Source organism: Heloderma suspectum, chromosome 4 (assembly GCF_057233095.1).
Source record: "Heloderma suspectum isolate Gila_16-S chromosome 4, 16-S_ref, whole genome shotgun sequence".
Lineage (NCBI taxonomy): Eukaryota > Metazoa > Chordata > Lepidosauria > Squamata > Helodermatidae > Heloderma > Heloderma suspectum.
In genome coordinates, this window is record NC_139461.1 from 55,115,117 (window position 1) to 55,259,295 (window position 144,179).

Sequence of the window (144,179 nt, forward strand, 5' to 3'; positions counted from 1 at the left end):
TGGCTCCTGATCTGATCCATGGTTCTTCTTACGTTCTTCTTTCTTTTAAAGTCCTATTCAAGTGTTACTTTCATGCATGGAGATGGGGGGCTGGGACCATGTCAGGGGCCCCAACCCCAACATTCCATGCCCCATCCCTCAACACCCACACAGTCAGCATGGCTATCTGCCTATGCATAAGGAGCTGGATGTGTTTAGGTGCTCATGCAGGGTTCTCATCATGAGGGAAGTCCACACATATTCATCTACTTATGCATAGGTGCCCCTCTGCAGAGGTCCGTGCTAACTGCATTAACACAGAGGGGGTGGAGTCAGCAAGGCACATGACATTGGGAGTGGTGAGAGCAGCATGTTCCCATTCCCTCTTCTCCACTTGAGAGTCCTACACATAGAAAGCATAGGCATAGGGCTAATGTCATCAGCCATTTTGTGCATTTCTTTCAAAAATTTTCTAAAAGAATTTGAAAAATGTAATTAGACTGAACTCTTTCTGCTGTAGGCCTCGAGTGCAAGAGTGGTCAGGCCTAAAAAAAAAAAAAAAGTGGCAAGTATGAGCAAGGATATTTCCCTACATACACACACATGCACACACAACAATCCCTGCCATTTTGTAGGCATTGTTTTATTTCCATTATTTTGTTTCCTCTTTGTTCTTCATTGTTCAAAGGCCTACTTTTGCCTTCACAGTTACTGGTCTTGGAAAGAACATTGCTCTACAACATGGATGGACAAACTGTGGGAGAGGTGCAACAGGTGGCACAGGAAGTAGGAAGTTATGGCACATAGAACCCATGGGATTGCCTGCAGCATATGGTCACTCCCATGGTGTGCTGCTGACTGGTCTTTAGCTCAGTAACTAGAACCAAGTGGATGTCAGGTGTACTGTGGAGTAGCAGTCTACTTAGGGATGGTACAGGTGTCTGGTTGGGGCTCGTAGCTGTGCTATTTCTCACTGGCTTGGCCCCCTAGGTATCAGTCCACGGATCACTGCGCTTGCCTAACGCAGCATGTGCTGAGTCTGGCAAGCACACGGCCCTCCACTCCCTTGCTGTGCTGCCATTTTGAGTAAAAATGGCAGCTTGGATTTTTCCATAAATAACCATTTACCCAAATGGTGGCCGTAAAGGGGCCATTTATGCAACATTACAGGCATAAATAGACCATTTACACCTGTAATATTGCATAAATGGCCTCTTTACATCTGTAAATGGTTATTTATGAAAAAAGCTGAGCCACCATTTTTACGCAAAATGGCGGCTCAGTGAAGGAGCAGGCAGCTGGGCGCCTGTGGACTGCCCAATGACTTGCCACATGTGGTGAACAGGGGCTGAATCTACACATAGCAGTTTTACCATTATCATACTGCAATGATAACTATTGGTGCACATGACACCAATGGGCACCAATAGTTATCACTGCAGTATGATAATGGTTTAACCACTATGTGTAGATTCAGCTAGGGTCAGGCAGCTGGCAGGGGTCTGGCAAGCAGCGTGCGGTGTGAGATGGGGTGAGTTCACCCATCCCTAAGTATACTGGAGTGGCACAATCTCATAATACATCGGACTTGTATATGTACCCATCAGAGAATGAAATGTAGTCCAGTGTGTGCTTTGCTTGATAGGGAAAAGCCCTTTCTTTTAATTTTGAAAAATGTCCTCTCTCTGGGGTGTTATGTCAGAGAAAAGACATGTTTGCTAATAATTGGTTAAATGCATATTTGAGTTGTAAACTAGGATGTCATTGGTTTAAATCTCAAATCTGCCATAAACTCAGTAGGGTATGGGTGTCCTTAAGGCAAACTTCTATTCACTTAGTTTCTGGACATGGACACCCACACCCCCAATATTTATTATTAAGATTATTTTTATCCCACACTTGACTATAAAGGTTTCCAGAGCAGCTTACAATAACATATTATAAAACACTAAAACAATCAACATAAAACCCAACAACACTCCCATCCACAATAAACAATAAGCTCTCTGGAGCGCCATTTTTTCTTGGTAGAAAGGCAGGGTACAAATCAAATAAACAAACAAACAAGCAGCAAAACCGCAGCAAAAATCAACAAAGAGCAGTGTAGCATCAAACCATATTATAAAACGCACACTCCAATAGGATGGTCTAAACCAGGGGTGGGCAATGGTGGGGGGTCTGGCCACCATCCAGCCTCCCCCCCCATGGGCTGCTCTTGCCGCCATTGGTGGCAGCAAAAAAAAAATGGCAGTTTGCTGCCACTAGCTGTCAGTAATAAATCACTGGCTGATAACAGGGTCGTAAACTTGTCCAAGGCTGCGAGAGGGAAAAGGCAGCTGAAGCAGGGAACTTTTACCAGGGCAGTCGAATCCAAGGCGACGTAGCAAAAAGAACTCCATTTTCCAGTGTGAAGTCCAAAACACACAAGGGAACATAAGCAAGGCAGTGGGTCAGGTCCAGGGTCGAGGCTGAGATGCAGCTTGAGATCCGACGTTGTTCTCCAGCAGCCTTGCTCCAGCCTGCTTCCTGCTTTTAAGGGCCGCATCCTGAAGCAGCTGCATCCAATCAGTCCTCCTGCCTCTGAGACCCTCTCTGTCTTAAATGGACAGAGGCTCACCTGTGTTGTTCCCTTACATGCAGCTAGGGATGTTAGAGAATTCAGCCACAGATCCCAGGGGGGCCAAATTCCAGTGAATTCGGCCCCCCAGAATCCATGGCAGAATGGAGCCCCCCACCCCTCCACCCCGCGAAAGCCCCGTGAAATGGAGCCTACCTGGCTGCGGCTCCGGCTGTGGCCTCGGCGGTGGCAGTGGCAGCTCCAGCTGCTGCCGGGCTGGTGCGGACGCAAATGGCGTCCTGAGTAGGGGACGCCATTTGCGTCCCTATGGTAGCCGATGATAGGCTACGTAAATATTTACGTAGCCTATCATGGCTAAAGCAGGGACGCAAATGGCGTCCCCTATGCCATTTGCATTCCCATTTTATCCATGATAGGCTACGTAAATATTTATGTAGCCTATAACAGCTAAAGTGAGAATGCAAACGGCATAGGGGACACCACTTGTGTCCCTGCTTTAGCCGTGATAGGCTACGTAAATATTTACGTTGCCTATCACGGATAAAACAGGTAGGGATGTACGAAACTCACCTTTTCGCGGATTGATCCGTGGTGGGGGGGGAGGAACTCTGTCCCTCCCCCCAGAATCCTCAACAGGGGGGAGGCGATCCGGTCCTCCCCCCCAGAATCCTGCCCGGCTGGCTCCGCTCCATAGCATCTCTGCGGAGCAGCCGGCCAGGGCCATCCGCAGCCGGATTTCTGGCCGCGGACGGGCTGGTGCGGATGCAAATGGCGGCTGCCGTAGCGGCTGCCATTTGCATCCAGCCAGGCTGCCATGATGGGCTACATAAGTATTTATGTAGCCTATCACGGCAAGCCAAGCAAAACAAAAAAACAGCGTACGCAAATGGCGGCAGCTACAGCGGCCGCCATTTGCGTTCCCTATTTTTTGCCGTTCTAGCCTACGTAAATATTTATGTAGGCTAGAACGGCGAAAAATAGGGAACGCAAATGGCGGCCGCCATAGCCGGGGCCATTTGCATAAGTCTTTTTTTTTTTTTTTGCTTGGCTTGCCGTGATAGGCTACGTAAATACTTAGTGGCCGCAGCACTATGGTGGCCGCAGCAGCCAGTCGAAAGACCAGCCACCGCTGCCGCCACCGCTGCCAGAGCCACCGCCGTCCAGGACATCCGCCCCAGGTAAGCCTCGTCCCAGGGCAAATCGGCGGGGGGGGGGTGGGGGGGGCAGGCCATTCCACCACGGATTTCAGGGGCCGAATGCCAGTGTATTCGGCCTCACTGAAATCCATAGTGGAATTCTCTGCCATCCCTAAAAACGGGAATGCAAATGGTGTAGGGGACACCATTTGCGTCCCTGCTTCAGCTGTGATAGGCTACATAAATATTTACGTAGCCTATCACAGGCCACAATAGGAACGCAAATGGCATCCCCTACTCACGACGCCATTTGCGTCCGCACCAGCCTGGCAATGGCTAGAGGCCCCACTGCAGGTTGGCCCGGCTGGCGGCTCCGCGGCCTGGCCGCAGAGCGGAGCCAGCCGGGCAGTATTCCAGGCGGGAGGAACGGATCTCCTCCCCCCCCATCGTGGATTCCGGGGGGAGGAACGGATCGCCTCCCCCCACCTGCGGAACCTGGCGGAGTCAGGTAAGCAGGGTTTCGTACACTCCTACATGCAGCCGCCTTCGCTCTGCAGGGGTCAGTGGCATTTTCCCCTCTGAACCCTCTGAGGGGGGGCTTCAGCTGGGCATGGAACATCCACAGAAGGTAAGGGGGCTTGGGCTCTTTCTGTGCTGGTCCCTTCCCTCAGTCTGGAGCCTGCCATTCCCCTTCATCCTCAGAGGAGTCCAAGGGAGACATGACACTAGCAAGCTAAATTTGTCGTTTTGAAGCCCCTGTAGCAGTTTGCTGGTGAAATTCTGCAGCAAACTGGTAATTTCCCCACCACCACCCACACTGCACCACCGCATTTCAGTGACCCAGACAGGGATGTCAGAGGATTCCGCGACGGATCTCAGTGAGGCCAAATGCCAGTGCATTCGGCCCCCTGAAATCCATCACAGAACGGCCTGCCACCCCACCCCCGCGGATCTCCCTCAGGACGAGACTTACCTGGGGTGGATGTTCCGGACAGCGGCGGCTCCAGCGGCAGCTGTGGCGGCGGCGGCGGCAGCCGACCGGCTGTCGCCGCCGCCATTTGCAGTCTGTGTTTTTTTGTTTTTTTCCCCCCATAGACGTGATAGGCTACATAAAGACTTACGTAGCCTATCATGTCTGGGTTTTTAAAAAAACCAAAAACCGCGTACGCAAGTGGCGGCGGCTATGGCCACTGCTATTTGCGTTCCTTATTTTTCACCGTCTTAGTCTACATCAATATTTACGTAGACTAAGACGAAAAAAAGAAAGGGGAATGCAAATAGTGCCCACTATACTATTTGCATTCCCCATTTTCTTCATCTTAGTCTACGTAAATATTGACGTAGACTAAGACAAAGAAAAATAAGGAACGCAAATGGTGGCGGCCGTAGCCACTGCCATTTGCGTATGCTTTTTGTTGTTGTTTTACCCAAAACTCTCCGTGGCTGGAAATCCAGATGCGGACGGCCCTGGCTTGGGCCTGGCCGGCTGCTGCGCAGAGCCACCACGGAGCACAGCCGGCCGTCGAGGATTCTGGGGGGGAGGACCGGATCGCCTCCCCCCTGTCGAGGATTCCGGGGGGAGGGATGGAATGCCTCCCCCCCTACCATGAACAGAATCCGCGGAAAGGTAAATGACTTTTGTATATCCCTAGCCCAGATGGGAGACGGCACACCAGAGGAGGGCGGGGTATGCAGCCAGCAGGCCACATGTCTAAGATATAGAGAGTTGTACCCCTGATGGTAAAGAATTCTACTGTCTGGATGCGTCTGCTCAAGAACTTCTTTGTCTCCCTCACTTCACACTGCAAAGAGAAGCACAAGAGGGCTTTTTCTGAAAGATCTCAGTGCTCAGGTAAGTTTGCAAATGTGGAGGAAATCCTTCAGATATTCCAGCCCCATATCATTTAGGGTTGATATGTTAAAACCGGTACCATGAATTGGGTCTAGAAAAAGATGAGGGGGGTGCAGCGCATACAGCACCAGTGGATCAATGTAGGTGGAACTAGGTTGGATCCCTGAACCTGAACTCTTATTTTAGAAGGTAGGTTACACGGCAACAGGTCTAGGGGTGGACGAAAGTCACTTACCTGTCCTCGAAGGACGTTCGCGGTGGGGGGGAGGCGCTTCGCTGGTCCCCCCGCAAAGTTCAGGCTGGGGGGGGAGGCTTCCCGCCTCGGCCCGGCCGAAATTCAGGCCGGGGAGGAGGCTTCCCGCCTTGCCCGGCCGAAATTCAGGCCGGGGAGGAGGCTTCCTGCCTCGCCCGGCCGCGAACGCGAAAGTTTAAAAAAAAAAAAACGCCCCCTGATAGGCTACGTGACGATTCACATAACCTATCACGGCTAGATCTCCAAAGTGAGCCGTGATAGGCTATGTGAATCGTCACGTAGCCTATCACGGGTGACTTTTAAAAAAAAAAAAAAGCGCGTACGCTAATGGCGGCCCCCATAGGGAGCCGCCATTCCTGTTCCTTATTTGGTCGCTGTAGTCTACGTAAACATTTACGTAGACTACAGCGACTAAATAAGGAACGCGAATGGCGGCTCCCTATGGGGGCCGCCATTAGTGTACACACTTTTTTTTTTTTTTTTAAAGTCACCCGTGATAGGCTACGTGACGATTCACGTAGCCTATCACGGCTGACTTTGCAAATCTAGCCGTGATAGGCTACGTGAATCGTCACGTAGCCTATCGGGGGCGTTTTTTTTTTTCTTTCATTGCAATGGCGGCGGCGGCAGCCGGTCGAAAGACCGGCTGCCGCTCCCGCCCCGCTCGAACACCCGCCGAACCGCCGGCCGGACCCGCCGCCGGGAGGGACATTCGGCGAAGGTAAGTCCCGTCCCGGGGGGGGTGCGGGGGCGGGGGGGTGCAGAGGATTTCTCCCCGAAACTTGTTCGGGGGGCCGAACACGTTGGCGCTCGGCCCCCCAAAGTTTCGGGGAGAAATTCTCCGCCATCCCTAAACAGGTCCCATTAATTATTATTAACTATTTATTATTAAGTAATACTTATATACCATGTAATATAATAAAACCTCTAAGCAGTTTACATAAAACGTTAAAAGTCACTATTTAAAATATACGATTAAAAAACAGTTGCAACTGCAATTACAACAAAAACAGCAATGAAAAAGTAAAATGGTGCAGCAGCGTGAGTAATTATGATTAATTAAAAGCCAGAGAAAGCCTGCATCATTAAGCATGTTTTCAGGAGGTGTTTAAAACATACCACATTTTCTGCTTTCCAAATTGCACAGGGGAGGGTGTACGCCACTCTTGAGAAGGCCGGCTTTCACGATCTTATGTAGTGATATTGTGTTGGTCATGGAATTAGTAGCAAGGCCTCTTCTGAAGATCTTAAAGGTCGTCTGGGTATATACAGGGGAAGGCGGTCTGCTAGGTATCGTGGTCCCAATGCAGTCTGTAGAAAGCACCTTTCATGGTTCTAGCAGGAAAGATATTTTTCAATAATGAATGAAATATCCGTTATTGTAAAACAGAATTGCACAGTGAAGCATCAGAGATGTGATGCTTTCACAGAGTATGCTTTCAAAAAAGTGCAAAAAAGGAAAAATATAATAAAATACAATTCAACATAGAATCATAGAATCATAGAATAGTAGGGTTGGAAGGGGCCTATAAGACCATCAAGTCCAACCCCCTCCTCAATGCAGGAATCCAAGTTAAAGCATCTCTGACAGATGGCTGTCCAGCTTGTAATACTTACTGTTCTAGAAAACCACACATTTCTCCCCCACTTTTTTTTAGTAAAGAAAAAAAAAACCTGAGGGATAGTGGAAGGAGAATAGAGTTGAAAGAAGCATGTCAAAGTGGAGGGATTTATTTTGTCAACCGCAAATTTTAGGAACTTTGTATCCAGGCAAACAACAAAATGAAATAAACCCAGTTTTTTCAAATGCAATACTGGCATAAGGAATTGAATCAATAAGGTGCATTCTTGTTAAACAAGGTACATTCTGGAGAGAATGTTCAGAGCTGAAAGAGAGGTGTGTGTGAGGGTGTGGATGTGGGGTCTGCAGTCCTCTGCACACTTACCTGAGAGTAAATGCCTTCAACTCTGTGGCAATCATTTCTGAATAAAATGAAGAGCACTGGGCTTCACAGCTGTTTTAGCACCAGAGATGGCGGAGAATTTCGTCACGGACCCCAATGAGGCCAGATTCCAAAGAATCCGGCCTCCGGAGTCCGTGGCAGAACGGAGCACTTACGTGTGCCTCCCTCCAGAATCCGTCTGAGCTGACTCTGCTCTGCAGCGATCCCACAGAGCTGGCCGCCGGCTCCGCATCGCTGGCAATACAGCCAGCTGCCATTGCCGTGCCATATCGCTGGCTGAGTGAGGGCTAACTCCGGATGCAAATGGTGTAGTGGATGCCATTTGAGGCCATAAAGCTGTTAGATTAACCTAATTGCAGCCATTCAATGCATTTTAAATTTAATGGGACTTTCTCCCAAAAAAAATATGCTGAAGCAGGACTCCCCACGACATTTTACTGCCTGAGACAAAGGACAAGATAGCTGTCCCATTCCAGGTACAGAAGCAGACTGGAGTAGCTGTTGAATCTAGGGATGTACGAAAGTCACTTACCTTCCCACGGATTATGTTCATGGTGGGGGGGAGGCATACCATTCCTCCCCCCGGAATCCTCGACGGCTGGCTGTGCTCCGCGGCGGCTCCGCAGAGCAGCCGGCCAGGCCCAGGCCAGAGCCGTCCGCAGCTGGATTTCTGGCCGCGGAGGGCTCTGGGTAAAAAAACAAAAACAAACCGTGTACGCAAATGGCGGCAGCTACAGCCGCCGCCATTTGCGTTCCTTATTTTTCGCCATCTTAGTCTACATAAATATTTACGTAGGCTAAAATGGCAAATCAAAAAGGGACGCAAATAGCACCCACTACGCTATTTGCATTCCCCTTTATTTTCGCTGTCATAGTCTACGTAAATATTTACGTAGACTAAGATGGCGAAAAATAAGGAAGGCAAATGGCGGCAGCCGTAGCCACTGCTATTTGCATACATGTTTTTTTTTTAACCCAGCCGTGATAGGCTACGTAAGTCTTTATGTAGCTTATCACGTCTCTGTAAAAAAAAAAACCAAAACAAAACCAACAAGACTGCAAATGGTGGCGGCGGCAGCCGGTCAGAAGACCAGTCGCCGCAGCCGCCACCACCGAAGCTGCCGCCACCGCCGCCCAGAACATCCCTCCCAGGTAAGTCTCATCCTGGGGGGGATGGGCAGGGGGGTGGCAGGCCGTTCCACCACAGATTTCGGGGGCCGAATGCCAGTGCATTCGGCCTCACCGAGATCCGTGGTGGAATTCTCTGACATTCCTAGTTGAATCTTACTTCTACACTGGACACAAGAAAGCACCCTCCACTGCACCTGAAGACAGCAGGCTAGCTTAGGGGCTGCAAGGTAGACTGTGTGGGTGGCACACACAGCTCTGTCCTCCAGCACTTCACTGTCATTCTGTGCCGCCGCCATCAGGATCTGCCACCTGAGGCAGCTGCCTAATGGTGGGACCGGCCCTGTACCGAAGAATTAACAAAATGATTTGGAGAAACAACGTTGGAGGAAGGGCTATTTCACAAAATTGGTTCTCCTGAAATTGCTTGCTGAGTTTCATGAATTTTTCGTTGAATCACTCTTCTCTGCAACTATATATATACCAGAGTATAAAGACTGAGAACAGTGGAAACCCAGGGATATGAATCAGTTTTTGTTTTTGTTTGCAGTGGAAAGGAAGCTGAAAATAAAATATGGTTCCTGGATAGTCAGCCTACTGTACATGGAGGATTGGGGAAGCTAAAAGAAATCTATTCACAGTAGGTTAAAGTTGGCCACAGGAGCAGCTGACATTGGAAGCTGACTAGAGGGATGATGTTGTTGGCAATTTGTTGACGGCTTCCCAAACAGCAGGGATAAACAGAGCACTGGGCTTTAATTTTAGGGTATATTTGCGCCCCATTAAACTAGAGACACCAAATGATGTCCATTTAAACTAATTCCTGGCAAGCCTTAAAAAAAAAAACCTTTGTTGATAAAAGATCATTTAGAATGAAGAAGACATACAGTATTATATGCAGTATTATATGCACCTCATGAGACGCCAGCACTAAGCACCAAAAATCAGATGCCACTGATGTTCTATATTCACTTCCCCTACATTAGGGTGGTTTTTAAACAAAGTGGTGTGTGCATCCATGCTCATATACTGTATTAGGAGATGTTGTAGTCCACTAAAGATATGCAAACTACCCCTTGACTGAGTGGAAAATCCCAACAATCCCCCCACCCCCACCATGGATAACAGGAAATCCTAGTCGTAGTTGCGATGGCAGTCATCATAGTTGCATCCTCAAAATGTATCCAGTTTAATAAACCAGCAATATGGTACACAGCTCCACATTTTCCGGTCTCATTTATTTATTTAAAAATAGTTTTTATCCCACCTTTTTATCAAAAGTAACATTTTTAAGTGGATTTGATCAATGTATTCAAACCAACAATACAATTAATGGGAGAAAAGGCAGCAATAAAACACTAAAATTAAGAAATCATGGAAATAAAATTAACATTTCAGCAGACTAAATGCCAGCCAGAAAAGAAAGGCCCAGCAGCAGAAGGCTATTGGAGAAGGGCAAAGATGGGTCAGGAAGTTTCACACTCTAGTGGGGCAACAGAGAAGACCCATTCCTGCATCCCAACCAAATGTAATTCAGATGTTGATGAGATGCAATAGAAAGCATCCATAGAAGATCTCAAGGGGTGAGCAGACTCCTTTGGGGAAGGCATTCTTTAAGGTGTCCTGGTCCAAAACCATTTAGGCCTGTAAACATTATACCCAGTATGTTGAATTGGGAAGTGTATCGGAAGCCAAAGAGGCTGTTGTAACAAAGGAATTACATGCGCCTGATAGCCAATTCCACTTAGCCTTGGCTGCTACATTCTAGATCAGCTGAAGTTTCTGGATAGTTTTCAAAGACAGCACCAGAAAGAGTGCATAGAGGACATCCAAGTGAACCGTCCACAGAGCTTCAGCTATTGGGCAGTATATAAACAAACAAACTAACTAACTAAAGCCAAATCAGCTTTGTCAAGCAGTGAGTGTAGCTGGTTCAGCAACTAAGTTGAGCAAAGGCAATCCATGAGCTGCTTCAAGGCCAGATCATGTCCCAACTTTCTTCTAACCATTGGATAGCACTGGCTCCTGCTAGTCTCACAGCTCCAGAAGCGCTGCCAGACCTTGGTCACAAGATGATGTCATTTGTTAGTTCAACAACAGTCAAGAAAGGAGTAGGTTTGGGTATTTTCCATCTTCATGATAGATACTGCGGCTTTTGTTAGTCTGTGGGTTGTGTTAAAAAATATATATAATGCCCTTCATGCGTTACTCACATGAAGAAGGCATCATCTGAGTAACGGGGAGTGAAGATGTACTCTTGACCCTGCCAGTTGCACCAAAGCCTACACACAAGCAGCTGCTTGCCTAAGGGTTTTGCCATGCAAACAACCATGTCGATGCATGGATGTCTGTAGAATGGGCCAGGCAACATGCCCAATGCAGGGTGGGAACAGGGTGGGAAAACTAGTGAGTGGATCCAGCATTGCATGGGTTGGACTTGGAATAGCCCTCAGTCTGATACAGCGAAGCCTTAAAGCAAACTTACACTGTTGTCAGAATTGGACACAGTGGCCCCATGCCATCTGAGTGAAGCCACACCCACTAACACCCTCGCCATGGTGCACCCCTATAGGCCCCTGTGGGAGAAGTCTTCCCACTCTATTCCCCTGCGGGGGGCTGCCCCACAGCAGTGAGGAAGAGCAGGCATATAACTATGTCTTGCAATATAGAGGAGTTAAGCAATCATTTTACTTCCCAAGAACATAAAGAAAATGCACATGGATAAATTCAAGGCCTACAAATCTATCTTGGCTTCAAACTGTATGGACCACAAAGCCATGTGCTGGTTAGGGAAGTCTGCCCCTAGGGGCTGAAGATGTTATTGCAGGTTTCAACCACTTGGACACATTAACATTAATTTTTAAAAATTGGTGGATTTTAAAAACAAAATAACCCTGAAGTGCACAGCCCTAGGGTCCTCTGAGTATGCATGCCAAGTTCCAGGTGTCTAGAGTTGGTGCTATGGTGCAGACAGATGGATAGACAGACAGACATACTCTTTTATTGTAGATATATAGTAAAGCTGCCTGAATAACTTTATTTACTAGGCTAGGTATAAATATAGAATTTATATTTATAGTTGAAAGTAGGGTAGCTGCTTATGCATTGCCAAAAACCAGGAAATTCATCACCCAAAAAAGGACAAAAACAGGATACAGATAAGAATTACATGTGCTAATTTATATGTATAGATGCAAAGTTAGAATAAGTACAGTAATTAAAATAGAAATACAATACATTTCACCATAGTGAGGGAGAGTGTGACCCATTTGTAGGGATGTACGAAAGTCACTTACCTTTCGCGGATTGTGTTGATGGTGGGGGGGGAGGCGCTCCATTCCTCCCCCCGGAATCCTGAACGGGGGGGGAGGCGCTCCATTCCTTCCCCCCCCGCCAGAATCCTGGCCAGCCGGCTGTGCTCCGCAGGGATTCTGCGGAGCCACCGGCTGGCTAGCAGGGATGCAAATAGTGGCGGCCGTAGCTGCCGCTGTTTGCGTCCCTGCAGTCAGCCGTGATAGGCCACGTAAATGTTTACGTAGCCTATCATGGCTGACTTAAAAAACACACAACAACAACGTGCGTACGCGCATTGTTGTTGTTGTTGTTTTTAAGTCAGCCGTGATAGGCTATGTAAACATTTATGTAGCCTATCACATTTTTTTTAAGCCTAGCCATGATAGGCTACATAAATCTTTACGTAGCCTATCACGTCTTTTTTTTTTTTTTAACTGGAAATGGCAGCGGCGGCAGCCAGTCGGAAGACCGGCCGCTGCCGCCGCCACCACTGGAGCCACCGGAGCCGCCGGAGCCGCCGCCGCCGCCGCCGCCGCCAGGAAGATCCGCCCCAGGTAAGTCTCATCCCGGGGGGGCAGACCGTTCCACCACTGATTTCGGGGGGCCGAATGCGCTGGCATTCAGCCTCCCCGAGATCCGTGGCGGAATTCTCTGATATCCCTACCCATTTGCCTGTTCAGTCTGCTATCAAGTGCTAACAGTTGATGGGGAACTTCAAGCCCCTGCTGTTCTCCCTTCTTATGGCCCTTTATCTTTAGCCCAGTCAGCCCTTCAAACAGACACCTTCACACAGAAGATTGTACTCTGTAAAGTAGAATACACAGCCATCCTTAACTGCACGGGCGATGGAGATCGTTTTATCCCTGCTCAGTGCTGGTTCTACAATGCCAGATGCACCTACAGCATCCCTGACAGATGGCCATCCAGCCTCAGCTTAAATGCGCCAGCAAAGAAGAGTCCATCACCTCCCAAGTGCCAAAGAAAGACATCAGTGACACACACAAACAAACTGCTAAGCATCCTTTCCACCGAGATGAAGCAGGGCTTCAAACTGTCCCTTTTTCTACTGCCCATATATTAGTCACCAGAACAAATAGCACATCAAGAAGACATGTTGAAAGCCACTGTGCAAATAGTCTAGGACAGAAGATTATGATGTGTTCCCAGCTTATCCATTGAGGAGTTTGTGTGTTGTGTAGTGCACTGTCTCAGAAAACTCTTTGACCCTGACCTGCCCCCGACCCCATTTTGTGTGCCTTTCTCTTGTTCCAAAAGAAACCAGTGTTGGATTCGGAAATATGTCTTGCAGTATGGAGCACGGTTATGCAATCACTTTACTTCCCAGTAACATAAAGAAAATGCATATGGATAAATTAAAGGCTACACATTTTTTCAATAAATATAAGTTTCTATATTTATAAAACACACAGCGGTCGCCCTCTTGACAGAAAATTAGATTTCGGCACAAAATTTACTCTCTCGGCATCTGGCTCAAGGTGAATTTTTGGAATGTCAAAGTGAATGAAAAGAAGCTAAAAAGCTTTGTGGCATTATGAAAGCACGGTGGAAAGGTGCTTTTGTGGTGTGCTTTAAACTTTGACTGAGCCATTTAATATCCCATTAAAAAATGCAAGACATATTTTCAGAAAAAAAATCTATGGAAAATCGGTTTTAAAACAAGAATTTATGAAAGACATACTGCTCTAAGCACAATGTAGTTATTTTTAAACGGGAAGTTAAAAGGCAATAATTGCACTAATTTTACTATTTAAATCTAATACATGTCCAGATGTTTTTGACTAGGATTTGCGTAGGTTTTCTTTCCATTCTTTCTTCAAAAAAAAAAATGAACAAAATCCTTGATAACATGTAGGGACTCAGCATTGTCTGTGAAAGCACAGGAGATGGCAGAGGCTAGGAGTGCTTTTTATCAGCTGAGGCTGGTGGACTAGCAGTCCTGAATCTGCCATAGACCCCACCATGAAAAAATAGATGTGCAGAGAATCTTGAAGTCTGTATGTATTTCAGGACCATGTAGGAAGAGATTTAACTAGGGCAGACATGCCCATTCTAGTGCATGAACTCTGTAGCTGCCATTTTCCGAGATGGCTGACACACAAATGGGGATAGGCAATAACTCATGAACAAATGCAAGTAGAAAGCTCATTTGGTGGGGCAAAATGTGTGGGGGGGGTAGTCAAGATGGGTTGAAGAACTATCACTAGTCAATGGTACCACCTCATAGAATGCCAGACTAGGAGCAAACTACTTTCTCTTTCACTTTTCTCTGTCCTTCCCTGTTTTTTTTTTAAATTACTTTCTGTTGTTCTTTTTCCTCTTAGTCTTCCACTCACCCTTCTTGCAGCCTAGTGTTCTCTCCCCACCCACCCCCAACCCCACTGCCCCCTTCCAACCCAATTCTCCCCTGTTGGGCCCAGAAATTATCCCACTCTGACACCATGTAGAACAGCCTTCCCCAGCATGGTGCCCTCCAGATGTTTTGGACTTCAGCAGCCCTAACAAGCTTGCCTAATCTGCAGGAATGCTGGGAATTGTTATCTAAAAATCTGGAGGGCACCAGGTTTGGGAAGGCTAATGTAAAGAGTATGAAAGAAGGACCAGCAGCCATGTTGAAGTAGAAACTGAAGGGCCTTTCCCAGAAGAGACAGCCTCTCCTTCATTGAATGCCACTTCTCCTTCCTATTCTCCCTCTAACCCATGAAGAACCATAACAGTATCATGCCACAGCATACATCCGCCTTATTTCCCTGTATGTCCAAGCCTTTACCTGACATATCTGATCCAGGCAACGTGGAGGTTTCTAGGGTCAATGCACTAGGAGTATGGTTAAAATAAAAGACAGCCTGAGTTCCTTGGTAAAAGGCTTCACAAAAAAGGCTGGTCTTGGATAGGGATTGGAAGGAAGTAAGAAAGCTGACATCACACAGATATCCTGGGAGGCAAGTCCTCTATGGAGCAGCAGTGGAATAATTTCAAGGAACAAAAGAACTTTTGGTGATGGAAGGTGCTGGAGCTAGAAGACTAAAAGTAACAGCCAGGGACTTTTCAGGATGTAAGATCAGAGAGATAAAGGAGGGAAGGCCATAGAAGGCTCTGGAGTTAAATTTGTGTCCCACTTTATTTGTGGAAACTACCATTTCTTTCCCATTTTTGTGATATCTAGACACAGTCCCTTCCAGCATAATTACTCTGCTTTGTGTCTATATTGTGTTTTCTCTTCATCCCATCCTATCCAATGTAACAACCAATTCTTCATACAAACAAATGTCTTTAGATATTCAAAGTTTCTTGACAAGCTTGAAAATTGCTGAGCATTTTGAGATGCTGCAGAGATATATATCAAGTTGCCCCTTATCCAAAGAGTTGTTTTCCTGTCTACAGTATACAAAAATACTGAACCACAGGGCTAGCCCTACCACTTTGCTGAGTGATGTGATCACCCCAACTGGCAGATTCTGGGATGCAGCAGCAATATGTTGGAGGAAAAAGTTGTGTTCCACACAGCCTTCCCTGTGTTCCCACAGCTAGCCTTCTGATTTCAGGTGCGGTGGAGGACACTGCCCTATCATCAGTCTTGAAGAAAGAGTCAACTGCCAGTCCAGGCAGCTTTTGTGGGCATCTCTACACCATCCTAAAATCCTGCATTTAAAATGGGGCTTTCTGCTTCTGTTTTAAATGCAAGATCACAGCAACTCCCTTTTTCACGTGCTTCCTCCCCCACCCTTTCCCCCTCCTTCTCCCCATATCGGAGTCTTCCATTCTCTTCCATTGATCTCGCTATTCTTCTTGCTGCTGTTCCTCTTTTGACGGAGGGAACTCAAGTGGAACACAACAAGGTAATGTGATAGCTCATTATCAGCAGTCTATTTTAAAAAGAAACAAAGGGCATTTAGTGCAGGAGATGCCCTGGAGGGTCACGGCATCATGTAAAGAGCCCGCAAACTTCTGTGAAGGAACACTCTCAATGGCAGGATAAAAGCTCTGTGTGAAGAAAACCTGTATATGGAATGGGCACCAACTCTTTGCCTCAGGCAGCAAAATGTCTTGGGCCAGCCCTGCTAAGCCAGAATTAAACTGTGCCACTGAAATATTTCCCATTGATTTACGAGGGATATTTTCATCCCCTACGAAAGAACTTTGGGGTCAACTTTGACAAAATATTTTAAATATTTCAGTCATTCTCTCTCTTTCTCTCATATCTCATGGAAAGTTTTACACAGATTAAATAGCATACAATGCCATAGTGGCAGTATTATTAAAAGCGTGAAGCCTTACAACTGAATAGCAAGGTCTTAACTAGCCTGACATTTTTATGTGGGTAGAAAATCTTTTACATTCGAAAAACAAATATTGCTTTAATCACACATTACAGATATTTGAACCGCAGCTCTCTGAACAGCACATCTGTTCTATGTGCCACAGTGACGCATGTGGTGACATGTCCCTTCTATTTATGTCAATCAGATAGGTTGCTTTACATTAGTAAGACACAGTATTCATCAAAATAGATTTTTACAGGGTTAGAGATGCTTCTCTGTAGAGGCTCATAAGCACGGCATGGCCCATAGTTCATTGGGAGAACACATGCTTTGCAGGCAAATGATCCTGGGATCAGTCTCTGGTCATTTCCAGGGCTGCAAAAGAGTCAATTCTGAGAACATGGAGAGCCATAGCCTATCAGAATAGATGATACTGAGTTTGGTGGACTCAGTACATGGCAGGTATACATGTGCACTTGTGAAAGATTCTGTTCCAATTAACATTTTTCATTGTGTAGAAAGCTAGATGCTTGCACTAGAGCAACCAAATGTTTCCATCATCCAGAACAAAAATTCATTGCTAGACTGCCACTTTTTCCGTTTCTTGTTGTGCCCTGCTTTTCTAAGGAATATGGAGATATTTTCCAGTGCTCAAAACAAGTAAGAAGCGGGGGAAGGACATTGTATTTCCTAGACAGTAACAGCAGGAATGAGGGAGAATTTTATTCAGTTCACATTTCGATATGAACTTACCAAATTTGCACTTCCCAAATCAATTTGTGAACCGGAACACAGTTGTCCTCCAGTGTTATTCATAGTGCTATAGATTTTGCAGTACAATTCTCTGAACCAGTATATGCATAGAAAAATGCTTATATTCGGGAAAAGGGCATGCAAATTTGAAGAATCAGTCACTTTTGGTTTCTCTCCGTTTCTCATTTTTCCAATCCTAAATTTGGTTCATCACAGGCTTTGAGAATTTTCAGAGTCTTAAGTTTGATTTGTCCTGAACTAGAGATGGCCATTGTGGGGAAATCTGGCCCTTTGAGGGCTTGCTGGATTTGCCCAGAATCCCTGGCTCAGCTTTCATGTGAGCCAAGCAGCGGGCTTTTTCCCGAAATCTGGAAATTTTTGCGGGGTGTGTGTGTATCTTCTTAAAATCAGTATTTATGCAAGTTGCAGCTGTGTTGCATACATTATACGAATTTGGGGCATAATCTGCTCATATTTATGGCCATAATTTGCATGTATTTATGGCTGTAAATATGCACAAATTAGACAAAGTACAGCTGAAATTTGCATACATTATGCAAATTGCAGCTGCAACTTGCATAAATCCTGATTTTGAGGGGAGAACCACCTGAAAACCCACAAGCTGGCCTGACTCAATACAGGTCGAGTTGATCCAGCTTGTGAGTAAGCAAGCTGGAGTCTGGGGGGCGAGCTGCTTAAAGCTTGGAGAACTTGACCTTCCAGATGGATTCCTTCGACATCCCTATCCTGAACGTTGATAAATTTTTATCTTAAGTTTGCATGACAATTCATAAGTGTTTTGTGTTCATTTCTCTTAATACATGCATTTTGTATGCATTTTTGCCTATTGTCCACATTGTTGAAAGCACTTTTCCTAATATAATGCATTTTTAACATTATTTCCTCTAATATATACATCTGTGTACATATTTTTTATTGGAGAACTTCATTGCAAAATTTGGGGCAGTGCAAATATTGAAGGGTAACTGAGTTTCGGTTTGAAAGTGCAAAATTGGGTAAATTTGCATTAAAATGTGAATTGAACAAATTTATCCCCCATTCCTTCTATAAGCCTGGCTCAAGGAAAAGCGGCTTCAGGAGAGAGACATTTGCAGAGAATTAGCAGGTGCAGGAAAAATTAACTTCCTCCCGCTCACCTTCCAGTTCTCAAGTCCATTGACCTGCTGCCTCTTTAACATTGCCTTTGAAAAAATAACACTCATTGGCTGCCATGATGCCCTTACAGTATGGGAGTAGTTTCAACAGTCATTAGAACTAAGATTAACAGTGCAATCCCATATAGATCTACCCTAAAGTAAGTCCCAGTATAAGAACAGAGTGTTAGACTTTGTATATTTTACATAATGTACAAAATACATGTAGTATGTAGATGACTCCAGCAATGCAAAATGGGTACTACCTGTTTAGGTCTCAATTAGGGATGTACAGATGTTGTTAAATCTGTTCTGTCTGTGTTTCACAGATTGTCAGGAATCTTTCGTTCCGTCATCCACTGCTTGATGGAATTGGATTTTTCTCAGTGTCCCAAACTTACGTTCGTATTGGAAAGTGCACACTTGCACAAATGTTCACTTCAAAAAATGTGCATTTGCACAAATGTGTAAATCCCCCCAAATCTGCATTTTCACAATTTTGGTCAGTTTTTTTTTTTTTTTAATTCTGATTGTTCATATTTTGTATGACTAAATTTGCATACAACTCTGGAAAGCAAAAATGGTCCCCAAGTCTGCAGAATCCTGTGACTTGGAAAAATACGGTCTGCTGATGAATCCATGGGTCAGTTTCACAGAAGTCCAAACTCATCTGACTCTGTTGCAGATTTCTCTAGCATCTCTAGTCTCAATAGCACAATATTGCAGTGAATTAAGCACAGATGCAGCATTGCTTACATTTGCCCTTGCTCTGGAACTGCTGGCACTAGGTCCTGGTGGCTTTGATGATATTTCTATATTTTTCCAACTTTGCAAGCCACTTTCCATATAACTATTTATTTTCCAAACTTTAAGTAGAATGTTGGATTTTGAAGTTTGAGAACCCAGTCTAAAAAAAAAGTAGCTTCCTCTCCAGCCATAATTGTATGAATCCACACTATACTACGGAAACTTTAAATCTAAATATTCACTTAATGTTTGTAGGACTTGGCTTTTACTGAACACCTAGGACCCAAATTATTGTTATTTTTCTACCAAATCAGGCTTTGTGTAAATATATTCCTTCATGGGCTTCTTCACTCCACCAGCAAAACCAGATGAATAAGCAACAATGTAAGCGAACATGGAGCCAATGAACTCTGAACCCAATCGGTCTCATATAAAAATATGCCTCACGGCAATAATAAAAGGAAATTCTTAAATAGAAAGAGCTGTAGGGAGCTTGCATCCCATTTCCCTGCTAGGAAGAACACTCAGCCCTAATCCGTGGAGGCTGGCGGCTCCGATTTCAGTGGGGCCATGAATCCATTCTGGGTTTCAGCCATTCAGTCAGAACCAGCCAGAACTCTAAAGGAGCTCTCCAAGGTGATGAACCTGTTTTGTGGATAGGGTTCAGCGCTTTGAATAGCACCTTTAGGGTTTGGGCTGATTCTGACTGAAACCCAGAACACATTCACTGCCCCACCGAAATAGGAGCCACCGGCCTCCAGTGGCCCCAACTGCTAGTTGCATTAGGTGTGCAGCGCAGAAGGGAAGCGACGCGTATGCTGGCCCCATCCATCGGCTAGAGAACTAAGGACTGCTGGATTATGTGTGTAAACCTGTGTGTGTATGCATGTGCATGTGTGTGTTTTATTACTTCTTGTTTGTAAGCTGCCTGGAGAGACATTTGATTGAATGACAGGGTATAAATTTTCTAAATGAATAAATAAATAATCTCTCTCTCTCTTTCTCTCTCTCTCTCTTACACACACACAGCCAGAGACAGAGAATGAGAGAGGGCATCTAATACATGGTCTATACCAGGGGTGGGCAACTTATGGCCTCTGGGTGTTTTGGACTACAACTCCCATCATTTCTCACTATTGGCTGTGTGGGCCCATGAGAGTTTTAGGCCAAAAAATCTGGAGGGCCATAAGTTGCCCAGCCCTGGTTTATAGTATACGTATAAGAACTAAGGAGGGTACCAGATTGAGGGAGGCTGTTGTAATATGTTCTGAACATTTGGCCCCTACGAACATTCTTGCTGCCATATTGTGTACCAACTGAAGTGTGTTATTACTGATTGCGTATCAAAAGTATTTATACATCACTTTCCTGGCTGTACAAGTTAGAACAATAAATACCTCGCTGGCTGTGGATGATGGGAGTTGTAACCCAGCACATCTGGAGGGTACCAGATTGAGGATGGCTGCCTTAAATTATGAGGGAGAAGGCCACAGGTTAAATCAGATTTATTTATTTATTCTATTACATTTCTATAGTGCTCAATAGCGGGAGCTCTCTGGGTGGTAGGGATATGCCCACCCCAGCTCGGGTTCTCTGGGCACCCGCTAAAGCACCACCCCTGCTCATCCCCCCTCCCAGAACCATGCTCGAGCCCCCACAAGTTCAGCTAGTCACTCGCACTCACCCCGGGCCCGTCCAGCAAACGCCCACTATTTTGCCACCATTTTTTACAAGAAAAGGGAGCTTAAAAATGCACATATTTAAATATGCGCAGTTTGGGGCCAGGAAAGCTTAATATGCACAATATTAGAGGTATTATGCATTATGCCTCTAATATTGCACATATGAAGTTTCCTGGCCCCAAACTGTGCATATTTAATATGAACATTCTTGAAGCTCCTTTTTTTCCAAAAAAAAAAAAAAGGAAGCAAAATGGCAGGTGCTCACCAGATGGGTTGGGGTGAGTCTGGGAGGGTGCAAGCAGAAGCGAGCAAGGGCAGGGGCTCAGGGGGCATAGTCCGGGGGTTGCAGGCAGGGGGGCGACAGAATCCCAGACCAAGTTGGGCATCCGCAACATCCCTACTGGGCGGTTCACAACAATTAAAACCACAAAATACAGCCTAAAATGTAATATAAAATTTGAATGTTTAAAACTGCAGTATAAAAGTAAAACCAAAATAAAACCTCGCAAAAGTGCATAGATTTATAATACAATGAGAGATTTAAAACAACAGAATGAAAAGACTAAAATGCCTGGGGAAATAAGGTCTTCACTTGGTTCCAAAAAGAGTACAACGTAGACACAAGATGAGCCTCCTTGGGAAGTTCATTCAGCAACCAGGGTGCCACAGCAGAAAAGGCCTTCTTCTTGGTAGCCACCCACCTCACTTTTTTTGGCAGGGCTCCCAGAGAAGGACCACTGAATATGATCTTAGGGTCTGGGCAGGTACATATGGGAGCAGACGATCCTTCAGGTAAGGAGCTTTGAATGCCATCAGACCTGGACATGGACTGGCAGCCTGTGCAGATGAAAAAGTACTAGCAAAATATGATCACATTGGCCAGTCCCTGTTAACTGTCTTGCTGCCCTATTATGGACCAGCTTAAGCTTCCAGACCGTTTTCAAAGGCAGCCCCACGTATAACACATTGCAGTCATCTAGATGAGAGGTTATCAGAACATGAATAACTGTAGCTAGGCTATCTCTGTCCAGATAAGGACGTAGCTGGAATATCAGCCTGAACTGTTCTCCTTCCTTCCTTTTCTTTTTCCTGAATGAAAGCACTGAATTACACCTATGCTTCCCACTGGCAAGGTCAATGACCAGAATTAATATGAAATAAGCCCTTATTAAAACATACTTAGAGAGAGTTAGTGCTGCCTCAGTTTGGGTCCTTCCATTCTCACTGGAATGTAAACAAATCAGCATGCCTGCACCTTGATCCTATTTCTGTACAGATCAGAGACCAGGCACCGGGTCACTAGCTGGAAAATAAAGCTGGATCATCTCCGAAGTGCATTCATAAATACAGAAAGGCTCAAAATACTAATCCTGCTTAAAGTTATATACTGTAACAGCATGAAAGATTACTTATTGTGACTTCATCTTTGTGAGAATGGGCTGAATGGGGCTTTCCCAAGTTCTAACATTGTTTTATATATTGGCAAGAGAAAGGTTTAACTGCTGTGAAAGACTGATGAAGTTTTAAAGCACCATTCCTATGATGGGACCTGAGCTCGTACGTATCACCTCCTATTGGCCTTTGTGGGTGCTAGATAAATGCCTTAAAAACTTGAGGAAATATCCCATGATGTAGCCCTCCTATTTATTTGGAAAAAATCTAATCCACTTTTCAGTTAAAAGATTCTCAAAGCAGAGAATAATGAAATGGTTCAATAAAATAAGGAAACAACAACATAATCACAATGAAAAAATGAAACGTACTCAAGGTTAAAAGCCTGCACAAAAAGAGAAAATATTAATATCATGCCAAAATGGGTGGAGCTCTTGGATTTGGTGAATTTCAACTGAGACGGAATTCCACTAGTCAGGGCCACCACTGAGAAGGTTCTATTATGTCGGTGATAATCTTGCAGATACCACCTCAATCTCATACTGGATCTCAGTTGGCAGGGAGGTTTGCAAGACACTTTCTCAGATAATCTGGATCTAGGACAAGAATGACCTCCAAAGGTAAGAGCTAACACTTCCAATTTGGCCTAAAACACACCAGGACACCTCTTGTAAAATGGGACTATATGCTCCTGGGATTGGTGATATGCCATTAAAACACATGCACACACACTGACTCCCTGTAGATTTTTTTAAAGGCTAAAAGTGAGAAGAGTAGGCTAGAGCTCTTTCACTAGGCAGTATCTAGTGCTGCCTGTGCACCTCTGCTCCTTCCATTGAACCCATGGAACTGACTGCTGGTGCAACAGGAAGCTAGCGCTTTCTAAAGGAACCATGGAAATGAGCCAAAATGCTCTTTTCTGAAATGTGGCCATTCATTTCATTTCATTTATTACGTTTCTATCCTGCCCAATAGCCAAAGCTCTCTGGGTGGTTTACAAAGATTAAAAACAATTAAAAATACATTATACAAAGTGTAAAATCATTTACAGACAAACATAGAAACAGACCCCACACACACACAGACAACATATAACAAAAAAAAAAAATTCAAATGATCAGCAATAACATAAATCCAGGACCTGATCAAAACCTCATCACATGCTGCCAAATGCCTGAGAGAAGAGAAAGGTCTTAACCTGGTGCTGAAAAGATAACAGTGTTGGCACCAGGCAGGTATCATCGGGAAGATCATTCCATAATTGGGGGGCCACCATCAAGAAGGCTTCTCTGAGAAAGCCCCTCACCACCAAGAAAGCTCTCTCCAGTCAATAGAGCCCCCTTCTCCAAGCTCTGCTGACCTGCCTGGATCTGGAAACAAACGTTTCAGCTAATTTCCAGCTGCTTTAGGAATTGTTAGCTTCCCCTTGCACTAGTAGCTAGTCCTGCTGGCAAACAGGCAGGGTTGGCTATTGCCCCTTGTTAACCTAAGTTTGTACACATCACGGAGGGGTGCTTTCTTTCTTTTTTTACACTCCTCACTAGCATTCAAAGTAGTGAAGTTCCAGGACAGATGTGCCATGTGTAGGTCTAAAATACCTATGTATGTTTAAGGTCCCTGAGCATTGTTCGTGTTACCAATCTCTTATCACAGTAGGTTCATAGAATCATAGAATAGCAGGTTTAAAAGGGGACTATAGGACCATTGAGTCCAACCCCCTGCTCAATGCAGGAATCCAAGTCAGAGCATCCCTGACAGATGGCTGTCCAGCCTTGTCTTGAATTCTTCTAGTGTGGGAGAGCCCACCACCTCCCTGGGTAATTGGTTCCATTGCCGTATTGCTCTAACAGTCAGGAAGTTTTTCCTGATGTTCAGCCAGAATCTGGCTTCCTGTCACTTGGGCCCATTATTCCATGTCCTGCACTCTGGGATGATCGAGAAGAGATCCTGGCCTTCCTCTCTGTGACAACCTTTCAAGTACTTGAAGAGCACTATTCTATCTCCCCTCAGTATTCCCTTTTCAAGGCTAAACATGCCCAGTTCTTTCAGTCTCTCTTCATAGGGCTTTGTTTCCAGTCCCCTGATCATCTTTGGTGCCCTCCTCTGAACCCTCTCCAGTTTGTCTGTGTCCTTCTTAAAGTGTGGTGCCCAGAACTGGACACAGTACTCCAGATGAGGCCTAACCAGTGCTGAGTAGAGGGGAACTAGTACTTCCTGGGATTTGGAAGCTATGCTTCTATTAATGCAGCCCAAAATAGCATTTGCCTTTTTTGCAGCCAGATCACATTGTTGGCTCATATTCAGCTTGTGATCTACTACAACAAGTCCAAGATCCTTCTCGCTTGTAGTGTTGTTGAGCCACGTATCCTCCATCTTGTAACTGTGCATTTTGTTTCTTTTTCCTCCGTGCAGAACTTGGCATTTATCCCTATTAAATTTCATTCAGTTATTTTATTTTCTGCCCAGCGCACCAGTCTATCCAGGTCACTTTGAATTTTGTTTCTGTCTTCCAAAGTAGTAGCTATCCCGCCCAATTTTGTGTCATTTGCAAATATGATCAGCATTCCCTGCACCTCCTCCTCCAAGTCATTAATAAAAATGTTGAAGAGCACTGGGCCCAGGACTGAGCCTTGCGGTACCCCACTCATTACCTCTCCCCAGTTTGAGAAGGTCCCATTGATAAGCACTCTTTGAGTCCGATTCTGTAGCCAACTGTGGCTCCACCGGATCGTTGTTTCGTCTAGTCCACTTTGAGTTAGTTTGTTAATTAGGATATCACGGGGCACTTTGTCAAAAGCTTTTCTGAAGTCGAGGTATATTATGTCCACAGCATTCCCACAGTCCACAAGGGAGGTTACCTAATCAAAAAATGAGATCAGATTCATCTGGCAGGATTTGTTCTTGACAAATCCATGTTGGCTTTGAGTAATCACGGCATTATTTTCAAGGAGATGGATTGCTTTATCAACTGCTCCAGAGTTTTCCCAGGGATTGATGTCAGACTGACTGGTCTGTAGTTCCCAGGTTCCTCCTTTTTGCCCTTTTTGAAGACTGGGACAACATTAGCCCTCCTCCAGTCATCTGGCACTTCACCTGTCCTCCATGATTTCTCAAAGAGAATAGACAGTGGTTCTGAGAGTTCTTCTGCCAGTTCCTTTATTACTCTAGGATGCAGTTCATCTGGCCCTGGAGATTTGAACTCATTCAAAGTAATTAGGTGTTCCTTGACCATATGCCTATCGATCTCAAGCTGCAATCCTTCCCCTTCAGCCTGTACTTTGCCTTTGCCAGGGGGGTCATAGACCCTCTTTTGGGAGAAGACTGAGCCAAAGTAGGAATTGAGCACCTCTGTCTTTTCTTTGTCATCTGTTATCGTTTTGCCATCCTTATTTAATAGCTGAACCACTGTTTCTTTCCTGTCTTTTACTATGCATGTATCTGAAGAAAGCTTTTTTGTTGCTTTTAGCATCCCTCGCTAACCTCAGCTCGTTCTCATCTTTAGCCTTCCTGACGCCATCCCTGCAATTCTGTGCTACCTGCCTGTACTCTTCCTTTGTTGCTTGGCCTTCTTTCCACTTCCTATATGTGTCCTTTTTTGTTTTTAGGTCATCTCTTAGCTTTTTGTGAAGCCACATTGGCTTCTTCTATTGTCTTCCACCTTTTTCTTGTTGGAATTGTTTGTAATTGTGCCTTGAGAATTTCCTTTTTTAAAAGCTCCCACCCATCTTGGACTCCTTTTCTCATTAGAGTCACTTGCCATGGGACTTTACTTATCATCGTTCTGAGTTTAAAATCGGCTTTCCTAAAATCCAGGGTATGCGTTTGGCTACACTCAGCTTTTGCTTCCTTTAGAACCAAGAACTCAAGTATAACATGGTCACTTTCCCCCAGAGTTCCTGTAACTGCTACTTTATCCACTAAGTCATCTCTGTTGGTTAGGATCAAGTCAAGGGTAGCCGATCCTCTAGTGCCTTCCTCCACGTTCTGTACGAGGAAGTTATCCACAACACAAATCAGGAATTTCTTGGAAGGGCCATGTTTTGCAGAATTTGTCTCCCAATGAATATCGGAGAAATTGAAGTCCCCTATTACTACTACATCATGCTTCCTTGAAACCTTGGCTGTTTGCTTTTCAAAAGTTTCATCCTCATCTTCTTCTTGATTGGGTGGCCGGTAGTAGACTCCGACCACCAGGTTCCTTTTATTCTTTGCTCCATTTATTTCAACCCAGATGCTCTCGATGGGGCTACCAAGCTCATCCTCCTGTATTTCTGTGCAGAGATATGTATTTTTAACATATAGTGCAACCCCACCTCCCTTTCTGTTCCTCCTGTTCTTTTTGAACAAGTTATATCCTTCAATTGCTGTATTCCAGTCATGAGTTATATCCTTCAATTGCTGTATTCCAGTCATGAGAGTCATCCCACCAAGTCTCAGTTACACCTATCAAGTCATAATTTCACTCCCATATTGTTCAAGTTTGTTCTGTTTGTTTCCCATACTCTGGACATTAGTACAGACATTGAAGACCATGTGCTTTATAGTCTGGCTTTCTTCCTACATGTTTTTGAAGACTATTATTGAGCGCTATTAGAGCTGTTCTCCCCGTTGCGGTGCATGAGCCTTTGTCCATTGTTACCCCCAACTTTACGTCTCCCTCCCCCGTAGGATTCAGTTTAAAGCCCTCCTGATGAAGTTCTTCATGCTGTGGCCAAACACATTCTTCCCAGCCTTTGTGAGGTGCAACCTGTCCCTTGCCAGCAGTCCATCTTCCAGGAAGTATAGTCCGTGGTCTTAGAATTCAAATCTCTCACGCCGGCACCACCTTCATAGCCAGTCATTCACCTGGAGTATTTTTCTTTCCCTTTCTATCCCTCTTCTAACTACTGGAAGGATGGATGGGAAAACTATCTGGGCCCCAAAGCGCTTGAGTTTCCTTCCCAAAGCTTCAAAAGTAACTGTAAAGGTCTGTTGGAAGACTACATACAATAATTCAGTTTGGTAAGCCAAAATACCATGAATCCTTATATCTTCAGGGGGAAAAATACCTTGGCATTCAGCAGAAAATCCGTAATTTTTAAGCCTTTGTGTTTAACTAGAAAGTATAGCTTTCACATTTGGCAGTGACCAATAATAGGCAGAATGGCCATAATGCCATTAAGGATTTAGTGCTGGATTTTGAATAGGACAAAGACAACTCCAGAAAAAGTACTCTTGGCTCTTTTCCACCACTGCTTTTTCAGACTGGGGGCATTAATGCACCTTGTTGGTGGATTTTTTTTCCATCGAGACATGCCAGTGTGTTTCAATGCACATTTTCCTTTGTTTTTTTTATTTTAAAATCGATTTCATGGAATCATGGGATTGGAAGGGGCCTACAAGTCCATCGAGTCCAACCCCCTTTTCAGTGCAGGAAGCCTGATTCCCAGGCAGTCTCCCATCCAACCACGGCTGACCCTGCTTCCGAGATCAGACAAGATCAGGCACGTCCGTTTTCTTTCATTTTAAAAAATCTGACAGTGCAGTCAAAACATTATTTACAGCTATGAAATGTAACTTACTCAATAAATCATCATCATAAAGGGACTAGGAGGAAATAGCCATGTGATCCGTTCAGGTTCAGTCAGATAGTGATGAGAAAAAGCCAGGGAAAGGGAAGAAAAAAGGCAAAAAAAATGGCACTGTCTGCTACTATGGTAGCACAGATCATGATGAGTGTGTGGCTAATGACCAACACTGGCTACTACAGCTGTGTGAATGACTTCAGGCATGGGCATGGGACAGAAATGGCCTTGGTCGCCTTGGTGAATGATATGAGGCGGGCCTTGGATAGGGGTGAATGCTCCTCCCTTGCTCTCCTCAACCTCTCAGCGGCTTTTGATACTGTTAACCACAGTATCCTCCTGGACCGCCTGGAGAGGTTGGGCATTGGAGACATTGTATTACAGTGGTTCCGGTCCTTCCTTTCCGGCAGGTACCAGAGGGTAGCACCGGGAGAGGAGGTGTAGGACCTATGGCCGCTCACTTGTGGGGTGCCACAGGGTTCTCCCCGATGCTATTTAACATCTCTGTCAAGCCGCTGGGGGCGATCATCAGGAGGTTTGGGGTGTGGTGTTATCAATATGCAGATGACACGCAGCTCTACCTCTTGTTCAAATCTTCACCCGGGTTAGCCATAGAATCTCTGTCCAAATGTCTGGAGAGAGTGATGTGATGTGAACATGGCAGCTTGACTGATTAAAGGAAGCCACTGGCATGATCACATCACTCTCCAGACATTTGGTGAATGGCTGGATGGGAAGGAATAAGCTGAAGCTGAACCCTGACGAGACTGAGATACTTTTGGTGGGAGACAAGAGGAGGTTGGGGGATGTTGACCTGGTGTTGAATGGGGTACGACTACCCTTGAAAGACCAGGTCCGCAGCCTGGGAGTCATTTTGGACTCCTAGCTGTCCATGGAGGCTCAGGTGTCAGCTGTGAGCCGGACAGCGTTGTACCAACTCCATCTGATACGGCGGCTGTGCCCCTACCTTCCCAACCATCTGCTCCCATCAGTAGTACATGCCCTGGTCTCCTCTTATCTAGACTACTGTAATGCGCTCTACATGGGGTTACCCTTGAAGACGGTTCAGAAGCTGCAGCTGGTGCAGAACATGGCGGCTTGACTGATTGAAGGCAGCCGCTGGCATGATCACATCACACCGGTGCTGAAGGAGTTGCACTGGCTACCAGTTCTTTTCCGGGCCATATTCAAGGTGTTGGTTTTGACCTTTAAAACCCTATATGGTTCCGGCCCAGCCTATCTAAAGGAGCACCTCCAGCAATACCAGACAGGCCGCTCAACAAGATCAGCCTCGGATGGCCTTCTCTCTGTCCCATCAGCTAGGACAGCTAGGCTGGTGAGGACGAGGGAGAGGGCCTTCTCTTCGGTGGCCCCCACTCTGTGGAACTCCCTCCCTAGGGAACTCCGACATGCCCCTTCTTTAATGAGCTTCTGCCACGCATTGAAAACTTGGTTGTTCAGGAAGGCAGTGGGGGTGGGTTAGGGTATTTTTAAATGATGTTTTAGTCATTGTTTCAATTGACTAAATTGAGTAAATTGTAATTTTACTGTTTTAAATTGTACTGTTGTATATCGCCCAGAGTGGCCGGGTGACCAGCCAGATGGGCGATTAAGAAATTTAATAAAATAAATAAAAATAAAATGACTTACTGAATCTTAGTGACATCTTCAGAAGTTCTTTCTGGTGACGTAGAACTCTAGGTTTTAAGTAGATGTAAACAAGGAAGGTTTAACTGAGTGCCGTTATATGTTGTCACATATTTGTGACTTTCCTCTCCCAGCCAGGAATTTAATGCAAGTTAAAAGCAGTGGTGGCTTCCTATCATATAGCTCCACTGCGACACCCTAGTTTTGCCATTCCTGTAAGCACTTCAAATTGCTGATTTGATGATGTTCTAGCCAGTGATTGTACTCCATTTCTAAGCACACTAATGGCATTCAAAAGTGTGCTTAGAATTTTTCCCCATGGTTCCAAATAGAAATAGTTGATTTCTCCTCCATTAAACTTGATTTCATGCTAACCATCTTCAGGTTTCTCTAAAATATCTTTCTTAGGCAAGGAATTCTGTAGCCTTTAAATCTTAAAAGATACTATTCCTGACTTTAAAAGAAAACTAACTAGAATTTTCCCAAACTCAATACTGGAATTGTGACTACTTTACATAAGACTTTGTGTAATTGTCAATGTGATTATTGTGCCTCCCATTGACTAAAGAGATTATAAGAGGTCCTGAACAATAGCAAAAAACAAAACAAAACAAAATCATTATATCAACATAATTTATAATGGAAGTTTCCATGTGACTGAAAGATACTGAAGCTTTTCTGTCAAGCTTTGCTAATAATCTGAGGGGGTTTGTTGCTATGCAGCAGACTGTATGGTAGTGGTACTGAACTCCATAAGTTAATTGTGTGCTATGAAGTACTTATTTTGCTTGTCCTCAACCTACTGTAATATAAATCAATTTTACCGGATGACCCCAAGATCTAGGAACAAGACAGGGAAAAAATACTGATCTGTAATGATGCCTGAGACTGGAATGTTCCATTTTCAAAATCTGTATACTTATGAATCCCAGAAGCCAAGGAAGGTTCAGCTAGATCAGGGATAGTCAACTTGGTGCCCCCGCCCTGATGTTTTGAACTACAGCTTGTATCAGGTCTAGCCAGCATGGATAATGGTCAGGGGTTGTGGGAGTCCAAAACATCTGGAGGACACACAGTTGTGCTTCTCTGGGCTAGATGAACTTTTGGTCCAAAGCTTCATGCCAGTTCTTATGTTCTTATCTCCACCTTTTTTTGCTTTCTAGGATCATTAACAGTATCCTTTTGAAACCAATCCCATTTAACACTACTTGTCTCAAATAAACTAAGCAGTTCATTTGTGAAAACACAATGCACTATTTAAAAAAAAAAAATATTTGCCACTAATGTGCTAACAGTTTGCACTCTAATAAGGAGTAAAGTCAGGACACTCTGGGTTCTTTTGCTTGCATAAGGCATTTTAATTCTAACAAACCATACTGTTTTTACTGTAACATCAGACTTATTTTTACATTCTGCAAAAGACTTCAGCCTTTATACAGTTTATTATAAAGGCAAACCTTTTTTTGCCCTCAAGCAACCTTATTAGGGAGTTATCTGGCTTTGCTGGCAAACTGGTTTGCTTATGTTGGAAGATACTTATTTACTTTTAGTATGCACATTAAGAAGGCTATTTTTGCTGTTTACACAGAGTGTGTAGTTAGATATTTTCCCCAAGATTGCCAAAGAACCAGTATCGAAGGTAAATTAGATTGCTTACATGTCTAATTTTTTTAAAAGGAAGCAGTGCCTTTGGGGATAGAAAGAAAAAGGGAGACAATTCCAACTCACCCTTAGACTCAAAGGATTCAGGATGCCAACATTCAAGAGTTATGTAACTGGTTCCAAGAGAATGAAAGCTTTTTTGGTCAAAAGCTTGTAGAGTTGTTTCCATAAAAAAACAATGACCCCTTCTCCAAAAGTGTCTACTCTTTCTTTTCTCAGCAGGGCACTTTTATTTGCTTTTTATAGAAGCAATGTTTTGTTTCTGAATGCTTATGCAAATATTCGCTGTATCCTAAGGGATTTACTTATTTGTACTACTGAGGCCACTGAGGCCTGGTTTGTTTGTTTGTTTGTTTGTTTTGAACTTTGGCAGCAAGCAATGGCAGAGATTAATTATAGAGCACTTCACGAATGAAATAGATAAGAGAATGCATGAGGGGGAATCTCCATTTTAGAGCAATACAGAATTCCTCCACCGTCATCCCAAGAGGTTCCCTTTCTACATAATAGGATGCTACTTTGGGCTCATCTTAAGCCTAATTCAGGATGTCCAATTTTTCTCTTTACTTCCCTTTATGAATGCTCTGGTTTATTGTCACACAGCTCAGTTCCCTACCCTTCCATTCTTTTTTCATCACTCCTTCATTCCACATTTCCATCTCTGAATATCCCAGCTGATCACTAAATGACATGAAAGAGCTAGTTCTACAGAACAATTGCCTTGTGGAAAAAGGGTAGTAATCACAGCAATCTTTGTATAAGAGACCTTCAGGCCGACTTCCCTAAGACTCACTCCCAGATAAAAATGTACTGTTTATGGGATATATAATTCTCTCTCCCTTTCCTGCAATGAATTGACCTCTCTTTAAGAACACTATTTCTATTTCTGTAACTTCCTGCAAAGGAGTGTGCACCCCACTGGAGATGATGCAGCCATTTTGGTCTCATTTGTGGCAGTGATGCCTTTGACACCAATTGGCTGAGCTGGTATGACATCAAATAAACCTTTAAAAAAACGTTTTCAGTTTCTGTTAGAGATTGGAAAGTCATCTGTTTGCCTGGAATTAAAACCTCATACAGGCCATAAGGACAGGACAGGAGTAACTTGGTGGGATGAGGTCCTAGACAGAGACGCTGATACAGGAAACCCCAGAAGGGAGGGAAGGAAAGGTAACATGAGGGAAGGGTAGGAGGAGAAGGAAGAGAAGACTTGAGGAAAAGCATAGAAGAGACAAGGACTGGATCAAGAAGGGGATAATGAAAGAACTCTAAAGAAAACTCATAGCACCTGTCAGCAGGGCTGGTGTCAAGGACAGGCATGGTCACATATGTGCTGAGGCCCATACTGCAGCAGGAGCCCACTGACAAGAGCCCACTAGAGATGTTTCTCCTCTTCACCATCTCAACCTGCTTATTCATCTGTTTCTCACTCTGGCCCAGACAACAGAGGTGGTGAGGAGCAGTAGATGCCACTGCCTACTTACTCACTGGCTGTCTGCCTGTCAAGCAAGTGGTAGCAGTGATGGCAAACAGAAGGAAAAATAGCAGCTGGTAACAATGGCAGTGAGAAGGAAGGGAGGGAGGGAGAGGAGGACCCATTTAGTGTGCCTTGTCCAAGGGCTCTCAAAAACCTGGAGCTGGCATTGCTTGTCTGTATACTACGTTTATTCAACTATCAGTGCAGCACTGTGCCCTGGCAACTCTAAGGAGGCAATGAAGGTCAAGAAGCCATGAGCTGGGGAGGTAGTAAGAATACTGATTTGAACTAGCCAGCCATGTGGCAAAAAAACTTATAGGAAAATATACACACTTCTAATGGCAATAAGTGCAATCTTTTGAGTTATATATAACTCTTTCAGGCAGAGAAACTCATTGGCTAGCAAATTTATTAGTGTACTGCCTTAGTATTCCTCCTTCTCCAGGGAGTTCAGATCAGTGTAGGGTCAGTGTTGTAATAACCATGTGAGTTAAACTGGCCTGAGAGTTAGTGACTTGCCTAAGGATCTGTAGGTGAGTTTGCCTGTTTTATGATTCTGAAATGCTACATCATCCACTAGAGATTCTTCCTGTGTTGTAATGCAAATCCTGTCATGCTCTAAAAATACTTAATTATTATTCTAATTGCTTGATATTGGCAGATGCATTGAATAAGAAACTTTGTCTTTAAATATAATTTGATTTAATAGTGATGGTACACATTATGTTTCTTTAGCCATTTGGGGGTGGGATTGTAGCTCAGTGCTATAGCCATACTTAGCATGCCAAAAGTCCCAGGTTCAATCAATTCATTTAACTCCTGTTAAATGAATCAGGTAGAATGGAATGGAAATACTTTTGTATGAAAACCTGGGAAGATGGTGCCAGATAATACTCAGGTAGATGGACAATAGTCTGACCTGGTATAAGGCAGCTTCCTCTATTATCATACTTTAACCTTGATCCAGTGGTGAAAGACCCTGTGTTACTTTCACTACTGCTAAATCACTTGTTCATTAACGCACACACACACCCCACAACAGCCATCTAATTTAGCCCACAATTCATTCTAGATGAATGAGAGAGGATCACGGTATTTCACTAAACCATGTCCTTAGCTCTTGGATCAGTTATAGCTGTGCCAGGGTAGGCATATCACCCCCAGTGCACCAAGTATTAAATCAATTCTCACAATACAATCCTTTGTGCACTCAAATGGTTTTAATCCAGAACTGGAAACTAAGCTTGTTGAATGCAAAAAAATAATAATAATTTCTCTGTTTCTGTGCTTAATGCTGCCTGCTGCCCAAAAGGTTTTGGAGCTGCTTTGAAACAATAATAGAATTGCTTATTCAGGAGGCAAATGCTTCCAAAATAAATAAAAATAAAACAAAAAACAGATGGATTTTAACAAATGATGAACAAAGGCCACACAGTCTAAAAAGCAAGTTTTATGTAGTGAAACTGACCATTCTTATTCTCAGATTTCTTTATTTTTGAGGCATTATATAATGGTTGCATTTGAGAATAGAGGCAATCGATCTGGGTGATGTGTTGGAATGGTAAACCAGAGTTCAAAGCACTGCTCATCCATGATCTCCTTGAACTGCTTTCTGAACGTCATTCTCAATATCTTTCTATATAAAAGCCACTTCCCAACAGTCGGTCACATTTAGTGTGGCCACTTACACATTTCCAAAAGAGAGGACATCAATCTGCATAAAACTGGCATATATACAGATTCTAATTTAGAAAGAATTATTCTAACTTTAGATAAATACAATATAGTTCACGATAGTGGGGAAGACTGTGGCCAGGTGACCTGTGTGTCTGGCTGCTCAGTCTGCTGCTCGGGTGCTAGCTGTTGATGGGCAACCTCAAGGCCCCTCTTCTCCCAGCTTCTTATGATTCTTTATCTTTAAACAGGACTTGGACCGGACAACCCTTCAAATAGAGGATGTCCCCAAATAGAGGACTGTCCTCTGACTGCCCTTGAAATAGAGGACTGTCCTCTCCTCTCTAAAGTAGGTCACATGACCTCCCTATGACTAAGAAACAGGGTGGGGCTGTGCAAACAGGAAAAGCTTGATTCTCAATTGGTGGGATAAGCAGCTGTAGGAAGCAAGTTAAGCCTCCACCCCCATGTGTCCCTGAGTGCTTCCTTTTGTTTTGCCCCAGATAAACAAATGCCAACCATTCCTCTTATTGAGGGGGGGGATATTAATGCCTTTGGAGGCAAATGCCTCCCACCAGCAACCCTGGAATAGTGTAGAGGAGGAGGAGGAGGAGGAGCAATACATTTGATGTTCCTCCAGACCTGGTTTCAGCTTTGAGGGGACCTTCAGAAAAGTGCCCTTGGTGGGCCTCTGGCAGGCGTACACGACAGCAGTGGTGGGCAGAAGCAATACGGGGCTGATTAGTACTGGGCAACTCTCAGACACAGCTAGAGCTGTTGGGGGAAAATGGTTTCAAGCAGTAACTCAGGACAAGAGATCAGCAGCAGGGCATGTCTGGGCGCTGTTGTCCCAACAGCTGCGCAAGAACCAAAACAGACACATTCCTTTAAATGTGTCTGTGAGTTGTGTCCCTTTTCATTTTTATTCTACAGTAAGCACAGGGTCCCCAATCTGATTTTAAAAGCCCCCCTACTCCCCATGCCAGGGTCTCAATCCAGATGGGGGCCCCTATACCTACTTTATAGTAAAAATGGGGGGAAAGACTTAGCTGACAGACACAGATTTAAAGTGATGGCTGCTTTGGTCCTCAGGATGCCAAGTGCCCTTTGCCCCTCCAGAATGAAAAGCTAAGGGGAAAGCACGAGGCAGCGTTGCAGGACACTTTCCCCATTTCCTGCCAATGCTGAACACGGCTCTGGGTATGGGGAAGCATTTATCACAGCCTGGTGTTGATGGTGTGTGTGTGTGTGTGTGTGAGTGTGTGTGAGAGAGAGAGAGAGAGACAGAGACAGACAGACAAGTACATATTTCTGTAGGATTAAAAAGAGACCCTAAAATATATTGTCATTTACTTGACTTTTATTCAAAAAGGATTAAAAAAGAAAAGAAAAGCTAACAATACTTGCCTAACTACATGAGGTAGTACATGTAGCAAAACAAAGTAATACCGTGATTCATGTATGAAGAATATCACTACCAACGGTATTTTGAAAGGAATTATAACATCCAAATTATAACATTACACACACAAATATTTATCAGTTTTGCAGTGTTACACAATACACTTTTCATAGAAAACTCGATATTGTCATCGTTATACATTTCTTTCTAATATTCCACAGGGTATTTACTATAAATGAGATCAAATGAAATGGTGCAGTAATGATGGGATAGCAATCTTTGGCACGATGTCCTGCCCTGCAAGAATATATGCCAGATGAAAGCCCTATGCAGGCATTCACCTGCTCATATGTAAGAATAAAGCAGGGTGGGGGTGCACCTGAAAGCCCTCTATGATCCCGCACACCTGGCTGCCGTTAGACCTTCGCATGTTGAGCATGCTTATAGAGTTCCTGTGATAGCAAACAATGCCTTATCAGGGTTTCCGAAAATGGAAGCTTTGTAAGTGTGTTCAGCTGAATGTGAAAAGGTCTTACAGAGACCTTTTCAGACCTTTGCGCTCAATACGCAAAGGTCTAACTAGGAGCCAGGTGCACAGGGAAGTTGGGGGAAGGGCTTACATGTGTGCTCATGTCCTCCCCACTTTATCCCTGCACATAACAGATGAACGCATGCATAGGACTGAAGAAAATAAGAGTGTTTAGGGCTTATGCTATACATTCTTTTACAGTGCAGTTTCACCATTCACCAATCCTGTATAGGACAAAATATGAAGTGTTAGTCCTATAAGCAAGCTTGTGCTTACTTGTATTTCTCAAAACTGACTTACTGGAGCCAAAAGGAACAATATAGCCTGGCTTAAACTCAGTTCTAAAGTTTTGCTCAAATGTTAGTCCAGTGATGCCTGATAAGGTTGCAAGATAAAAAAAACCCTTTATTTTTAATCATACTTTGCAGTTCATTATTTAAATGACTGCTTAGGACCCAATTTGTAGCATCTGTTTATATTTTCCTTTAAAAAAAAGTTTGTGTACAAACACAATACAAAAACTGAGGCTGCCTATAACAATGTGTGTGTGTGTGTGTGTATAGTCTGTGTCCTAGGATTTGTTCTAATTGGCCTTTTTTTTAGTCAGAGGAAAAATTGTATAAAACTGGCACAATTTCCCATTCTTTTAAGTTTTCATGCTGATTATTGTATGTTTCTGTAGCAATACATGTTCGCTACTTGCTTTGGGGCATCAGTTATTTCCCCCCTAGTTATAAGCAATGAACAATTCTATGTACAGGGATATAGGATCTATCATAGATATACCTTTAAAGTTAATGTTAGTGGCATACATAAAACATCATCATCATGTATTCAGATTTTTAAAATGGAACACTTATGACCTTTGAATTAAATGCTAAGAAAATATAGCAATATTTAACACAGGATTCAAAACAAGTTATTTATCATCATAATTTCTCATATGTATTTTTCCCATGTTTAACTTTACAGATTTTCCCCCAGTAAGATTTACATGCAGTTAAACACTCTTCCAGTCAGAAAACAGTACATATCTTCTGTACAGCAATATTACACCTTTATACAAACTTGAGGAAGTAGATAAATGGCATTTCCTTTCTCTTCTTCCAAGCACTGTGTTTCAATAATATTTGTACAGTTTACTGGCTATCTTCAAACCACAGCAAACACCCTGAATGCCTTCCCTCCTGGTGGATTCTGTAAACTGCAGAAGGAAAATAAAGAAGTAGTAATGTGTTTCACACAGATCAGTTTGTGAGATCTTAACTTTACCAAGCACTCTTACTTAGGCCATCTACAGCACCCCTGCTCTATGTTTCCCCATCATCTGAGATGAGATGCATGGTTACGTGGAGCGGGCCTTTTTCAGTAGTGGCACCAAGGCTATGGAATTCCCTCCCTAGGGAGCACTGTTTTAGTTTGATCCTGTTAGGGTGCAATATGAACTCGGAGGTGACCGCCTATCCAAAGCAAGGCAGGAGAAGCACGGGGGGGGGGGGATCATTCCCTCCATGCCTCTCCTGCCCTGCTATTTCTGCCAGACAGCCGATTTCGGCTGTCTAGCCATGGGGGGTCAAGGAGGAGAGGAGGCTGCTATACGACACATAGGATGTGTTGTACATGCAGATCCACTCTCCCTGCCCTGAAATGCCCCCGGCCCTGCCCCTTTTCAGCTGCTCCGTGCTCCTCTTCCAAGTGCAGAGCATGGGGCTTCCGTGCAAGGCAGCACGGACATGGGGGGAAGTCGGTTCCCAGAAAACAGCATGTCCTATGACCGTCTAGCCGCTGTCTAGTGGCCATAGGATTGCTTCCTCCACCTTTTGATGGCAAGTGAAAACAGTTTTGTTTCAGAGCGCTTTGGGGTAAATTGACTTATAGTACACTGACTGATGGGCTTTTGTTTGTTTATTTTGTTAGTTTCTCCACTGTTAGTTTCACTACTGACTTATTGAATTGTTTTTATTGTTATTTGCTTTTATGCTAATTTGTTTGCAAGGCAAGATAAAAAAAAACTTAATATTTTTCAGTTCCAGAAGCAACAATGCTTTTTTATTTAACCCCCCTCTCAATTATAGGCTTGATAGGCTTCCAAAGTTCCTATATAGAATGCCATATAAGAAGTGGAACCAGGAATAATTTAGATATAGCAATATAAGATGTTATTAAATTGGCCCAAATTGGAAGGATTCACATTTGTGTCTGCATGAGGTGTAGCAGATGATACACTGATTGTTTTACTATAATATGAATAGCACACTTGTTTTATTGATATTAATAAGAAAAGCCCTATAGAGTTGGACTTCATTTCACTGGGAGAGTAAGTGTAAACCAACTGGCCAGACTAGTGTAGGATTTTTTTTCCTGTAATAAGAACGCTTTAAAAAAATGTTTTCATTAGAACATTGCAATTTGCAGGTTGGACACGGTTGGATCATAAGACAAGATTCTCATACATGTTCATGGCGCTATCAAACACACTGTACATGACTTACACAAGGATACTCATGAAGGTTTGAGGGCCAACCATCTGGACCAAAATAACTGTTCAAAACTGCATAGGGAGTAAGAAGGTGATGAAAGGAAAAAGCAGTAGAAGTGGCAATTCAATCCTCTAATTTTTGGGTCATAAAACACATATACATACAAGTAGTTGTGGTTAGAACCTCAATACAGCAATGGGCTGTGATAAATTTTTGGCTTTACTCCCAAATGCCTAGGGAGAAATCCAAGTAATGTTGCTCAGCCAACAGAAGGCTCCTGTCAGTGGAATGATGGGAGGGCTATTCCCACTCCCCACTGCAGCACCCAGCACCCTGGATTGGGGGAATCTGTGGAGGAGATCCTGGAGGTGCTGGGAGGAAGGAAATTCAACACACACACAGAGCTTCGGCTATTGGGCGGTATAGAAATGAAATAAATAAATAAATACACACACACACACACACACACACACACACCTACACCTGTTCTGCTGATGGCAGCCTTCTGCCAGAAGAGGGTGGAGGAGAGGAAAGGAGAGTTCTAATGCATGAGCAGAAGTTCACTTGCACAACATTGAATATAACATGTAATACTGAACTTTGAGGGGGAAAGCAAAAAATTAACACTGCAGCTCCTCCAAGCCCAATTTTGTGTTCATGGCTATTACAGACAAATAACTGCCAGATAACACAGACAATTATGATATAAAAGCCTAGTGCTATCAAAGCAAGTATTAGGGGAGAAAACGTGACAGGCATCATATGACCTTAATGCTCCTTTGAAATTTTACAGGATAAAATTCTTAGGTTTGTTGTTTTTAGTTCTACACACCATAGATTCTATGGAATAGAATGTATAGTCTGAGTGCATATTTGGGTTTTTAAAGCCAAGCAACATGGGTTAAATCTAATGCAGGTGATTATTTTTAGTATATAGCTTGCTGCTGCCTATGTAAGTGAAGGATGATTTCATAGACTTTTTTTTCATGTATAAAAGCTTACTTGCCCACTCTAAGGCCTTAGAGCAGAATCCAGTTAAAGTGAAGAACTTCTAAGTTTAAATATTAGGAAGTCTGGCACATACTTAGCTCTATTATTGAAACCAATGAGATATCAATTGCTTATCACTGGCTGGTTTGTGTCCATACTTATGGATATAAGCCACAAGAATGTTTAACCATTCATTTACTTAGGCAGAATGAGAAACTAAGGGCGCAATCGTAACTAGATAGGCAGCCACCTCCAAACTCAGAGGCGACTGCCTATCCAAAGCAAAGCAGGAGAGGCACAGGGGGGGACCGTTCGCTCCATGCCTCTCCTGCCCTGCTATTTTCTGCTAGACAGCCATTTTCGGCGGTCTAGCCACAGAGGGCTGACTGGGAGAGGAGGCTGCCTGTACGACACATAGGATGTGTCGTACACGCAGCTCCACTCTCCCCGCCATGGAACGCCCCCAGCCATGCCCCTTTTCAGTCGTTCCGCACTCCTCTTCAAAGTATGGAGGACGGATCGGTTCCTGGAAAAGAGCATATCCTATGGCCCTCTAGACAGTGTCTAGTGGCCATAGGATTGCTCCCTAAGCCTGATAATTCTAAGGGAAATTAATGTAATTTTCTTAACTACTACTACACTGTTAATAAACAAGCACATTGTTTTTATTCATAAAGCAGCTATTAGGGTTATGACTTTAGCTTATAGGAAACTGGACATTCTGGTACCACTGCTTCTTTCTGGCAATTGCCAGTGTTAAACAACTCAGTCTGCTTAATTAGCATTTAGTACAACTACTCCAATATGTAATATAGGACTGCAAAGAATGGCAGGTCCATATGTATGCATGTGGACACTAAACAATGTACTTTAAAGTTGTGGTTTGTACCTCTCTGAAGAAATGCCATTTTGAAATGAAGCAATGTACATTCTTCTTTTATCCACTGGCATAACATCAACAAAGCCTCCTTCATTGCGAATTACTCCAGCATGTACAGCTGTCCGGCAGATACTAGACACCTGAGAAACATTAAAAATAGAAGGATTTAAAAAATAGTGTAGACCTGCAGATTGGCCAAACTTCTATAGTCATTGCTTTGGGGGTGGGGGGTTTCTTTTCTTAATGTGTATTTCCTGGGTATGATCTTGGTAACTGATTCAAATTAAACAATGGATTTTTTTTCTCTTCCAGTGAAATCACTGGGAGAAAGTAATTAACTTTTTGCAAATACGAAAAAAGTTTGAATTCCATTGAAATTAATGAGACAATTTAGTTTCAAATAATGTATGATGAAACTTAAAACTTTTTTTTAAGTTTCCATTACCAAATCATTTTTAAATATAAAAGAAGCACTGTAAAGGGATTTTTATTCTTTCATCTCAGTTTGGGAAAACATGTGATTAACCTGGAGTACATCTTTGCTTTTTTAAAGCAATATTATTCTGAGCAGTTGTGATCATTATAATATACTGGACGCCAGACACACAAAACCACTGATATTTTTGAAGAACATAAGAAGAGCCCTGCTGGATAAGACCAAGAGTCCATCTAGTCCAGCATTCTGTTCACACAGCAACCACCTGCCCATGGGAAACCCACAAGCAGGACATGCGTGCAACAGCGCTCAGAACATATAACATGCAATGATGCAAAATATGGTATATTCTATAGCTCTCAGAAGCTGGGTATTCGTATGATCCACATTTTATTTTGGAATATGGTATCTCTAATAAGCCCCAAATGGGAATTCCCTGCTAGCCCTGAAAGGTACTGGAAGATTCATAATCTGCATTTAAACATTGTTTATACAGCAAAAATATTTGCCATCACTCTTAAAGGAACAACTTATTTTCCAAGATTGAACAACAGCTTTGGGCTGATGAGTTTACCGAGATGTCATACAACCCCAAGCGTACATAAGGTAGCCTAATGTATTTTCAAAGTTAGCATAAACATTTCATACAGTATTACAAGCCTTTGCTTTATTGCTGTGCTGTGAACCCTCTGGCATTCATTGGTATTTAACAGGTCACAGAATCTGAATACCAAGCTGCTTAATCATTTTCCTTCTTTTGGTACTCAGCGAAATACCAGATATCTACAACAGCATAGTTTTAGCCTGCAAAGGAACATTAACCACTTTTAAAGGCCCGTTTAAGCCTTTATTTCCACAGATAATATTTGTTTCCAATATTATTAATGACAGATGGTATTCCTGACACCTTTTCTTGTTCTGCAGTAGATGTGCTCTCTCTCTCTCTCTCTCTCTCGATGCATATATAATTCAAATTGCAACATTATCCTCAACTGGCATATAACAGCATAGCTGATAACAGCCTATGCTGCTGTATACAACTGCAGTCATCAGTATATATACTGATATACTGATCAGTATATATATTGTAAACAGGCATGTAGACTGAGAATTTGCACACATTTCTGAAAAAGCCAATATTGCCACAGTATTCTTTAACAAGCAAGTGATAAAAGTGATGAAAGCCATGAAAACGAGCCATGGAAACATTCATTTGGCAAGCACCATGTCTAGCTTATTTGACTGCTAGCCGTGCCACTGCAACCTCCAAGTGTATGGCTTTGAACCATACCTCTCTCAAGCACCAAAACACAAGTATGAAATAAACAATACGCTTGGACTACATTCTTTCCCAAATAATAATCTGTTGTCTGCTCTGAAACATGACAGTTGTTGCTGTTGCATTTCACAGCAATAAAACTGGTCTCCATTTTCTGCTCATTTTGTGCAGTTTGTACTGACTAAATGCTAAAATACATTGTCAGAAGGCATCATTTTGAAATGCCTGAACCCTACTAAGATACCAAAATAATTAACTAAACAGGGTTTATTTTTCACATAGCAGGAAGCTGGAGCATAGTGGAATAAATTGTCTCATCTTTCAAGGAAGGAAAGAGTACTATGCTATTTGTGAAATCACTCCATACGACAGTTACGGTGCACCCCAATACACGTCGTCAGATATAAGTCATATTGAGTTCAATATGCAGCTTATATTACCCTGAAGGCTATTCAGGACAGGAGTCATATTTTATTAGGTGTTGCAGAAACAGAAGACAGAATCTTGCATTCTTTGCTGGGTAATTAACAGAGAGAAAAAAGAAAGGGAAAGGGAAAAAATAACTCCGAAAGAAGCGTATTAGCTTACAAGCTAATCACAAGAACAATTAGCCTTGTCTGAATTTTTTTTTTAAAGCCAACAGTTTGTACTGTCATCTTGAAAACCTTTTACAGATTTAAGAATTATCCAGGCAGAGAAAATACTATGTTATTTGTCTGTCTAGTCACACAGTGTGAAGAGTGAATCATACAGGCAAGTCACCTGAGTAGGTGACAAGCAATGCTTTGAGTTCTTTCAGCTCATTTGCATCTCTTCCCTTTTATGTTACTGTTGAGCACTGATAAAACACTGTATAAAGGTTCTTTTTGTATAGTGTTACTGATGCACACATATGCTCTTACACTTTGTAAAACACCACCAAAAACTATCTTGATATAGCCATATGTGCAATTACAGCAAGCTTCCATTTTTGTGATGTACAAGTAGATATCAGTAAATCTCCAACTGCAAAAAATATAGATACAAACATAGGACACCAAGATTGCCTTTGTGTAGTGTTTCATCAATGCACACATGTTTGAGATGTCATGAGAATTTGAAGAGGAGTGTTTGCATAGGTCAGCACTCTGTTATTTTGTTTGTTTGTTATACACTGCTTTCCACAGAGGTATCAAAGCAGAGAACATAATGTGCAATAGAATTAAAACAGAAATAAATATAACAGTAAAACAACACAATACAAAATTAATCAACAGTGAAACTGCACACTCTACCCTGTGCAACAAAACATAGCTTGCTGGATCTGACCTCAGGAAAAGTCTGTGTGAAGAGATAAGTTTTAAGAAGATGTCTAAACATCAGAACTGTGGGGGCCTATATAATATTAGTTGGTAAAGCATTTAAGAGGGTGGGTACTGCAACACTAAATGCTCAACTCCAAGTGCAACTGCAAGTGAAGCACCCTCATAAGTTCTCCCTCTGATGATCACAGAGTTTTGGCAGGGACATAAGGGGTAAGACACTCCCCTAAGGTAACCTGATGAACCTTGATTCTTCTTGAACTATTTATCTGCCACGTCCCTCTGCCCCAATGGTCCAAAAATGTATCTTGGGTCAGGTGGAGGTGGTGTAGAAAGGTGCTCCCTAGTCCCTGGTGGAGTATCTTTTCTCACTGGATCTATAAGTCTCAGAGCCTCCAACAGGATACTGAAGTTCTGTGCATCAGTTCTTCCAGGGATAAGTCAAAGAGGGGGAAACGGTGGAGGAGGTGGTAGCAGTGATCGTGGCAGGAACATAGCAGCTTTTCGAAGTGTTCACTTGGACAACCCCTCAGCTCTAGCATATGTGTGTTGGTGATGTGTAGTGGAGGAGAAAAAAAGATTATGGGAAGCTGATATTCAGAACAGGCACAGACATTATGCACAACATGGGAATGCTAACAAAAATAATATCTACATGGCAGCCTCTTCTCCCCACACCGATACACCAACACTTTTAATGCTATGGTACATTTACTATATTGAGTGTTTTTCTGCCCCACCAGCACAATCCAAAGACATGAGTAGGGCTGGGAAAACACACAGCATGATGACACCACATTTTGTTGTGAGCATATAAAAATGTTATGGCGGAGTGAGAGAAAGAATCTAACACGGGATGCCATTTTCAGTAGCATCCTCATTGCGGGTATAATGTTTGGCCCAGCTAAATCCCAAATATGGATACTCAAAACAGAAAGATTTATCTGGGAATACAGTATTACCCAAAGTGTTTCAGTGTTTCACCTTCTTCAGCAGCAAAAGGAATTTTTTCCTATTTAGGCTGGTTCAAAATCGGTTCAAAGTGGCTGAACCAGATTGCAATGAACGTTTTAAACAGAGCTGTTGAACAACTTTCAGCTCAAGGGCCAAATTCTATTTCAGAAAAGTTCTTGGAAGCCACATTCCACTGGTGGGTGGGGCCAAAGGCAAAAGGGGTGGAGCCAAAAGTATTAAAACATATTAGCATATTGTAGCTTAAAGCTCTGACTGACAGTAACCACGCCTTAGGAGAGGCATTTCAACTTTTTAGAATGGGGAAAAAACTGCACAAAATCCAGGAAACCACCAAATGGTGGATGGGGAAAAGGGGGTGAGGTCATGGGAAGAAGCATGAACATCTGGGGAACCCTGGAGGGCTGCACAGGGACCCCAGGAGGGCCAGATTTGGCCCCTAAGCCTGAAGTCATGCACCCCTGTGTTAAAGTTAGTGCCTGCACCAGATAGAAATCAGAGAGTCAAAAATGCTCATGAATCTGAATTAAAACCAACCCAAAATTTTAATGGTTTGATTCTTCACCTTTATAATCACTTAATAAAACTCTTAATATTTGTATAAATGAAATTATTTCACACTTCAGATTTAAAAATGTTATCTTACTTACATCAGAATAAATTCGTGTTCCAATTACTCGGGCATAGTGTGGATTTGCCTGCATGCAATTGTGAGGACAATAGACCCTTAAAAATGGAAAAGAAAAACAAAGAGAAAGGTAACTATTTCAGCTGCAAATATTATATTGAATAATAAAAATATGTTTATTCTATCATTTTTTTCAATGAAAGGAAAAATAATTGATAAGGGAAAGGTACTATTTTTATGCATTTCTTTGTTATATTCTTTTTCTTGTTTGCTGTATCACGTGGACTTCAATACAATAAACTATGGATTGCTTGAAGATTTTCCAACAATTCTGGATTTGCTACCAGTTCATAGCACTGTGCATGCTCTGATACACACACGGACGGAGCTTCTTGAATGAATGGGAAAAGCCATTTGCAGGAATGGGGGTGAAACAGCTTAATGTATTCTCTTGCATTCATAAAGTTCAGGAAAATGTCAGCAGCCTAAAGTTCAAAAAACAACAAAGTCTAGTGATGAAAAATAAAAAGTCACATTGCTTGCTCAGTCATAGCCTCCTTTTGACTGAGCTGGGGATAGCAATGAAACAACAGAAATAATCAGCTGGCTTACCTGGGGCAATGTGTGGCTGGCTTGTAAAATGGGCATAATTGTTCCACAGTTGTTTCGCAAGTGATAGCTTGCACTGAAATTTAAAAGAAAATCACACACAATTAGATGCTATGAAATGGCATATAAGCTAACAAACCATAAGTATTATAAGTATAATAAAAGTATTATAAGTACATAAGTATTATATTATGTCAATAAATGCTAACCTGGTACTTTAGAGACTGTGAAGGAATTCGCAGACTGGTATTTGCTACAATAAAAAATATTATTAGCATTATTATTAATAATTTTTGTTATTGCTTTTTGCAAGTTACACCAAGCAATGCACAATAAAATCATACAACAGTACAAATTACGAAATAATGTAGAATACAGTGGCTTAGATCTAGATTTCTGAAATAAAGCATACAGCAACCAGGATGGGTCAGTCTCCCAGACATAAAATGAACTGCTGCTCAAGCAGACTACATTAACTGTGTGGAAGGGTGCATTCATTTATAAATGAATGAAAATCAAACAAATTTTTAATTTGTGCCTGTGCACTAACGGGACTCACCGCTCATCCAATCGGGCTTTCACATGTCTAAAAATAATCCAAAATGAGCTAAAATGATTGTTTCTGGAATGCAGCAACAGCGGGGCTCACAGAAAGGAGCTCTGCTGACCTGTTCCCATCCAGAAACAAGTGGTTTTGCTAATTTCTGGCATTATTTTTAGAACCTCCAAAGCCCCATTGGATGACCAGTGGGTCCTGCAACGGAACTAGTGGAGGTACAAGCAGCTACATTGATACTGCCCAAATGAACCCCCATTCATTCATTTGTTTTTATCATAAAAACAAATGGGAATTTGCACAAATGAAAATAAAATGAAGGTTTGTTCATTCATTTCTTCATTTATTGTTAATTGCTTTGCATTGGAGGCATGGTTTTGAATTCAACTGGCTAAAATTCTATGTACACGGAAAACTTTCTTGGTACACAGACATAGCTTCTATCTAAATTAGTGTCTGTGTACTATTTAAAATTGCCTATAAAATGGGGAACCTTTGTTCTATATATCTGCCCTGTGAGGAGGGGGTAAGTAGATTTCCTGTAAATGTCATGGGATAAAACAAACTTAAATTGCAAGCATAAGAAATGCAGGTGGATGTCCCACTGAAAGTAATGAGAATGCTATAAGATGTGCACCCGTTTAGAAACTGCCTATGTATTGGATTTAGTTTCAGAAGAATGGTGAGAAGTCAGGTATAAATTTACACAGAGTCATATGCAGTGTCTAGTGGCACATGTATACTAATTTGTTAGAGCAGTTGGCAATTCTGATAATGTTAGAGCTAGTTCTTATCACTGTATTCACATACACTGCAGGTCAGCGCTTCTCACTACTAGCAAGAAAGAGAGCCAATGTGGTGTAGTGGCAAGAGTGTTGGACTGGGAGCTGGGAGATCCGGGTTCTAGTCCCCACTCGGCCATGGAAGCTCACTGGGTGACTTTGGGCCAGTCACACACTCTCAGCCCAACCCACCTCACAGGGTTGTTGTTGTGAGGATAAAATGGAGAGGAGGAGGATAATGTAAGCCACCTTGGGTTCCTTGCAAGAGGAAAAAAGGCAGGATATAAATGCAATAATAAAATAAGAAATCGATAATGCACAGTGGCTGCTTTGTACAGTGTGTACCTTCTAGCTGGTAAGGATGCTCTTTCTCTGTTGTAAGAAACTTTATTTCCTGCCAAGAATGAGAGACTCCCCTTTTCTCCTTTTGGGTGAAAGGAGGGGTGTCTTCTGACAGTATGATGAGACAGGCCCTATAAAATACTGAGCAGATTGGCCTGCTATCTGTTCTCACCTGAGAGGCAGAGGCATATCACCTGCTCAGAAAAACAGCCCCAGGACAGCCCTTTAACTTTCAAGGGAACCGATGTAACACCAGTTGTGTGGACCAGGTCTACCAATTGAAGAAGCATGCATAAGCTTCTTTGCTTTTATTATTTGCATCCATTTTCTATCAATAAACCATAATTCTTTCACACAAGTGGACTTGAGTCATATTGGTACCTTTGAATCTGTTTGGTGTATGGGTCCTGGTTGGATCAGGCCCCAGATTTAAGACAGCCTATAAAACGGGGATCTTTTGTCTTATTTAATGTCCCAAAGGGTGGGAAAAGATCACAGAACGTCTGTAAATTCATTCAATTTGTATGGAACACAGCAAGTTACAGATAGCAGAAGAATGGGTCTTCCAATGAAATCAGTGGGAAAACAATGAACTACTTCAATTCCAACAAAAAGAAAACAAAAAGAAAACATTAAAAATTCATAGAAAATTAAAACAAACTGTGTTCCTTGAACACCCCTATAACCGTGTTCTTTAATTCTTATCAAAGTGTCCACTCTGGAATATGTCCATCTTCCTTAGCCTTTGGACAGAGAGATCCTATGGTCCCTGGGACCATAGGGTATTTCAGATTCTCCCTCTTGATCTCATAGACACTCTTACGACCTTCGGAGGGGAAATCTGATATCAGATCCTTCCTCCGTCCCCTGTGCAGCTGCCGTGGAAAGCACCACAGTGGCTGCTTTCCGAGCTTGCAACAGAGACCTCGGACAACCTCGCAGAGTTCAAAAGGGGGGCATTCCATTGCGCAGGGAAATGGGAGAGGAGCAACCAGGTTCTGCAGGGTTCTGTCCTCTCTTTTGCCCGTCCTGACCCACCTCTGGTAAGTGAAATAGCTGGTTTCAGAGGCCCACCCAGCTGACCTTTTTTGCTGAGAAGGAACAGGAGACAAAATTGTCCCATCCTCCTCCCACCCTACCTAGCTCTTACAGATCTCAGAGCCCTCCATCTATTGGGACTCAATGTAGAGATTCAGATTACCTCTGTGCCATTCAACAAGACAAGGTCCCACACAATGTACAAGGGCTAGCAGAAACTATAAAATACACACTGGGGGGAGCCAAATGAATCCTGAAAACCCTGATTGCTGATGTAGTTTTTTGAATGATACTCAAGCTATGTAGCTATTAGGTCATCACTCAACTCAACAGTAAATTGTGACTAGTATTACATGATAGATGAAACAATATAATTCTTGAGATATACAGTTTTTACATGGGTTTTGAATATTTTTTTTTATTTGTATTACCCAAACAATATATTATATTAAAAACCTTATAACTAAGATCTGTATTTGTCAGAGATAATTCTGTTTTTACTCACCCAATTGACTGAACTCCATTTCTATAGGACTTAATGAAATAATTTCTTCTTCCTTGCCTGGTAACATCAACCCAACCACCATCATTGTCTAGAATGCCATAATGTATTGCAGCTCTGCAAATGCTCGATTGCTAAGAAAGAAAAACCACAGAAATAGAAATTAACATTTATAAAACAATTATACCCCCCCCCCATATTTCTAAAGGCAGGAATACTTCAGTTCCAAAGAAAATACCTGTATTTTGTTAAATCTGGATTTCTGGAAGGCAGCCATAAGTATGCCACCTTCAGTTTCATGCTGTCTTAGGTTAGCAGATTAGCAGGTAGATTACCTGCTAGATTAGCAGGTAGGTTAGCAGATGATGTCAAAGATGATATGCCACCCTGACTAAATTTGTGGATTACCTTATATATGAGGTGTCAATTAAATAGATCTCCATCTCAGAATGAGTTAGGGCGCAATCCTACTGGGATGGCCATAAGCCTCTGAACTCAGAGAATTATGGCCACCCAATCCAGTGCAGGAGGAGCAGCAGAGGCAATTTGGCTAGGCAGGCTTTTTCACCCATCTAGCTGGGGTGCATCAGAGCAGAAAAAGGCTGAGGAGGCCTGAGGATACATTGTAACCCGGCCGCCCCAGACCCCTCCCTGCCCACCAGCATGCCCCCTTTCCCTTCTCTCCAAGGTCACTTTTGCAAGTTTGGAGAGGCAGCTGGTGCAGTTCTGTCTATGCTGGTTGCAAGGGGGAAGGGGTGGGGAGCTCGGATTCCTGGGTCTGAGGATGGAGGGCTGTCTTCAACCTCAGATCCAGGAATTCGAAATATCCTATGGTCCCCCCATAGGATATTTAATGAGTAAAGTCTGATGCAGGTGTGTATAAACCAAATAATTATCTCTTCAGAAATGTAGCTTACTTTTAAGCAAGTTTTGTTTACTGAATGTTTTGTCAGTGATAATACACATTAGCTAGCCGTCCAAGCTAAAAAAAATATAATCAACAGTGCTACATTGAATATGAATTGCAGTTATCCTTACCATGTCAAAATGTACACTTCCAACAACTTTGGCACTGCTATCCAAGCAGCCAGCAGGACATTCATATCTAGAAGATTAAACCAGAAATTGATCTAAGAATGATCGACAAGAAAATAGGTTTTCTTAGATAACATGCATAGGGTCTCAGGGATTCTGAATAAACTGTGAAGTGTATCCTACCTATTACAAGTTGTTCCTTTGCACTGGTCCCTTAACCGTACTTCACAGGAAACCATTTGAGCTGAGGAAAAAGCAGCCAGTATGATTGCAGTGTTTCAAGATGTTTGGGGATCCAATTAACAAATAAAACATGTTAAAAAGGAACTTTACTTACACATTTGTTGTTTGCTTATGACTTCATTTCTTTCACCATCATCATGGGCAGTTGCATGTGGCCTTAATTGATTTTGTGATGTACCCTGGACATGCGACTGCTGCCGTTCAATCTCATTGGTTTCCATCTCTGGAGAGTAAATCCTTTCAGAACCTTCTGTTGTAGCAAATACATTAATTATTATTTTTCCACAACAGACTTAATGCAATGACCTAGTTCACACATCATGTCAATTTCTGGATTATTTAACCCACAAATTTGTGGGGGTGAGTGGAAGCGAGCGAGTGCACTGCCTCTGGTGCATTCCTCACTTCTGCTTTCAATTACCAACCTATGATCGCCCTGTTCATAGTTTGTTAGCATAACGTCCGAACCTGGACATTCTGAGTTATCTGGGGGTTAAACAACCCAGAGTTAACCTGTGGGGTGATCGTAGGTTGGTAACTGAAAGCAGGAGCACATCACCACACTCACGCACTCCTGCTTGTGCCTGACAACTCACAGTTTAAGCAACCAATAGATTGTCATTATGTGCAAACAAGGCCAATGACTATAAATTGAAAATGGCATAAATGTTAGATGTGTCTTTACTAGCCATGATGAAGCCAAAGTTACAGAGCAATCCTGTGCATGTTTTCTTGGAAATAAGTTCCACTGAGTTCAAAGGACTTTACCTTCAGGAGCTATTTCATAGAATTGCAGCCTTAAACACTTCTAGGTACCCTTATGAATAATTATCTCGTTTGAAATCAATGGGACTTTAAAATGTTTAATAGCGGGTCGGTTATGATGATTGTTTTTGCTACCAAACACTGTCTTATAGTAGGGTTCATCTAATCATGGCAGTAAGTGAATGTCACAAACAAAAGCCAATCTATCAAGAAACAAATGAAAAGCTACTGAAACTATGAGAGATTATCAAGTCCTTTTCAGGTTGTCAATAGGGGGATACTGAACATATATGGGGCAGCATCACAGTGGCTGGCTCCTTGCCCAACATATGTGGTTCATTATGATGTCTATATCATAATGAACCACATATGTTGGGCGAGAGCCCTCCATATGTACAGCTATATGTACAGGGACTCTCTACCAACATTCTAATCAATACATATAGATCAGGGGGCAGAGATGCCACATTATCCTCAGGCTGAATGCCTAGAAAGGGCTTCTATTGAGTTCAGAAGTTTTTGAATTAGAGTAAACCAAAGACATTTCTTAATGTCTTAAGAAATGAGACATTGTGAAAAACACTATCATTCAATTAATTAATTGCATGAATGTTACTGTTTTTCACAAGATGGAATAATATAGTTATTTTCAGGTTTTATTTACAAAAGCCTTTTAAGTACAAACTGCTAAAGCCCAAGAATTGTAAGCCAAAATACAAAGGTGCTTAAGTAAATTCTGAATATGAGAAGACAGAAATCAACAATTGCTTATTAAGTTTTCTGATTTTTTAAAATCAGGATGCAATTAATTTTACCTAGCCACCTTGCTTTTCACAGTTATTTCCATTTCCATTACTAGATGAATTCAGAAGCTGAGAACATAGCTCATTTGAGTTAATGGTACAGGGAAAACGATGACCTATCAGATTCTAAAAACTATGATCAGTTATGTTTTTATGTCCAACACAGTCCCTTTGCATAGAGCAAAAAACACGAAAAATAAGCCTTGCCCAATGCACAGGACTCCCCGTGAAATTAGAAGCTTCCTTTTCACAGCCTACAACATCTAGAAAAGTGCAAGGTCAGCCGTAGAGACATATTCTAATTTGCTGAATACATACCTTTATAACAAAGATTTTCTCTGCAGCCTCCTCCAAAACTAGGTGGACATGCAGAACATGGGCGACCATGCTTGTATGGAGCATGCCCCCACCAGTTGCCCCTAGGAGGGGGAAAAAGCTATTTAGTGAAATATGAAAAATATTCTGCTTTACACAGTTAAAAAGGACCACCACTGACTTAATAAAGACACATCTAGCACCTGTGCTTTTGAGTGTAATTCTCTCTCACCCACTGGGGCTATTTGTTTCACCTAGAAGCATGACAGCAGTCATCCTTCCTGTCCGGTGTCTTAGCAGCAGCTATAGTTTGCAATGTATGTCGTGAACTGAAGATGAACCACCAAAGGGCTGCACTAAAAAACCCTTTGGTAGGGAGCAGAGATAGATATAGTTAAGCCATTGGGGGCTTTTGAAGCATGATTTTATTGATCGATAGGCACAATAAATGGCTTTGGTAAACAGGAGAACATTATCTGTAGTTATAGCGGATCCTCGGAAGCAGGGTTGGAAGATTACTGATCCTGCTTCACCACCGGTAAAGGCAGCAGGAACTGGTGGATTTCGCAAATGAGAGCTGAGGTGGATAATGGGCAAAACTGAGGGCATCAGTATTTTCCTAATGAAAATAGAGGGGAGATTAGGTTGTATACTCCTTAGGGCAGAAGTACAGAATCTCAGCCTGGGGACCAAAACTGGCCTGCCTGGGACCCCAACCCAATGTTCTCTAAGTAGCCAAGGTCCCTTCCCCTGGCTCCACCTGTTACACCCAACCACTGATCGTTTGGTGGTTTCCCAGCTTTTATGGAGGGTTTGGTTTTTTTTTACATATTCTAAAAGACTGAAAAGCTTCTCCTAAGCTAGGTACTGGTAGTAAGAGCTTTGAGCTAAAATACACTGTTATTTTTTGTATTTTGGGACCTTTTGCCTTTGGCCCCACCCACCACTGGAACGTGGCCCCCAAGAGCTCTCCAAATGTAAGAAGGGGTTGAACTTCTGTCAGGCTGAAAACGGTTCATCACCTGTACCTTAGGGAATTAGTCTGTATTCTAGAGAAGGGAAAGGGCTTAAATAATTCTTTAGTTTTCATTTGTGATATGTAGGTAGCTAGCTTGGGCAACTATCTAAGGGAGGGAAGCTTTGGGGGACATCGTCAGCATAATAAAATAGACTAATCTATATGGATTCATTAGAATGTCTGTAGAGAACACCCATGCATAAAGCTGCATATGGGTCTGCAATGCCTTTCCAAGATTCCCAAACTTTGATACTTATGTTATTAACTTAGAAATGTAACAGCAATAAATGCACTTCTAGCTTGCCCTTCTAGTGCAAATTTACCACTCAGGGTGGCTCACAACAAAACAGTCCATAAAACAGCAGTTAATACCAAACTATCAAAAACTGTTGTCTGTTTCACAAAACAAAAGCCTTGCTGGAATAAAAAGCTCTTCGATGAGTGGCTGAAAATAGGGAGGGAGGGAGACCAACCATAGTTCACCAGACAAGGTGTCCCAAAGTCTGGGCTCGGCCACTGAGGAGGGCCTCCCTCTTGTCCTGCTCAATTGTGCTTCCACAATAGACAGAACACAACAAGGGACCATCAGAAATTAGGGAGCCAGCAGGATGATATGGGAGGAGGAAGGCCTCAAGGCTTCCTGGACCTACGCCATTTAGGTCTTTTAAAGGTAATCACCAAAACATTCAGTTGTTCCCAGACACAAACTAGTAACCAATGCAGTTGTTGCAAGAATGGTATAACTTAATCTCATGAGCAAGTCCCCACCAGCATCCTTGCAGCTGCATTCTGGACCAAAGTAAGTTTCAAAAGACTCTTCAAAGGTAGCTCCACAGTGCAATAATCCAGTAGGAATTGGCTGGAGCTCTGGTGGGGAAGTTAGTGCTTCCCTCTTTGAAAGGAAAGCACCTTCTCCTATGGTGGTTGTTATTTTGTCTTCAATGGAATCCAATTATTCCCAATCAACAGACAAAAAATATGATGAAAGTAATAGAGCATGTATTTGCCACACAGTTCAAGGTACTGCTGGATGCCACAGAGTTTTTAAGTGTATTCCAGTGGTTGAAAAATAGCTTGGTTTTGTTTTGGAAACAATTTAGCAGAATTGATTTTTTCCAAAATCACATATTTTCCACGTGAAATCTAGAATGTTCTTCAGAGCCTGAATATCTCTGTGAACTAAGTTCATCACTGAACTTAGTTGAATCCAGCAAGTTCCAGCAAGCGTTACCCCGGACTTTCCCCACTTGCAGGCAAGCTCTCTGTTGGCAAAGGTCAGGCACTCTGCTCTAATCATTGTCCAGTGTCATGAATACTTTTGCCTAAGAGGATTACAACCGGATGCATACAGTACAAGAAGCTGTCACACAGAATTCCACTACAACCCCCAAGGGGGAAAGGAAAGAGTTTGTATAACCTCAGTCACTGCAGTCTCCCGCTCCTCACATGTGAGGGAGGCTATATATGATGACTGGCTGAGCACTCCGGTAGCTCCACTTCTTCTCCCCTCACTCCCACTTCTCTCTCACCTCCTCACAAATGCCTACTGTGCACCCTATTTCAGGCTGTTGCTGTCAGTGTGTGGCTGTGGCTTCCTTTGTTGAGTGTTCTGGCCGCTCCTCTTGACTGCTTGGCAAAAGAATCCCCCCCCATGGGGTCTTGAACCCTTGTTTCTGTGGGCACCCTGCCAAGGGAGCAATGGTGATGCTGTGTTGTGTGTACTTGCCTTCCTTCTCGTTGTCTGTGCTGAGCTCCAAAGCAGTGGTTGTGAGCAGCATAAGGAAACTCTGACCGCAGCCTGAAGGAATGCCCGGGGACTGGAAGTAATGGGGTCGTTGCTGCCTCTGCTACTGGGGCTCATGGAGTGGGGGTTTGGGGGTGTCATTTTGGGTGTTGTCCTGTGATGTAGGAGAATGTACTAGGGGTGTGTCCCTATCAGCCCAAGCTAAATGGCATAGCTAACTGATGGGCTCTGGCAGTGTTTCCACAGGTGCTGGTGGAAGGAGCATGTCTACCATTTTCCCACAGTTTGGGGATTTTCTGGTTCTGTGTTTTATCCCTGCCCTGTAGGTATATGACATAGTGGCCATTCCACTGGCATAATTTGTTCTCTAGATACATCTTCATTTTAATGTGGTTTATTTATAATTTTTATTTTCTTCAGCCCTGGATTTGGTGTCAACCTGATGGTCCCACTTTCAGAAACAAAGCACTAGTGTAAAACAGAAGTATCACCTGTGTACACGATGGAAGATAACTCTGACTGGTTCTGGTACAGCTATTAAGATAAAGGGGAGAGGCTCCCATTCTAAGTTTTTATTAACTAGGCAGCAGAAAGAAGTCCCACAGGCATAGACCTACCATCTTGGTAGCATTGTGATGAGAGAGGCTACTTACTACTTTTTACCACTCAGCAGTGAAAACAGAGATTCTTCCATCAAAAAGTAGGCAACTCTTTTGTCTGAAATGGGGCATGATATATACCCAGGAAAATAGTTAAGTTGTCACATTTTATTCTGAGAGGGCTTTTATGCGTGCCACAGGTTTATGGTGGGCAGAAATTCAAGAGTTGAAGCATTCTTCACCATTGCACGTCCATGCCTGACCAAACTACATCTGTTGGATTTCTGCCTGCACGCAGTTGTTAAAAGGTAAAAGCCTTTTCAGAAAAAAGGTGGCAACCTTAGCAAATATGTAGCTTTGTGAGAGGAAACCAGGTAAAAAAAAAAACACAACTGCACATGTGTATAAGACGTGGATATGTGAATTTAAACTGACTAGTGTAGAATATATATATATATATATATATATATATATATATATAAAAGCGGTTAAAGCTCCCTAATGAAGTTGGGCTCTCTTTAATGAAAACTCTTGATTTAGGTACAAATGGGAGGATGAGGTTCTTCCTTGGAAGTAGTCAGATAAATCTGTCCATTACGTTTATATATTGTTTAACTGCTGGGAACCACCCTGAGAGCTTCGGCTATTGGGTGATATAGAAATGTAATAAATAAATAAATAAAGCTGGCACATCCTGCCCATGCTGTTCCAAAGCCAAGAAAGAATGTATCTGAGTGCAGCCTTATTTACCACCATGGAAGATCATCATAATTCAGCTGAATTGCTGACAATAAGATCCCTTCTAATCATCAGTTACCAAATGAGCAGATTGTGTTCATAAACAGAGCTGGCCATTTCTAGAGAATGTCTGGAATGTTGTGATTTTGGACTATAACAGATTTTGCTGCAGCTCTCAAAATTTAAAATGTATTCACATTACACTGTATTGAAGCTCCATTACATACAATGCAACACACTGCTGTAGAAACCTGAAACAGAAAATTCAGTCTGTGTTTTCTCCAACATTAACTAGTGGATTATACGTTGCTTTGTACTTTCTAAATAACTGTGGGTGTCAGGGTTAGGGTACATGTTACAGGCATGTGGGAACAGCTGTTCTGTGACCAGCTCCCATGTGACGGATCACACAGGTCTGAGCACCCAGGGCTTTTAGAAAATAAATGAAAGAGGGTGGAATTTGGGGTAAACAAGCAATGGTGAGGAGAGGGGATGTGAAACCTTCACACACTCATATCCAGACCCTTATGGGGTGAAGCAGCTTGGGACAGGGGAGAATTTGGAATAGAGAAGTAATAGGTAGGGAGAGAATTAAGCACTCCCTCATAACATTACTCTAGTCCAAACTGACACACACACCCCGAATAGCAGTTATTTAAAAAAAAAAAAAAGGTATTGGGGTTCTTTTATACATCTTTCTATATATCATGTAGTTAGCCCATTTGTCTATCAAATACATACTTACTTTGGAGAATAATTGCAGACCAAGTAAATTGCTTTTGGCCATATTTGTCCCCAGACATTCATGTTATGGCACAAGTTAACAGCACAACCTATTCTGCTACTTGTTGCCCATACCACCTAGAGGACAAAAAGACAAAAAGTGGTTAAACACCTGATTCAAACTAAAAACAAGTGTGTATAATAATACAATCTCTAAAAGTTAAAAAGCAACAACATCTGATTTCCCCTTACACAAAAATGTTTACAGGCATACTCCACTCAAATATAGAGAGCAGGTTTAATATAAGGATCTCAATGAACATTCACTGATATACTGAACACTGAATATCCTAGGGCAAATCTGTGGCTAACACAAGTAGATTATGATGGCATTCTACTGATTTATATATTCTGTCAATACCATTAAAAGAAGGTAGTTATGATCCTTGATATTGCATAAAAATATGGGTTTGGATCCAGCTTTATTCATACTTAGAGAACACTAAGTCTCATTTATTTTATACTCTAAGTATGACTAAATCTGGAATCAACCCATTGTATTTTACTCTTAAAAACAGAATGGAGTAGATTTTGGAGTTGCAGGGGTGGACAGGGAATTGCAGCCTCCCTGTTCCACTGATAGAAGCAGTTCCATCAGTAGAAAAGCTTCACTGGATCCCACCCTTTTTAAAAAACATTGTAATTTAAATAATGTTTTTTATTTTTTTTAATTCAATTTTATTAACAGCCACTTTTACTAAATAACCCTACTTAAAATGAAATCTGAATTTAATACAACATGTTAAATTCTATACTTTCTCTTAAAACTGAATTCATAACACACTGAAGAAAAACAGGTTTTTCTGTGCAACAAACAAAAATTGACAAGCATTATAATTCTGATATAATTGGTCACGTGTTTTATTCATTATTTTAGCAGCTTTTGAGTATTTATGAGTCAATCAACATAGACATTTACTTTCCATCTGATTGAGAATTACTGCATTTGCCCAGTAATTTCCAGTATTGTGTATGGAAAGTTTTTGCCTCTTTTTTCTCAATCTAGTAGAGTCTCCAAGTAAGTGGCCCTGACAATGCATGCAGACAGAGCATTTATCAGTTCACAGTATGGATTGGATCCAAAGGTTTCATTAGCAGAAGGCTATTCATGCAACAGATCTTTCCTGTCCCTTCTATTCCCCTGTGATCTCTCAAAAGTTTCTCAAGAGGGTCAAGGGGACCTGTACAGCGTGGTTATATAATGGGGGACTGCAGTGGCAGGGGGTTGCCCCAAATACACCCAATTTCCCCCACTACACCAAATTTTGGGCAATTTCTCCTTCCTATTTCAGACCCTCCAACACAACCCACACTGTTGAAGTGGGGGCGTTCTTGGCCCTCCTGGGAGACTTTTATTTATTTTATTTATTTACTTATTTTTTGAGGAGTGCAAGGGGTTTCCAGGCAGAGGAACAGATTGGGAAGATCCATTGTGAGGGCAGCCTTCAGCCCCAGCCCATTAAGTTTCCTAGCTCTACCGTACTCACAAATCAGCACTTCAGTCTATAACCGTCTGAGTACTCCAGTGCACACATGTGTCTGCTATCTGAGCAGGCTACATAATTCATTTCAGGAAATAATTAACCTGCCCTATGGATCAACCGTTACATGCATTAAATAAATCACTGATGTACACAAGAAGCTGTGTAGTTTTTCTGATACTATCCAAGACATCCATACTATTACCATGTACTTCACATGACAGTTTCAGTGTGCACATTCTGCCCATATGGAAAAAAAGACAAGAGATACATAGACTGATATAAGTTTTTTAAAAAGATGTGCGGCGGGGGGGGGGGGGGGAGAATAAAAGGTTGCATGAATTAGGCCTTAGTACAAGTTTTGAAATATTCCCACACAAAGTGAATGTTTTATGACCTTCATATTTTCTAGCAACTTTCAATCCTCCTGAAATATCTTACATCAAAATGATGAACATAAGCTTACTATTGGAAAGTTAAAAAATTCATACCCACCTGTGTATAATGAGTGCACACAGGCCCAGAGCATCTATAGGGGCAATAAGGATTGCATTCCTGAGCATAAGGATAGCTAAAGTCTCTCACTTCATCATACCATGCTTGGACATGAAATGTTAGAGGTCTATATCTACAAACAAGAACCAAAGAAATGCCAAAATCATTTGAACAGCTGCTGCTGCTGCTGCTACTATCAACAGAGATAATTTCTACCACATTTAGCCAAGGAATCACATTTCACACTACTGGAAAACATTTGTAACAGATATTCTCTTTGTACCTTCCCCAATGTGCTCCCAAGTTCTGTCCAATGGATGGAAGAAGACTCGCAGGCCCATGTTCCCAAAGACATGTTTCAGCCCAGGACTGTGCCGATCTCTCCAGCTCTACATCCCATGTCTATATTTGAAGAAGGGTAGAGAGAAGCAAAAATGGGAAAAAAAATTAAAATATATTTTAAGCTTATAAAAGGAAAATGGTTCTCCTCCTTCCCTAAAATGGTTTCCTATTGGCAAAGATCGTTTAGAAAAATCTCTAAGGAACTTGCTACATTCTGCTCATAAAATCAGAGAACGAAGGGCTTAAATCAGGAGTGCAGAACTGCTTTCAGCCCGAGGGCTGAATTCTATTTTGGAGAAGCTCGGGGGGGGGGGGGCACATTGCAATGGTGGGTGTGGGCAAGTCCAAAAGCAAAAGATGTGGGGCCAAAATACCAAAGATACCCACAAGGCCATCATATTTTATCTTAAAGCTCTTACTGCCAGTAACCACATCTTAGAAGAGAAGAAACTGCACGAAAGTCAGGAAACCACCAAAAGTTGGTGGTTGGAGAGAAGAGATGTGGCCTTCTTGGGATGCCCAGAGGACCAGACTGGATCTTGAAGGGCCAGATTTGACACTGGCCTGAAGTTTTCCACCCCCGGATTAAATGGTCATCAAATACCTCGAGGCAGCATTTCTGTTAATCCATTTATGCAATCCAGAGCATTATATGTCACAAACAAACAGCAGGAATGCTACAATATGCTACTCACAGAACATTTTAGAGGAAATAGGAAAACACTCCTGGCATTCCTTTCCAATCTTAGGATGCGGGGAGCGGGGCAGTGATCAGTGTGACTTCTAAAGTTTTTGGGGGGAGGAGGTGAACTCCATGCAACCAGCATCCTGTCCCTACTTATAACAGTACTTGATGCTGTTTCTTCATAGGATGAAGTAGGAAGAAAACAAACTATGGAACAGGAGGATTCTTTCTTGTCATCAAGGCCACAGCCAAGGCACATTCTGCATTTTTTTTCCCCCAGCTCTGTGGGGTACCCCCTGAAAATTCTTTGCTCCCACCATCATTCCACAGAGAGTATTCAAGCAATTGGACAACTTCTAATTTGTTAAAGTCGCATTGGTAACAATTAGCTTTTGTGCTCCCGGTTCTCTCTAACGTAAAAAGCAGTTTTTGAGCTGAAACGCATGATGCTGCCAGTACTCAAGATTGGTCCATATATGGAATCTAGAATCATGATTTCTATATGTACAATTAGCCCTGACTTAATCTAATGAGACTATAACCTTTTCATAATTAAAACTGAGATTTCTCACAGGTTCATTCCTCTTTTCTGTTTCTGTGAGGTCCTCTGTGGTCAGCGTGACCAAGGAGCCAAACCCATCACCTTGGCACATGCTCGGATCTTACTCACTGTAACCCCTTATTTATTGAAGGAAATGAAAAACGTCTGTTCAAACATCCTCAGAATCACCAGAGAAGGATGTGTCATGATGATGCATAGCCCTGTGACGCAGCAATGGAAAAAGAATATCATACTACACATGCCACATTCCCATGATGCATTTTGGTGATACGTTATGTATATGTACACAAATTGACAGATGTTTTGAAAGCTCATAATACAGGAGAGCTTTTGCCTGAGCTTATAATGCTAGAATCGTACATCAGCTGCCAGATTCCAAAACATACAGGTGTTAGTTCACCCATCAGAAGCTGGAATTGTCCCTGCATAATCATTACACCTGCATCTGTATGTAGGTGCTGTTCCACTCATGTCCTGCTTGTGGGTTTTCCGTGGGCAGTTCAGTTGGCTGGCCACCGTGTGAACAGAATGCTGGACTAGATGGACCCTTGTTCTGATCCGTCATAGCTCTTATGTTCTTGTTAACCAGATAGCAATAACTCCCCCTGAAAATTCTAGAGAGGTAGGCATTGTAGTCTATTGCAGCCAAAAAACAAAAAAGCAGTATTGTTACACCTTGAAGAGTAACTCATTTGTTGTGGTATAATTCTATGAGCCAGAGCCTACATTGTTAGATGCATGAAGTGGTCTTCTAAGTGAGTAAAAAAAGATACCTAGAATACAAAGAGAAGAAGTAAACATCAAGCAATGCAAGAGGTAGCTACAGACATGACAATGTACTATGTGGAACATAAATCAATATAAAAGCCAATCAAATGAATAACTCCCAATCCGTACATGTGACCTACTGCCAACTAGAAGTCACTGGGGATGAGTAAGCATAGCAAGATTAATTGTGTAAATAAACATCTAAAGAGGGGTAATAATTTCTTTCTATAGTGACCTAGTTTATTCATATTATTGGATTATTAATTCTTTGTTTACAGGATCCTTAGCATGTGAGTGAATGAACAGTCCCTAATACTCAGTGTATCTCTCCCCCTCCCTCCCTCCCTCCCTCCCTCCCTCCCTCCCTCCCTCTCCTCCTCCCTACCTTTTTGCTGCCTCCATTGCATCCTCGCGTAGCCATTCAGCAAAACTCTTCCAGATGGTTTGGGAGTTGTTAACACCCTCCCCAGCAAATGGGGCCCTGGCCCTGTCGAGGACCTGCTGCATCGCACCTTAAGGACAGAATCGCTTGTCTCCACAGCGAACCTGATGCTGTTGCTATCACAGTTGAGGTTGAGGTGTCTGATGCCACCATCTGCCCAATTTTGTGGGATCAGTTCCAGTTCCTGCTGCCTGACAATGTGGACAAAGTGCTTGCAGTAATGTGACCAACTACGTATGTGCCCTCTTGATCCCTGCCCCTCTTGGCTGATAAAAGCTAGCCGAGGAGGTATAACTGGGTGGGTCCAAGGTGTGATAAATGCTTCCCTGCAGGAAGGGGTGGTCCCTGCTGTCTTTAAGGAGGCAGTAGTGTGGCTACTCCTGAAGAAGCCCACTCTGGACCCAACCGTATTAGACAACTACTGCTAGGGATGGTGGAGAATTCTGCCACGGATTTCAGTGAGGCCAAATGCACTGGCATTCGGCCCCCTGAAATCCGTGGCGGAACGGCCTGCCACCCCCCCCCCGCCATCCCGCGGATTCCCCCCAGGATGAAGCTTACCTGGGGCAGATATTCTGGACGGCGGTGGCTCCAGCGGCAGCTTCAGCGGCAGCAGCTGGTCCTTCAACCGGCTGCCGCAGCCACCATTTCCATTCTGGTCTTTGCCGTGATAGGCTACGTAAGTATTTATGTAGCCTATCACAGCAAGCCAAGAGGGGAAAAAAAACGGCTTATGCAAATGGCGGCAGCTACGGCAGCCGCCATTTGCGTTCCCTATTTTTTGCCGTTTTATCCTACGTAAATATTTACGTAGGCAAATATGGTGAAAAAAAAAGGGAACCACAAATAGCGTAGTGGGCGCTATTTGCATTTTCTTTTTTTCGCCGTTTTATCCTACGTAAATATTTACGTAGGCTTTTACGACAGAAAAAAGAAAGAAATGCAAATAGCGCCCACTACGCTATTTGCGGTTCCCTTTTTTTCCCCACCGTAATTGCCTACGTAAATATTTACGTAGGATTAAACGGCGAAAAATAGAGAACGCAAATGGTGGCCGCCGTAGCCGCTGCCATTTGCGTACGCCTTTTTTTGTTTTTGTTTTTGGGCATGCCATGATAGGCTACGTAAATACTTACGTAGCCTATCACAAAAGCCTGGAAGGACGCAAATGGCGGCTGCTACGGCGGCCACCATTTGCGTCCACGGCAGCCCATCCGCGGCCATAAGTCCGGCTGTGGACGGCCCTGGCCGGCTGCTCTGAGGAGCCGCCGCGGAGCAGAGCCAGCCAGGCAGGATTCCAGGGGGAGGACTGGATCGCCTTCCCCCCCTGTCGAGGATTCCCCCCCCCAGCGGATGCCCCGATCGGAACCAGGTAAGGGATTCGTACATCCCTAACTACCGCCCAGTCGCAAATACGCCTTTCCTAGGGAAGGTACTTGAGAGGGTTGTGGCGAAGCAACTGCAGGCATTTTTGGAGGATACTGATTATCTAGACCCATTCCAGCCTGGGTTTCAATCTGGTTATGGGACTGAATCAACCTTCGTCACTCCGATGGATGACCTTTATCGAGAGAGGGATGGGTGAGTGCAACCCTGTTAATTCTGCTTGACCTCCCATCAGCTTTTGATACCATCAACCATGTTATCCTCCTAGATCAACTCCGTGGGATGGGTATTGGAGGCACTATGTTACAGTGATTCCGGTCCTACCTACAGGGCCAATTTCAGAAAGTAACATTGGGTGACTGTTCCTCGGCCCCTTGGCAATTGAGCTATGGGATATCGCAGGGCACCATCTTGTCCCCAATGTTGTTTAACATCTATATGAAGCCACTGGGAGTGGGCATTAGGGAATTTGGAGCTAAATGCCATCAGTATGCTGATGACATGCAGCTCTATCTCCCTGTGACGTCTGAATCAGGAGAGGCTGTGGATCAGTGTCTAAACTCAGTAATGGGCTAAATGAGGGCCAATAAACTGAATCTGAATCCTGGCAACACAGAAGCCCTGTGGGTAAATCATTCCTGAGTCTGGGAACACACTGTCTGTTCTGGGTGGGGTTGCACTCCCTCTGAAAGATCAGGTTCGTAATCTGCGGGTACTCCTAGATCCATCATTGTCACTGGAAGCCCAAGTGGCTGCTGTGGCTCCAAGTGCCTTTTACCAGCTTTGGCTAGTTTTCCAGCTACGGCCTCTCCTGGACAAGGATAGCTTAGCCATGGTGGTACAGGCGTTAGTAACCTCAAGACTAGATTACTGCAACGCACTCTATGTGGGGCTGCCCTTGAGGCTGGTCCGGAAGCTGGTGCTAGTGCAGAATGCAGCAGCTCGGCTGTTGCCAGGAGCTGCCCCTTTTCAGCATGTAACTCCTCTGCTGAGGGAACTGCATGGGCTGCCTATTCGCTATCGGGCCAGATTTAAGGTATTAGTACTAGTGTACAAAGACCCTGATGCTGGGAAAGACTGAAGGCAAAAGGAGAAGGGGACAGCAGAGGATGAGATGGCTAGATAGCATCACCGTTGCAATGAATATGGACCTGAGCATGCTCTGGGAGAGAGCGCAGGACAGGAAGGCCTGGCGTGCTATGGTCCATGGGGTCACGAAGAGTCGGACACGACTGAACGACTGAACAACAACAACAAAGCCCTAAACAACTTGGGACCAGGATACCCGAGAGAGCGCCTTCTTCTTTACCAACCTGCCCAGTCACTGAGGTCATTGGAGGGCTTGTTCCTGGTGGTTCCACATGGACCTATGGCCCGGCTGGAGTCCACCAGGAAGAGAGCCTTCAGCGTAGGGGCCCCTTTCCTGTGGAATTCCCTGCCTTTGGAGGTCAGGCAGGCACCAACATTGTGTTGCTTTTGGCGCCTCCTGAAAATGTCATTATTCCGAGAGGCTTTCCCTGAGTGACCAGCCGTGGTTTATTATGTTCATCCATTCTTTTAAAATGTTTTAATTGTTGTAATTATGGGATTTTATTCTTTTATCTCGCTGTGCACTGTTCCAAAATCTTTGATGTGGAGCAGTATATAAATATTGTAAATGAATAAATAAATAAAATATATCTATATATACTTTCCATACCACTACGTGGTATAAAGAACACCAAGTAATGAAATGTTCCCGTATGTATTTCCCTGGATTATTTCTCCTCCAAATTTCATCCTAATTTTGTTCCTTCAAGCAATTCCTCAAATCAGCCTTTTTCTAAAGGTTTTACTAAATATTTTTCTCCTTTGAGATAATTAATTGTATTTTCAGGGTCTCCCTTTCCACATTTCCACTTCAAAATATCAATTTGGTTGAAGAGCTATTGATTAACTGCTAGATCTACAGCACAATCCTAAGCATGTCTACTCAGAGGTAAACCCTATTAAGTTCCATAGGGCTTACTCCTAGATAAGTATGTCTAGGTTTTCAGCCTTGCAGTACAATCCTATGCATATCTTCTTGCAAGTAAGTCCTACTGATTTCAATGGGAATTATTCCCAGGTAAATGGATATAGGATCACAGCCTTAATCTAGTTAATCTGTCAATAGTATCTACAAGCAAGCAAGGCAGTTTTGATCAAGTGCATTTTTAACAGAAAACCATTTCTGCAGAGAATGATGAAATGCAGCTGTCTAAAACACTGTAAAAACTGTATTTGATGAAACATTTATTGTGGCCACTCATGACAGATGAACACATGCACCCTTAGGAGCTGTACAATTGGATAGCATATTCAAAAAGTTTCAGAAAGGTTTACATTTTTCAAAATGAAAAGTCATTTTTATTACTTTCTAACCAAAAGCCATAGAAAAATATTCTTTTCTACAGCATCCACAGTACAAAATATCCCCCTTTCTTCTCTTTGTATGTTTAAATGCAGACACAAGAATGTATATGTTCTTTAACTTTCTGGCAAATGGCATTGATATAGAGAGCTTCGGCTATTGGGTGGTATAGAAATGAAATAAATAAATAAAATATAGTTGAAAGCTATGGGCAGAATCCAACAGGACTCTTATGTCCCTGCTGATTCCTTTACATCCTGCCGATTCCCTTCTGCAAGCGGTGGGTCCCACCAATTCCATTACACAAGTAGGTCCCACCTTATGCAAGCTCTGCTGACTTGCTTCCTTCCAGAAACAAAGGTTTCTTTCAGGTTGCCCCAGAAGCGCTAAATCACCATTGTGTAAGTGGTGGGGGCCACTTGTGCAACAAAATTTGGCAGGTCATAAGAGAATTGGCGGGGGCGTAAATGTCCCCATTGGATTCTGCCCTATGCAACACAAATGTTGCCATTTTTTCTCCAAGTACTGATCCATGTCCAATAACTGCCCATATTTCTACTAGTTAACTTTGCAATGACATGTATCTTCAGGTGGGCACAAGTAAAAAAAAATGGGAAGCATTAGATATACTTCCCAGATTCAGACTGAATGGCATGGGGACCATCATGGAACCTCTACTATTAGGCCTCAGGCAGTGGATTAGGAGGGGCAGCAGATCAGGGCCAGGCCACCCGCCTACTGCTGCCCTCTGACCCACAGCAGCCACTTTGCTTACATCGTTGCTACTGCACCAGTCAGCCCCTGGCCACATCACAGGCTAGCCGCCAGTCCTCCTACCCTTCCCCTACTCTGCCTGAGAAAGCTGGGTAATGGTCCCTCTCCTCTCATGAGGTGCCAGTGGAATGGCACTTTATTTCCTTCTGGTGTGCTGCAACAAAGAGTAGAGCCGAAGTGAAGACTGCACCTGACTGTGAGCTGCCCTACCCAACCAACTGTGACTGGGCAGCTGCCCTTGCACTCTGTTTCACTGAATGCAGAGGGGTTGCTGGCAAGAAGATGGCAATTGCTAGGAAGACCAGATCAGGGTCATTTTGAGAAGGGTGGTGGTTGTTCTTAAACCCTGACCCAGTGTCTGTTGTTTCCTATGGGGATCCTTCAGTGTCCCCAGTGGTTGGGGCCGGGGGGCATAGGTGAACAGGGGGCAGGGATACACTAGTGCGTATGGCATATAATGATTCCCTTCATCCTCAAAGGACACTAGGAAAATTGTGCTGGATCTTGATTTCCTGTTGTCAAAAGCTAAACAACCCGCCCACTCCCCCTCAACAAGTCGGTGCATTGGAAGAAGCAGAAACCTAGCCAGAAACCTAAACAATCCCTCCCAGTTGACACCGGAGTTGAGAGAGTTTTTAAATCCCCTCTGGATCATTAGGTTTGCTTGGGTCAGTCCTTAGCACAAAGCTGTATTTAAAAACTGCCACTGCCACTTAAAATGTGGGGTGTCCAAACACATCCAACTCTGTCTCACTGCAAAACTCCCAACTAAATTGAACTCATGTGTCATAGTTGATAGCCATTTCATCTTACATGGAACTGAAGGCAGGCAGCCCTAAAGTTGTCTCCAGGAGCAGCTGGATTTAGACAATGCAGCTGTTTGAGCAAAGTGTTCTAAATTCCCACCGAACCTTTTCTTCTTTAAGAGGAAGCTGTATGCTGCAGGCCAACGCAGACATTATTTCAAATTAGTGTCTAGCTAGTAGCTATATTGTTGCTGTTCTTTCATCTTTAGTCTACAGTAGGTGCAAGGGGGATCTTAAAAGCCCCCCTACCCCCCAATAGTGTCCCAACCCAGATGGGGGGCTGTGCCTGTCCTAGGGTAAAAATGAAAAAAAAAGTGTAGCTGCTAGACAGACTTTTAAAGTAATGCCTTTCTTGGCCCATATTGGCTAAGAATCAGAGCTTAAACTTGGGTTTAAATCCAGCTTCAAATCTTAATGAACTCATTCAGTTGCCTTAGGCCAGGGATGGGCAACATGTGGCCCCCACAACCTCCCAGTGCAGGATGGATGTGTGCACACCCATCTGAGGTATTTAAAAAGTAACTGGAACAATTATATAGGATCGGTAACTCAGTAAGTATGACTGTGGTAATGAAATTTATTGTCTTGGTCCCACTGTGATTTGTTCCAGTCAATGGACAAGAGAGTGGACAGGACTGGACACTCTGTCCAGTTATAGTTTGTGATGAGGGAAGGGCACCAGGATGCCATTAGCTACTCTGCTTCAGGCAGCAAAATGTCTCGGGCCAGCCTTATATATATATACCCTTTCTATAAGGAAGCAAATTCAAACCTCTTAATCCTTAAAGGCAAAGACCGCTTATTGGTGATCATGCACGTAGTAACATCTTTATGTATATGACTAAATAATCCCAGCTACAGAAATTAAGGCAGCAATCCTATGGTCCTTGGGAGGGCATCCCAGGGACCAAGGGATATAGCAGAACTCCTTTCCTGCCAATAGAAAGGGAGATCCATGGGCAGAAAAGGAAGGCATCCTCCTCCATGCCGTGGCAGGGAGGTCGACTACCACTGCTCCTCTACCATTAGACTTCTGTTGGCACAGAGGGCAAAAAGAAGACATTCCAGCAGTGGATCAGGGGAGGCTTTGGATCCTTGGGATGCAAAGCCCACCTATTCTTCCGGCATGCCCTAGAACAGGAGAAAACTACTCCAACCCTAGGAGATGGCACAGTTTGTTTCCCTCCTACTGGAAGCGATGAGAGGGAAAGGTTCAAGGGAAAATATGGCCATAAAGGACTAAAGAAAAAGGGAAAACACTGCCCATCCCCCTTCTGCTCTGCAAGCATGAGCACAGCAGCTCATTGAGGGCTCCTTCACACAGAGCTTTTATCCTGTGACTGAGATGGCTCCTTCATGGAAGTTTGCGGGCTCTTTACATGACGCCATGACCCTGCCGTGACCCTCCAGGGCATCTCCTGCACTAAATGCCCTTTGTTCCATTCTTAAATAGATCGCAGATAATGAGCTATCAAATTACCCCATTGTGTTCTGCTTCCATTTCCTCCATGAAGAGTTAAAGCAGAAAGAAGAGGAGCAAAATCAATGGAAGATAATGGAAGACTCAGATACGGGGAGAAGCGGGGCGGGGGAAGGAAGCGCATGTAAAGGAAGTCATTTGTGTTCCTGCATTTATAACGGAAGCAGAAAGTGTAGAGATGCCCTGATAGTAACAATTCAGCCCCCATGGTTTCTCCTTCCCTCCCCCTTGAATTGCTCTGTCCATTAAACTGTAATCTGTCACTGAGATTAAATCCTCTCACTGTAAGAAGGAAATGTGATGGTACCTATGAGTGGAAGACAACATCTGGGTCCCCCGTAAAATTCTGTGAATAAGGCAGGGTGATGGCACAATGGAAGCCTCATACAGAAGTCCTGTCAGTCAAATATCCAAACAATTATATTGGTAAAACTGTATGTCAATAAATTTCAGAAAAACATTGTCTTCATTGTTTATCTGACATAAGGCAGTATGCCGTTGTGCCTGTGCACCAGCGGAAGCGACTGCTTGCATAACAACGATTTTGCAGTTCTACAGCAACCTGAAATGGATAGAAATGCTCATTTCCAGAATGGGCCAGGTCAGCGGAACTTGTAGAAGGGAGCTCCACTGCTCTGTCCCAATCTAGCAATGAGCATTTCCAGGGTTACTATTAGAACCACAAAATCCTCGTTGCACAAGCAGTCACTCCTGCTGGCACAAAAGAAACAGTGTGACTGCAGCAGTAGTATAAGATACTGCACATGGCAGTAAACTTCAGCAAAAAAGGGTAAGGTGTGGAAAGCCTGCTTGGCTAATCCTAGAATTCACCCTAGTTGAAGAAGATTCCTAAACATAGGCTTGATGGTAGTCAGACGATTATCACTTCACTCTATGATGAATTTCGTATGAAGCCCAGTCATGTCTGGTTTTGGCATGGCAACCAGAAATCTAAAGCATATTTAGTCCAAATTCAATATGGCACCCATCACCATAGGCTATCTGCACGTTTCCAATGGTGGAATAACTGAGCAATCCAAATTACCCTGATCCCAACACTGTTGTGTATTACTAACATATATCTAGTCAGCTAGTAAAACTCATTTTACACAGCATAAAGCTCTGAAATAATATATATTTTTGTATTTTATTTTTGAAACAAAATTTTCTTGGGAAGAAACACTCAGTGTTCATCTGTCGCAGTCAAAACAACACGTGATCTAAAGGGAGCAACCTTTATTCAGAAAATGTAAAATATGTTCTCTATCATCTAAAAAAAAGCCCTGAATCACCCACTATATTTTAATTACTATAAACCACTACTTGCACAACACTAGAAGCTATGTTCAATTAGTCAGCATTCACAAGTGACTATACAACCCAACTCCATATTTTTGTGGGAGGCACTAATTTTCATTCTGAATTTGGGCTTCTGTTTTACAAAAGCCAAATCAATAAGACACATACACAATGTCAGACACAGATTTAAGAAATACATTAGATTAAAATATTAATTAAAATAGGAAATACTAGCATCTCCCTACCTACCTTGTACCAAACCTGGGACTAATGCCCCACCATGGGAAGTACGCCATTTCCTTATAAAATGATCTGCATTGTCTGCCTGATGTGTTGGCTTTTGCTCAAGCTGTGTGGGAGAGGCTGGCATAGCTAGCAAGAGGAGAAAGCCTCCCCCTGGCTGACTGAGAACATGAGCAGGCTGTGCTTGATCCTGAAGAAAGGCCTTTATCTGCTGGGCTAGAAGCGGGGTGGCAACGACCGCAAATGAGACAACACCAAAGGGGGTTTCCCCTTTGGGGGAAGCCACTTTGGGGGGATGCAAGGGCATCCTGTGATCCTGAGGTCCCCCAGGCTAAGGGTTTTGGGGGACATCAACATTCACACCAAGGGAACCTTTTCTGGGGCAGCTCTGGATTTCATGGCCTCCATGACAACCATGGGGCTGTCCAAAAATGTCATCAGCCCAACACATGTAGCAGGGCACACTCTATACTTTTTTTTTCAGCCGATAATGGAGATGGTGATCTGAAAGTAGGGGACTTTGAATCAGTCCCTTGTCATGGTCAGATCACCTCCTGTTGAGGTTTAGACTGATGGCAGCTTTTTCCCTCTACAAGGGTAGGTGACCTACTAAGATGGTCTGCCACCAGAGGCTAATGAATCCAGATGGTTTCCAGAAGGCCCTACGGGGATTTCCAGCTGATATGGATGAAGCTCCTGTCAAAACCCTGGTCAATCTGTGGAATGCAGAAACAACTGGGGCAGTTGACACAATCACTCCTGAGCTCCCTTTCCATAATAGAGCTCATATGGCTCTATGTTATGCCCCAGAGCTGAGAGAGACGAAACCAAACAGGAGACAACTTGCGTTCAGATGGAAAAAAAACTCGCAGCATTTGTAACTGAACACTGGTAACTGCCTACTCCCAAGAATACTCAGGGGCAGTTAAGGCAGCAAAAAAAAAAACCCAATATTTCTTTGCCTCTATTAAGTCCTCTAGCAGAGCTTTTCAGGGTTGTCTGGGGATTTTTTCATGCTGGCCGTAAGGGCACCATGGATTGATCCATCACAGACCCAGTGTGATATGTTTGTAAGGCACTTCCAAGATAAAAATCTCTTGCATCCACTGGGACTTAGATTCCAGTATTATAGCAGGTGAATCAGGCGAGGTATCCAGAGCGCAGTCTTCTCCAATTTTGTTGGATGAGGTTCAGTTGGTACAGCTCGAGGTTGTTGACAAGGTGTTTGGATGGGCTCAAACAACCACTTCCATTTTGGATCCTTGCCCCCATTGGCTTATAAAAACCAGCAGGGAGGGAACAGCCAGCTGGGCCAGGGAGATGATTAATGACTCCTTGCAAGGGGGGGCACGCCCCAGCTATCTGAACAAGCAGCAGTGAGACCACTCCTGAAGAAATCCTCCCTGGAACCATTAGATCTTAACAACTTTAGGCCAGTGGCAAATGTTCCTTTCCTGAGTGGGTGGTGGCCAACAAGCTCCAGGCAGTCTTGGATGAGATCAATTATCTGGATCCGTTTCAGTCAGGGTTCAGACCTGGTTCTGGCACAGAAACAGCCTTGGTTGCCCTGTATGTTGTTCAATGTTGGGACAGAGACAGGACGAGTGTGACCCCGTCGATTCTCCTTGATATCTCAACAAGCTTTTGATACCATCAACCATGGTATCCTTCTGGGATGACTGTCTGAGCTGGGAGAGGGGGGTACTGTATTGCAGTGGTTCCATTCCCACTTGGATGGCCAACTCCAGAAGGTGGTGCTTGGGGAATATTGCTTGGCCCCATGGATTCTCCAACATGGGGTTCCTCAGGGTCGGTTTTGTCCCACATGCTATTTAACATCTACATTAAACTGTTGAGTGGAGTCATCCGGAGTTTTGGAGTGCACTGTCATCAGTATGCTGATAACACGCAACTCTACTTCTCTTTTTCATCTTGATCAGGTGAGGATGTGCTAGATCGGTGCCTCGCTGCAACAGTGGACAGAATGAGGGCTAATAAACTGAAGCTGAATTCAGACAAGACTGATATTCTGTTTTGGGGTGGTTCTTCTGACCAGATGAAGAGTGTTCATCCTGTCCTGGATAGGGCTGCACTACCCCTGAAGGAGCAGGTTCATAGCTTGGGGGTTTTCCTGGAGCCATCTTTGTGGAGTGGCTCCAGAACCACTGGAGCATTCTAAGGCCTCCTGTGAGGCCTTGGCAAGGCACTTTGCAGATAAAATTGATTGGATAAGGAGTGTTACTCCGCACGCTGTGGATACAGTTACTGAGCAAGAGGCGGCCTGTGGCAAACCAGTTTTGTGGGATCGGTTCCAGCTTCTTCCTTCTGATGAAGTGGACAAGGTGCTTTCATCTGTAAGGCCGACCACCAGCTTACTTGATCCTTGCCCATCTTGGCTCATTATGGGCTGCAGAGAGAGATTGGGTGAGGGGATCAGGGCGGTGGTGAACGCCTCCCTTGAGGAGGGAGTGATGCCATCAGACCTCAAGGAGGCAGTGATAAGACTGCTCTTAAAGAAGCCCTCCTTGGATCCCCAAGTTCTGAACAACTTTCGCCCAGTCTCAAATCTGCCATTTTTGGGCAAGGTGATTGAGCGGGTGGTGGCGATGCAGTTGAAGGCACACTTGGAAGAAACTGATTATCTAGACCCATTTCAGTCGGGCTTCAGGCCTGGGCATGGGACAGAAACGGCCTTGGTCGCCTTGGTGGATGATATGAGGAGGGCTCTGGATAGGGGTGAATGCTCCTTCCTTGTTCTCCTCGACCTCTCAGCAGTTTTGATACCGTTGACCACGGTATCCTCCTGGACAGCCTGGAGGGGTTGGGCATTGGAGACTCCGTATTGCGGTGGATCCGGTCCTTCCTCTCTGGCAGGTACCAGAGTGTAGCACTGGGAGAGGAGGTTTCGGACCCGTGGCCACTCACTTGTGGGGTGCCACAGGGTTCCATCCTCTCCCTGATGCTATTTAACATCTATGTGAAGCCACTGGGGGCTATCATCAGGAGGTGTGGGGTGCGGTGTCATCAGTATGAGGATGACACGCAGCTCTACCTCTCGTTCAAATCTTCACCAAGGTTGGCCGTAGAATCCCTGTCCACATGTCTGGAGACAGTGAGTGGCTGGATGGGGAGGAATAAGCTGAAGCTGAACCCTAACAAGACCAAGGTACTTTTGGTGGGAGACAAGAGGAGGCTGGGGGATGTTGACCTGGTGCTGAATGGGGTACGGCTACCCTTGAAAGACTAGGTCTGCAGCCTGGGGGTCATTTTGGACTCCCAGCTGTCCATGGAGGCTCAGGTGTCAGCTGTGAGCCGGACAGCGCTGTATCAACTCCATCCGATACAGCGACTGTGTCCCTTCCTTCCCGACCATCTGCTCCCATCAGTAGTACATGCCCTGGTCTCCTCTCATTTAGACTACTGTAATGCGCTCTATGTGGGGTTACCCTGGAAGACAGTTTGGAAGCTGCAGCTGGTACAGAACGCGGCGGCTCGCCTGATTAAAGGCAGCCTCCGCGAGATCACATCACTCCAGTGCTGAAGGAGTTGCACTGGTTACCAGTTGTTTTCCAGGCCAAATTCAAGGTGTTGTTTTTGACCTTTAAAACCCTATATGGTTCCGGCCCAGCCTATCTTAAGGAGCCCTTCCAGCAACACCAGACAGGCCCCTTAACAAGATCAGCCTCGGATGGCCTTCTCTCTGTCCTATCAGCCAGGACAGGCAGACTGGTGAGGATGAGGGAGAGGGAGAGGGCCTTTCTGTGGTGGCCCCCACTCTATGAAACTCCCTTTCTAAGGAACTCCATCATGCCCCCTCTTTAATGAGCTTCTGCCATGCATTAAAAACGTGGTTGTTCAGGCAGGCATTTGGGGCGGGTTAGAGTATTTTAGAAAATGTTTTTATTGTAGAATTTTATTGTTTTAAACTGTTTTATTATATGTTGTACATCACCCGGAGTGGCTGGGTGACCAGCCAGATGGACGATTAATAAATTTAATAATTAAAAAAAAATCTTTGTCACTTGAGGCTCAGGTGGCCTCAGTGGCATGGAGTGCCTTTGGCTGGTAGCCCAGGTACACCCCTATCTGGACTAGGGTAGCCTGGCTTCAGTAGTTTATGCTCTGGTAACCTCCAAGTTAGAATTACTGCAGTGTGCTCTCTGTGGGGTTATCCTTGTTCAGAACCTTGTTCAGTAGCTTATGGAAAATGGAACAACCAGATCAGTAACAGAGACCAGAAGGTCCAAGCACAAAACACCAATTCTGGCCCACTTGCATTGGTTGCCTGTATGTTTTGGAGCCCAATTCAAGTTGCTGGTTTTAACCTATAAAGCTTAACATGGCTTGGGACCACAATACCGGATGGAGCACCTATCTTGACCTGAACCCGGACACTACGATCAGCATCAGAGGCCTTCCTCCAAGTGGCTCCTCCGAGGGAGACTAGGAAGGTAGCAGCAAGGGAGAGGGCCTTCTCAGTGGTGGCCACCTGATTTGTTATGCTCTCCCCAGGTCAGCCTGGCACCGACACTGTCATCTTTTCAGTGCCAGGTTAAGACTGCCCTCTGCTATCTGGCATTTGATGGGGCATTTATGTCAGTTGTTCATCCTGGTCAATATCAGGTCCAGTACCTTACTTTAAATCTTTTAGCTGTTTCAATTGTTTTAAATTTTTTGTGTTAAGAGATTTTTAATTATGATTTTATTATCTTCCATTGTGATGTGTATTTTTTGTGAACTACCCAGAGAGCTTCAGCTGGTAGAGAAATAATAATAATAATAATAATAATAGCAGCAACTTTTAATCTACATTCAGGACATTTCAGGAAAAGAGTCCCAGAACACTTTGGAGTGGCATACAGAACAGAAAGAGAACCCTTTCAAAGCTAGATGCAAAAACTTTGTAAAGTAAAATAAAAAGAGCTAAGATTCAGGCTTAGTAAAGAAAGTAATGCATACAGTTGGCACCAACAAAAGTAAACATTTACTGTGGCTTGATATAAAGCCTCAATGCTGTATTCATTCTAAATATAAGGAATAGACTGGTAAAGTAAACATTATGGTACAGTATGATACTTATTTACTTTTTAATAACACCCACTATATTATTTAAGACAAATTACAGTGAATAAGGAAAAGGAGAATAAAAACTGAGTAAGAAATACCATTCCAAAGTAGCTAATTTTAATTATACCCTCAGATCCATCTCAAGAGGTTTCCATGAATATCACTTGCTGGACTGAAACCATGGGTTTAAATCTGATGTGCATCACTTAGTACGACATAGGCAGCTAGTTGCTAGTGGAGGAACACACAGACATGGTCACTGACATACATGGGCAAACTCGCTTAATTAAAGGGTTTCCTTACTCAGAAAGGTAGAAACTGAATTTTTGCTATAGCACTGGAAACTGTGGCACTAGTGGAGATGTTTTAAAACATCCTGAACAGGGAGAGTAGATTTTTTTACAAAGACCATTAGACTGGTCAAATATCACTAAACATACCTAGAAATTTCAGCTTCTGTTTGGAAAACAGTAGAAAGCAAATATTTGCTTTTCTTTGAAAGACAGTACAAATACTGTTCCTTACCACTGAGTAAACTACACATAGTCTGAAACATCTCTGCATTATAATCATGGCTGTGGGTATACTCTGAACTAACAAAAACCCTCAATTCTGTGCCAAGGGAAGCCAAATTCTGAAAACTGTATAAATTATACATATTATGGAACTATGACTATTCTTGCCTATTTTGCATAATTAATTCTATTAATCATGGGAAAGGGCAGGGACTATGAAGGGGGCTGAAGCTATACCCCTGACTACTAGCAATCTTATTTAGCTACCTCTAGCATCTTGAGTTTCACCAGGCATGGTCCATATACTATCACATTTATCTTTGCAGTTATAATGGTTAAGAAAAAAAATCTCACCACCATCAATCAAAATTTGCTACCTCAATTAGAATCATAGAATAGTAGGGTTGGAAGGGACCTATAAGACCATCAAGTCCAACCCCCCGCTCAATGCAGGAATCCAAGTCAAAGCATCCCTGACAGATGGCTGACCAGCTTCATTTTGAATGCCTCCAGTGTGGAAGAGCCCACTATCTCCCTAAGTAATTGGTTCCATTGTCGTATTGCTGTAACAGTCAGTAAGTTTTTCCTGATGTTCAGCTGGAATCCAGTTTCCTGTAAGTTGAACCCATTATTCTGTGCCCTGCACTCTGGGATGATCGGGAAGAGATCCTGGCCTTCCTTTCTGTGACCACCTTTCAAGTACTTGAACAGCGCTATCATATCTCCCCTTAATTAATCTCTGACTAAAGTTGGTTAACGTACTGATTAAAGCTTCCAGCCCTCATTTTTACTGCTAAAATAAATTTAACAGAAATAAATGCAGAAAATGAAAGATGAAGAAAAGTATGCCTCTGTATTTTATTGTCACCACTTTGGTAAACTTCTTGTATTCATGACCCTATTGTTTCTTTGTCACTTCTATCACTTGTGCTTGTAGTCTCTAACTGTTTCCGACTTTACTTGCCTACTCTCTTAGATACTTTCACAAGACAAAATCCACTGATGAAAAGTTCCAGATAAGAGGATTCAATGAATATCGCTCATCCCTTTGATGCCATGTCAATAGCCTCTGGGCCCAGGCATAGAATCCGGAGCACTTCCACAGAGCTTTGAAGTAGAGCAGGAAAGCCAGGCAGAAAGCATTTTCACTTTGAAAACTCTAGCTAAGTTCTTGGTTAAGTGCTCCACTTATGAAAAACAACCACTTAAAACATCCCACAGGCCATAATATTCTGTACTTAAAAATGGGAATTGTGTTCATTAGGTATCTTGAAAACCACTGGCAAATCGTGGATATGCAGAAAAGACAGCAGAGCAGGAATAATATGAACAGTCAAGGATTTTAAATAAGTGGGAAGGCATATGGAAACCTGCTTTTAACTTCCTCTCTTCTCTTCAGTTCCACTTAGCTATAAATCTTCATTATACCCTTCAAATAATATGAATATGTATAGAAAAATGGCTGAGTAGTTAAGGGCCAACCACAACTTCCCTTGCTTACTCCCAGTTCCACTGTTATTTCCCATGGCCCCTGCTTTCCCATGTCTTCCTCTCTGATACCCCACCTCCCTTATCTCTGTCCAGAGGCATATATGTTAGGACCTGATGGCCTCCAAAACATCCTTCACTTGCCTCCTCTTTTTTCTGCTGGCCTTACAGCTGGTCACACCCCACCTTCCATGCCTTCATTGATCTGTTCCCTGTCCCATCCTTCTCTGGGGTTATTTCACCTATTGTCTGCTGCCTCCTAAAATTATTGTCTTCGATCCCTGCCTTTTCCCCTTTTCCCCTTCAGTCCCTCTCAGCTACAGTCACAGTGCCTTTCAATAATAAGAACATAAGAACGTAAGAAGAGCCATGCTGGATAAGACCAAGGGTTCATCTAGTCCAGCATTCTGGTCACACAGTGGTGAACCAGCTGTCGACTGGGAACCCACAAGCAGGACATGAGCACAACCGCATCCACCTACCCATGTTCTCCAGCAACTGGTGTATATAGGCTCACTGCCTCTGGTACTGGAGGTAGCACATAGCCATCAAGACTAGTAGCCATTGAATGAAAATGTGAATGGAAATATGGTCATAAAAACAGACTGTAAGATGAAGACAAGTGAAATCCCAAATACCCTGTTATCAATCGATTTTAAGCCACATTTTCGTCCCTGAACCCTATTTTTGACCCCTGATCCCATTTGCCTCTGTCTCATCTTTGCCTCATACTCCTGCCATCTCTCTTCCCTTTTCAAGGACAAACAAATGTGTATGCATTCAGTGAGGGCATATATAACGTTATTATAACTGGGATTCGCCATCGAAAAAGTCTGTGTCAACCTTGTATGCCTAGGTTGCAATCCACAAACCATTTATTCCAGAGTAATTCAAGGAGGGATTTCTTTGCAACTTTACTCTACAATATTCCTTTGCAATCCAGAGGTACAAAACTTCCATCACATATGGGTTCCGCAACTTATATGATTTATGAGAAAGAGCTTTCAATGGGCTTTGTAAATACAGACCACATTGCAATGAGGACCAGACAGTAAATTAAGACTCTACCCATCAGTCCAAATGTTAGCCATAAAGTGTGAACAGAAGATATTTCAGCATCACAAAAATTAATCCTTACCTCTTATTAATGGAACAGCATTGTGTACTGACTGATCACATAATATATATGGTAGCCAAAGCTACATAAATTTGATATTCCAAGAAGCTTGGGGCACATTATTAAACTCATTTAAAAAAAGTAAACATGATTTAATGTGCACTAAAACATGCACTGCTTCAAGAGCTTCTCCCATACATAAAAAAAGAGTGAGCCACCACCCAAGTCACAGACAGCTACATGATGGAAACAAGCAATATTCTATGCATGTTTCACTTACCAATATGGAGAAGACATCAAATTGAATTTCTTCAGAAGGAATAAAAGATAGACATGTATAATACTTTTCAACTGAGTGGAAGAGAATATAGGGCCAAGCCAAAATCTGCCCCTATTTTTCCACTCCATTCAAAGCTGAAATGAAGGGATTAGGGGGAAAGTTGGGAGAGGGAGTGAATTGGTGGTTTCTACTTTATTTTATCTGAATGCTCCAGATATGGTGTCATTCCAAGGTACTCTAGGGGGAAAATGGTGGCCCCACTGGTGGCTGCCAATATTTTGCACTGGCCACCCTTTCCCCCCAGAATGCTCTGATATGACACAACGTCTAAGAAAATATGGTAACTGTCAGTATGAACTCCCTATTTTTTCCCGGGATGCCCTGGAATGATGCTATGTTCATAGCATTCCAAGAAAGTTAAGTCATGGGCTCCAAGGAACTTCACTGCCTCTGTCAAAGAAGCAGTCGTGATTTCCCCCCACCCCGAAAGGAAATAGTGTCCCTGCTTGCCACCCACTGGTAAGTCCCCTGCAGTTACCAGGTAATTTTTCACCTGGCCTAATAGTCTATGGTTTTGACCACCTTTTTGCACCCCAGGGAATTCCAAGTGGAATATTCAAACTTCTGGCTCAGCCTTAATAGAATATCCCTCTAGGTGTTTTAATTATCATTTGCTTTCTGTAATCATAGTAGGAATGGAGTACCAAGTACAGTTTATAGTAACACAAACATAATTGCAATCCAAAATCAATTGAAGTCAAGGGTGTACAATTTTTTTCTGATTAAAAAAACAACCCTTGTCTACTTTTAGTTACTTTAACAATGCTTTATAAAAGAAGCCATTTTATTTTACAGTTGCTTCCTTTCCTTCTTCCAAAAGACAACCTGACCGCTGCAGAACTTTTAAAAATCCAGCGTTACTGTAACCCTCCAGTTACAGTAGTTGGTTGCAAAATAGTATACCCAGTAGCACATGGCCAGGGGCCAGGGAATTCCAAGCTGCACCAAGAAAGCATTTATACTAAACAGAACTGGGAACAAATACAACTGTGGCACTTAAATGAAATGAGGGTCTTGTGGGAGCTGTAATTAATCTACTTGTTCTATTTATTCTTTGGAAAGTATGTCTATTTGATGCAAATTGGGAAATACATGAAAGGAGTAAGCTTAGAGAAAAAGTTCATAAATTCAGTGCTGTAATGCTGCTCCATTATAACAAGTCTCAGCTCCACCCACATCCCTGGAAAGATCCAACTTAGAAAGGCTCAGCTTCAGTTTATCAAATTAAGTTTGTCACTTGGTTTACAAGCAACAACAAAAAAAGCAAGCCCAGAACTTTATTACTTTTTCTGTATAGAATGATGACACTGTGCCTGGTAGTGACTATATTTAAAGTTCAGTTAGGAAACAGAGCATTACAATGCAGTATCCTGTAAAAATCAAGTGGTAAGTGTGAGTCCGTTTACATAAAGGGCTGCTGTTCTTGAAGCTAACAAGTTATCATTTTATAAGTGCTTAAGTTCAACAGCCAGTAATTATTTTCTTATTCATCCAAAAACAGTTTTGTGCAGACTTTCATACAGTCCCTGTAATCCTGGAATGATGATGACAATAACAGCCCTCTGGCTATGAGTGTCCCTACATTCACCTCAGAGAGGCCTGATTCTTTGCATATGCTCCCTTGGAGCATATGCAAACCATTCAGAGGTGCTCCAGCGCCTGCTGCCACCTCTGCCACTGTCACCTAGCACTTCTGCTGACCTGCAAAGTGCTCTTATCCCAGCTTTCCTCGGGGCAGAAGAAGGGCTAGCAGAGCTCTCCAGCACAGCTCTCCAGCAGAGCTTCCTTTCCCGCAGAAATGTGCGCTAGGACTACGCATTCCTGGTTGGAAAATGATGCTGTTTAAATCAATGCCTGCCAACATAGCCCTCTGTCAACAGAAATTGATGTGAATAGTTACTTTCCCATTCAGGTAATGAGGTGTGTGCTCTCTGTAGGAAAGGAAGCTTTCCTGGGGAGCTGGAGGTTCTTCTCCTTCTTCTGCCCCAAGTAAGTTGAGAAGACTGGGTGGTGGTGGAAAGCAGGGGGGTGAATACTGAGGTGCATACTCAAGGTACAGAGCCTGCTTGTAACAGGCTACAGTAGTACAAATAGGACCACACTCAACCTACACCTCTTACGAGCAATCAAACAGGGGAACGCACTTTTACCATCTGTATCTTTGGCTTCATAACAGATATCCCAACCAAACATTAGCAAGTAGGGAAGATGTAACTATACTTGGTTGAATAAAAGGGTATTTCCAGGTGTCAGCCTCCCCAGTGATGGTAGTCACAGACAAAGAAGCAAAACAGGAAATACCTCGCAGAGGTGACACAACTTCGCACGGCAATTGCTGTTTTCCACCCTGCCTGCTATTATGTTTGGAATCGCAGTGATCAGCATGACTTGAGGAGCTTTTGACATCTGGATTGAGAGTACACAGTAAGCCAGCAGATCAGTATTTCTAGTCACCTGCCTAAGCACTACGATCACTGGAGAAAAAAGATATTGTCTGGAAGCACTCTGTCTTCTTCAATTTAACATGCTTCCCCTGTTTACTGGACACAGTAATGGTAAGTCTGCCATTATATTAATTAATTCAAGGAATAGCTCTCAAGGCCACAGTCTCTATCTTGACAATAAAAAGGCAGTAATGATTTTTGATATTGGTGAAACTGAAAGGTAATGTCAAGTTTTGGACTCCCAGCGCTCCATGCTGGCTGGAGCTGACAGGAGTTAAAGTCTAAAACATCTGAAGGATACCAGGTTGGGGGAATCAGCTCTAGACAGTAGCAGTCAAATCTGTGGGGAGTTCCTTTAGCAGTGGGAGGAGAAGAGGATTAGCCTGGACCACTCACTTTTCACACTGTTATCAGCCCCTTTTTACAACAGCTAACAATACACCTTTTGCATGGCTTGAATTTTGAACTGCAGCAATATTCTTTTGAAACTACATATTTTTCCTGGAATTGCACATTTTCTGTACTGTTCCACATTTTTAAGAAGTCCTGATAGCATCTGTGAACAGGTCCCCATTTCTGGTAGATTTTGTGACTGAGTAGTGACAAGGCCTGGGCACCATGTCTACCAAGATGGGTAGATGTGGCCTCTGAGATATTTGTATACCAGGTCTACCCCTGTTATTTTGCAATGGGTAGACCTGGTGTTCAAACAATGTATTTCCACCCACCCCTGAAACCCTTCTTTCCCTGACTCTTTTCACCCCTGTAATGGCCACTGGGCCAAATGTCATTACAGGTGTGAAGGGCGTGGTTAATATTGGGGGGTTGACCTGCTCAGTTTGCAGTCCACTCCTAAGTTCTGCTCTGTAGGCAACACACAATAGATTCAGGTATCTTTGCAACAGGGTTACTTATTACTACAATACACGAGAAAACACTAACTTCTGAGAAGCACACATAGCACACACTCTCAGCTCCAAGGCCTGCACTAAGAGGGAGATGAGGAGAGGGCCCACTTGCAGATTCTATTATTATTATTATTATTATTATTATTATTATTAACATTTCTATACTGCCTGATAGCCGAAGCTCTCTGGGTGGTTTACAAAGATTAAAAATATTAGAAATACAATATGCAACATTTAAAAACATAAAATTGTACAACAAACAGTATACACAGAGACAACATATATCTAAAAGCAACTTTAAACCATCAGCCAAACCATAAAATGAATCCAGGGTCAAATAAAACTCATCACATGCTGCCAAATGCCTGGGAAAAGAAAAAGGTCTTAACCTGGCACTGAAAAGATAGTAGTGTTGGCACCAGGCAGGCCACATTGGGGAGACTGTTCCACAATTGGAGGGCTACCACTCAGAAGGCCCTCTCCCTAGTTCCTGTTTTCTGAGCCGCCTTTGGAGTAGGCATCCAGTGGAGGACTTTAGATGCTGAGTGTAGTGTACGGGTAGGTTCATGTCAGGAGAGGCGCTCCATCAGGCATTGTAGTCCCGAGCCATGTAAGGCTTTATAGGTTAAAACCAGCACCTTGAATCCGCAGCCACACATAGAGCACATTGTAGTAATCTAACTTGGAGGTTACCAGAAGATAGACAACTGAAGCCAGGTTATCCCTGGCCACATAGGGGCATAGCTGGGCCACCAACCAAAGATGGTAGAAGGCACTCCATACCACTGAAGCCAGCTGTGCCTCAAGTGACAGAGATGGTTCTAGGAGAGCCCCCAAGTTATGAACCTGCTCCTCCAGGGGGTGTGCAACCCCATCCAGAACAGGTTGAACACCATCTATCTGGTCAGCAAAACCACCCACTAACAGCATCTCAGTCTTGTCTGGATTGAGCTTCCATTTATTAGCCCTCATCCTGTCCATTGTCGCAGCCAGGCACCGATCTAGCACATCCACAGCCTCACATGACGAAGATGAGAAGGAGAAGCAGAGCTGCATGTCATCTGCATACCGATGACAACACACTCCAAAATTCCAGATGACTGCACTCAATGGCTTCATGTAGATGTTAAACAGCATGGGCGACAAAACTGACCCCTGCAGAACCCCGTACTGGAGAATCAACAGGGCTGAACAATGTTCCCCAAGCACCACCTTCTCGCGCTGACCTCCAAGTAGGAGCAAAACCACTGCAGCACTGTACCTCCTACTCCCAACTCACACAGTCGTTCCAGAAGGATACCATGGTCGATGGTATCAAAAGCCACTGAGAGATCAAGGAGAATCAACAAGGGCACACTCTTAAAACTATGTACACATGAACAAGCCCCTCTAGCCCTTAATAAATTGCACCGTTGCTACAATCAACTTCACAGCTCATCTACATTTCCCTAAAAGACCAACACCCCAGGAGACTGGATAACAACACTGGACTTCACTACAGAGTTGTCTTATACTACTCACTCACACACACTGCAAAATGGACATAATAGCACTGGGCAGGACTGGTGTAGCCCACACTTTCTCAGCCACAGCTCTGCCTCCTGCAATACAGGTATAATAACGATGAACTTTATCTGCACACATTGTCAGGGTAAATGTTTAAACTCAGAAAACTTTATTAACAAGACCTAAGTTAGAAAGATCATGAGCTCCTCTCTTTGCTGCTACCTTTTGTTTTTTGGTAGAAACACTACTGCCCAAACTCAGATACACTAAACTCCTGGATTTCTAAACTGTTTGTTTTTATGAGACTGAAATTACTTGCTAACAGGGAAGACCCCCCAAAAGCTTAACACACCCAGATAGTAGGTGCGTTAACCACTGCTATTACTTCATTCATTGGTTAAAAGCACTGAAAGGTGGGAGCAGGCCAGTTTCTCTCAAAACGGCCAGAATACTGGTGAACCCCTTTGGACTGTCACATTTCCCAATCTAAAATGTTAATTTAGATTAAATCTCACCCCATGATCCTAAAGAACAATAGATAACCTGGTTAAACAAATTACACACAAACATGATGCTTCTTCAACATTTATTTATCCACAACTAATTCAACATTCAATATCCATGTGTGAAAAAGTACGTGAAATTTTAGATTCAGTACCTAGTAGCACCCCATTGAACAGCAATGACTTCAAGTAAGTGTTTCCTGTAACTGTTGGTCACTCTCTCACATCAGTTTTGAGGAACTTTGGTCCATTCTCCTTACAAAACTCCTTCAATTCAGTGACATTTGAGGGCTTCTTTGCATGAACAGCTCACTTCAGATCCTGCCACAACATTTCAGTGAGGTTTAGGTACAGACTTTCCATTCTAAAACATGGAATTTCTTCTTCCATAGCCATTCTTTTGTAGATCTGCTTGTATGTTTAGGCTTATTGTCATGTTGCATGAACCACTTTCACTTCAGCTCACGGACAGATGGCCTGACATTCTCCTCTAGAATCTTCTGATATACTGCAGAATTCGTGGTTGTGTCAATGATAGCAAGCTGTCCAGCTCCTGAGGCAGCAAAGCAGGCCAAAACCATCATATTCCCACCACCATACTTGACAGTTGGGATGAGAGTCTTCTGTTCGAACTCAGTGTTTGTTTTTCACCAAACATAATGTTTTTCACTGAAGCCAAAAAGTTCTACCTTTGACTCGTCTGCCCAGAGAACACTGTTCCAGAAGTCTTGGCAATCATCTATGTGATCTGTAGCAAACTTCAGACAGGCAGCACTGTTCTTTTTAGAGAGCAGTGTTTTCTTCTTGGCTATCCTCCCAGGAACACCATTGTCGTTCAGTCTTTTTCTGCTAATTGAGTCATGAACGCTCATATTAGTCAAGGCAAGAGTGGCCTGCCGATCCTTGGATGTTACTCTGGGGTTCTTTTTGCCTTCCTAGATGATGCGCTGGTTTGTTCTTGGAGATATTTTGGTAGGACAACTGCTCCTGGGTAGCCCTGAACCTTTTCCATTTGTAGGCTGTCTATCTTACTGTGGATTGGTGGAGCTCCAATTCCTTAGAAATGGTTTTTTGACCCTTCCTATACTGATGAGCAGTAATAGGTCCTCTGAGATTCCATACAACTGCAAAGTGAAGACCAAACTCATATAGTTCCTGATTTTTTTATAGGGTGGGGCCTCCCAAACTCAGTCCTGAAGATCTACCTAATTACTTAAACACCGAATTCTAATTATTCCCTTTAATTGAGTTGATGCAATCAGGGGTTCACTTACTTTTGCACATACCCTGACTCTTAAGTACTCATTGTTTGCCTAATTTATACATCATTTTATTTCACAAGACACAGAATTGATTAATATAAACCCTATTAGATATTTAGAAAAGGACAGGTTTTGATTCACAAAGGCTATCATGGTACAACTATGAAATTTCTGTACTTATCATTAGAGTTCACAAACTTTTTCTCGCCACTGTATCCCTGGTTCTACAAGGGCTAGAGTCTTGGTTTTGTGTTTTTTTAATGAAAGCTGGGAATCTGAAGATTATGGCTCATCGGGGGGGGGGTGACACTGCATCCCCTTCCCCGTCTTTGCAGATGCTCATGGTATCAAAGTTCCTAAGGCCCAAATTCAGGTACCAGCTAGCAGCTATGTCTTTCTTTCTAATTTACTCTAAAGTAAGCACTGGGGGATGATCTGAATCAATACCTTAGCATGGAGGGGAGGCTTTAAACCTTTGCCCTTAGCTGGGTCCTGATCCAGATCGGGGGCCCATGCCTGTAATTTTTATTGCTAAAAATTATCCATTAAAACAAATGGATCACTTTTTGGCAATTAAAATTACAGGTATGGGGATCAATCCAAATAAGGATCACAGTGGGGCAAAGGTTTAAAGACCGTAGGTTGGCCCAAGCTATGGAATGTTAAGTGAAATCCCTACTCTAATTAAAGAGTCTCAGGAAGAGCTCTGATTGTACAGCAACAGCTAGCTCCTTTTCCTCCTCAACTCGAGTCAAGCCACTCCTATTTCAGCACATTTACCATTCCTAAAACATGGTTCCTATGGTGCTGGCGTAGTATGACAGCTAATAGAAGATGCTGCAGTGAAAGGCTTGTTGTTATGGGAAAAACCATCATTGCTCTCATGGGGACAGCTGTAAACTCATGGTTAGCGTACATAAATTTCAAGGTTTAATCCTTGGCTTGTCAAGTTTAAAAGGATTAGGTAGTAGATTATATGGAAGACCTCTGTCAAGACGCCAGAGGGCCCTGCCCTGTCAAACAGACTAGACAATACTGGGCTAAATAAAGGCACTTTGCTATGTTCCATTCAGCCAAACCACATGCTTTTCTAGAGCAGCATAGGCAGTGGTGTGAGGAAGAATCCACCGCTTTATTTTTCCATGGAAAATTTTCTGTTAACCTAATTTTCATTGAAAAAAAATCCAGTACAAACTGAAACTTTTCCTATGCAAATAACTTTCTGCAAATTAGCCTAATTTGCATTGGAAAATTTTCCAATTCAAAAATTTCCAGAAAGCATAGGACTAGAGGGAACAGAGGGAAGCCTCTCCCATGCCCCTCTGGTAACATATGACCCATGTAAAAGCCAATGATGTCCAAGATGCCATGTTAGCTTGGCAGTGAAGGATCTCAGGCCTGTATCATCCAGCGAGGTTGTGCACTGCTGAGTAGCCTATCGCATAGTGTATTGCAACACAAAGCAGCTTAGGTATAGCTATGACTTAATCAGAATCTTGCTGTTCCAATTTTTAATTTTAAAAATTAAAACCATTTTTAACCATTTAAAATGGTTTAACCATTTTTTCAGTCAGTCCCATGGAGCATTACAGCAGGGAAAACATCTTCAACTTGCTCTTATTTGGGGGGCTGTAGCCAGTCTAGAAGGCCAGGGCTCACCAGACTGAAGCACTGGCACTTACTGATTAATAGAGAATACTGCATAATCTGCCACCCTTCTCAGAGTTTCCTATTCCCTCTGAGCTTAGCTCCCTGGTGCTGTGAAAAGAAACACCTGGAAAATTCTGAGCTGGTGTGGGGGTGTGTGTGGGGGGTGTATATACACATGCTCACTCGCTCTCGCTCCCTCCTCCACACACACATACATATATGTGTGGATCAACACAGCTAACTGCAGTCTTGGACTCTCCTTGGAGGTGAGTGCCTGCACTTCAAAATTAACCGCTACATCACTGGTTATAGCTGCTGTTCAATAGGATACACATTTCATTATTTATTTAGAATATTGAGATCCCACCTTTCTTTATACACACAGCTAACACAAACTGTGTAATGTAAAATCAGGTATATTCTATATCAGCACAAAATAACCAAATGTAGAATAAGTTAGACAGCTTATCATGACAGAATGTATCTTGGGTTATGATGGGCTCAAACCATGAAAGGCTAAAACCAAAACTTCAAACTGGACCCAAAAGCACACAGGTAGACAGTGCAGTTGCCAGAAAACAGGATGTGGTCTAGTATGTACACTATCTTCATTGGCATAGCTGTTTCCACAGTGCTGCTGGAATATTTAAATGACAAATCACATTGGCAGGGTTACATAGGTTCAGTACCAGTACTGTCCAATATGGGTAATACATGACTGCCATCATTCAAATGTTGGAGCATGGGAGCCAGCCAGGCAGCAACATTCTGCACTACCTGGGGCTTCTGAAAAGACCTCCAAGGATAGCCAACAACGGATTACCATCAGTGAAGTTACCTCTTCTCAACTAACTGCAGTCATTATTAGCACAGCAATGGTGATGCTTCTAATCTCTGTGCATATGTGGATGGAGGGATGGATAGACAGCATGTGTGTGTGTTTGCATTTGAGTGTGCACACGCATAGACACACACACACACTTAAATCATAACTGTGATTTGCAAAGGGCTCAAGTTTACAAGTGTTATTTCATCATGAATATGGGACCATACTACTTTAAGAAGACTGGTAGCTTGCTTAATATTAATATCCTACCTTCTGAGGTGGAGCTATCATTTTTCCCTATGCTCTTCTCTCCCTAATGCTGGCTTGGTGGTGAGCATCTCTTAGAATGTAATATTAGGAAAAATAGAGCACTGGTGCCAAAAAGGAAACTCACCACATGATGAGAGCCATCAATCTGTTATGGGGATTTCAAATGTTTCAGCACCTACATGACAAGCTGCCATATGGAAACATTTTTCAGCACACTCCGCTTCTAGGGAGTAGTTTGTGAATTTACCCTCCATGGAACACTACACATGATTAGGGTTTGTATTATTCTAAATAATTCATATTCTGCATCAAAGGGTAAAAATTCTTAAGCTAGAATTCAGAGCTGGTATACTGGGGTGGCTAAGGGTTCATTTTCTGAGCCAGGAAATCCATCGTTTCAATCTTGCCTGAGCCAGGAACTTATTAGATGGCCAAATACAAGACAATGGCTTTTGGCCTCAGAATCCTAACCCACACATCACAATAAGCAATACAGGGCTGTTGCAAGCATTTGTGTGAAATGTTGGAGCAATCTGAAGTGCTATATAAATATTAAGCGTTATAAATTATGTAAAATATAAAACAAAAGAGAGTAAGAAATACATAAAATATAGGAACACTGTAGCAAAAGGGAAGTTTGAAGTGCACAGAACCCTCCCTTCTCTCTCCTTCAGGTAGTCCCAGAGAATTGGAAGCATTAATTCAAAGCAAAATTTGAAATGGGGGCTTTAAAATACACGCTGCTGAAGTTAGAAAATACATGCCCCAAGCTGAGCCCAAACTCTTTCAAAGTTCAGGTCCAGCTCATAATGAGTTCGCTGCCACCCCCAGACCCAGCACATTAACAAAGTGGGAGAGTTGATGGCTAGGAAGATGACTTGTAGGCATCATCCTTAAGGTTTGGACATTCCTGAGTATTCTCAGAGGTATCATTTCCTGATGAGTGCCTGGGTTTTGTAGTTTTCCAGGGCTCCAGTTGGCTTGGAGGCACAGGAAACTACAACTCCCATGTCTCCTATCAGTAAATGATACTCCTCAGTATGCTCATGGGTGTCAGAACTTAAAGGTAAGGTCTGTCTCCAGCAAGCTCTCCCAGCCACTAGTTCCCCACCCTTTGCAAGAATGAGTTTGCTTGGTGAAGGACTGGCAGGAATGTCCAAGTTCTCTCACACTTGGTTAAGCTTTCTCAGTAAAAGTTCAGTTTTGAGAAGTCATTATGAGGCAAGCAGGGAGAAGCTTGTCCATCACTACGAAGCAATCCTAGTCCTGCAATCCAACATAGGTAAGTCCCACTGAACACAGCGGTACTTACTTCTGAGTGGATGACCATTCTAGAAAGTAAAAGATTGAGAATCCCTGTATTTGGAGATGCTGCAAACTGATCTTAGGGATTGCAAACTTAGTTCCTACACTAATTTGTAGAAACTGTCCAACATACTATTATACAAAATAATACAATGACACAGCCAAAATTAAGTAGTTTTAAGTCCCCAAGTTTTCAGTGGGAAACTTAAATACATGCTAAAGTCATTCCTACTCAATATGACTTCAAAGTGTTTAACTTTTGGCCAGATCATGCCTTGAAAATCTTATATCAGTATTTTGTTTAATATCATGTTGGACAGTTCCTTATCATTACTATATTATTATTTTTAAAATATGGAATTGAGAAAACCTTTCAATACTTCTCGAACAAAGTGCTGAATCCACAAGAAAAAGACAAGCTACTTGGTTGACATCATGACTCCATGAAAAGGTAAATGGGAAATAAGTGTTATAAAAAATACAAATGTCAAGTAGGTAATATTTCTATGTTGTTCAGTGACAGAAATCATTATTTCATTTCTTTTTTTCGAAACTAGTAGCAATACATCCTTACCATATATTCCATATTTGAAGCTTGCGGATACACCTGACCCCGTAATTTATTATGAAGATCCAAGATACTTTGCATATCACTGTCAGTGATCGCTCTTTTTCCTCTTTGTTTTGCGATCCACCATTCACCATCTTCATCCATGTACTTTTCCAGCATCTCCTCAAATAGTGTTGCATTGGGAAGTACCATAGCAGAAACTGCTTGAACCATGAATAGCCAAGCAGTTACTCTGAACCATTCTTCTGCTACACTCTTCATGATGAATGATCACAAAACTCTTCTGTGTTAACTCCAAGGCAAAGCCTTCTTCTAGGTTTATTGGCTGCAACAGCAAAAGAGAGTGAAGTGATTTTGAGGTTAAGGTAGTGTTATGAATTCATGTATTGAATAACAAAAGTAAAACTGTACTTGAAGGAGGAGTATTCCAGAGTGGTTTTTAGGGAGACTGACTAAGTAGCCAATCAATGAAGACACTCAACATTTACATTATGGGATAACTTATCTTCACCCTCATGAACTGAAAACTGTGGAAGTATGCTGTCCAAAACTACTTGAATGCACACATGAGAGCCTGTATGAAAGAAACTCATTTTCCCCATGAAGGTACTTAAAAAGAGGCAGTCATAGAATTCACTGATTAATTCTGCCCTCTTATAATCGAGCTCTTCTAAAAATATTTTTTTAACCTAAAGATGCACAATGAACCTAAAATAAAGAATAAGAAAATATCCAAGAGAGTATGTGGAGAGCTAAGAGATTTCTGAGAGACAGAATTAAAAATAATAAAAATAAAAGCACAATCTAGCCAAATGTAAACACCTTGAAGTTCCAATCCTAAACACAATTTCTAGGGAGTAAGCCCCATTAAACACAGCAGGACTTTCGAATAACATGCATCAGACTGTGCTGCTTGTCTCATTGATTTCAGTGGGAGAGATTTAAGCACATGCTTAACTTTCCCATTTTTATAAACTCTTAAGCCACAACTAAGTTTACAATACTTTATGAACAATAAGTTACTTTGGGGTATTTTAAACGCATAACTCAAATGGTACAGGGACTCTAAAAAATGACTGTAATAAATGTCCTGAATAATTCTTCTGAGCATTAGTTAAGTAACATAACAGTGCTCACAGAAATTAATGGAACTTGCCTGCATTTAATTTCTATTAGCAGGCATCTGCTTAGTTTGGAAACTGGCCACGACCATACTGATGTTTCATCACCTCTTGTTCAAAACTGCATGGTAAAGCTGTGGACCAAGTTATCGGCAGAGGCAGACAACGGAATAATGTATGTGTTATTGAAGAAAACATCAATGTCATCTGTAAATGACTACGAACCAGCCTACAGCCAATATTTAAATTTAGGGGGGGGATGTTCTGCCCCTTATGAACACTTAAGGCTGCTTCCCTGGTTTCTGCCGTCTATTTTGATCAAATGAACCCGGAGGGTTATCAAAATTAAAATGTAAAAAGCGTTTCCCTTTATGCTAAGGAATCACAGCTCCATAGTTTGCAAGACACCATGATTGCTTTGCTCTTTAATTGTGAGTTCTTCAACTCTTCGTGAACTGTTATGAAGATCCGTGTTAGCCCCCAAAAGCTCCCTCGATGGATGAGGGATGGGACGGGAGTGCGGGGGGGGGGGTCTGAAACGTGAGCGCCGCAGGCTGGCTGGTCCCCGGACGCGTCCCTCGGCCGCGCTTCGCGAGCCCTGCAGTCCAAAGGGCTCCTTTCCCTGCCAACCGGGGATGCCAGACTGGGAGGAAAGGACTGCGGGGTTTTGCGGAGATCCCGGGCGCAACCGTTTGCCCCGAGTGCGGAGAAACTCTTACCTCGGGCCTCTTTTGGGAGCAGGTCGCGGTGGGGGCTCGTGTGCGTGTATATACACACAGCTGTAAAGAGAACCAAGCGCGCCTCTTCCCAAAGCTCTTCCAGCCCAGGACGTTGGCAGCCGCCTTGCGGGGAAGGGAAATGCCGGCTCCGGCCCGTCGGGAAGCCAGCAGGCGCCCGCTGCAAACTTTTGCGCCTCCGAGCTTGAGCCCAAGTTGCAGCCCGGCGCGCAGTCGCTTTCCCGCGTCCAGCTACGTGGGCGTCCCTTCGCTGTCCCCCTCGCCGCTCGCCAGCACTGACGGAGTCTCCCGCCTCCCAGTGGCGGCCGGCCGCCCGCCTGAAGAGCTGCTGAGCGCTTCTCTGTTCGCCTCCTTTGCCGCGGCCCTTTATCCGACGTCGAAGGGCGCCCACACCCAACCGTGACGCGCCCGGCGCTTCCCCCCTCGCCACCAGCCCGCCCACCAGTTTGGGTGACTGGAGGCACCCCGCGTCAGGGGCTCGGGCTGGACGCCGGGCGTGACGTCACTCGAAGGCCTGCTCAGGGGCGCGTCGGTACTCCGGGCTGATGTGGGAAAGGCGGGAAACCTGGATTTACCTGGCGGCTGGCCGGCTCCCAAGTGACCCTCGCAACACGAGGGTTGAAGGCGGGGTGGCTGTGGCAGGGGCCTTCGTGGGGCTGCCAGGACACAGCCTGAGTGACAGGCAGACTTTCAACAGATGTCACACAGGAACTTCCTGGCGCGGAGGTGGGGGCAGGGTGAAGTGGCACCCAATGGAGTTTGCCGGTCAGGCAACTTTAAAAGCATGGGAGCCTTGCCGCCATCATCATCACCATCATCATCTCCCACCTTTTTCCCTCTTGCAGAGAACCCAAGGTGGCTTACGTGGTCCTCCTCCATTTTATCCTCACAACAACCCTGTGAGGTAGGTTAGGCTGAGAGACAGTGACTGGCCCAAAGGCACCCAGTGAGCTTCATGGCAAAATGGGGACCAGAACCAGATCTTCTGAGTCCCAGGCCAACACCCTTTAACTACTACACCACGCTGGCTCCCAATAATAATAACAACAACAAGAACAATAATATCAACCCTAGATACTTCACCCAAAGAGTTTAAAAGTCTGCTCAACTCCACCAGTGCCCTACAGACATTTTTAAACCTGAAACACGGGGGGGGGGGGGGAGAAAGCAGTCTGTCCCCTGGAGATTATTTTTCTCAAATGCACAGAGACGAAGGTGGAAGGGCACCACATCCACTTCTGAAATCAGTGTCGGGGTTGGCATGAGAAGTACATAGCAATGCTGTTCACCCCACCCATGTGTTTCACATTTTCTGGTACTGCATGGGACAGACCACATAGCAGTGACACCAGTATCACTTGAATGGTGTTTACATCATATTGCTTCATGGTGAGCTGGCACTCCTGGTAACATCTGGATTGATAAATGTGCCACAGGAGGCCAGTTTGATGCCAAGGAAGTATGCATTTCCAATCATCCCTGCTCTTGAATTTAAAACAAAACAAAACACTTTTATGGCACAGCTGTAATGTACCAGAGAAGCAGTTGCTGTGCAGTGCAGTGCAACATCATTTAAGCTGAGGTCATTTTTACCATCATGAGAGCAGCATCACTTTGACAAATCATATGAACCAGAGTACTGCCATGACTAGGATAATTGGACCTTAACAAGCCTAGCCCTTTATGCAGCCAATACTGTTATGTTTGTGTTTCGGTGATGTCTCATGTGGGTGGCATTCAACCCTGCATACTTCTACACAATTGGAAATTGATTCCAATTGATTATTTCACTTTACTCTGGTCTGATCCAGCTGGACTTTACTTATGTTCTTATATACCAATTATATGTTCTTACATACTGTTTTGTATCCTCATAAAAAATTATTGCAACTTTTATGTTCAGGAAAATATAATGGAAACTATGGATCTTAAGATAATTACAATTTCAGTTTGGGCTGTTAAAGTATCAGAAAGTAAATAAGCACTTAAACTGTATGACTCTGCTCTGACTGCATTTGTTTGATTTGTGGGATCATAACATTTCTGCAACCTTGACAAATGCGGGTTTGACCCGGGCTAGAATGAGTCTCCGTACAAGTCCAAGTGGATTGCATACATAGAAGGGAAATAAAGATCTATTTTGCATTGGATTATTTCTAATTATATTAAGTTTGTGAGTGATACTATTTAGATGGTCAGAATTTATTTATTATATTTTTAATCTGCCCAATACCATTGTTCTCTGGTTACGAAGAGTTAAAAGACTAAGATGCCATACAGAAGGGGAGAAAGGGTACAAAAGTTATTGTGCCTTTTTCTAATTATTTTATTTATTGGGTAAAAATAATTCATCATTTCATATATGACTCTTGTCCTGCCAGATCTTAGACATGTTTTAAAAACAAAAAAATGTGCATGCTTCATTTAAAGTTTTAAATGCTTCAAGTAAAAACTACCTTGTGAATTTGGAATAACAAAGAAGACGCTTTGTTGCTGTTGTATGGATCCTATAGGAGAGGATACTAGCGTCCCTAAAATTTTAAACAACTTTTAAAGCGGACTACCACAAGGCTCGGTTCTTGCACCTCTCCTTTTCAATCTATACATAGCTGACATACCACACACAAAGTCGAGGAAGTTTGGCTACGCGGATGATTGGGCTATAGCCACACAACATAAATCCTTTGAGACAGCTGAAGATGTCCTCACTTCTGATCTAGACATACTGGATAAATATTTCTGTAAGTGGAGGCTATAGCCCAATCCAACAAAGACGGAAGTAACATGCTTCCACCTTTGTAATAGATCAGCAGGCAGAGAGCTCAACGTTCAATTTAAGGGAAACCAGCTCAAACACAACATGCATCCCAAATATCTTGGGGTCACACTGCATAGGATACTTGCCTATAAAGAACACTTGATGAAGACTGCTGCCAAACTGAGAAGTAGAAATAACATTCTACACAAACTATGTGGCACTAGCTGGAGCTCAACAGTGGATACTCTGAGAACGACCGCACTCAGTCTGGTTTACTCAGCAGCAGAGTACTGTGCCCCAGTGTGGCTTAATAGTCCGCACATGAGAAAGACCGATACACAACTGCAGGAGTCAATGTGTATTGTTAGTGGGACGATATGATCTACTCCCACATACTGGCTGCCTGTTTTGAGACATATACCAGCTCCAGATGCAAGACAAAAGAGTGCCCTTCTTCAAGAATACCGGAAGATTATTGACAATCTCCAGCTACCAATATTAAATGATGTAACCTACTTGGAGCGAAACAGGCTAAGATCAAGACATCCAGCCATTTCTACCACTAAAGCTCTTCTAGAAGATGATTTCAATATCCACAACACGTGGAAACAACATGGGCTAGGAAATTGCCCTCCACAATGCCGAAGCTTGCCCTGCATCTTGGAAAAACCACCTGGATTTGACCAGCCCCGTGCGATAGGGACAACCTTGAACCAAATTCGCACGGGTCATGGTATATGTGCAGATGCCCTTTATAAATGGGGCAAAACTACATCATCAAATTGTGATTGTGGGGCTGAAAAGCAAACTATCCAGCAAATAGTGACAGTGTGTCAAAACCGAGCCTACAATGGAGACTTTGCTGATTTCCTGGCTGTGACAACTGAAGTAAAAAACTATATCTGTAACCTAGACATACGTTTGTAATATTCCTGTCTATATTTTATATTTTACATTTCATATTTATTATGCTCTGTTTTATTGTAATGCGATATAAATGTGCCATACGATAAATAAAATAAAACATGGATTAAAGTCTGATGCTTCAGGCCACTTCACAGTTGCTGTGAAGTGCTGCTGTTGTTGTATGGATTAAAGTTTGATGCTGCTTTAGGCCACTTTGCAGATCACATTAAAACATGAGCCTGATGTTTCCACTGAAGACTAGTCACATCTTTTCTGTAATATTTGAAGAGTATTCATGTGTCTGAAAGCACATAGTAAACACATGTTCCAAAGCTTGTGGTTTCTGTGAGTGTGTTGACTGCATGTTCTTGAACGCACAAATTCTCTTTAAACATTCTAGAAAAAAAAACATTTTTTCCATTATTTACTTTAGCTGTCATGGAAACTCCTCATTCTTGCTATCACACACAGTGAAGTGTGGTGATCTGATTTAAGGGTGAACAAACTAGAGATTATGAGAGTACCCACAGCTAAGTGATATACCACCTACCTTGCATGCATAAGACCTCAGGTTCAATCTGTGGCACTTAAAGCAACTGAGGCGGGAGGGCTAGAAAAGGTTTCTGGCTGAAATCTTGGAGAACTATTGGCAGGGTAGACAATATTGCCTAGATTGGCCAGTGGTCTGATTTAGCAAAAATTTAGTAAAACATGTAAACATGTAGTAAAATATCACTGTGAGTGATAATGAGAAATAATGGTGCTTGGTAAGTATGTATTATCCAAACGTGAAGCTCAGAGACTGGATTCCTGCACTGAGCAGGGGGTTGGACTTGATGGTCTTATAGGCCCCTTCTAACCCTACTATTCTATGATTCTATGATTCTGTGACTTATAATATTTGTGGGAATAATTTTGCTTTCCATGGAAATAAATTGAAAGAGCTCACAACCACTTCTGCCTTGCAACCAGAACAATTTTGTTCTTTCCTAAACTATGCTCAGCTGATTTTTATTTTTTTTAATACTACTGGCGGTAAAGGTGGCCTAAGAGAATAATGAAACATAGCATTGTGGGTCACCAGCACATTTTTCTACAATCATGGGCTAGCATAATTATATGACTGGGAGGGACCAGTTTCACACATGGATTCCTGTGGGACTTTGTGTGTGAGGATGTCCAGATAGGAAGAAGAGATATCTTTCACTGCTCTGTCTGTGGTTCTACAGCAGAACAATTAATCAGACCATTTTGCTGCTTCATCAGCTTACATCGTATTGGATGAAATACAATCAAAAGAAATGCACTAGCCAAACCAGTGACAGAATGCAGTCAGACTCTGCGGTGAGCAATTTCCGGTGATCAGCCTAGCCTTCTGTAAAGCAATGCATAAGTGCCAGTGTCACTGACACTATTTTATAGAGGTCTTAAATTTCTCAAGAGCTCTCTCTTTAGAGAGCACATCAAGTGTAGATTTGTCATCATGGCAACCTTGCATTTCCCATGCAAGGGCAGCGCCCACAGGCAACTCCAGGTGGCAAATCATCAGCACTTTGATAGGCTCATGGAAATGCTGGTGACACTCAGCCTTTTCACAGACGATCAGTGTAGGGGGAATGAATGAGGAAGGAAAGAGGAAGCAGGAACCTTATAGCAGGCCCTGACTACAGTCAATGTGATGTCATGGTTAGAGTGTTGGACTCATACTGGAAAGACCCAGGTTCTGGTCCCCACTCTGCCATGAAGTTCCCTGGATGACTTTGGGCCAGTCAGTGACTCTCAGTCTAAAGTACCTCACAGGGTTGTTGTGAGGATAAAATGGAGAGGGAGGATCATGTAAGCTGTCTTGGCTTCCTTGCAAGAGGAAAAAAGGCGGGATATAAATGTAATAATTAAAAATAAAATACACTGAGCGAACGTACTATGTGAAAACTATAGGTGTGTAGGCTGCACACATAATCAGAGACCCTGTTTTTTGGAGTCCATACACTTCAAGTGTATACATGCACACAATCTACTGAATTCATGAAGGTCAGAATCAGGGCCCACCACCATGATCCCATTCTCCAGCCACCACTACGATGTGCATTCCCTCACCCTACAGCACTCTATTGGCTTTCTTGGTTGGGGAGGTGGCTACAGCACTGTAGACCTTCAGTGCCTGCCCAACATTCTTATGTTGTTCACCACTCCGAAATCTTCTGATGAGGAGCGGTATATAAACATTGTAAATAAAATAAATAAATAAATAAATAACACACTTTCCTACCTGAAGTGGAGCCCAAATGACTACCCCAACCTGCTAGAACCACTGCACCACAGAGGCACCATTTCCTGTCATTATCTTCCCCACCCAACCTCAAACCAGGTTTCTTCATCCTGCTGCATGGCAGCCCTGTTGACCATCCTGAGCCAGGAAGGTTGTGTTCTGTCCCAATTGGGCATTACATTATGTTGTCCCCTAGGCTCTGCTTTTGTAATTGCTCTAGTTCACTCGTTATGGATCTGTTAGCGACTGATCAAGCCTTGATGCCATGCATTGATTAGTTGTCCCTAAGAATAATTTCTATCTAGTTTGCACCAGCTCTTCCTCAGTTTGGAAGAAACATCCCTCAGGCCTTCTCTCTGCTACTGCTCTGGATTGCAACCGGGATTGCTTTTTTCACCTCATCCATCCATTTAATCTTGTCCACCCATTTCATCCATCTAGGTCATGCATTCCTCATCCTTCTAATACTCTGTATTGATTTTGTATTTATTAGCTGTTTACTGTTTATGTTATGTTTCAGTTAAGATGAAGATTTGAGTTAAACAGAAGTGGATTGAATGTGAGTTTAACAGCCTGGATAGATACACAGCCCAATGTATGTTGAGGCCAGAACAACTGCTGCAATAAACAAAACATATTCTAAAATCTATGTGAGATGGACAATGGAACGTGGAACATATTTTCATATATGGTGGACATGTAGTTATGTGCAAAAATACTGGAGTAAGAGCCTCAAAATACTAACTAAAATCCTGAAATACGATGGACCACTACATCCTGTACTGATATTGCTGAATTATAGATCACCTCTTATAAATAAGGAACACAAAGAACTTGTTTCGTATATGTTAACAGCTGCACAGATGTTTATTGCCCAATGTGTGTGGAGGCCAGAACAGGTTGTGCTAGGAAGCAGCACTGCATGGCTCATGTTCAGCAGCTTCCAAGAGGAAATCTATGAGTAGTACAAATTCTTCCAGAATGAATAGTACAACTTCATCTTGCAAGCCTGCACATAACAAAAACCTCAGATGAGGGGGTTAGGTCTAGATTCACACTGGATCAACTATGCTGATAGAAGTGGAGTTTCTGCCTCCTCCTTCACATGGCAGCCTCTCTAGCCACCTGAAAATGCTACACAGAGAGTCAGGAGACCTTGCTGAATGGGGTGAGCTGTGGAGGCGGAGGAGGAGGATCCCCAAAAATCACACAGAGGAACCTTCTGCAAGCGGAGCTCTTCCTCTTGTGAAAGATCCCTTCCTCTTGCGGAAGGCGGATCCCAGTGGAAGCTGGTGGCTCTGATGTCAGTGGGGCAGTGAATCCACTTTGGATTTCAGTCAGAGCAGGTCAGAACTCCAAAGTAGCTATCCAAAGCACCTTGGATAGCTTCTTTAGAGTTCTGACTGAAACCTGTATAGGACTCACCACCCCATTGACATCAGAGAGCCACCAGCCTCCATTGGCAGATCCTTGATCCTGACCCAAAGTTCATGGGCCACCTGGAAACAGGCTATTACTGTTCCTCTTGGATGCCCAAGGCCAGAGAACTGCCCTCTCAAGCAGACACAGCTTGAAGGTGATCTGCCTCCCTCAAGGCACTATTAAGACAGTGTGGGATATATCTAGGACCAGAACTGATTCAACCTATTTTGCAGCTGGGGGTTAATTACTTTTGTCTGTGACACACAGGGTGGGGTGGGGGTTCTCAGTGGTTTTCCCTATTTATTGAATCCTCTTTTCCATAGAAAGGAAGAAAGGAAGGGAAATAATTCCTTGCTCCATTCACATTGATTGATTGATTGATTGATTGCATTTATATCCGGCCTTTTTTCCTCTTGCAAGTAACCCAAGGTGGCTTGCATTATCGTCCTCCTCTCAATTTTATTCTCACAACAACAACCCTGTGAGGTAGGTTGGGCTGAGAGTCTGTGACTGGCCCAAAGTCACCCAGTGAGCTTCCATGGCCAAGTGGGGATTAGAACCTGGCTCTCCCAGCTCCCAGTCCGTCACTCTCACCACTACACTACACTTGTATGAAATGGTGGGAAATTGGGTGTGATCAGGCATCGTTGCCCTGAGGAGTCTGTGTTTCCCTCTGAGGATTTTATTAACCTGTAGCCCAGGGAGTTCTAGTAGTGCCCCAGGCAGCTTTTTGTATTGCCTATTGGGTGAGCAACCATTACCAAGATCCACACCTATTTATCAGCAAGCTATGTGCATTAGCTTTGATTGTCCACAAGAGTCTCACTTAAATTTTCATCACCAGATTACATATAACAAAATGAGAGAAAGTGCCTTTTGACTATTTATGATCTAATTTCAGTTAATTTCAATCATACTTATTTCTGAATAAAAACTGCAGTCACCGTGAACCAAAAATGCACCTCCAAAAAAGATTGTCATTAGCAGTTTCTTAGTATTGCTGAGCAGCAGTTTGGCTAGATTTTATTAATATTTTAAAACTGATGAAAAAAATTAATTATTGAGTTGTATTATACAAAAATTAAAGAGCTGCTTCTAGCTATACTCAAGGAGCACTCAGAAGAGACCTCATGAAAATCAGATTTCACCTGTAAATCCCATAAGATGGATTCAATTTCCATTTTAATTAATAGCTTATTTGCTAGTCATTTACAATTCAGTTTATGGGCTTGCGTATTAACCTGGCTAAACAGTGCTTCCTTGTACTGGGCAAATTGCTTTATAGATGTCAGGCCAGGGTTGTCTGTGTTTGTGTGGCCCATTTCTGGGTTTTTAGACATGCTTTAATGAATACTGTGAATAATAAAACATGTATCGAGTCAAAACTTGCACTGGCAGAGCAACAGTATTTACTTTTCAGGGCACCTGCTCTCTGCTTGTGGTTCTGGATCTGTGGTATGCTGGTGAATGGACCGTCTTGCCTTTTGACACTGGGTTGAACTAGATGGCCTTTTGGTCTCTTCCAGTGCTGAAGGCACAATCCAGAAAAAAGTTAGTCACGAATAAGTACCATTAAAACCATGGACTGGGAACCCAGCTTCATCCCATTGATTTCAATGGAACTAGGTGAGCTTTTTCCAGATGATGACCCAACTCTGAAAGCACAGAGTTTTATTTTTGTGCACACCCACCTCTGGCCACTCGCTGCCATTCGCTTCCTGCGAACCTCTGCTACCTGAGGCAGAGACCTCACTCTGCCTAATGGTAGGGCCAGCCCTGCTCCCCAGCATAAATGCACTCCTTCCAGCTCACCAAACAGCTGTTTGGAGGGCTGCCGGGAGTGCACTTTAAAGGGACAAGATGGTGAGCAGAAAGAGCCAAAAGGTAGGACTTTGCTGGACAATAATAGTGAAGGTGCCCGATAAACATAATATTACAAAGCAGCTCCAAAGTCTGCTGTTCTGGAAAGAAGGGGCCTGTATTGGGAAGGGCACTGGTTTTCTTGGTCTTGGAGAAGAGCAAAATAACAAGTTCCATTAGGATATTCATGCCTTGCACATCCTAGGTGAGACTGCAGACCTCTTGCCAACAACTTTCTGGCCAGCCATCGTGTTCTGATTGCCTTAATTCCTGTATTAGCAGTTGCAAATGCAACCCCCACCATGAAATTTTTTATGCTGATTTCTAATCTTCCTGTTTAAGCCAGATGGGAAGAAAAATTAAGTATTCAACACCCTTTAAAACTGTGGGACCCTGAAACCCCAGTATTGTGTAAGCAGACATATTTATATGACTTTTTGTCACCTTAGTGAGGACTTTGTTAAGACAATCACCAAAATGCTCCCACCCTAGACCTGTGATAGCCAGGGATATTTATGCAAAAATATTATCCATCAACTCCCTACCCCCTTTTCCTCACATCATAAAGGAAAAAGAAAGCCATTGTCTTCTTTCTTCTCTCAGCGTCTGACACCTAAACATCCATTTTCCAACATCCACTGAGCAATCCTGAAGTAAGAGCTTGTTTTGTTTTTATTTTAAGTACTAAATTCTGATAGGACAGATAAAAATAGCAACCCAAATCCCTGTATTTGTCTTTCCATCCAGAAAGACCCCTTTCATTTGCTGCAATTCCTTCCTTCCTTCCTTCCTTCCTTCCTTCCTTCCTTCCTTCCTTCCTTGTCTCCCCTTCTTTTCCAGAGCTTCCCATCACTTCACAACTCAGCAGGTACAGACAGGTGAATCTTTGTATTAACTTCTATTTTTCTTCTAATTGGTCTGTGCTCCAATTATTCTCTTTTCCCTAATATTTCATCCCCAGCTCCCCACACTTTTGCCTTTGGGACTTCCTGTTATTCTTTTGACCCTCTTGATCCACTTTCTTCCAAAACCCCTGCATTTGCTCTGTCACCCCCACAAACCCTCTCACAATTCAAAAAGAGTTTGTTTCTCCCCCATTCAAATTATTCCAGGCTGAAACTCCTTTCTTTCCCCCTCTCTTCCCTCTTTTCCATGATCAGCTACACACACACACACACACACACACACACCCCTACCTTTCCTAGGAATTAAAACCATGCTTTTTAAGGTGCTGCACTCCCATCACCCTTTTTCTGAACACACATACACACATGCACACACAACTTTCTGTGTATCCTATTCCCATTGCACCTGCCTTTACTAATGATTTTAAACTCTTATTATCTTCTAACCTTCCCAGTGTTAATGTATGATTCTTATTCCCCTGATGTGTATGTTTAAGCCATTTTTTATTTTTTAAATAAAACAGAATTACTTTCAAGGACCTCATTGTGGTCTCTGATTCACTCAGTTTTGCAGGGGATCAGGTTTTCCTAAGTGACCAAAGTTCAGTGCCAAAAGATCTCTCAGGTGTGTGTTCAGTTTAGATGCGTGAAATATTCATGTTCACGTAAAGTAAAGCATACTTCTTAGCAATAATTTGGGAGGGAGTTTCACAATTTGGCTGTCACCACCATCCCAGAAAAGGCCCAAGGTGTTTGTGAATAAAAAGATCATAGTCCAATACAACACATTTTGAGTCATATTAACTTTTCCTTTGGAAATTTTCTGTTTGTATTACAGGATAAGTTACAGAGTTCTTATTTTATCCTGTTGAACACTTAAACTGCTATCGACATTCATGATAAAGCTGCCTGCTACATAGAAGTGTAATATGAAAAGGGTGAAGAAGAAAAAAACAAATGATGATGAATTACTAATGTCCTCTTGGTTTCTCCATGTAGCTCATGTTGCGTAGATTATTTAATGTTACACACACAGTAAAAACTAACATGCCATATACCCACAGGAACTGCGTGGTAAGCCACTTCATACTGTACAAATCTGCGAATGGTATGTGCTTTCTCTCTTCAGATCCTAAAAGGACCACCCACCCACTGACTTAGGATGATAACGTTCTCAAAAATGACCTGTCAGCAAGACATAATATATATGTTAGCAATCTGGATAAAAGCATCTGACATTATTTTCTGTTCCCAAATATGTGAAGGGGGTCTTTTAAAATGTAAAAGAATGCATTAATTCCAGATGTTTCATCATTTTCCCATTTCTTTTTAAAAATGCTATAAAAGCATTTTCTTCTCATGTATAGTCAAAAGAACCATGATAAAACTGCACAAGGCAAACAATGTTAGCTAAGCTAGTAGATTATTTAAGAAAATGAGAAATTGTAGGAACCAGGATAATTAAACCATCTTGTCAGAATAAGTTCCAGAGTTTCATAGCTGGAGAGCAGGACTGAAAAAGTATTCCAGACAAAAAGGTAGTATGATGACAAGGAAGGACCAAAAAGACACAGTAGATCCTGTTGTTGCCCACACAAACTTCTAACCTGACCTGGAAGCCTTTAAATTTCTTCCAGGTCATGGTGAGCCAATGGCTGACCTGAGTGGATGTTGTCACTTCAAAGCCCAGAAACAAGTTACCACCAGGAAATATTCTGACCTGAATCTCTTATTTTTCATCACTGTAGCAGCACATAAATTCCTGGTTTAGGCCCCACACCCCAGGACAGATAAACAGACAAAATCAATAATGGGCAGATGGCCAAAAGCAGGAACCTATAAAAGGCCAAGCACATGAAATGTAAGGTAAGCAGGCTCAGGCATGAAGCTCGCCAAAAAGTTGCATTAGTAGTTCCAAGAAACAACCATTTATCCATAATTCCTTTCTGTTGCTTGATGTTTGAGCCAATTAGTCTAGATAATATATGGTACTCATTTAGTGACCAAACATTCATTTCAGGTGCTGGATGGGATTTGAATTCTGACTGAATCATAGAATAGTAGAGTTGGAGTGGACCTATAAGACCATTGAGTCCAACCCCATTTACTTCATTTGTAACACTGAAGAAGTCAGGACCTCAACATCTTTGTGATAATATTTCTGTCTAAAATGAGAGAAATTATTTCTTCAACTGCAATATTTCTCCCATTAAAATTGCCTACAAAGAGACAAATGTTTTTCATGAACTCTATGCAGTCAATGCAAATATTGTTACTCTCGCCCAACTTCTTTGAGGTTGAGAAGTTCCAGAGATGCAGTGCTTACATGGGTTTGGTTTCGTTTGGATGGAGGTCACTGGAGGCTCATTACATATTGTAATATTTGTGCTTATTTACAAATATACACGTTGAATGCTGCTGAAGAAAGGCAGCTTACACTCCAACAGGCTGCCAATTCCGACACCCCACATCAGATCTCCAAAGAGGGGCAGCCCCTCAAAAGGCAATCTCCAGAACTTGTTGTCTCCCAGCCTCTGTGTGTGTGTCTCACTCCTAGTCTATCTCCCAAGTCTATCTCCCCAAAATGATTCTTTTGTTTTTCCAGTCAGACCTAGCTTTACCCTCACTCTGTCTGGATGGAGGGATAAGGATAAGTCATCTTCTCCAATTGTCTCGTAGCCTTCTTGGGCCATTTACTTGTAACTTAACAGAAGATGTGCCTGGTAATTTTGCCACTGACTGTTAAGGAACATCTGCAGTCCTTCTGGCCCCATTAAAACTGTCCTGTCTAATCCCCCAAACACATAACAATTTTCCACTACAATTTATATGGGAATTTTATGGGATATCCACCATATTTCCTTTTTAAGAGAGACATTTGAGTAATAAAACAATACATTTTCCTACACTATATTTTGTAGAAATGAAATCTGGTGAGCTTTTGTCCAATCAGTTTGCTGAATGAGCCTAAAATATTGTATTCTGAGTATCTTTTAGGTAAAATAGACATCTGAGCAGACACAAGTAATAGTTATTGTGAAGAGCAAGCAGGGCTTAGAAGATGTTGACACTGAGAATTGCCCAACCTTCCTAGAGAAGCGAGAGATTGAATCTGGGACCTTCTGCATGCAAAGCATGCTGCAGCCATTTCTCTCTCTGGGCCTGTTCAGACATCATGCTAAGCCATGATGGTTAGGGAATCTGCACAAACCACAGTGGCTTAGTGTGTCGTGTGTGGGGAGAAAAACCTGCTAATCATAGTTCCAAAACCACCCCAGCTAACTACCTCCCTGCAGCAGGGTTAAGGGGCCCCAGGGTGGCTTACCGTTATGTGTGTCGTGCTCCCCGGTGGTTAAAACGAGCTCCAGGTGGTGTACAGGCCATGACCATAGAGACAGCAGCCTAGAGCATCCCACACTTCCAGTGACACTCCAGTGGTTACGCTACCCCCCCTCATAGTTACCCTAACCACCCTCCCTCCATGTGCATCTGAACAGGCCTTCTGTGTCTCTAACCTGGTTCATGTGTCACACTAAACCACAGTAGGTTGTTATCGTGGGTGGTTGCAGGATGGTTTAGCATGACGTCTGAACTCAGAACCATTTTCTGTCATGGATTGTTTTTCACAAATAAGCCACACTGAGAACCCCTGGCTTGTAGCAGGGCTGTTTTAGGGTGGCTTGTTATGACATCCAAACCCAGCAAGGTGATTTTATCAATAGTTGTTGGGAACGGATGGAGAGCCACCCAGCAAAAGCAGCAAAAACCCTCCTGCTCCTTGCAATCTTGCTAGTGCTGCCACCATTTTTCATTGTTCCTTCTCAGCACCGTCTGCCTCAGGATGGATTTTTTTTTCATAGAAATCTTGAAAAAGGACACTGGACAGTGTGCTGAATATGTTCAGAATTTATTTATTTATTTATTTATTTATGGTCCTGCGCAAGTCTGGAAGACAGAATGTCTGGTGCTAGGAATTTTGTGTAATTTTCCCCTCAGTTTTACTGCCCCGCCATGAAATTTGCATATCTTTTGCAATCTGCCTCACTTGTCTGCCTTGAAATTTGCACATGTTTACCCATCCATATTGGCCTTGAAATGTGCGTATCTTTAACCACTCAGTCTCCTCTCTGCCTTGAAATTTTCATATGTTTAGCAATCCCACTCACTGCTCTGTAACCCTCATGTACAGCTAGCAATGGAGACTAGTGGACAAGCACAAAGGTGGGGGGAGGAGCTGAAAGTGGCTGGTGGCTGCAGGAGAGAAGGAGCTTTAGGGGCAGGGGTTATTACTTCAGTAGAACATGAAGCAGCCTTTAAAAAGAAAAGGTATTTGCTAGCACTGGAAGCACCAGAGGATGAAATTGACAAGGATATTGGCAAGAGGGCAATATTGGTATGCTTGGCTCAATAGCAGACAAGGAGTCTTGCGGTCCTACACATTTCCACAAGACCCCCCCACACACACACAATTGTGTGAAAGCATTCCATCAGTCATAAGGGATCAGAAAATGGTTTCCTTTTTGTGAGCTGATGCAGGAGGTGGGGAGGAGTTTCGCTCAGGGAGTGCCAAAGTGGAAGATGAAATTAACAAGGGTATTGACGAGAGGGATATGGCTATGCTGGGCTCAATAGCAGACAGGCGGTCTTGTGGTCCTGCACACTTGCACAAGATCCCGTGTGTGTGTGTGTGTATGTGCGTGTGTGAATGCATTCCTGTGTCAAGGGCTCAGAAACTGAAGTCCCTCTGGTGATCTGATGCAGGAGGTGGGAGGAGTTTCCCTCGTGAGTTGGCAACCCCAGCAGACCAATTGCAGAAAGGATGCTGTCATAGGGAACGAGGAAAAGAGGATTTATGCTGCAAAGGCCCCTGGGATACATGCTAGTAGAGGCCAGGAGAACTGAGAAGGACTGAGAGAGAAACAAGCCACGGCAAGCCATTGAGCAGGCGATCATCTGTCGGGAATAATGGACAAGCCAGCCACCCTCCATGGCTTATTCTCAGGGTGACTTAGCATGATGGAAGTGCTGACTTCTAATTCTTTTTCTTGTCTTTTCTTTTCTTTCTTTCTTTTTTGGGGGGAGTACAGATTCATTATGATATTATTAGATTGCTGATGAAGACTTTTGTGTCAAAACATGTTTGGCTTAGGTTGTTGAATATTTTACAGTAATAAGTTTTAATTATTTGTGTGGTATTATATGTCATTATTGGTTTATCTAATTAAGGGATCCTGTACATTGCTCATTTCTTTTTTCCCCTTAATTCAGTTTCTGGCTTAATTAATTTTACCACCATACGTCAGGTACATATCTGGTTGGAAAACCATCTAAAAAGTTGTTGTAAATGGTTCTAATGATGTTGCAAATCCAGTACAAGTAGTGTTTTTCAATATTTTGGTTTAGTACTATTTTATATATTCATTAATTATTTGGAAGAGGTGTTCTCTAGAGAGTTTAACCAATAAGCTATGTATTTCAGGGAAGCCAGAGGTTATATGGAGACTGAGAGCCATCTGATCACACAGCAGCACACAGTATTCACATCTATCCAACCAGCTTCAGAACCAAAGCTGAAACAAATCTATCAGTAGAAAGGAGGTCTGAAGAAGCTGCATGTCAACAGTTAAACTTTGGTGATCATGACTAAAATATAAACATAATAAAGAGAAAGAGAATTGAAAGTGCAAAACAAAAAGAGGAAATTGGGATGACAGAATGCATGATTCTATGGAAAATGAAAAATGTGCATTCTTATGTTAAATTAAAGCAGAGGTTATTGCTGTTAAATTAGGTTATTTCTGCTATGTTCTCTTCACTGGCATCGTAATTCTGTGCAAGGCATCCCTCCTCCAGTGTACGGACTAATTATAGCTTGATATGGTAAGAAGAAATTACACAGAATTGCTTTCTGTATATTGATTGGACTTGACTCGTTATCCTTTGGCTGCCAGCCCCACCACAACATCAGCCTGCTTGTTTAAGTGGTAAAAGAGGCATGCTAGGCAGTGAAGAGAACTAGTAATCACCACCAAAACCACAGTCCCACAGTGGCACAACCACAAAACTAGCATACATAAAACATTTGCTTTCCTCATGAGAACTCCCACACTGAAAAACACACTACTCCAGAATACTAAATGCATTACATTTAAGCAAGAGTGAGAACACTTTGCAGATCAGTTTCATAAATAAACTTGTAGGAATATATTAAAGCTGCTTTGAAAATTAGAAAAATGGATTCAAAATAAAGGGCCAAGAAGTTCTTACATCTTACAGTTTATTTACTCTTACTACCTATGGGCACTTCTTACATATTCTTCATCTACCCAAATGCTCTCAAACAGTTACATTTTGGAAAGTTTTCATCCTTAACTCTGTGTGTGTGTGTGTGTGTGTGTGTGAGAGAGAGAGAGAGAGAGAGAGAGAGATTTGTCCAGTTCACGTCACTGATGTCTGTGTACTTATTCTTATGTACACACCACAGGTAATTTGACCCTTCCCTCATCAGCTCGTTCTCAGTAATTGCTCACGTTGACCATATTGACATCGCACCTATCATGAATTCACTAGGTGGCCTTAGGCAAGTCACTCTCTTTCATCCTCAGTTCCTTGTCTGTTATATGGGAATAATAATCTTATAAAATACATTTAAATACTAATATAATAATAAAATACTTTCAAATCTGTACTCTGGCAGTTCAGGTATATATAGTATTCTCTCTCTCTCTCTCTCTCTCTCTCTCTCTCTTTCTCTCTTCTTTCGTCCATTTCCCCCCATAGTTTCAGTTCTATATAAAAATACTGGGAGATTTATATATTCATGGATTTATACTTGCATGGAAAATCGACCTTCTCTTGATTTCATATTCTGCAAAAGTTATTCATTTCTCTCGAGATATCTAAACATCTTTTGTTGTTGTTGAATCCATTTGACACCAGTTTTCTGCCAAAGTAAATGACCTCATCTCCTGCTCTGCCAATTGTTCAATGGCCATCATAATGTTTTTGCTGACATTGTGAATTTAATTCTGGCCCAACAAACCTGTAGTACAAAGGCAGCAATGTCACCCTGAGATTTTGGTAAGTATAAGATTTATTTTATTTTTTTAAATTTATTTTTTTTTAAAAAAAAAAATTATCTATCCTGAAAGCATTAAGATCTCAGCTACATAGCAATAAAATCAATCTAAACAGTATAAAACAATAAATAATTTAAACAGCTAAAAATATATTAAACCATTAAACAAGCTAATACCGATTAAAATCTAAAACAATAAAACAGTTAAAACAGTGTGCTACTTTAGGGAATGCATTTAGCTCTCTAAGGCTTTGGTAAAATGAACTTGCAGAAATGAAACCAATTTCAAAAATTTCAAATTTTTGGCGCAGAAATGAAACCAATGTACGCACCAACTGGGCATCCAAGCCACAGCAGGGAAGGCCCTTTCCCACATCCCACCATAGTGTATGTCTTGCACTGATGGGACAGAGAGGAGGGCCCCTCCAACAGATCTCAGACCTTGGGCAGGCATATATAGGGAGAGGCGCTCCCTCAAATATGAAGTTCCCAAGCCGCTTGCGGCTTTAAATGTCATCACCAGAACCTTGAATTCCGACCAGAAGTGTATTGGCAGCCAGTGCAATTCTTTAAAACTGGTGTTATGTGATCTTTATAAGATGTTCCGCCCAGCAGTCTAGCTGCTGCATTTTGCACTAGCTGCAACTTCCGAGTCGTCTTCAAGGGCAGCCCCACGTAAAGTGCATTACAGTAGTCTAATTGGGAAGTTACAGCACATGTACCACTGTGGCTAGGTTATCCCTGTCCAGGAAAGGCCATAGCTGGCAGATCAGCCGAAAATGGCCCTAAGTACTCTGGTCCAGAGTCCGCCTGGGACTCCAGTGACAGGAATGGGTCTAGGAGTACTCCCAAGCTATGCACCTGCTCCTTCAGGGGGAATGCAACCCCATTCAGGACAGGTCACTTACCCAATTCCCAGACTCAGGAACCACCAATCCACAGAGCTTCCATCTTGTCAGGATTTAGCTTCAGTTTATTGGCCCTCATCCAGCCCACTATAGCCTCCAGGCACCGGTCCAGCACCTTCACCACCTCAGCTGACTCCAACGACAACAAGAAATAGAGCTGAGTATCATCAGCGTACTGGTGGCACCCCACTCCAAAACTCCTAATGGCCTCTCCCAATGGCTTCATATAGATGTTGAACAGCATGGGGGATAGAATAGAACCCTGTGGCACCCCACAGCTTAATAGCCATGGGGTAGAACAGGAACCCCTTCATGGATCACTGCCTTGTTGTGGTGAAGGGGCTTGCATAACTCAGTGAAGCCATAAGCTATGCTGTGCAGGGCCACCCAAGACAGACAGGTCATGGCAGAGAGTTCTGACAAAATGTGGTCCACTGGAGAAGGAAATGGCAACCCACTCCAGTATTCCTGCCACGAAAACCCCATGGAATGTATCACAAGGCTAAAAGAGATGACGCCAGAAGATGAGCCCCTCAGGTCGGAAGGTGTCCAATATACTACTGGGGAAGAGCAGAGGGTATTTCCAAGTAGCACCAGAAAGAGTGAAGCGGCTGGGCCAAAGCCGAAAGGACACTCAGCTGTGGATGTGTCTGGTGGTGAAAAGAAAATCCGATGCTGTAAAGAACAATATTGTTTAGGAACCTGGAATGTAAGTTCAATGAATCAAGGTAAGCAAATCAAACATGAGATGGCAAGATTGAACATCGACATCTTGGGAATCAGCAAACTAAAATGGACAAGCATGGGCACATTTAATTCAGGTGACCATCATATCTACTACTGTGGGCAAGAATCCCTTAGAAGAAATGGAGTAGCACTCATAGTCAACAAAAGGGTGGGAAAGCAGTACTGGGGTATAATCTTAAAAACGATAGAATGATCTCAGTACGAATCCAAGGCAAACCATTCAACATCACAGTAATTCAAGTCTATGCCCCAACCACTGATGCTGAAGAAGCTGAGGTTGATCGGTTCTATGAAGACCTACAACACCTTCTAGAACTAACACCAAAAAAAGATGTCCTCTTCATCATAGGGGATTGGAATGCTAAAGCAGGAAGTCAAGAAATCACCAGGATAACAGGCAAGCATGGCCTTGGTGTACAAAATGAAGCAGGACAAAGGCTAATAGAGTTTTGCCAAAAGAACACGCTAATCATAGCAAACATTCTTTCCCAACAGCATAAAGAGGCGACTCTACACATGGACATCACCAGATGGTCAATATGGAAATCAGATTGATTATGTACTTTGCAGTCAAAGATGGAGAAGCTCTATACAGTCAGTAAAAACAAGACCTGGAGCTGACTGTGGCTCAGATCATGAGCTTCTTGTTGCAAAATTTCGGCTTAAATTGAAGAACATAGGGAAAACCACTAAACCATTCAGGTATGACCTCAATCATATCCCTTATGAATATACAGTGGAGGTGAGGAATAGATTTAAGGGATTAAACCTGATAGACAGAGTGCCTGAGGAACTATGGATGGAGGTCCGTAACATTGTTCAGGAGGCAGCAACGAAATCCATCCCAAAGAAAAAGAAGTGCAAGAAAGCCAAGTGGCTGTCTGATGAGGCTTTACAAGTAGCTGAGGAAAGAAGGGAAGCAAAAAGCAAGGGAGAAAGGGGAAGATATATCCAACTGAATGCAGAGTTCCAGAGAATAGCAAGGAGAGACAAGAAGGCCTTCTTAAATGAACAATGCAAAGAAATCGAGGAAAACAACAGAATGGGAAAGACTAGAGATCTCTTCAAGAAAATTGGAGATCTCAAGGGAACGTTTTGTGCAAAGACATTCATGATAAAGGACAAAGAAGGCAGGGACCTAACAGAAGCAGATGAGATTAAGAAGAGGTGGAAAGAATACACAGAAGAACTATACAGGAAAGATCTGAATGTCCCTGATAGCCATGATAGTGAGGTCACTGAACTTGAGCTAGACATCCTAGAGAGTGAAATCAAGTGGGCCTTAGGTAGCACTACTAACAACAAAGCTAGCGGAGATGACCGTATTCCAGCTGAGCTATTTAAAATCCTAAAAGATGATGCTGATAAAGTGCTGCACTCAATATGCCAACAAATTTGGAACACTCAACAGTGGCCACAAGACTGGAAAAGGTCAGTTTACATTCCAATGCCAAAGAAGGGCAATGCCAAAGAGTGTTTAAACTACCGTACAACTGCGCTCATTTCACATGCCAGCAAGGTGATGCTCAAAATCCTACAAGCTAGGCTTCAGCAGTATGCGAACCGAGAACTACCGGAAGTACAAGCTGGGTTTCAAAGAGGCAAAGGAACTAGAGATCAAATCGCCAACTTTCGCTGGATCATTGAGAAAGCAAGAGAATTCCAGAAAAATGTCTATTTCTGCTTCATTGACTACGCTAAAGCCTTTGATTACGTGGATCACAACAAACTGTGGCAAATTCTGAAAGAGATGGGGGTACCAGACCACCTTACCTGCCTCCTGAGAAACCTGTACAAGGGTCAAGAAGCAACAGTAAGAACCAGACATGGAACAACCGATTGCGATTGGTTCAAAATTGGAAAAGGAGTACGACAAGGCTGCATATTGTTGCCCTGCTTATTTAACTTATATGCAGAGTACATCATGAAAAACGCCGGGTTGGATGAATCACAGGTCGGAATTAAGATTGCCAGGAGAATTATCAATAACCTCAGATACGCAGATGATACCACCCTAATGGCAGAAAGCAAAGAGGATCTAAAGAGCCTTTTGTTGAGGGTGAAAAAGGAGAGTGCAAAAGCTGGTTTGAAACACAACATTAAAAAAGCTAAGATCATGGCATCTGGCCCCATCACTTCCTGGCATATGGAAGGGGAAGAAATGGAAGCAGTGACAGATTTTATTTTCTTGGGCTCCAAGATTACTGTAGACGGTGACTGTAGCTATGAAATTCAAAGACGCTTGCTCCTTGGGAGGAAAGCTATGGCAAACCTAGACAGCATAGTAAGAAGCAGAGGCTTCACCTTGCCGAATCGATGCTTTCAAACTGTGGTGATGGAGAAGACTCTTACGAGTCCCCTGGACTGCAAGGAGGTCACATCAGTCAATCCTAAAGGAAATCAACCCTGAGTGCTCATTAGAAGGACAGATACTGAAGCTGAAGCTCAAATATTTTGGCCACCTAACGCAAAGAGAAAACTCTCTGGAAAAGACCCTGATTCTGGGAAAGACTGAAGGCAAAAGGAGAAGGGGACTGCAGAGGATGAGATGGTTAGATAGCATCACTGATGCAATGAATATGGACTTAAGCACGCTGCAGGAGAGAGCGCAGGACAGGAAGGCCTGGCGTGCTATGGTCCATGGGGTCATGAAGAGTCGGACATGAATGAACAACTGAACAACAACAACAAAGAACAGGAATCCCCTAATACCACTCTCTGGAACCGGCCCTGCAGGTAGGAGCAGAACCACTTTAAGACAGTGACCGCAACTCCCATTCTGCAGAGCCAATACAGTAAGATACCATGATCAATGGTATCGAAAGCTGCTGAGAGATCCAGGAAGATCAACAGGGTAGAACTCCCCCTGCTTTTCACCCAGAGTAGGTCATCAGTCAGAGCAACCAAGGCCATTTCAGTGGCCTGAAACCAGACTGAAATGGGTCCAGATAACCAGTTTCCTCCAAGAATGTCTGAAGCTGCCCAGCCACCACATGCTCAAGCACCTTGCCCAAAAAGGGGATGTTGGCAATAGGGAGATAGTTCTCACATACCTCTGGGTCTAGGGAGGGCCTCTTCAGGAGAGGGCGCACTACAGCCTCTTTCAAGGCAGCAGGCACCTGTCAGGAGTGCCCTGGCGGCCTCTGTCAGTACACTCCAATAGCCAACTCAAGACACAGACGAAAGGATTCTTTTCAAGGCTTTAATCCTTTTACAACTTAATGACTCTTTCAGATGCTAATCACCAGCAACTAGGCAAGGAAATGCAGAGTGGCCTATGCTTCGAGTAGGCAGTTGATCCCTGTTTGAAAGAGAGTCACGTGAAGACCCTGAACTTATGGGCTAGGGAGAGATCTTCCCTCTTTCCCTTGGGTCCATGGGAGGTGGCCGTTGCTTGCGTGCCAAACAGGCGCTACGCCTCCTTTCCACGCCCTCCATCGCTCGTTGCTCCCTGCGTCTGCGTCAAGCATCTAACAAGCCTCGTTCCTGCACTTTCTCACTTCTAGGATCACTATCTATCTCAGGAATGCCGGCAGGAAGAATCTCTGCCAGCTGCTGTGCCTGTGAGGGATGAGCTGGCTCCTCTCCCACGGATTGCTGATCCTCCTCAGAATCAGAACTGCTCTGGGTTCTGTTGGCTCAGTTTCCACCCTGACATCATCCCTACTCCCATGAGGCCCCGCTCGTGCTCCTCCCCTGGGGCCCCGGGTTTGTGGGGGTACAGCTGGTGGAAGCTCCTCAGCAGCAACGGATCATGCACATTTCCCGCGGGTTCCCAGATTCGCTCATGTGGCCCACACCCCTGCCAGTCCACTAGATATTGCAGGCAGCCGCGAGAAAGGCGGGAGTCCAGAATCTCCGCGACCTCAAACTCCTCCTCCCCCTCCACCAGCACTGGTGGGGGGGGGGGAACCAACCGAGAGATGAGGGTTGCCATAAACCAGTGGGGACAGCAAGGACCAATGAAAAACAGGATGGATCTTCATGGAGGGGGGGAGAGCCAGGTGAAAAGCAACAGGGTTAATCTGGGCCGTAATCTGGAAAGGCCCCGTGTGGGCGAGTGAGGTATTGGGTGGACAACCAAACCCAGTCCCCCAGTTGCAGAGACGGACCCGGCTGGCGCCGCTGATCTGCAGAAGCCTTGTAGGCTGTCTTGGCTTGCTCGAGGGAGTCCCGTAAGAGGTGGTGTACCGCTCACAACTCCTCTAAAAAGTCATGGGCCGCTGGCACCGAAGAGGGAGCTAAGATGGACAGGAAAGCCTTGGGGTGGTAACCAAAACTGGCAAAAAATGGAGTTTGGTAGGTAGAAGAATTGTTATAAGCAAATTCTGCGAGAGGCAGCAAGGAAAACCAGTCATCTTGCTGGTAATTGACATAACAGCGCAAATATTGCTCCAGAGTCACATTGGTATTCTCGGTCTGACCGTCCATCTGTGGATGGTGGGCGGAGGAAAGACGGAGCGTCACATGGAGAAGCCCAAGTAGCTCCCTCCAGAAATGGGCAGTGAATTGGGCCCCCCTATCCGAAATGAGACCCTCGGGCCATCCGTGGAGCCGGAAAACATGCGCCAAAAACAGCTCCGCCGTCTCCCTGGCTGTGGGCAACCCAGAGCAGGGGATGAAATGGGCCATCTTAGAAAACAAATCCACCACCACCAGAATGGTGGTCTTACCGTGTGAGGGAGGCAAGTCAGTGATGAAGTCAAGGGAGAGCAGTTTCCAAGGTCCTGAGGGGGTAGGCAGGGTGTGAAGCAAGCCTGTGGGCTTGCCTGAGGGGGCCTTTGCCCGCTGGCAGATTGGGCAGGAGGCGACATAGGTCTTGACGTCCCGACACACACGAGGCCACCAAAAATCCCGCGTCACTCCGTGCAGGGTCTTGGCGAAGCCAAAATGCCCAACGGTGGGGGAGTCGTGGCACTGATGGAGGACCTTCTCACGGAGGGGTCTAGAGGGCACATAGACCCAGCCGGAATGGTAAATCAGGCCACCTTGCAAAGAGAAGGGGGTAGAGTGGGGGGGGGCAGAGGCTAGCCCCAATTCCTCCACTTTTGTGCGAACAAAAGCATCCTGAGCCTGTGCAGAGTGAAGGAGCTCCTCCCAAGAGTGAGATACAGCAGCTGCCGCCAGGCTCTGGGGGGAAGAATCAGAGGGGGGGGATTTCCCTCACCCCCTGGCTGGAGGTCCGGCTTACGAGAAAGAGCATCTGCTTGTAGGTTGTCGGAGGCCTATGGCAAATCTTAAGGTGGAACTGGGGGGGGAAAAGCAACCACCTAATCTGCCTCTGGTTTAAGGCATGGTCTGTCTGAAGATGTTTCAGGTTGTGATGGTCGGTTCTAACTTCAACTGGGTGCTGTGCCCCCTCCAGCAGATGACGCCAGGTCTCCAAAGCAGACTTGATGGCCAACAGTTCCTTCTCCCAGATGGTATAATTCCTCTCAGACATGTTCAGCTTCCTGGAGTGGTAGGCGCAGGGTTGCAACCCGCTGCCCGCCCGATCTGGCTGAAAAAGCACCACCCCCACCGCAAAGTCAGAGGCATCAGTTTGCACCACAAAAGGCTTCCTCAGTTTGGGATGTAACAGGATCGGCTCAGAACTAAAAAGCTTCTTAAGTTCCTCAAAAGCCTGTTGGGCAGATGCTGTCCAATGAAAAGGAGATTTCCTGCCCTTAAGGAGGTCTGTGAGAGGAGATGTCAGCTGAGCAAAGCTGGGCAGGAACTTTCTATAGAAATTAGCAAACCCCAGAAAACATTGCAAGTCCTTCTTGGTGGATGGAGCCTGCCAGGAAAGGACAGCCTGGACCTTTGCAGGATCCATCCTGATACCGTCAGCTGAGATAATGTAGCCAAGATAGTCCAAAGAGGCTAGGTCAAACGCACATTTCTCCAGTTTGGCATACAGATGGTTCTTGCGGAGATGCTGGAGGACGGTGGAGACATGGTGCTGATGGGCGTGGGGGTCCTCAGAAAATATAAGTAAATCATCGAGATACACAATGAGGAAAGAGTCCAAATAGTCCCGGAAGATGGCATTCATAAAACGCGAAAATGTGGGGGGGCTCAGGTTAGCCCAAACGGAATCACTAGGTATTCATATGCTCCGTACCGGGTGCTGAAACAGGTCTTCCACTCATCCCCCTCTTGGATGCGAATCAGATTGTAGGTGCCATGCACGTCCAATTTTGTGAAAATCTTGGCTCGCCCCAGGCACTCCAGCATCTCAGGGATCAGGGGGAGGGGGTACTTGTCAGGGATCGTGACCAAATTGAGGGCTCTGCACCTGGCGGAGTTCTCCAGATTTCTTGGTCACAAAGATGGTAGGGGCGCAGGCGGGGAAGGAGGAAGGGCGAATGAAGCCACGTCTGAGTTTTGTGTCCAAAAGCTCCCACAGAGCTCGAAGTTCCGGCTTTGACATCAAATACAGTCAGCCAGCGGGGATGGTCGCCCCCAGAATGAGGTTAATGGCACAGTCAAATGGGCAGTGCGGGGGGAGCTGGTCAGCCTCCTTCTTGTTGAAAACATCCCAAAAAAGCGCATACTTCTCTGGAAGGATCACAGTAGCTGAAGAACTGCCAGAAGCAGATGAGGAAGGGAAGGGAAGGGTTAAGGCCTGGGCTGGGACTGGTGCCTCGGTTGGGAGGCAATGCTCCTGGCAGTAGGGAGATGCAAACTCCACTTGCTGAAGCTCCCAAGAAATCTGAGGATTATGCTTAGAGAGCCAGGAAACACCCAGCACGATTGGGTATTGGGGAACCTTGGCCAAGTGGAACTGAATCTGCTCAACGTGGGACTAGACGCGCAGAGTGAGCGGAGCTGTAATCCGGGTCACTGCGCCCCAAGAAAGAGGACACCCATCGATGGTCTCCACTGCCAAGGGGGCAGGAAGAGGCAGGGTAGGAATCTTATGGAAGAGGGCAAAGGTTTCATCCATGAAACTGGTCATAGCCCCCGAGTCCACTAAAGCCAGGGCCTCCATCCCACCCCACTGGGAGGAGTGGAGGTGAACATGCAATAGCAGATGGGAGGGTGGGGGGGTTGCGTAAGGCACCCACCAGGTGTTCAACCGACCCCCACCCTGGAGGCCCCCAACAGGCTTGGGGGGCAGCCTAGTCAGGCCTGGGGGCGAGGAGGAGGAGGAGGAGGAAGGAGAGGAGGGGGAGGCAGAGGAGCTGCGGGTCTAGCGTGGCAGGTTTTGGTGAAATGTCCCAGCTTTCCACACCGAAAGCATCGGAGTTCAGCAAGCCGTCGCTCTAGTTCCTCCAGTGGCAGTGGGGCTCGGGTAGCTCCCAGCTGCATCGGGGTCTCCTCCACCCCCACCACAGAGGCGGGGGGTGGGGAGGGGGCAGAAAACAGGGGGGAATGGGAGGAGGGAAATCTCGACCCCTGGCACCCCACCGGGTCTGCCGGCGCCCCTCCAGCCAACTATCTAACTGGAGGCAGGTCTGGATGAGGTCCTCCAAAGTAGGAAGGCTAGGCATGCACACCAACTCATCCAAGATCTCATCATTCAAACCGTCCAAAAACTGAGCCAACAGCGTGGCATCATTCCACTGTAAATCCTGCATCAGCAAGCAAAAAGTTGTCGCATAGCTGCAAACTGAGTCCTTGCCCTGCCTGAGATGGCGAATCTCCCGAGAAGCTGTCTGCATGCGCAGGGGATCACCGAAAAATCTGGCCATTGCTGTCATGAAACCTTGATAGTCCCCGAGCAGGGGGTCATTAGTGAGAAGAAGTCCCGAAGCCCATTTAGCTGCCATGCTTGAAAGTAGGTTAATGATGAAGCCCACACGAACCTGTTCCGTCAGGAAATCCTCAGGTCAAAGGCGCATGTACAGCTCCGATTGGGCCCAGAAAATCTGAAAAAGTCCTTTCTCACCAGAAAACTTATCTGGCAAAGCACCGGGCACTTGCGGCAGGGGGGAATCGGAGGTGGTGGGGGTTGAACTGCAGCTTGTAGATTCTGTATGGCAGTCGTCATTTGAGCCACTTGATCACGAAGAATCTGGTTCTCTTGCACCAGAGTCTGCACCACCGGGTCCCTGGCACCCTCCATTCAGCAGTAGGAGAAGAGAGAGATTGAGAAAGAGAGAAAAAAAAAAAGAGGAATGGGGACCAAGCTGTCAGGAGCGCCGTAGCGGCCTCTTTCAGTAAACTCCAATAGCCAACTCAAGACACAGACGAAAGGATTCTTTTCAAGGCTTTAATCCTTTTACAACTTAATGACTCTTTCAGATGCTAATCACCAGTGACTAAGCAATGAACAGCAGAGTAGCCTATGCTCCGGGTTAGGCAGTTGGTCCCCGTTTGAAGGAGAATCACGGGAAGACCCTGAACTTATGGGCTAGGGAGAGATCCTCCCTCTTTCCCTTGGGTCCACAGGACTCAGCCGTTGCTTGCGCGCCAAATGGGCACTATGCCTCCTTTCCGCACCCTCCATCGCTCGTCGCTCCCTGCATCTGCATCGAGTGTCTAGCAAGCCCCCCTCCCGCACTCTCTCACTGCCTGGGTCACTATCTATCTCAGGAATGCCAGCAAGAGGAATCTCTGCCAGCTGCTGTGCCTGTGAGGGATGAGCTGGCTCCTCTCCCACGGATTGCTGATCCACCCTGTTTCCACCCTGACAGCACCACCCCCTGACAAAGTGAAGCAGTTACCACCCCCTGGACCCACCTAATCAAGCCACCCCTGCTAGTTTATATTAGCCAAGATGGGTGAGGGTCAAGCTTACATGTGGTAGGATGGACTGATTCAAGCATCTTGTCCACATCATCAGGCTGCCATCCTCACTGCCGCATAATAGGCACAACGAAGAGTCTTTGCTAATCTTTGATCATATTCGCTCTGATACCTGAACCACCTGCACTCTAGCCATCGTCCAGCTTGTTTCATTGCCTGTAGATCTTCTGTAAACCAAGGTGAATTATGGGCCCCACAGCACCAGAGTGGGTGCTTGGGAGTGACTGTATCAATAGCCTTTCCCATCTCACCTTTCCATAGTGAGACCAAGGCCTCGACTAAATTGCCAGCACTATCAGCTGGAAAATCCCCCAGAGCATTCAGGAATCCATCAGGTTCCATAAGTCTCTGGGGGCGGACCATCTTTTTTTCTTTAATCAATTTTTTATTGTGAATTTTGACAAAACAAGACAAAGACAAAACATAACAAGACCAAAAAGAAAAGAAAAAAGGCCTCAACAACATATTCTATAATCCTCAGTTTCAAATATTACAATATTCTAGAAAGAAAAAAAAAGGGGGGGGGGAATAGGTTACATGTTAACTTCAGTAAAAGCAGACCAGATATCCACATATAAGTCCATTTGCAAGTTATGCCTATATACCACTCTTTCAAATGTTGCTAGTGTTGTTCAGTCTTCAATCCATTGCATTATAGGCGGTGAGCTTTTATCCTTCCAGTAGCATAGTATCAGTCTTTTAGCAACCAAAAGGGCATGAAAGATCCATTCAAACTGACCATGGGTTACATTCCAAGAAGCAGGTAAGTAATTTAAAAGAACATTTACATCAGTAAATATTAAAGAGCTTTCCAATTCAAAATTTATCCTTATAATAACTTCCAAAAGGAGGCAACCATTGGGCATTTCCAAAACCTATGAATAAGAAAAGCATTGACTGCATTACACCTCCAACAATTAGCCAAATTTGACAAGCCTTTATTAAAAAGACATTGTGGCATCCAATAGACGTGAAACAAAAGTTTTTGTTGGATAAGGCATAACCAAAGATCCTATACAGGCTGAGATGTCCTATACAGATGCCAAAACGGCAGTCCATTGATTAAACAAAATAGGACATTCCAATACCCTGTTCCATTCCTGCCATAGACCACATGTATCATATTTATTCATTGATAATAAGTGTTTGTAAACATGAATCCTGGCTCAATATATCTGGTCAGCTTCAATAAGCATTTCAAAAAGCAAAGGAGACTCCAAGGCAATAAAAGAAGCAGGACCGAATCTAGATACTAACAAATGTTTCAGTTGCAAATACTGCCATTCCACTGTAGCAGGCAAATCAAATTTATCTCGCAAAGTTGAAAATAGCAAAAACTCACCATCAGCACCCAATAATTGATCCAGGGTAAAGATCATTTTATCTGTCCATGTCCACCACAAGAACATTTCCCATTCTTAAATCTGGATTTCCCCATAAAGTCTATTTGGCATGGGGAAATGGATCAAACTGTAATTGACATGACATTATACACCATACTTCTCTAACTGCCAAAATTGTGGGAGGAGCTCTGTCTGCCTTAATATGCAGAGAACCTTATGCCATCCATTTAGAGAAAGGCTCCAGACAAGAAGATTCCAACTCTGACCAAGGTGGAAAATCTAATCTGGGTGGAAAAGACCAAAATTTAATATAGGTCAGCAAATAAGCCCAATGGTACATAGCTAGATCCAGAAAACTGAACCTGCCTTCATTAATTGGAAGTTGCATCCTTTTCAAAGATATTCTTGGTGGAAAGGAACCCCCAAAGAATTTACGAAACAAAGCATTAAGTTTTTGGAAATATTTGCCAGGCATCAGGGATCCCGAGGGCGGACCATCTTAATCGGTCCGCCACCCTTGCAGGGAGGATCTGCTACTGCCAAACCAAACTTCACAAGGAAATGATCTGACCATGACAATGGGGTTGTTGACTCCCCCCTCCCAAAACCAGATCATCCCTCATCTGTCCAACCACAAAAACCAGGTCCAGGGTGTGTCCTGCCATATGTGTCTGGCCAGTAATGTGCTGAGACAGTTGCATGGTTGTCATAGTCGCCATAAAGACCTGAACAGACCCTGTCAGGATAGCCTCAGCATGGATGTTGGTCCACCAGAACCACAGTCCTAGGGTTCTCCAGCACCACCTCTGAGACCATCTCAGCCAGCTCAAGCAGGGAGACTGCTGGGCCACAAGGTGGGCGGTACACCAGCAGCATACACCTGTTCTGTCTCTTTGGCCCAGCAAAAGGTACAGACCCTCAAAACTGGTGCTAGGATGGATGGATTTCATTGTGAGGGAGATGGAATCCTTACAGATGATGGCAACTCCTCCCCCTCCCCCGATCCTCCAGTCTAGGTTGGTGCTGCACTGAGTACCCAGGTGGACAAAGCTGAGATAAATCCATATTTACTTAATGTAATAGTAGATATCAATTTATATATTCAGGTCCATAGAATGTGAACCAGAAATTGTTAAAGCTACCATACATTTACTTTTCTAAACTTTATAGTATTCAATGGGACGTAATCATAAAAATTGGACTAATATTCAGCCTGCTAACTAGGATACTTAATGAAAGTCTTCAGCCTAGTGCCAGGGGGAAAAAATCTGCAGATGTGCAGAAAAGTTTTGAATGTCAACCTGTTATGGAGTCAGTCCAAGGCAATATTCAGCTCTGCTTTAAAGAATGACTTCAAATAAGTTTCTAAGGCCCAAAGCAAACTTTACTTAAACTTGTATCTACCACATGTTTGCTTGCTTATCATCACATGGTACCACATACAGTGAACACATGATTGCACATGAACATTATCTGTGATGGCAAGCATATTATCTGAATGTGTCACTATATGGTGACGCAAGAAGATATGTATCAAATGTGTATTATTGAATAACATGTCTAGATTTGCACATGTTTAGATTTGCACATGTCTAGATTTGGGTTGGTGGATGGATGCACCACTGAACCCCATGGAAATAAAACAGGGAAGGTGCCAGTCAAAAAACACAGAGGGAGGACAGCTTAATGTCTCATAAGACCTCTTTGGGGGCAACAGACTCAGTCACTTCAAGGTTAACCAAAATAGTATTATGTTGACAGAATATCATTCTAGTTATCCTTGAAGTAATTGAGACTGCAATTCTGAACACGCCTACTGGGGAATAAGTTACATTGAACACAGTGGGATTAACATCTAAGTAAACATGCACAGATTTGTAAAGTCAGTTGTTCCTGAAATCATCCTTAAATACAGTATTTTTCTTTGCAGCATACTCTCTGCTTCTCAGTATCAACAGTATGTTTAGTTTGTTAGAGCACAAGCTTATACATGTCTACTCAGAAGTAAGTCCCATGGAGTTCAATGGGACTTACTCCTAGGTAAGCAGGTATAGGAGTGGTTCCCAACATCACAGTCCTATACAAGTCTACTCAGCAGTAAGCATCATTGAGTTCAATGAGTCTTACACCCAGATATAGATTGCAGCCTTAAACATAATTTGCTTTAAAAAAAAAATCACTTTTTAAGACACTTTCTCTAAAACTTTCTTGTTTCTATTGTTTGCTTTTAAATTAATACACCACAGTGTGATGCAAAAACCAAAAAAGCCATCTGTGTATACATTAGACACACTTAAAGATCTCTGTCAACAGCAGAATCTTTGTTACTGAAAAGCAAAACTTTTACATGAAATATAAGCCATCAAATCCCACTTAGCTGAAAGATATATCTGTAGGTGCCTCACTCCCTCTCCTGGAAAATCATTGCATAGCGTTGACATCGTATGGCTTCAGACTGCTGCTTATGAATGCATCTTTTGAAATATTCATGGCAATTTGCTCCTTAAACATTTATTTAATACATTTATGGATCACACCCACAGTCTAATAGGCACCCAGGATGATATACAATCAAAATACCACATAAACCTTCACTTCATAAAACACAGGAGCACAACCATAAATAAAATAAAGTCTGAGAGCTACAATTCAAATTAAAATTAGAGAGAAAGATAAAACCTCAAGCAACATTGATGGAATAGAACAGTCTTCGCTATTCGTCTAAAACATAGTAATAAGAGTGCCAACTTCATCTCCCTCGGAAGGCAGTTCCACAGTCAGGGTGCTGCTACTAAAAAAGCCCTGTCTGAGTACCAACTAACGTAGTTGGTGGGTTGTATAATATGGTTTCCAATGAGGATAGTAAATCACTGGTAGCTTCATATGAGAAGAGGCAGTCCTTGAGAATTGTATGAATATGACAGCATCCAGCCACATTGGAGGATGTTTTGGTTTCTTCTGGGATGTTTGATTGTTGCTGGCAATTCACAATTTGATTGTTGCTGGCAAAAATTTACATTTTTTCTAATTAGTTTTTTTTAACCATTTAAAAAAAAAAAGTTAGCTGTTTTGACCATATTATGAAAGTGCTCCTCAAAATGAATTATCCAGGCAGGCCCTGGATGGAATCATACTGCAGCACTTAAGCCAGGGGTGTTGGATCAGGCCTGTGGCCCAATTCTGGCCCTCCGAGGCTCCGTAGAAAGCCACACCCTCTTTCCCCTGGCTGTGTCAGGAATGAATCTGAGCATCTGGAGATGTCTGGCAGCTCAGATTAGGAATTAGAATGGGAACAGCCAGAACAGAGGGAGGCACCCTCCCAAGTGAGCCCAGATACAGCGATACTTTCTTCCCAAGACCCTGACACACAAATGGCCCAGCTTGAACAGCTCCCCCATTCCTCCACCATGAGAACCCAGGGTTTAGAGCAGGAGGAGGAGGAGGAGGAGAGCGAAGGGCATGACTTGAGGGATGCTAGGGTCCATCGCAGAGGAAAGCAGGAAAAGTTAAGGGCAGGGCTTAGATGTTCCACCAGGTTGGCCACTCATGGAAGCCAACGTAAGGGGGAGCAACCCTAAGGGAGGAGCATCCCTACAAATGCCCAGACTGCTGGCAACTTCTGTAACTTCCACTTTATCTTCTCTATTGATATTCATAGATGTGTAGATTAGCTGTTTCATTGCAGTCTGAGAGTTTCCTAAAATCTGCTGTTTGTAAAGAAGCTAGTCATTAACTAATAAAGTAGTTAGCCTGAAGCCTTGTTTCCTGGAGTGTGTTGATTGCAGAGGGAGAAGAACGTGACAGGCTGCTCATCACTGGATGGTTTTCTGGCTTTTGCATGGTTTCCCCCCATTTTAGAAGGCTGAAATGCATCACCTCAGGCTTAGTTAGTGGCAGTAAGAGATTTAAGCTACAATATGATGCTATTTGGGGTAATTGGCCCTGCCCCTTTGGCCTTCAGCCCTGCCCACCACTGGAATGAGGCCTCTAAGAGCTTCTCCAAACTTGAATTCAGGTCTCAGGCTCAAGGAGGTTTAATGCCCCTGACTTAACCCCACAAAGATTTTTGAAGTGGTAACCAAGAGGCTATCAGGTAGTGATTCGGTATTTGTAGCACCACCCAGCTTCAGCAAAGTAAGAAAACTGCAAAGAGGCTACCTACAGCCAGCGTAGTGTAGTGGTGAGAGTGCTGGACTGGGAGCCGGGAGACCCATGTTCTAGTCCCCACTCGGCCATGGAAGCTCACTGGGTGACTTTGGGCCAGTCACAGACTCTCAGCCCAACCCACCTCACAGGGTTGTTGCTGTGAGGAAAAAATGGAGAAGAGGAGGATAATGTAAGCCACCTTGGGTTCCTTGCAAGAGGAAAAAAAGGTGGGACATAAATGCAATAAATAAATACATACATACAGCAGCCAGGAATCATCTTTGTACCAATAATGCCAGAGTAAGTCAGGTGGAACTCCCTGACCTCTATAAAGGCTTGCAGATCAGGCAAGCATGGCCCTAGTGATGGTCCAGAGATCAGAGTGCGTGGTTTGCATTCAGAAGGCCCCAGGTACCATCCCAGGCATCTCTGGCTAAAGGTTCAGGTAGTGAAAGATCTCTGCCTGAGGCACTAGAGAGGCGCTTGAAATGGATGAATGCTGGAAAGGCATCTAATACATTCCTGAGAAGGCCTCTGAAGCACCACAAAAAGCCTGTCATTATCCTATACTCTATTTCTTATTTATACCCTGCCCTTCCACTATGGTCATACCACTCAGGGGAGGTTTCAACATAAAGTCATACAAGATCAAACATAGGATTGAAAACAAATACAATAAAACCAATGAAAGAGGAACAGCTGGTAGATAAATATAAGTATCAATGCACTAAAGTTCCATCAGCTAGACAGGGAAAATGGAAATGTCTTCAACTGGCAGCAGAAGGCCAAGAGGGAAGGGGACAAACAGAACTCCCAAGGGAGGGATTTCCATAAACTAGCTGCAGGCATGGAGAAGACCCTCTCCCCTATCCCAACCAATTGCACTTTGGCCATTGTCACTATTAGAAGAACAGCCTCCCTAGCAGCTCTTCAGATGGTAGGCAAGATGGTATTGCAGGAGACAATGCTTCAGGTAATCTGCATCCAGGGGGTGTTTCTACCAGCAATTTACTCCGAGCTGGCTACATGTTGAGGTTGTTAGGGATACATGATGTCATGGCCATCCAGCAGCCACCCCAGAGCTTATCAGTGAAAAACCAGATTTCCTGAGACTGCTTAAAGTCCAATTCTTTTCCTCAAGTTGGGTTCTCCCCAGTATAGTTGCTGTGTGCCCCAACCCCCACACTGACCTCAGGTATGCTAGCTCTGCCCAGGGGTGTGCCTTTCACCATGACCCCGGTCAAGGGGTGTTTCCTCCCACTGTGCTGAATGAGGCTTGCCCTCTGAATGCCAACACAACTTACAGATATCTCCCTCAACTCACATGGCACAGCGTGATCTCATTGCTCTGATTCTCCTTTGGTTTCTTGCTTAGGAAGAAACTACTTCAACCCTTCCTTATAGAGATCTGGCGGGTTAAAACGGAGGCTGGTTTCCATCTTTGGGTTTACTGCTTTCTTTCAAACAACAAACCCCTTAGTGTCTCCTCAGAAGTAAGTCCCATTGTGGTCAATGACGCTTGCCCTCTGAACGCCCACATCAGAACTTACAGAGATCCCCCTCAATTGACATGGCACGGTTTAAAGCCCAATTCCCTAAGTGCGGTAAAGCACAATCTCAAGGCTACAATTCTCCTTTGTTTGGTTTATTGCATTAGGAAGAAACTACTTCCAGCCTTCATTATAGAGATCCTGCAGGTTAAAATGGGGGCTGGTTTCTGTCTATGTGTTCTCCCCTCCCCCTTTCCCAGCACAAGCATATGTGTGTCTACTCGGAAGTAACTCCCATTGTGCTTGCTCCTGAAATGCAGGTGCATCTGGAGTTTCAGGGGAAAGGAGAAAGTGGAGGAGAGGGGGGAAGCCTCTCTCATTGGTTGAGCAGCCCCTGCCAGTCAGATGACATTCACTCCAGCCTCCACTTCCACCAGGAAGTATGTCCTGTGAAGCAATTTTTACTGCTGTGGAGAACCTGCTCGTGGAGCCCTGCATGGACCAAAGCACAGCAAAGCTGATTCCTTTTTTAAAAAATCTGGTACTCTTCCATTTGCTTCTCCTTCCATTGTCATGGCCCAAGAAGTACATAGAGAAAATTAACATGGGAAGCTACCACTTTCATATCCTTCTGAATATACTCCAGTTATAGCTCACACCATTCACCACCCCTCCAATTGCTCTGAAGTAGCAGTTGCTTAAAGGTAATAGTGGGTTTGCCTGATGGAATTTTACATTTCTTGGGCACCAAGGTACAATATCTGCTCGAGTACATTACAAATTATCTTTGAATTTAAACAACTGCTCTTACATATGCTCACTCTTAGTACGTGAAAATCAGCATTCTCTTCTTAGTATATAGCTGTAGAGCAGCCTTCCGCAAACTGGTGCTCTCCAGATGTACAATTTCCATCATTCCCAGCCAACATGGCCAATAGCTGGCTAAGAATGATGGCAGTTGTACTCCAACACATCTAGAGACATCAGGTTGGGAAGGCTGCAAGCTCTGGCATCACATTTGTGTGTGTGTGTGTGTGTGTGTGTTTGTGTGTGAACATTTGGAGAAATCCAGACTGGAATACCAACATGAGTCACTGGGGGAAATGTATTAAATGAAAATACAGGACACTTAATCTTTTTTTTTTTTTTTAACTAGAAAAAGAAATTGGGTAAGTAAGCCAGGGAAACAAATCATGAAATTTATTCTAAAATTACATGCAACCGATGATCATGCTTAAATGATAGAACTATATACCCAATTCTTGGTATGGAGCCAACAAATGCTAGTGTACCATTCTTGCTATATTTTCTTCTAACCTTAATGACCATGCAGCAGGCCATTTTGAAGGGGAATTGCAGCTGGGCAGGGAAGGGTTAACTCTCTCCTTCCCACATGCTGGAGCCCCCCCCCAAAAAAAAAACCTGCACGGCAATTAAGCTGGGGGGGGACTTTTTCATTGGTTTGGGATGATCTGATGCAGGGTGGAAATTAATTGAAGAATGTATTTTATTTGAGATCATTTGGATAGAAGATAATTGGCTGGCTTTGAAATTTAAATAAAATCTTACCAATTATTTCTAAATTTGCATATTTAAATCAGCATATCTAGTTTTTTATGAAGATTTGTGTCCTATGTGCCTGGGCCCCAAATCTTTTAAGTGCTTAGCAGCCCCCCTGAGAGGCAGCATCACTAGGGCCACCCAGAGAAGTAACATTCCTGGGGCAGATGAAATGTCGGGAACCCTGCCCCTGACCCGTACAAGGACCTGAGTGTGAGGGGCTCTTCTGAGCAATATGGCAGGGCTGGGGCATGGTCCAATGGCATGCCCAAGAGCTGAGCAAGGGGCCCCTTGCTTTGTGGGGGTCTGGAGGAAATTGTCATAGTTGCCCCCTCCCATCTCTGAGCAGCCCTGAGTATGACACATAATCAATGGACAGACAAAGAAGCCCGATTTCATTGCTCTGCCACATAGCACCATGAGTGAAGCTTACACCTAATTACAGGCTAATAATATTGCCACAAGAAAAAAGAGACCTGTGAGAGACAAGAGACACTTCACAACTGAGATGTCCAGTGAACTTTGCACAGCAATATGGAGCCAAATTACATGTGTGTTAGTCATGTGTCTAAACAAGCATGCTTTACCTGGATGCTTTTGTGTTGGAGAAGGAGCAGCCATGGGGCTCCAGTCCGTAACATGCTCCTGATCCGGACTGGGACCCTTTGCATGAAAGCTGCTTTCTCCTGGAAGTGCTGTTTACTGCAAACAGCACAAGGGGCGGGGGCAAATAGGAGCTAGGTAGGAGGTGATTTTTCAGCAGAAAACCAGCATGGATCAGGAGCATGTTCCATTCTGTCATGAAATGGCCTTTGTGATGCCATTGGACTGAATCAGATTGCTTTAAATGACTAATACATCATCAAGCTCTGCTTGTGGATCAAGAAACTCATGTAATCAATCTCAGTAGTTTAAGCATTTCACTTCTTTGTATGCAGCTTGGAACATGACCTCCCACCCCCACTACTGAAATTACATGTACGCCAACAGAAATACAAATGTATCATATGTACATATATACATCTACAAAACTAAACAAAACTTAGCCTGAGAATAAATATTGCCTTTGGATGAGGTATGTTCCAGATATCCAAGGAATACTTTAAAAATTTATTGCTCATACAACATTTGTGGCTGGGGTAAAAAAAAAAGTACTTTAAACTATTTACATTTTAGATCCAAAACAGAAGCAAGCAGTCTATGATAATAGAGACATGAAATCTACCCCACCTTCCCCATCTAAAATTACCGGCTTTGCTACCCAATGGGGAGGCAGCTTTTAAAATTCTGTTAACTACACCTTGGCTCATGTTAAATGGGTTATTCAAAAGGGATTAAACATCACAGTTTGTATTGCCTACATTCTCCCTAGGAGCAAGGATATGCCTATTTACCTCTTCAGGATCCTGGAAAACGTTCAATGCAGTTCTTTCAAAGGTTGCCCTTCTTTCAATTCCTGGATAGTGTTTGCTGTATCCAGTGTGTTGTGTTGTCAGACCAAGCTTTCAACTTCCAATACTAAGGGCACAATTCTGCCAAAGTTAAGTGCTTCCAAGACCCAATGATTTAAATGGGAGAGATCGAAGCAATGGTTTTAACCCTTCAACTACGTTATGAAGATATTCATCTCCAGCTATTTTCTGTCTGCATCAGTTGTGCTGGACAGCTAAATGAAAATGTCACCCCAGTGTGAGGTTGCTGCGAAAAAGGCAAATTTTATGTTGGGCATCATTAGGAAAGAAATCAGAAATAAAATGGCCAATATCATACTGCCATGATACAAATCTATTGTGCGGCCACACTTGGAATACTGCGTACAGTTCTGGTCACTGCGCTGAAGAAATGATATTGTAGAGTTGGAAAAGGTACAGGAAAAGGCAACCAAAATAATCAAGGGGCTGGAGCAACTCCCCTATGAGGAAAGGTTACAACAGCTTGGACTGTTTAGCTTAGAAAAAAGGCGAGTAAGGGGAGACATGATAGAGGTGTATAAAATTATACAAGGTGTGGAGAATGTGAATAGGGAGGCATTTTCTCCCTGTCTCATCATACTAGAAATTGGGGTCATCCCACGAAGCTGACTGGTGGGAGATTCAGGACAGATAAAAGGAAGGGCTTCTTCACACAGCACAGAGTTAAACTATGGACTTTGCTTCCACAAGATGAAGTGATGGACACCAATTTGGAAGGCTTTGAAAGCAGGCTAGACAAATTCATGGAGGAGGAGGCTATCAGTGGCTACTAGTCCTGATGGCTATATGCTACCTCTTGTATCAGAGGCCGTATGCCTCTATAAACCAGTTGCTTAGGAACACAAGCAGGAGGTTGCTTTTGCACTCATGTCCTACTTGTGCGTTTCCCACAGGCAGCTGGTTGGCCGCTGTGTGAACAGAATGTGGATTAGATAAGCCCTTGGTCTGATCCAGCATGGCTCTTCTTACATTCTTATCTGTGCATCTTTTTTGTAAAGTCTAATGAAAGACATCTAACATTGGAAGTAGCCCCTATATCAACAGCAAGAAGCTCACGACTGGCTTCAGCTGCTTTGCAACACAAACCTTTTAAAGGTTCATTAGTGGTATGAATGCTGGGCAAATGCAATAACCCTGAAATAGAAGCATTACCTAGAGGAAAGAACAACTGCACATCCCTTAGGGCTAAACAGAGATGGTCTGGAAAAACTCTTAGTTAAGAGGGCAAAAGACATAACTCATTTCCTCCTGCCTGAAAGTTAAGCAAAGAGAAGAACGAGTGTGTGTCGTAGGAGAAATCCCAGATGTCGATCGCTTGCTGTCCTTGTCAGACTAAATGATAATATCGTAACCAGTGTCTAGACTGTCCGACACACGCACAGGCACACACATACAGAGACACACACACAAGCAAAAACGTTAGCCAGCAAAAGTGCAATCCTACATACATCTTCTTAGAAGTAATGTCCACTGAGTTCAATGGGACTCATTCCCTGGTAAGTGTCTATAGGATTGCAGCCCAAGTCTAAATATCATTTTCCTTTCTTAGGTAAGGATTTTCTTAGTAGCTGCAAGTATGCTCACCTTATGCTTCTTTTCTAAGATTCTGGCTACTATTTAACTTTATTTAACCCCATTTATTAATCCCATGTTTTGTGTTGAGGCTTTCATTAACCAGGTCTGCAACTAAGTAACTTTTTAAGAGCCTGCATTGCAGCAGCATCCCAATGCAGGCTGTAATTCGAAGATGCTTTATGAAGATTCTGTTTCACATTGACTACAAGCATCTCTACACCAGCCTAAAATCCTGCATTTAAAATGGGGCTTTCTGCTTCCGTTTTAAATGCAGGATCACAGTGGACTCCCTTTACACATGTTTCCTTTCCCCCTCCCCTTTCCCCCTCCTTCTCTCCCTTATCTGAATCTTCCATATGTTTCATTGATCTCGCTCCTCTTCCTGTGGCTTTTCCTTTTTCACAGAGGGAACTCAATGGAACATAAGCAGGGTAATTTGATAGCTCATTATCTCCGATCTATTTAAAAGTGGAATAAAGGTCATTTAGTGCAGGAGATGCCCTGGAGGTTGACAATGTCATCTAAAGGACCCACAGACTTCCGTAAGTGAGCAATCTCAATTGCAGGACAAAAGCTCTATGTGAAGAAGCCCTGCATGTAACAACAAATGCCCTCTTGTTTTAGAATTTCCTCTCGATGTTGTGCCCGGATTGAAAAGTGTACAGATCTTCTTTTAAATACCAATGCCATTCATTTATAGGAAATCTGTCATTAAACCGATCATGAAACATACCAGAGAGGTGGATGAATAACAACTAATGCAGTGCCAAAAATTTCTTCTACATTTTTTACCATTCTTGAGAGAAAAGAAATTGCTTTGGGGAATTTTCCCCAAAAGAAGAAAAATGCAGTGGAATTCTTTCAGGTGGGGTACAGGATTTTTGTTCTTACCTTAGTTACAAGGGTTACTGAGTATATCCTGGCTTTCTTTGTACAATCATCTTTTTCCTTGCTTCAGTTACAGCCCAGGGAAAGACATCATAAGGTAACTCCTCCCATGGGGCTTTTTCAGATCAGGAAGTGTGGGCAGCCATGGAGGGGGCAGAACAACGGAGAGATGTGAAATAGGAAGAAAACACACAGACACAACACACTCAGCTGCCCCTCGGTAATAAGGTAAGCTCAAAAACACCACCGAAAGAAATTCAAAAGGAATTCTTATGCCCATGATAATGCTGCAGAAAAACGGAAGCCTCTTTCAGCGGGGAAGAATGCTTTCAAGAGACTGAAAGTAAGCATCTGGCAAATTTGGCACAGCGTTAATAGCAACGCAACCCCTATAGTGATTGCTGATCTCTTTGTCCGCTGAAATGCTGGCTCTGTCTGGGTCTTTCTTTTGGCAATAGGCAGATTTTTCTGAAATTTTGCATAGAGATGCCAAAATACAAGCAGGGCCAGTGCTAAGCCTGCAACATATTGCTGGGCCGAACACTTGGAAGAAGACACCTACTCTTCTATCTCTCAATCAGTTGCCTACATCTACTGTTTTTCCCAGAAATGATATTTAGAGAAGCTTACCAGCTGAAGCAGAACCAGCATGTCTCATGCTTTAAAGCAATTATGAAACTCATTGCACACAAATTTCAGAAAATCTTTTGAACTTCAGCCCCATTCCACCACCACCACCACCACCACCACCACCACCTATTTTGCTTCATGTTTCAGAAATGTACTTAACTTTTAATTGGAGACTTTAACAATGTTATCCCAAATGGACCCCTTGTTCTTGCTAATGACGGTGCCTTCCCTGTTCGTTTGTTTACTGAATTTCTATGCTGCCCCATATTGACGTTTATACATAAATAGTTACAAATATATGAGCAGCACAGCAGAGAAAACCCAATAAAAGCAATGCAGACAGGGCATAAAGCTTTAAAAAACAGAAAGTCTCAAACTCTTTTAAAAGCCCTAACAAATCCCAAGAGAATTTCAAGAAGTCTTCACTAGAGACCAGAGTAAGCATCAGGAGAGTCTTTTTGAGGATGGCATTTTGCAATTCGGTGCGCTCACTGAGAAGGCCCTCTCCCTAGCAGTAACTCGCAGAGTTTCCCTTGGCAATGGCACTCAGAGAAGGGCCTCCAACAATCATCTCAGTGTCCAGGTAGGGAAACTGAGAGGGCAGGGGACAGGAATGGAGCATCTTAAATAAGGGCACGCCACTCTGCAACATTTTGTTGCAGGTCCTACTTATATATATTTACTTGGATTTTGAACCCACATTAGCCCCGAGCGGAAGATAATATCTGAACAAAGAAAGTAAAAAAAAAAACCCAGCCCAACATAGATATAAAATATACATAATTCATAGAACTTCCTTTTCATTCCCAACCATCATTTCTTTGCCTGGATTTTACAGTACTTCGTCAAAGGTATTCGCACTCAAACTTGGGTGGACCTTTGCGGTTCCAAAGCATTCATATTTGCTGCATGCTGAGAATGCGCCATCAAGAGAGAGCTGTGACTGATTGTAGGAACTACAGCAGCATCGAAGAAAGAGGGTGGTCCCAAGGGCTTTATAGGCTGTGAATCAAATGAGTGACATTTGCTGTTCTGTTCCATTTGAACTTTAGGAAATGGCCTCAGGTCAGTGCTGATGAAAGCAGCAAGACCTTCCTCAGTCATTACATGCTTGTGTACAAATGTGCTGTCAGGCTGGCCCAAGATATTTTGCTCTCTGAACCAAAGGAAAACCCCCAATATGTAAGTCCATCAGAGTGATAGTTGAATCTTACTTCAGCACCGGCAATGAGATAGCATAGCTGAGGAAAACAAGGTTGTTTGTTTGCATTTTTAATAAGCAATTCAATGCGTGAAAGGAGTTGAGGCAGGAGGGCTTGGGCAGTGAGTGGTATGAAAATGGTATGAAAATTGGAGTTTCACAAACAGATTCCCTTTTCTGTACAGGGGTATCGAACCACCCTGCCATCTGAAGTGGGACAGCCCGGACCCAACTTTGCCTCTTCAGTGAGAATTAGGCCCTCAGAAAGCCAAAGAAAATGAGCTGACTACCCGTTCCCACCTTGAACTGCATGTTCCCACCTTAGTCCCATTGATTTCAGCAAGTGAATAAACTTCAGTAGAACTTAACTGGCTTCATTCCAACTACTTCTGTAGATGGCCTGTTAATGTGTTACAGCTAGGAATGGATGATTGAGTTACATGTACATCTGAAATTCATCTCAGTCACATTACCAGTCCAAGAGTTTATAGATCCCTAGTAATTTTGGTGGGGAAATGCCAAAAATAACATCCTTTCTGTATCAAGGGACACTGTAATGAGGTGTAATGTTTAAATGAGGAGGCCTGCGTAAGCAAACTCCACCTCAACTCACGGTGTTAAAAAAAAAAAAACGAGGGATGGCATCATTATAAAGCGCAGTCACTAGGGGGCACTGGACATAGTTGTAGCTTTGTGAAGTCAGGTGTTTCCTGTTCCTGTTCAGTTCTTCTTGGAGAGAGACAATAAACAGCTTGTCTAACTTCTGTACTGCTGTGTCCTCTAAGACTTCCATGACACTGTCAGCTGATCTGCTGAATTTCATTATAATACAATAGAAGGGGAGATACAAACAAAGAAAACCTTTTAAATGAGCTAATATTTGTTGGTAAGAGTATATCAACTTTCAGGTTTCGAAGACTTGTCATCTTTGACATAAGGAAAGATAAACTAAAAAGCTTGCAAAGAGTAATTGTCAGGCATGGGGTGGCCATGTGTCTTATTTTACCAAGAACAGTCCTCTATTTAAAGGGCTGCCAAAGGACAGTTTTCTGTTCTGAAGGCATCCCCTATTTGAAGAGCTCTCTGATTCAAGTCTGGTTTAAAGATAAAGAAGCATAAGAAGGGAGAGCACATAAGGACCTTGAAGCGATGCATCCACAGTTAGCTCCTGGACTATGGATCACAGATCACCAGATTACAGGTTTTTCCACTATGGCGAGATGAATTGTATTTGTGCTTATGTGATAGTAATAATTTATCCATTTGCATCTATTCACAGAAATTAGTACATCCAGATTTTATGCAAACTAGTGTCTTTTTGTCTTCTTTTGGGGTGATGTGTGGTTGCCTATCCTAGTCAGACCTTGGTCCACGAAAAAGGGCCTGCTTTGTTTGACTCCCCATCTCCTGCTCATTCCTGGCATGTGTGTACATTTCTCTTCCTCTTAAAGCCAATAGATGGCAGTGAAGCACTGTCAGTTCGCTGACTTGTTGTTTCTTGGTAGTAATTATATTTTATAGGAAATATTGGAAAGTCACTACTACTATTATCCTTTAGGGTAAAAGCAATTTCAAAAGCTTCATTGTTTGGATGTACAGAGCAAACTAATCTACGTTTTATCCCCATTTGGATGCTACTTTAATGTGATATCGCCCTGTTCCAAATCTAGTTCATGTAACTTTCCCAGCCCCAAAAGACCTTGGCCATGATCCAATAATACAGAGAAAAAGAAATGCAAAAGTCCATCAAAATCAGTGGACTTGAACACACTTAACTCTGTGTTGGGATCTTCCTAAATCAGGGGTGGGCAAGTAAAATCAGGTGGGGGCTGGATGACCTCCACCCCTACCCAGCCCTGTGCAGCCAAACGACATCAAGGGGTGAGGCCACACACCCTGACATCGGAAGCAGGGCCACACCTTCTGATGTCCTTTGGTCCCGAGCCGGCACACTGATCCACCTGGAGCATCAACAGGGATCCAGCATTGCTGCACGCAGGGCTTCTCCCACTGGAAGTGACGCAGCTTCACCTGCCCTGTGCCTCCCCTTGTGGAGAAGACAAAGAACAAGTGAAGTACACTTGCCTGGCACTTCCAGGAGGTCCTCCAAACACCAGATGACAGCATAGTGGCCAGGGGGTAGGGTTTGGTGAGGGGAGTGGATGGGGACCACAGAGGGAGCACAAGCCTCCCTCCGTGGGCAAGTTGGGCAACCTATGGGGGTCAGATTAGGCCTGCAGGCTGCTGGTTGCTCACCTATATCCTAAACTATTATTCCTTAAAAGCAGTTTTTTAGAAGGCAAAACCATGAAGCTGTGCTAGATACCAATGCTGCAAAGGTATCTTAGGGCTGCAGTCCTCAGGATGCTTTCTTAGGGGACAGCATCATTGAACATATTACTTGTGACTGTTTTGTACTGCACTTTGGATTGTACTTGGGTAGTACTTCAAATTCAGCTGTCTTGCTGAATTACCTTGGGACATGAAAAATTGGTTTGTACAATTGCAGTGTGGTTAACTTCTCAGGTCATCCGAATCCAGCCAGGCTGGTCTGTTGCGTGTGTGTGTGTGGGGGGTGGGTAACAAACCACCACACAGCTCTACAACAGCCCATGGATTCTGAGTGGTTTGTTACTCACCCCAACTAGCCACCCTCACCAGGTTTGGATGACACACAAGACGCCGCGCCAGTGGGGGTAACTGTGCAAATCTGGCTGGCGTGCCCCTGGCAGGCACAGGGCAGATAACAAGCCACGGTGGCTCCCTCCCTCCCTCCCTCCCTCTCATCCTGCATGCAGTGTGGGTTACACTGGTCGTCCTTTTGGGGGACAAGTAGGAATTTTTGGCTCATAGTCTGATTGGCTCTGGCTATGCATCTTTTTGCCTTCTTCACACTGTAAGTGGGGTTTGGGAGTTTATTTAGATGGTTTTGATTTTATTTAATCACTTAGGCTGACTTGGTCACATTTTAAATAGGCGGTTATATGCGGGCACCTTGGGTGGGCTATAGGGTTGGGGAGCATTCGGAGGCACCGTTTCAGGTGACTGGTAATGCCTGAGGCTTCCAGCTCAGAGTTCTGTGGCCCCAGTTGGAAGATAGGGATTACCTTTGAGGCCATCTCTCCTCACTCCAGTTTTGCAGCCTGAGGGAGGGTGACAGGGGAAGGCCTCCCTTCCCAAAATTGGGCAGTCCTGAGAGGTGGTGATCAAAGACACCACTCTACGGGCATCAGATGTCTCGCCCGATACAATGCCAGGCTATTCTGGCTAAAGAAGTTGCCCAGTTAGGTTGCCCTTTGCAGATCTGAGCAATTTCAATAAATGTGGCCCAAATTTTATACCAACTACTTGTGTCTCATCTCTTTATTTCCACCTTCCTTTCACCCGCAGAAGACCTGCACGTGTTGATTGTACTGCAAAAACTATAGGGGAAAACCTAGTAGACAACAGCCTGTAACCTGTATAATATACATCAGGGGTGTTGAACCGCAGGCCCACAAGCCAATTTCAGCCTGCCTGGGGTCCCAATAGTTACTGGCAGTTAAGAGCTTTAAGCTAAGATAGGATGCTATTTTTGTTACTTTGGGCCCACCCCTTTTGCCTTTGGTCCACCCACCACTGGGATGCAGCCCCTGAGAGCTTCTCCTAAATTGAATTCAGCCCTCTGGCTGAAAGAGCTTCGACACCCCTGATATATATGAAGTTCAAAACAGAGATCAAAGACAATTTGGTCTTATGAAAACAATACACATTGACCAAATTAGTATTTTGCAGTGGTAGGGAACCTGCGGCCATCCAGATTTTGTTGGACTACAGTGTCCATTAGGCCTAGCCAGCATGGTCATGGATTATGGGAGTTGTAGTGCTGCCACATCTGGAGGGCCAATGGTTCCCCACGCCTACGTTCTCCATCTCTGATTTACAGATTGCGTACTACTGTATGGTTTCCCCTTCCCCTAACTTTCACTATTCAAATTTCTTATGTGGCTCTTATTGGAATAGCTTTGTGGTTTTCTTTGAGATAATACATTATCTTGTAGTTTAAGAACATAAGTAGTAGTCTAAAGAGATCGTTGGGCTCAAAATTTATTCTGAAGCCCATGTGTCTATGTAATCAGCTGTGCTAAACAGTGTGATTACGGGTTATCATGTCAACTCATATATATTTGAAGCATGCTTCTATTTTTAATAGTAGCATTGTTAAAACAACACAATTCAACAAGCTGAAATTAAAAGCATGCACTTTCCATTGAACCACAGAAAACCTTTAGTCATATGGCATTAAGCATCTTATTTGTAACCACAAATGCCAGTGAATCTAGAGTTAAGGCTAAAAATACAGCCTTAATTCATTCTGTTGGGTTAAGGTATTCAACGGATGAGTGTACCTAGCAGAATGGGGTGAGTTAAGGACCTACCATGCCATTTGAATATATCCACAGACGCAGCATTGTATGTCGCCAGTCCCATTTGTGGATAGTGCTATATTAATGACACAATATTTACTTTAGCGGCCACCCCATCGCTCTGCCAGATTAAACATTTGTAATCTGGATCCAACCTTAATATATCATTTCAAATGGGAAAGCCACAAACAGCCCTACACTACATCAGCATAGCTTCTCTCCATCTATTAGCCTGTCAGAATTACAGCTGCATCAGAGCCAGTAATAGCAAGCACCTTCCACGAAGGCATTAATTAGAATGTAACAGTAATGAGACCCCTTACTATGTACAGATCTTTAACTAATACACAGTAGGGTGTTTTTTAAAAAACCAAAACACTTCAGCCAAATGCTAGCTGCAATGCATATATATATATATATATATATATATATATATATATATATATATACATACACACACACACACACACACATATACACACACACACATATACACACACACACATGCACAGTTCTTTTCTTCTCCAACAGTCATGTTGTGATTTGTCTCCTGTTCCCAGAAAGATCTTTCTTGCTCTCGTTTCATACGTAGAGTACAAGGAATTGGCCTAGAATGGTCAAGATCCAAGTGTGAATCCCAGTTCCTTGATCTTAAGATCCCTCCTGAAGACTAACATAGGGTTGCTCCATTGTTGTTCTTGTCCCTGTAGCTGTGCCCTTATCAGCACCTTGATCTGAAGCTGTATGCAGGTAATCATAAAGCTTTACCTTCTGATTCAGTATACAGAGCAGGACTGACTCTTCTGCTCAATCATCCTATTTAGGGGTTACTATTAAAGGACAGAAACCTGTCTTATTTACTGCCAGAGGACACCATTAGGACTTTCTGCTTCAGACATCAAAATGACTGGGACTGTTTCCAATATCAAGCTGGTTTTACTGGCAAAGCCGGGTTGTTTTGGTGCTGAGTCACATCTTTAGGAATGCTGAGCCTATAGGAAATCAACAAATTATGGCTGCCCTTTATTTAGGACCTTTGAAAATACATGTGTACTGACACAAGGTTGTTTTCCCCCGTGTTCCTGCTCTCAGATTGGAAGCACAGCTTCATGACCGAGCAGTCCACCACAGCGAGCATAATCATTCACCAACCTCGATTAGGAATTTATCACTGATAATAGAAATATATTTAATTCATAATAATGCTGAGGTGCTCTCTGGTGGTGGAAATCATTTCTTGCATGCTCTTTCAACTGATTTATCTTCTTCAGATTTCAAACTCCATGGGCCACTTCGCATGATCACCACAGCCCATGGTGACTTATTTAAGCCATGGTGGGTTGCAGTGCATACCAGCTGCCCTTTTATAGGGACGGACGGACTCACTTGTGCCCACTGAGTGCAGGCACACACAAGTCACCATTCCTGCCCGCCCCCACGAGCTGGGCTGCGCGAGCGCTGGAGGGTTTGGTGAGCAGTCCGGGACACTTCCCCTCTCGTCTCTGCTACAGCAGTAGCAGCAACAGGGACAGGCTGGTTGGTTGAGAGGTGCTCTCTTCTTCCCCTGTCATCCCTGCTATAGTGGCAGCAGTGACAGGGACAGGCTGGTCATTTTACGTAAGTCTCTTACACTTAGGTAAAACAACCAGCCTGTCCCCACTGCCATGGCTGCTATAGCAGGGGTGGGGAATGGAGGAGAGGAGCTCCATTCTCCCCCTCATGTCCCTGCTACAGCAGTGGTGGTGACAGGCAGCTTGCTGAGGGATCAGGCACCCATGTGCTTGCCCAACTCAGCACACATCGAGTAGGGTAAGTGCTGGGGTCCACAGAATGACATCCAGGGAGCCGAGCTGGTGATTTCTCGACGGGCTTCAAACCCAACCAGACGCCCGCACCATCCCTACTTTTGAATATTCAAGCTGCAGTGGGCAGTCACTATGGCTTATCATTTTGTGTGAACCCAGCAAGGGTGGCTTGTGCAAGGGTTGTTTAAGCCATGGCAACTGCCCACCATGGCTTGAATATTCAAAAAGGCAGGAGGCATGTGCCACAACCCACCATGTCTTAAATAAGCCACAGCGGGCTGCAGTGATGGTGGAAACCAGCCCATTGTGTTTGAAATCATGGCTTAAATAAGCCACAGTGGGCTGTGATACTCATGCAAACCCAGTCTCTCTGTGTGTGCATGTATATATTAGGGATGGACAAATCTGTCAGTTTTGGCTTCTCCCACATTTGAATGTTTTAGACCTCAAGTTTTCTCTATACTGCTTATGAGGAAATGTGCAAATTTGGTAATTTCTTATTAAAAAAACTGACCTGAACAAAATTCTCACCTATCTGCACTGACCAAATTCAATAGGTACAGCTATTCCTAGCATGGAAAGGACCTGCCTGCCATATAGCTGTTAAAGATGAGAATCATGTCAGAAAAAAGAGGTGGCAACCATAAAGAGCTAAGTTTCTCTTCCTGGATATACTCATCTGTCAATTTTGCTCCCACATTTCTCCCACATTCAATTTTTTTAAAAAAAACAACAACCTCAAGTTCTCGCTATCACAGTTATAAAGGAATTGTTCTTACCAAATAAATGAACCCAACAAAATTCTTATTTATCCTCTCTCTCTCTCTTTCTCTCTGTCCCTGTCCCTGTCCCTCTCTCTCTCACATTGTATGTCTTGGTTTGTATCCAAACTCATTTGAGTGAAAGTCCACTTGCCCAATACTGGTTTCCCCCCATCTCCTCACAGCAAACTCCTGGGTCCCCTGAGAAAGCCACTCTTGATGGTTGCAGAATCCTCAAGAAAGGGCCGGGATGTCATGCAGGGGGCTGCAGTGGCTAGGTTCAATCTTTGTGAACTCTGATACAAACTGACTTATTTTTATGTATCTATTTATTTACAACATATGTATACCACTCCTTATCTAAAACAGATTCCAGAATGGTGAACATAAGAGGTACAATAGTAAAAAAGATTAAAGATTAAAACACCACATTAAAATTATTAAAAACAGAATGCCAGTAAAAAACGTGGCTGGTCATTTAAGGAATGCTTCCTGGAACAGAACTGTTTTCAGGCGGTGCTGGAAGCAACACAGTGTTGGTGCCTGCCTGACATCCAGGCTCAGGGAGTTCCAAAGAAAGGGGGCCATCACACTGAAGACTCTTCTCTGGGTAGACTTGAGCCATAGGTCCATATGGAACCACCAGGAGCATGCCTTCTGATGACCTCAGTGACTGGGCAGGTTGGTAAGGGAGAAGGCGCTCTCTCAGATATCCTGGTTCCAGGTTGTTTAGGGCTTTGTACACTAATGCCAAAACCTTAAACCTGACCCGGTAGCGAATGGGCAGCCAGTGCAGTTCCCTTGACAAAGAGTTGCATGCTGAAAAGGGGCAGTTCATGACAACAGCCAAGCTGCTGTGTTCTGCACTAGTTCCACCTTCTGGAGCAGCCTTAAGGGCAGCCCCACACAGACTGCATTGCAGTAATCCAGTCTTGAGGTTACTATCGCCTTTACCACTGTGGCCAAGCTATCCCTGACTGTAGTTGGTGAACCAGCCGAAGTTGGTAAAAGACACTCCGAGCTGCCATGGCCACTTGGGTCTCAAACAAAAATGATGGATCTAGGTGTCCCCCCAAACGATGTACCTCTTTTTTCAGAGGGAATGCAACCCCATCCAGAACAGGCAATGAGACTATCTCCCATACCCTGGAACCACTCACCCACAGGGCTTCCATCTTGCCAGGATTCAGTTTCAGTTTATTGGCCCTCATCCAGCCTATTACTGCATCTAGGCACTGATCCAGGACTTGCACAAGCAAATTGTATTTGGCACGCAAAGCCGAGAATGACAAAAACTCATCAGCAGCACCCACTAATTGATCCAAGATAAAAATCCACTTATCCACCCAAGTTCTGAACAACTTTTGCCCAGTCTCGAATCTGCCTTTTTTGGGCGAGGTGATTGAGCGGGTGGTGGCGATGCAGTTGAAGGCACACTTGGAAGAAGCTGATTATCTAGATCCGTTTCAGTCGGGCTTCAGACCTGGCTGGGCATGGGACAGAAATGGCCTTGGTCGCCTTGGTGGATGATATGAGGAGGGCTCTGGATAGGGGTGAATGCTCCTTCCTTGTTCTCCTTGACCTCTCAGTGGGTTTTGATACCATTGACGATGGTATCCTCCTGGACCGCCTGGAGGGGTTGAGCATTGGAGACACCATATTATGGTGGTTCCGGTCCTTCCTCTCTGGCAGGTACCAGAGGATAGCACTGGGAGAGGAGGTTTCGGACCCGTGGCCGCCCACTTGTGGGGTGCCACAGGATTCCATCCTCTCCCTGATGCTATTTAACACCTATGTGAAGCCGCTGGGGACTATCATCAGGAGGTGTGGGGTGTGGTGTCATCAGTATGCGGATGACACGCAGCTCTACCTCTCATTCAAATCATCACCAAGGTTGGCCGTAGAATCCCTGTCCAAATGTCTGCAGACAGTGAGTGGCTGGATGGGGAGGAACAAGCTGAAGCTGAACCCTGAGAAGACCAAGGTACTTTTGGTGGGAGGCAAGAGGAGGTTGGGGGATGTTGACCTGGTGTTGAATGGGGTACGGTTACCCTTGAAAGACCAGGTCCGCAGCTTGCGGGTCATCTTAGACTCCCAGCTGTCAGGTGTCAGCTGTGAGCTGGACAGCACTGTACCAACTCCATCTGATACGGCGGCTGCGCCCCCACCTTCCCGACCATCTGCTCCCATCTGTAGTACATGCCCTGGTCTCCTCTCGTTTAGCCTACTGTAATGCGCTCTACATGGGGTTACTCTTGAAGACGGTTCGGAAGCTGCAGCTGGTACAGAACGCGGCAGCTCACCTGATTAAAGGAGCTGCTGAAGGTGCTGAAGGAGCTGCACTGGCTACCAGTTGTTTTCCAGGCCAAATTCAAGGTGTTGGTTTTGACCTTTAAAACCCTATACGGATCCGGCCCAGCCTATCTCAAGGAGCACCTCCAGAACACCGGATAGGCTGCTCAACAAGATCAGCCTCAGATGGCCTTCTTTCTGTCCCATCAGCCAGGACAGCTAGGCTGGTGAGGACGGGGGAGAGGTCCTTCTCTGTGGTGGCCCCCACTCTGTGGAACTCCCTCCCTAGGGAACTCCACCATGCCCCCTCTTTAATGAGCTTCCACCATGCATTAAAAACATGGTTGTTCAGGCAGGCATTTGGGATGGGCTAGGGTAATTTTAGAAATGTGATGTTTTTAATGTTGCATTTTATTGTATAAACGGTTTTTATTGCTGCACTTCACCCAGAGTGGCTGGGTGACCAGCCAGATGGGCGATTAATAAAATGAATGAATGAATGAATGAATGAATGAATGTCTACCACAAAAACATTTTCTTACCAATTTTTAAATCTGGATTTACCAAGTCAATTTAGCATGAGAAGATGGATCAAAATGGTATTGACATGACAGTATATGCCACATGTCTCTAACAGCCACAACTGTGGGAGGACCCCTATCTATTTTAATGTGCTGAGAACCTAATGCCATTTGGAGAAAGGATTCAGACAGGAAGATTCAAAAACTGACCAAGATTGAAAATCTAATCTAGGTGGAAAAGACCAAAATTTAGTACAGGTCAGCAAATAGGCCTGATAATATAAAGGAAGGTCCAGAAAGCCAAACCCACCTTCTTTAATTTGAAGTTGCTTCCTTTTCAGGGATGTTTGTGGCAGGGAGGACATAAACAATCCGAGGTATAATATCCATACTTAAGTTCATTTACCTTTAAGCCAGGTTACAAACTCAACCTTAAAGACCCCCATCTATCTATGTCTCATGAGATCTCATTAATCAACTCATTCAAATTTAGCTTGATCATCTGAGATATGTCACTGGGAATAAGTAAGAAAATTACTTATTTAGGCATACTTAATTGGCACCATCGAAACTGCCAATTGGCTAATACACTATGAGATACAGTATTTCCTATCAGCATCAGTTCAGACTTTAACCAGTTAATTGAATAGCCAGACAAATCACCAAAAGTATTGATCAACTGCATCAAAGCTGGAACAGACCATTGGAGTTTCAAAATAAACAATGTTAGCAT

The 144,179-nt window shown here is 43.6% G+C and overlaps 1 protein-coding gene across 1 annotated transcript; it reads right to left on the minus strand.

The window, feature by feature from the left end:
* Window positions 1-35,555: 35,555 nt before the first annotated feature.
* On the minus strand, window positions 35,556-92,189 carry CRISPLD1 (cysteine rich secretory protein LCCL domain containing 1). Its single transcript, XM_084848037.1, has 15 exons — window positions 91,753-92,189; window positions 89,916-90,237; window positions 59,245-59,363; window positions 58,962-59,094; window positions 56,948-57,063; window positions 52,107-52,207; window positions 50,315-50,470; window positions 50,161-50,221; window positions 49,981-50,047; window positions 48,946-49,076; window positions 45,932-45,975; window positions 45,726-45,798; window positions 45,136-45,211; window positions 40,507-40,637; window positions 35,556-37,351 (listed from the first exon to the last, which is right to left on the minus strand). The coding sequence occupies exons 2-15, from the start codon at window positions 90,171-90,173 to the stop codon at window positions 37,300-37,302; spliced, it is 1,518 nt and encodes a 505-aa protein (XP_084704163.1). The 5' UTR covers window positions 90,174-90,237; window positions 91,753-92,189; the 3' UTR covers window positions 35,556-37,299.
* Between the last annotated feature and the right edge of the window lie 51,990 nt (window positions 92,190-144,179).

Coding starts and splice junctions, on each gene's coding strand:
- CRISPLD1 (XM_084848037.1), bottom strand. CDS start 90,173: ATGAAGAGTGTAGCAGAAGAATGGTTCAGAGTAACTGCTTGGCTATTC. Junction 57,064..58,961: donor TGTGCACTCATTATACACAG/GTGGGTATGAAT, acceptor TTTGTCCTCTAG/GTGGTATGGGCAACAAGTAG. Junction 45,212..45,725: donor CCAGCCACACATTGCCCCAG/GTAAGCCAGCTG, acceptor TCCATTTTTAAG/GGTCTATTGTCCTCACAATT.